General features: G+C 36.2%; 1 protein-coding gene, 2 long non-coding RNA genes and 2 other non-coding genes across 5 annotated transcripts; 3 read left to right on the forward strand and 2 right to left on the reverse strand.

Moving 5' to 3' along the window:
* Nucleotides 1-1,253: 1,253 nt before the first annotated feature.
* LOC146403739 (uncharacterized) lies at nucleotides 1,254-8,226 on the reverse strand. Its single transcript, XR_014843483.1, has 2 exons — nucleotides 3,675-8,226; nucleotides 1,254-3,363 (listed from the first exon to the last, which is right to left on the reverse strand). It is a non-coding gene; the product is annotated as an uncharacterized LOC146403739 (long non-coding RNA).
* On the forward strand, nucleotides 1,257-55,867 carry EIF3E (eukaryotic translation initiation factor 3 subunit E). The gene is made up of 13 exons (XM_021089027.2): nucleotides 1,257-1,362; nucleotides 7,026-7,140; nucleotides 8,440-8,557; nucleotides 12,157-12,199; nucleotides 13,289-13,393; nucleotides 19,133-19,258; nucleotides 20,081-20,205; nucleotides 36,445-36,571; nucleotides 37,340-37,441; nucleotides 38,990-39,099; nucleotides 53,458-53,560; nucleotides 53,851-53,985; nucleotides 55,687-55,867. The coding sequence occupies exons 1-13, from the start codon at nucleotides 1,273-1,275 to the stop codon at nucleotides 55,723-55,725; spliced, it is 1,338 nt and encodes a 445-aa protein (XP_020944686.1). The 5' UTR covers nucleotides 1,257-1,272; the 3' UTR covers nucleotides 55,726-55,867.
* On the forward strand, nucleotides 45,954-46,057 carry LOC146403740 (U6 spliceosomal RNA). Its single transcript, XR_014845055.1, has one exon. It is a non-coding gene; the product is annotated as a U6 spliceosomal RNA (small nuclear RNA).
* A 1,375-nt stretch (nucleotides 55,868-57,242) lies between the features above and the next one.
* Nucleotides 57,243-57,348, reverse strand: LOC146403741 (U6 spliceosomal RNA). The gene has a single exon (XR_014845061.1). It is a non-coding gene; the product is annotated as a U6 spliceosomal RNA (small nuclear RNA).
* Nucleotides 57,349-71,054: 13,706 nt separating this feature from the next.
* On the forward strand, nucleotides 71,055-91,534 carry LOC146403742 (uncharacterized). The gene is made up of 4 exons (XR_014843482.1): nucleotides 71,055-71,162; nucleotides 84,099-84,206; nucleotides 85,296-85,418; nucleotides 91,443-91,534. It is a non-coding gene; the product is annotated as an uncharacterized LOC146403742 (long non-coding RNA).
* The last annotated feature ends 14,366 nt before the right edge of the window (nucleotides 91,535-105,900 follow it).

The following is a 105,900-nucleotide window of genomic DNA, read 5'->3' on the forward strand; positions in this document are numbered from 1 at the left end:
TATCTCAATGTCTTTAACCCACTCTTCAGTCCAGTAGGATACTCAGTTTTTGAAACACACCAAGTCCTTTTCTGTCTTATGGCCTTTGTCTTTGCTGTGGCTTTCACCAGGCATGTTTTCCAGGCTCTAATTTTGGTCACCTGCTTCTCTTACCACAACTCGCAGCTAAATTATATACCTCAATTTTCTCTTGTTGAAAATTAATCAGTTGACCTAAGAAAGAAGTGGAAAACTTTATCCGAGCCAAATTTGGGGATTATAACCCAGGAGGAGCATCTCAGAAAGCTCTGAGAACTGTTTCACTGGTTAGAAATCAAGGCACAGTTATGTAAATTTTTTGAGACAGTGCTGTAACATCAAATGATGTATTATTGACAGTTTATATAATCCAGATCTAAGCATCATTCTCGTGGGTCATGTGACCCCTTACAAAATTGAGAAGGAATGTTATCTTTTAAGGAATTGTCCTATTGATGCTAGGAAAATATTGTTTTTTATGCTTGGGCTGGTATCCTGCCGATGGGAGCGGTTTAGTTGATGCATAATACAGGCATACAATGCACAGTAGCAGGAGAAAGAAGGCCAAAGGTCAGATAACTTTTTAATGTTTAAATTTTTATCTTGTGAATTTTTTATCAGTGAATTTTATTTTACATTCTAAATTTCCTAATAAAAAAGTCCCAACCAGCATCCTCCACCTACGACAAGTTATGGATCTTACTATAATCTGTAATTACTTCATTTGCTTTTTGTCCAGAAACCCGTCCCGCTTTAATTTAACACACAAAACCGTAACTATATGCCAAATACAAGTTCAGCTATTCCTCCCTGTATGTAACTTTCAGAAGAGCAGAGACCTCATGATCTTATCCCGTGCCACATCTCCAATACAAAGACATTGCCTCAGCAGTCAATTCTAAGTCTTCAGTACCGGTTAGCTGAACAGATTGCAGGAGTTTGACAAACTTTCAAGAAGCAATCTTTTCGCGCTCTGATCCGTCCGGAACTGCGCAGAGGGAGGAGGGCAAGGCGGGAGGGAAGCTAAGACCTCGCGCATGCGCAATGTTCTCTGAGCGCCGGCGGTTGAACCCCGCCCCTTTCCTTTGGCTGCTTTAACCAAAGCACATGCGTGGTACCAGGCCTCTCTGAATCCCGCCCCTTTCCCGTGGATAGGTTAACCAGTGCATTTGCGCAGTTCGGGGCTTGTCTGTTCGTTTGTCGGCGCTATCAATAAAGTTTTAGCGAGGGCACACTTTCTTTTTTCTTGCCAAGATGGCCGAGTACGACTTGACTACTCGTATCGCGCACTTTTTGGATCGGCATCTAGTCTTTCCGTTGCTTGAGTTTCTCTCCGTAAAGGAGGTAAGTGGGCCTTGAGAGCGGGGAAGTCTTGGGAGCCCGTGAGATGCGGAGTAAGGCCGACAGGCGGTGGCGGTAGCCCTAGGCCTGACACACGTGTGAGGCGGCCCCGAGTTGGTCCCGAGTGGAGCAGTAAGGACCCTGCCTTACTGGTAGTTTAGCGTCGTCCCCGTTGATTAGCACTGCGGAGTTCGTCCGTGAGTAGGGGTGTGGTGACAGTTTGAAGCTCAGGGGAGAAAGGGAGGGGTTTCTACTTCACTTCTGGAGGTGCCATTGCCTCAGGACTTCCGCGTCATTCTCGGAAGTTGACGATTGGCTGGCTTCGCTGTAGTAATGCCTGAGCTTAATTTAAATTCAGGCCGTTTTCTAAAAGCAAATTGGACTGTTAGAGATTTTAATTTTCCCTTTGGGCTCTGTAGAAAGGGTGGCCTTCACTTTGTGGTTTTGCTTGGAAGACGGTTTGGAATGATTTTCTTAACCTTAGATATGTAGACGCCTAGTTTCCGCAAAGTTCTGAGTTCTTTGCATTGAGTTTCGGTAGCCAGTCACATCTAGAAGCTTATATTTCGTCAGATGGGGAGGTGAGCTCAAAAATAACAACCTGATAATTTTTAAATCAAGTTGTTCTTCGGTGTATAGATGTACAGACTTCGAATGATTTAAATTGGTCGTTAACCTTCACTTGGCTACTCAAGGTATCTTGAAAAAGTATGTGGTTCTGGTAACTCATTTTAAAATGTCTCAGTCCTAAAAGTTTTGAAATGTGAGGTTTAGTAACATCTTAGGGTTTTTTTTTTTTTTTTTTTTTGGAAATTGGTCCATTGTAATAGTTATAATAAAGTAATATTGTGATGAAGCAGTTAAAATATTGGATAAAAAGTAAGTGCATTCTGTTTCTGGAAGCAGATTAAAACCTAAGTCTACTGGATTTGGGGAATAGATTTTGTGTGTCTCAAGAGCAATAAAACAGAAAAGCCCTACAAATAAACATTAAATTGTTCAGATAACTTTGCAAATCTTCCTGATGGTTATGTATCATTGGACAGGCATGATCCTCAAATTTATAGGAACCTTTTCGGAATACAGACAACTCTATAAAGTTGTTGATATTAGGGAACCGCCAAGTTTATTTTCAATAAATGTATAAGAATGTCTTGCAATATAAAGCTTTATCTTGAAAGGATATATTTTTGTCTTGATGTTTCTTTTATAGGACATACTTACATCTATATTATGGAGTTTAGATAAAACAGCCCAATCTGCCTTGTTTCCTTTTTTGGATAATAAAGGATAATTCACCAAAGATCAAGGAATAAGAAAAAATCCTCCTCTGAAATCCTTTACCAGCTCCTTGTAAAAATGCTTCTAAATTAGCCAAACTTGGCATTTTCATAGTGTCTTTATACTTGATTTTCAGAGCAGACAGAGGAAAGGGAGGACTATGTAAGTGTAAATTGGTTTTTCTTAGGGTAAGACCAAAACTATGAACAGCTGAGAATCCGTGGGATGTAAATGCCCCTTACCTGTTTCCTTGGAGAGAATGTTGGTAAGATGGCTGTAATACACCAAGGGGAAGACAGATGCTAGAGTATTTATCAGTTACTAAGTATAGGACTGCCGTGGAATGGTGAGAAATTGAAGATAAAATCCATACAGTTCATCACTAAAAAATATCTTATCCTTTGGAGGGAATAGAGATCTGCAGTTATAATACAGTGTAATAAATGTCAGAGAAATTCTGGCAGAGTGCTATCAAAATTGAAGAGATGCTATTCAGTGGGCAAAAAGGACTTTGAGTTTTTCTGGGATAGAGTAGGTACTCCTAAATGTTTTCAGTTAGGAGGCTAGGCCATCATATATGAGAGGGGAAGACTCAGGGTTTTGAAAGTGAAGTAAATACTGGAAGGGGGACTGAAGAAACTGTCCAAGACAGGGCAAAGATTGGTAAGTGCTTGGAGGGCCCACAGACTGGTCATTCTTGAAGTGAGAAGCAGTAGAAAGTTACTGGAGTAGGGGAGTTCCCGTCGTGGCGCAGTGGTTAACGAATCCGACTAGGAACCATGAGGTCGCGGGTTCGGTCCCTGCCCTTGCTCAGTGGGTTAACGATCCGGCGTTGCCGTGAGCTGTGGTGTAGGTTGCAGACGCGGCTCGGATCCCGCGTTGCTGTGGCTCTGGCGTAGGCCGGTGGCTACAGCTCCGATTGGACCCCTAGCCTGGGAACCTCCATATGCCGCGGGAGCGGCCCAAGAAATAGCAACAACAACAAAAAGACAAAAGGAAAAAAAAAAAAAAAAAAAAAAAAAAAAGAAAGTTACTGGAGTAGTATAGAAATGAGTGGAGGTAGGCTGGTGGATGAATGCCATTTAGAGATTGATGAAAAGGATTACTGATAAGAGAAAGGCACAGATATGACTGAATAACATTATTGCCTAGTTTTGTTTGTTTTTTAGGGCACCCACGGCATATCGCAGTTCCCAGGCTAGGGGTCGAATTGGGGCTACAGCCACTAGCCTACGCCATGGCCACAGCAATGCCAAATCCAAGCCACATCTGCGACCTACACCCCAGCTCACAGCAACACCAGATCCTTAACCCACTGAATAAGGCCAGGAATCAAACCTGTGTCCTCAGATTTGTTTCCACTGAGCCACAATGGGAACTCCATTATTGCCTAGTTTGGAAATATTTTATTGTCAATCTTAGCCAGAACATAGAAAAGAGTTGACTTTTTTTTCAGAGCTAGAGATTGACATTGAATTGTATTTGGTTGGAGAAAATGAATGGAATAAATGATAATTGCTAAAGAGGAGAATCTTTGCAATAGCTAAAAACAATATCCAAAGTAATGCCTAAAGTGATAGCCAAATAGGATGATAGAAAAATTAGAGCAAAGGGTATGTTTAGGATGGTGAAGCATTTTAGAGGTAATAGTGGTAGAGGTCATGAATTTAAGTTAGAGGTCTTTGAGGTGAGGTACTGGATGAAAGTTGTTATAATTTGTGGGATAAAGGAACTTTAAGGTTTTAGTTTCTAAAGAATCATCAGTATGTAGATATTGGATTTGTGGAGGAGTACAGCAGAAAGAGATGTCAAAAGAAGATTTTTAATCTACTGAAAAGTAGGAGCTGTTTTCAAGAGGTTGATAGACTGAGTTAGCAAACTGTAGCCTGTGAACCGAGCACTGTTCTTTCTGCCTGTGTTGTGTGGTCTGAGCTTAAAATTTTTTTTTTTTTTTTTTTTGTCTGTTTGCCATTTCTTGGGCCGCTCCAGCGGCATATGGAGCTTCCCAGGCTAGGGGTCAAATCGGAGCTGTAGCCACCGGCCTACGCCAGAGCTACATCAACGCAGGATCCGAGCCACGTCTGCAACCTACACCACAGCTCACGGCAACGTCGGATCGTTAACCCACTAAGCAAGTGCAGGGACCGAACCCGCAACCTCATGGTTCCTAGTCGGATTCGTTAACCACTGCCCCACGATGGGAACTCCCTAAAAAAAAATTTTTTTTAACGGATGAACTTGTACAGCCATTTCAATTATAGAGCGCTAACTGCACCAATTAAGTGAAATATTTCCTGCCAAAAGTGAACTCCATTTTTCTCATTAGTAGAACTGTATTACAAAAAATTTTATTCCATGTTATTACATTTTTTATTTCAAAAAGAAATTGTGGGAATTTGTTTCCTTCTTGTGGTACTTAAGTATTGATCGAATCATTGACTTTTGCTTTTTGACTCACAGGATCTAAAATATTTACCATCTTCCCTTTACAGAGTAAGTGTGCCTATGAGATAAAATTTAGAGAGGCTGATATAATGCGATGTACAAGAAGAGTCCAGTGAGTTCTGATGGTAGAGCAGAAATGCTTTGGATTTACTGTTGGCAGAAATAATTACAAATTAAAAGTTATTAATGCAGTGGTAAGGAGAGGTGGAATGCCAGGAAAAGGATGTTTCCACCTAAGATTAGAGTTTCCATAGGGCAAATTGAAAGGAAACTTTATTTTTTGTCAAGTGAACTTTTTTATCAAGTATAACATGCATGAATACAGAAAAGTATGCAAATATAATAAATTTTTTTTTAAGGAAGCACATTTATGTGTGACCACCATCCAAATCAGTAGATAAATCATTGCAGACATCTTAAAAACCTTTCTTCTGACCTCTCCTAGTCATTACTCACACTTCCCAAAGACTAGTTTGATGATATATTGGCCTTTAAAAGATTTTATATAAATGGAATTAAGCATTCACCACCTTGTACTGCTTTGTATGACTTCTTTCATTGGGAGATTCATCTAAGTTGTTTGAATGGCAGGGGTTTATTCATTTTTGAAATGGAATGTTAATCCATTGTATAAGTTATGCTATAGTTTAACCGTTTTAATGTTTATAGACCCGGCCGTTAAAAATAGTGCTGCTAGGAAGGAACATTCTTGGAAAGGTCCTTTGAATATATGCACCCTTTTCTCTTGAATACCTAAGAGTAGAGTTGCTGGGTTAAAGGGTATTTTAGCTTTAGAAGGTAAAAACAACTTTCCAAATTGGTTATAGTTTTGCCAGCAGAGTAAGTGTTCATTTACTCTATACATCTTTACCAACACTGGTATTGTCAGTTTTTTAGTTTTCAGTGTGGTTTTAATTTACATTTCCTTTATAATTAGAGAGGTTGAGGACCTTTTCTGGTGCTTGTTGGCCATTTCGTTATACTCTTATGGAGTGCCATCTTTTTCTTACTATTTTGTAGGAGTTCTTTATGTAGTTTGGAAGGTTCAGGTTTGGTTTTGTGGCTCTACCCTTTGACCACTTTAATCTTTTCATGGGCTGTAAAATGTTGTAGAATCTTCTTGCACTTTTCTTTCCTTCAAATTTAAATTTAGTACGAAAATCTGGAAACCTTGTCTTGACTAAACTATTTGATTAAGACATTTTTTGAATTCACCTTCTATCTCCCTGAATGCTGTTGTATAGAATCCTTGTATATTGCTTAATATACTTCATGTTTATTTATTTGGGTTTGCATATGTATCTAATTCGGTTGTTGTACAGTGGGTTAAATTGTTTTTTTTTTAACTCTTTGCAAAAGCCAAAACCAGCAAGACAAAGTTGACTTATAGAATGGATGCTAGTTTTGTTCCAGGGTGTGGATGGGGAAGCATATAAATAATTTTTACTATTTAGTGAAAAAAATAATGTGGGGCTTAAAGAGAGGCCACCTCAAGGAGAAATGGGTAAGCATCATGTGGATGTGAGAGATAACTGAGACAGTAAGAACATTTAAGAATTGATTCCAAATTACCTGAATGTGGAGAGGAGTCAACTATCAATGCAGTTGGTGTGGTTGTTTGTTTATACAGAGCCTTGTTCTATAAAAGATGACATCAATCAGGACACATAAAAAAAATCAGTGTAAGTCAGAAGTTGGTGGGAATGGCTTTGCAGTGTAGCCTTTATTTTAAAGTTACTAGGTAAACAAGATATTTTATGTCTCTGAAGTTTGGTCCCTCACCTTTATTCTTACAGGAGAGTGAATTAATAGTATATAATATTTTATTTAAAAAATGTAGTTTAGGACATGTTGCCAGATACACTGATACTAGTTTAGTATTAACCAGTTTATTTGGGGGAATTTCAACTTACTCATTAGAAAGTAATTTTTTCTTGCAGATATATAATGAAAAAGAATTATTACAAGGGAAATTGGATCTTCTTAGTGATACCAACATGGTGGATTTTGCTATGGATGTATACAAAAACCTTTATTCTGATGATATTCCTCATGGTAAGTTTTGTCATTACAATTGAAGCTTGGCTTGTGAACTGAGGGCATGTGTATTAAAAGTTTTGTGATTTATGGAAGTTCCCTGTTAGCCCAGTGGGGTAAGAATCTGATGTTGTTGCTGCTGTGGCACAGGTTTGATCCCTGACCCAAGAACTTGAGCATGACACAGGGGACGGAGGCCAAAAAAAAGTTTTGTGATTTCTAAGTGTTTTAGCCAAAAGTCTTAGTAATTATTTGAATGATTTAAAGGTTCTTTGGATGAAAGGTAATATGAAGATTACAGGTCTTTGAAAGTATTATTTTCTCACCATAAAAGGTGTGAAACTACTTTGAAACATGGTCATCAAATGCCTTCAGTTCATAGTATGCATCATCGAAGTTGTGCTTATGGATCAAATTGTTTCCTTAGAATTATCTGAGAATGTTGCAGGTGTTTGGCTTGCTAACTCTTAGTTAGTATCTTGTATGCCTTAGAGATCCCTCTTTTATTTTGTCTTAAAGCATCTGGGTATAAAAGTTAAGGATTTGATATTGCTGTGGCCTAGGTTGCAGCTGTGATTCGGATTTGATCCCTGGCTCAGGAACTTCCATATGCCTTGGGTGTGGCCAAAAAAGGAGAAGAAAAAAAAGGGCATTGGTATTAGTCCTGATTCTAAAACGTGTGGCCCCAGAACCAGCATTACCTGCTCACCTGGGAGAGCTTGTTAGGAATGCAGATTCTAAGGCCATATCCCAGGTCTCCTTAATCAAAAACTGTTGGCTGAAAACTAGCACTCAAATTAGAGAATTACGGGAGTTCCCTTAAAGCTCATCTGGCCTTGTCACCGCTGTGGCTCAGGTGTTCCAGTTGTAGGGTTCAGTCCCTGGCCCAGAAACTTCTATGCTGTGGGTGTGACCAAAAAAAAAAAAAATATTCTAGGATAATATTCAGTGACAACAAATTCAGTGAGAGAATTCAGTGACAGTGAATTTAAAAACACTTAAGAATGAAGTCTCTGAAATGTAGAGTTAAATAATTGTTCCTATGACAGTTTCTTCCCCCAGTGCATATTCCTCACTTAAAGAATTAAAAAAAAAAAGAAAAAAGGATTCTCTTTTCCTTTATGTGCCTTTGTAGTGTTAGGTAGAGGAAATTGGATTTGGGATAGTTACTGAGTGGGTGATTCCTGGCCTGTAAATATGTTGGGGAGAAATGAATAAATATATGCACAATTTAGATAGGTTGAAAAATTTCCAGCGGTACCCTCACAGTGAGCAGTATGGTTTAACACTGTAGTACTCATTTGTGTTTCTAATTAGCTTTGAGAGAAAAAAGGACCACTGTTGTTGCACAACTGAAACAGCTACAGGCAGAAACAGAACCAATTGTGAAGATGTTCGAAGATCCAGAAACTACCAGGCAAATGCAATCAACCAGGTAATGTCTCCTTTATTTGAATTCTAAAAATTCTTTTTTCTGGATTAATACAAATGTTAATTCATTAGTGCTATGTTATTGTGGCCTAAAAGTTCAAGCTTTAAAGAATGGCTTTATCTTTTATTTTCATTTATCCTTATTGTGTAGGGACCAGGAAGTTCCTAATTATAAATGTTTGGTACTATTCTTTATAACTTCTTTACCAGTTAATACAAACTGGATTATGTTGAACAGCTCCACCCTCCTTCCTCCTTCCCAGGGGCCATTTGCCAGTGTCTGGAGACATTTTTAGTTGTCACAACTGGAGAGGTGCTACTGGTATCCAACCAGGAGAGTCCAGGGATACTGCTGTACATCCTAGAGTTCATCTGCCTGTACCCCACCTCCCCCAAAAGAATGACCCAACCCAGAATAGCGGTAGTGCTGAGGTTGAAAAATGCTATATTTGAGTGTATTGCCCTAAGCACATGGGTTGTTCACTGTAAGAGAAACCTGAACTCACTTTATCACTATGCTATGTTCTCTATACTAGCCCAAGGAGGGTAGTATAGAGCTACCATACATATAGATACGGTTGTATTTTATTCTTGACTTCTTCTTAACTGGAAATACACTTACTGTTTGGTTTCTAAAGAAAGCGTGTTACCTTACTGTGGAAATATATATCACTAATTGAAGCCCTTTGGGTTGTTTAAAAATGTTTAAAAATAAAATTGAAATAAAATCAGGAGTTCCCATTGTGGCTTAATGGAAATGAATCTGACTGGTAACCATGAGGACACAGGTTCTATCCCTGGCCTCGCTTAATAGGTTAAGGATCTGGTGTTGCCGTGAACTGTGGTGTAGATTGCAGATGTGGCTCGGATCTGGCATTGCTATGGCTGTGGTATAGGCCAGCGGCTACAGCTCCAATTCGACCCTTAGCCTGGGAACCTCCATTTGCTGCAGGTGTGGCCCTAAAAAGACAAATAAATAAAGGAAAATAAAATCGTCTACTAAAATTTAATGTTGCCATTGTAGTAAATCTTATCTGTCAGTATTGTCACTTGAGGAATTGTTCAGATTTACCATATTGCACCTTGATAAGTCATTGAACCAAATTTTTAAAATTTCTTTCTTTCTCTAGCTACCTCCCTATCTACCTACCTACCTACCTATCTGTCTATCTACCCATCTATCTATCTACCTATTTATTTGTTTATGGCTGTGACCACAGCACGTGGAATTCCTCTGGCCAGGGATCAAACCCACACCACAGCAGCAACCCAAGCAGCTGCAGTGATGACACCGGATCCTTAACCTGCTATACCACAAGAGAACTCCTGAATCATATTTTTAGAGTGATTGACTCTTAAGTTTTCATTCGTGATTTGGGAAAGTGTTAATAGATATTTTTTAGAAAAGTAGCAAATAAGTGTACTTTTTCTATACTATATATAATATACTACATATATATACAGAGATAGCTATATCTTACAAAGCTATTATATATATTTTCATATATATGTATATAGCTTGTATATAGTTATCTCTTGTGTGTCTACGTATGCTTGTATACACTTAGAATATAATGAGTAATTATAGGCCTTTAAGTCACATGTAAGTGCCCACAAAGGGACAGCTGAAATAATCTAGATGTTAGGGTACAGCAGAAAATTTAGGGTTTAAATTTTAAGTTTAGTTACTAACACACTAGGAAGTAATAGGATTAGGGTATGAATAAGATGAATGTAGGTTTGTTCACCAAATATTAGAACTCCTTGTAGCTTAATAGGTACTGAGTTGGAGATAAATGAAAGGGTAGATTGCGGGTTAAAAAGTTGTAATCTAATTTAATTTATAAACTGATCATTTTTTGAAATAGTAACCTCTCCCTGCCGATTCCCCATTTTAAAATTTCATTGAATAGGAGTTCCCTTTGTGGCTCAGTGGTTAACGAACCCGACTAGGATCCATGAGGATGCAGGTTCAATCCCTGGCCTCGCTCAATGGGTTAAGGATCCAGCATTGCCGTGAGCTGTGGTGTAGGTCGCAGATGTGGCTCAGATCCCACATTGCTGTGGCTGTGGTGTAGGTCAGCAGCTGTAGCTCCTCTTTGACCCCTAGCCTGGGAGCTTCCATATGCTGTGGGCGTGGCCCTAAGAAGCAAAATAAAATAAAATAAAATTTCATTGAATATATAGTGTTGTCCTCATGCTTTCCCAGAAATACTCAGTCAGCCAGAGGACAATGATTATATACCTGAGCTATATAAGAGATGCCAAACAAAGTTATTCATCATGATCTACAGCAAGATCTTTTTTGTTTGTTTGTTTGATTGTTTGCTTTTTAGGGCTGCACTTGCTGAATATTGAAGTTCCCTGGCTAGGGATTGAATTGGAGCTGCACCTGCTGGCCTGTGCCACAGCCACAGCAACTTGGGATCCAAGCTGCATCTGTGACCGACACCATAACTCACGGCAACACTAGATCCTTTACCCGCTGAGCAAGGCCAGGAATCAAACCCACATACATCCTCATGGATACTAGTCCGGTTCGTTACTACTGAGCCACAATGGGAACTCCTGAAACCTTTTTATGTTAAAATTTCATGGGTTTCTATTCAGTATTGTAATGTGCTCTTGTTAATTTTAGTAATAACACATCACCTCCCCGGTGAAATTATGTTCCCAGAAGACACACCATAATGTTCCTTCTTGCAGTAAGCATGAGAGAGAATGATTTTGTTTTTGAAAATGTCCAGAAGGTGGACAGCTCTGTGACCTTTCACTTTTTCCTTGGTGTCTTTGTCATCAGTTTGTCTTTTACCAGCCTGCCCACATCTCAAGCTAGTTTTAGAAAAGTTAAATTGACACTTTGGTAGATAATAATTATATAGGTTGCGTAACATAGATAGCATGTAAGTTAGGCGTGCTTTATTAATCTTGTAAATTGCCAAGTCATTGTCCTTATGCAAAATATTAACATTGTGGAGGAGGACAAAATTTATATATAGGATTAATTCCTGCTTGTATAGTACATTTATATCAATCTCTGTTATATTTTAAGAATGTATTTATCCATTAGGAATGTATTTTCAGTAGAGCAAATACCATTCTCAGTAGGTTTTCACCTAAGTAGACTATGACCTCACGGTAAGAGTACTCAGAATAGGGATTCACTGGTGATTCAGTGGGTTAAGGGCATTATCACTCAGCATTGTCACAGCTGTGGTTACAATCATTGCTGTGGCATGGGTTTGATCCTCTGGCCCAGGAAATTAAACATGCCACAGGCCTGGCCCTCAACAAAAAAGTAGTGGTCAGAAGTTCTGGTTTTATTATCTAAAAAATTTAGATCATGTGGATCAGGACACACGATTTTCAGTTAGGGCTAAAGAAATCTGAAAGCGAAATTTTAAAGTTTACGGTTCTCCTTTAGTTCCTGTTCCTTATGTCCAAAACATGTTCTGTTTATTTCATTCTGGAATCTTCTTTTTAGTGTTTTAAGTATTCAGGTAATTAATGGCTTTATGTGAGTAATAAGATAGAAGTTGGTTATGCTTATTTTGCTTTCTGTGACCTATAAAATAACAGTAATTTTTGTTTTTTATTACTAAGGGATGGTCGGATGCTGTTTGATTATCTGGCAGACAAGCATGGTGTAAGTATTAGTCTTTTAAAAAATTGTTTAGTTGTCATGTAATAAGGCTAATTACGAAATAGTGCTGTATAGATAGATTCATGGCTCTATTATATCAAAAATATAATTTCTAGATTTGTTAGACATAATATCTGGTACATTTTTGAAACTTTAGTTTTTAAAAATGGGTCTTGATGGAAAATAATATCCTCCCTTTAAAATAAAAAAATAAACTTAAAAAAAAATAATATCCTCCCTTTAGATAACAGAAGTCTCAAAACATTTTTTCCAGAATGATCATAAAATATACTTCTGATAGATTAACAAGTAGGTAAAGACAGAACTGAATTTGAATTAGAATGCCTTGAGCAGTAGAGTTAAGTAATGTGTTAGCTGCCCTGTGTAGTACACTAGTCCTTGATATTATCAAGACCTTCATAAATCCCCAAAAATGTTGTTATAGGCTTTCGTAGTCCTCTCCCAGTCTCCCTCTGCTTATGCTAACTCATTTTGAGGCTTTGTATATAATTCTTTAACTTGCATTCAAGTTTTAGCTCTCATATAGCAGTTATTTTAGCAAGAGGCATGCTGACCACTGTGGGGAATTACTCTTTCTGGTTTCCATTTAGAAAGTTTGATGTATTTGTTAATGTTCTAGTTCAGACCCCTTCTCTTAGATTTCTTCTCTTTCACTTTGCTTGCATCATTAACTTGAAAAGTTGGTATAATTTGGGAGCCAGTTTTTGCAGAGAACTGAAGTTTACTATATACATTATTTGTATAGAATAACACAATCTTACAGCATATGCTTGACAGTGGTCTAAGCTCATTCACCAGCTAAGGGACTCATACGTCAGACCTTCAGATACAGTTTAATTTGTATCACAAAAAGGTAGGTGTTGTTACAAGTTGTAACTCTTTGAGGCCAGAATTATGAATGTTAAATCCAGTAATTCCTAATATATATTTTAACAGTCGTGTGGGTTTCTGATTTTTGTCAGGGGAGTATAACTTTTGAAAGAACAACCTGAAAGAGTAAATGGTTTGAATTTTAAAACTCAAGATTAAGAAATAGAACTTAAGCCTTTTTCCCTTTTTTTTTTCTTTTAGTTTAGGCAGGAATATTTAGATACACTCTATAGGTATGCAAAATTCCAGTATGAATGTGGAAATTACTCTGGAGCAGCAGAATATCTTTACTTCTTTAGAGTATTGGTAAGTAATTTTTTTTTTCCCCTGTCTTGTAGGATTACCTTGATTCCTCAAAACATGACTATAGATTTGGTTCTGTCCATTAAGTTTTCAACAAGCATTGGCAAAAGGAGGAAAAAAATAAGGGAATTTTCAACAAAACCCAAATAGGAAGAGGAAGCTTAATATCAGGGCCTTAAAATCTGGAGGGAGATTTAACTTATCCTTGGAATCCAAAAGTAGGAACCACTAATTAGTCATTTTATGTATAATTGTATGATTTTAGTAGAATTCTGTCCTGTAATTTATTATATTACTGTACAGCACAGTGAGTGGCACATTACAGATACTTAATAAATATTTATTGAAGAAACCCATTTTTTTTGTTTGTTTTGCTTAAACAGCTGCACTCACAGCAAACGGAAATTCCCAGGCTGGGGATTGAACCCCCAAGCCTCTTCAGAGACCCAACGCACTGCAGTTGGATTCTTAACCCACTGAGCCACAGCAGGAACTCCCAGTATTCCTAATTTTAGTTCAGTGTTTTTATGCTGTATATATTCCTTGAACTTGTTCTAAAAGCTGTGAAATTCTAATGATATTTGAAAAGATTTTATGTCTTAATAGTAGCTTTTTTCTATTTACTTCTGTTGTCAGGTATTAGAATATAAAGCTTAGTGGGTTTTTTTTTGTTTTTTTGTTTTTTTTTTAATTTAGGGAGTAGATGAGTTTCAGTGGTACTGCTGGGGAAGCAAATCCCTAACAACAAGTACACTTTTGTTTTAATTTGTTTGACAAGTTCCTAGATTCATTGCTTTTGTCAGGGAAAGAGAGTTGTATGAAGCTAAAGGAAAACTCAGGCTTTCGCATTGACGGATTTCTTTCTCATTCTGCCTTCTGTTTAGGTAATCATATTGATAAATCCCCTCTAAAGTTACTGAAATGCTCTTGTTTTATCTAGCCTCTTATATGTGAAATTATAATTTGTTACTTTGGGTTATCAAGTAAGTACCTAAGTCTCTGATATCTCTAGTTAAATCTAGAAGTTGGAAATGACCTCTTAAGACAGAGACTGTTTGTCTTCAAACCTTGGAAGAGTCTGTTTTTTCTGTCTTTATTTTCTGCCTTTCTTCTTTTAGCCTCATATGTCACAAAGAAAAAACTCGTGGCTGCTATCTTTCATTGTTTTCTAGGAAATTAAATTTTCCCTTTTTTTCAAGAAAAGGAAGAGTTTGGTATTATTAAATCTACTAATCCTACACTAAAGAAAGTATTCAGACAACTTTATTTTTAAGTAAAACAATTTTTTTATTGAAGTATAGTTAATTTAGTGTCAGACAGCTTTGTTTTTTAAAAGTATTGTTCTTCCTTCAAAGAAATAAAAATTTGTTTATTTCCAAGTTTGATTTTAAAAATTATTTTCCTTTACTCCTATTTGTAAATGAATTCTTATAGTTTAGCTGTGGTTAGTTTGCAAGTATATTGAAGGTAATGGGTGATGCTAAATTTGTAGTGGCTTATCAGAAAATTCCATCAGTTTTATTTTGAATATTATGAAGGATTTAGGAGAGCAAAAGTTGATTACTTTGGAAATGTAAACAGTTTAAACCAGGATTGTAAAATCAGAAGCCTGATATGATTACAGGTACATGAAAAGAGTTGGTTATTCATATCATTTGTTAGTGCTGCTAGTGAATTTTGAGAATGAAGATTTAGTGTCATGTTAGAGTTCTGGCACAGTAAATTTATTGTTGCTGGTCAGCGAGTGAATGTGCCATTTTGCTAAGACATGGAAACTTAAGGTAACTGCTGGAAATCCAGATATTGAAACTCTTCTAGCATATCCACCCTTGAAAGCAAGTTGGTATGAAGAGCCAACTGTAATGACATGGACTTGAGCCAGAGTAGTAGGCATGAACCTTCTGGGAATTAAAAAAACTTGTTATCCTGCTGTAAAAGCTTTTATCCTAAGGCATTTAACATATTCTAGTTTTAAAAGTATTACTCTGTTTCTGTAGTATGGTTTTATAATTAGTCTGGAAATTTCTGCATGTGTAAGTATATGCTAAAGTTTTTATATTTACTTTTCTAAAATATGAAGATCTAATTAGTTTTCTAGCTTAAAAGAAATTCTGAGTTGATTTTAAGCTTTTGCATTGCCTAGCAAATCTTGAGATCTCAAAATGACATTTAAGTGATTGAATACAATGGTCTGGGTACAAAATTAATGTTTTACATTAAGAGCAGTTAAAATATAGTGATTGGATAGGGCTTCAGAAATTAGGTTTAATTCATTTTAAAGTTTTTGTCCCATCTCGTGGCACAGAACATTTGAGTTTATATATGGGAATTGGTTACTTCATGTTGGCATATTGATAAAGGCTAACCAAGCCAAGTTTGAAAATGGATTGTTTTACTTTTTCTTTTGATTTAGATAGGCACTGCTACAAAAATCTATGTGTTTGAAATCTTGTTAAGAGCAAAGATAAAAATCCTGTTTTGGATTTGGGATAAACAATGTCAGTGCTTTTGCTTATTAGTGATTTTAATTTTATTTTTTTGCCATGGCCATTTTTCATGTCTAAATTCTTTTCTTGTGGTTGATTATTCTTTTAAATCTATGCTTAGGGAAACATAAGCTATGAAAGAACCATTGTACCTATGATCTGAGATTAGAATTTGACTCTCTGAGTGACCTATTGTAGGTCAGTGTTGTATAAATTAAAGCTATGTGACCCTAGAATCTACCTTTATTTTAAAAAGACTTGGTGGCTTTTAGAATACAATGAGGAGTGCTTAAATGCACCCTATTTGTTTGTGAAACTTCTTTGGATTATGCTCTAAGAATGCATTAAGGAGTTCCCTCATGGCTCAGTGGGTTGGGGATCTGATATTGTCACTGCTATGGCTCTGTTTACAGCTGTGGCATGGGTTTGGTCTCTGGCCCAGGAACTTCTATATGTGGTGGGTGTGGCCAAAAAATAAAAAAGAACTGCATTAATTTGAATTGAAATGGTGGGGCAGATTTGGTAGGAGGTTTTGTACATTTTTATTTTAAAAGTTATTAGTGCTATGTTATGGGGGTGGCGAAAAAAAAAAAAATGCCAGGATTGTTGGTGGTCATATTTGTGTGTGTGTGTGTGTGTGTGTGTGTGTGTGTGCACGTGCATGTGTTTCACTCAGTTTAGTTTATCTGCTGTAAATACTTGTCATTCAATTTAAAGTTACTTTTTCTGGACTCAAGAAAGCTTGAGTAAGGATGATTTGAGGAAGTTTTAGATCTTAACTGAAGATTTGGATCTGATGTATGGTTTGATAATGTCACTGTAAAAAATGTTTTGTATTGATTCTTAGGATAGTTTGTTCCATTTTAACATCCAGAATTGGGGTATGTCCTGAATTGGTTGTGGTTTTAGCTTTGGGAACTCAAAATAATATATCTTAAGATTGATGGTGTCTAAGATTCAATGAGATATTCATGCTCAAATTTCTTTGTAACAATCAAATATTTTATCCTTTGTAATTTGAACAATAGTGTGTGGATTTTTATATCAAGTTTTTAATTTCGGTGAGTTTTGATATATACATATGCTGGTGCAGCTACCACCAAATCAAGATAAAGAATATTTCTGGGATTTCTCATTGTGGCTTAGTGGGTTAGGAACCTGACTAGCTAGTCTCCATTAGTAGGCAGGTTTGATTCCTGACCTTGCTCAGTGGTTTAAGGATTCAGCGTCGCCGCAAGCTGTGGGTCACAGATGCAGCTTGGCTCCCACATTGCTGTGACTGTGGCATAGGCTGGCAGGTGCAGCTCCAATTTGACCCCTAACCTAGGAACTTCCATGTGCCATAGGTGCGGCCATTAAATTTTTTTAAAAAGGGGAATATTTCTGTTACCCCAGAAAGACCCCTTGTTCCTCTTTGCAGTTGTACTTTATTCCTGGTTCATCCATTGATCTACTTTCCATCCTTGTAGAGTAGTTTTGTCTGTTCTAGAATTTTACATAAGTGGAATGATAAGTGTAAGCTTGGGCCTGGCTTATGTTGACTAGCAGGTTTTGAGATTGATTTGTGTTATTATATGTACCAGAATTTTGATTCTTTCCATTACTGACTAGTATTCCATTCTATGAATATACTACAGTTTGTTTATATATTCATCTATTGATGAACATTTAGATTACTTCTGGGTTTGTCTATTTCAAATAAAGTTGTGAGTATTCATGTACAAGTTTTTGTCAACATATAATAAGAACCAGTAGTTTCATGATTATGTTTCAGATTTTAATTTGCAAATTTAGTCTCTGCCATTTGCTTGTTCTGAGTTTCCTAAATGTTTTTTTAGTACATTTGAGTTAATTACTGCCATCAAAGGAAGAATCTCCATATAGGCAGAGTCTGAATTAGGTATGGTTTTGGTCCTCATAGTTTAGGCAGCCTGCAGTATTCTGATATTATCATTTCTATTCTCATTATCATTTTGTCACATTTCCTAAGTTTTCATTATGTATCAGTTGATTTTGTAATCTTTTTACATGTTTTATGTCATTTAAATTGTATAACTGAGGTAGATTCTCTTACTTTCCCCATTTTATAGATGAGGGAGCTAAAGCACAGATAGTTTAGCTATTTTTAAGTGGTAGAACCAGAATTTTTGGTGGTTGTATTTTCAGTCTTGCCTGTACAATTTTATTTAACTTATAATTACAATATGTACTAATAGGGCTTTACAGCTGTATCACCATGTAAGCGCTTCAGTGAAAAATCAAATTCAAAATTTTAACTTGAGTGCAGAAATGTATTCTCTCTGCAGTACCCTCACTTGCTTCTGCGGCTTTAGCACAGTTCAATTATTATGTCCACATTTTTTTTTTTTTTTGCCTTGTTTCGTAAGTTCTGCTTCTCTCAGTTTTGTTATTAACCCAGTTCTTGTAGGTATTTGGGTTTATAACATTCTCCCACCAGTGGCCAGAAGAGATAGGGTGGCCCTTATTCTTCCTTTTTCATAGTTTAAGACTTTAGTATGAAATAGCTTTCATGATTAGAAGTATAATTTTGGGCAAATTACACTCTCTATGCATCAATTCCCCCTCTTTAAAATGGGGATAAAAATTATTATTTCTCTCTATGCATCAATTCCCCCTCTTTAAAATGGGGATAAAAATTATTATTTATCTTTCAGGTTTTTAGGATTATATGAGAAAATGAATTTCTCTTGCTCAGTACATATACCTTTGATAATTAATTGTTAGACCTGCCCTTTTTTTCTTTCTTTCCATGAACTCCTCCATTTTTGTCATAATTTAGAAATTTTTTTGTTCTGGAAATAACTAATTTTTCTGAATTGTAATTGAGACCCACAAGACTTGATTTCTTCATCTTCACTCCAGGAATTTTTAGTAAAAAATCTCCTCTGAATCTAACTTTGTTTGTTTTGGGTTCCTAAAATTTGATTAGTTGTATATATAGATTATCTGAAATGGGTTACACTGAAACACTGGTGCTGTATCCTTTTAAGTTACTCCTTATTTTCTTATCTAGACTGAATATCAAAGACCTGAGAATTTTTAGTACATTAAGTTAAATGAAAGCTGTTTGAATCCATTTCATCAGGATGATCCAGATAAGGACTTATATATTGAGTTTGAGGAAGAGAACTACAGGTCTTACAGTGGGCTAGATGAATAGGTAGGGTATAAAATATGCATTGTCTTTTTTTCTCCAGAGTATTCAGAATATAACTAATTATGATTGCTTACACAGGTTCCAGCAACGGATAGAAATGCTTTGAGTTCACTCTGGGGAAAACTGGCCTCTGAAATCTTAATGCAAAATTGGGATGCAGCCATGGAAGACCTTACCCGACTAAAGGAGACCATAGATAATAATGTGAGTTACACATTTTCGGGGTAGTTTTCTGAAATTTCTTTGTATCCTTCATTTTTTTTTTTTTTTTTTTTTAAGGAAAACACTGTGTACTTTAAAAAGGAAGGGAGAGAGACTAAACTAAAAATGTTGACCTGACGTAAAAATCGTCATAGGTTAGTGAGTTGATAAGTTTCACTGAATCTCCTTGAAGGAAGCTGTCAAACTTCTTTTGGCTCTTAGAAAAAGTAACTTCAGTTTCCTTTTTTGTTAGAGCTATAGTGCCTTTTTTTTAACTTGTGCCAGTGAAGATGAGACAGTACTGGTTAGTGTCACTCGTTAGTGAAAATACCATGCGGGAGAGAGTTCCAGTTGTGGTGCAGCAGAAGCAAATCTGACTAGGAACCATGAGGTTTTGGGTTCAATCCCTGGCATCACTCAGTGGGTTAAGGATCCTGCATTGCCATGAGCTGTGGTGTAGGTTGCAGATGTGGCTCAGATCTGGCATTGCTGTGGTTGTGGCGTAGGCCAGCAGCTGTAGCTCCAATTAGACCCTTAGCCTGGGAACCTCCATATGCTGCAGATGTGGCCCTAAAAAGGGGGGGGGGGGCAAAAAATAAATAAAAAATGGCTTAGTGGACATTATTGAATCTCGTGTTTGAGGGGCAGAGAAATTTTGAATGTCAAGGGTCATGCAGAAAGTAGAATGGTCTAAGGGATTGGAATTCAATCATAACCTTAGAAGGTTCTCATTTTAACTGAAATTCTGAGGTCAGCAATGTTTATTCCCTTTCCTCTTTCTCATATAATAATATTTCCTGTGTATATATATTTTTAACCCTTTAGTCTGTGAGTTCTCCACTTCAGTCTCTTCAGCAGCGAACATGGCTCATTCACTGGTCTCTGTTTGTTTTCTTCAATCACCCCAAAGGACGTGATAACATTATCGATCTCTTCCTTTACCAGCCACAGTAAGTTATTTCATTGTATAATTTTGGCTTTAATTATATGAAATCAAATGCATTTTTTAAAAACTTTTAAGATAAACTTTTGTCCAGCATTTGAATTTATTGTCACATTTTTTTCCCCTCTTCATGTGGTAGATTTGCTTGTTAATTGAAAAAGCTTACATGTAACTCTTAAGTAAATTACTTGACAAAAGTATACTCTAAGCCCTTGAAAGTGCTATTTAAGTATTGTCCATGGGCCAGCAGCATCGGTATCATGCAGAATCTCAGGCCTTATATTAGAGAAACTAAATCAGAATCTGTAATGTAACAAGAACCCAGGTAACTCATATACATTAAAGCTTTAGAATTAAGACTCTATGGCATATTATTTGAAAGGAAGATTTACATTCCAAAAGAATCCCCTTTATATCATCTTTACTCCATCATTCAGCTTTTGTTGATAAGAAATTCACTGCTTTATGAACTAGACTGTTCTGTTAACTAGAAATCATTTTTAAAAATGTATTCTTTCAGCTGAGGAAGGTCAGTGCCTCTGAATCTTCTGCCCATTATTTCTTATTTCTTTGGTTGCAACAATGGAAAACAAGACTGCTCTATGAAAATAATTGAGATATGTGAGGATAATTTTACTTATCTTTCTTTCCTTCAGGCTAAATATCTCTGGTTTTATCAAATTGTATAGTAATGTAGTTTTTCAAATTCTTTAATATTTTGGCTGCTGTTCTAGATAATTGCCACACCACTTTACCCACAGCCTTCTTAAAATCTGGATCTTTAAAATTGAAAGCTTCTTCTAGGATTTTTGCTCCTATGTCCAGTACATACACTTACATTATATAGCCCAGGCTTGCAGTAACATAGTTTAAAAATTGGTTCTTAATAGGACTTATTGAATATATCGTTGACTAAATTTCACATGAACACTTAGAGCCATATTTTTGCTCTTTTTAACCCAAATGAAGACAGAGATCCTATTACATTTCACTTGATTTTGTTTATTGCTATTTGTCAAATTAAGATTTGATTTTAACATTTTTTTCCTAAAATGCATATATATTTACAAAAGTAAAGTTTAGGAATAGACAGAATAGCTTATTTTTAAATTTTTTAGTAATTTTTTATGTCTTGAAAATAAGGTAATAATACTTTAGCAATATTTTTACATAAGTTGATGAAATATAATCATTTAAACCAAGTCACTTTAATAAGCATGTTCTTTAAGTGCTCATTTTAGTAAGATTTTTAAGACTGAAATATTTGACCTGTTCAGGTAAGTTGTTAGCATAACCATGAAGACTTTGAATTTAAGAGAAATTAAGTTATTGGTGATGATACAAAGGAAAACTACTTGCCAACCAAGAAGTGCCAGTAATTCTTTAATGTAGAAACAGGGAGCCATTCTTATTCTTAAATGGTGTAAATTGTGTTCTCTGCACTAAATGCTAAATGTTCTCCTCAGTCTGGCAAATAGAAGCACTTTCATTAGAAGTTTATTTTTGAAATAACATTATAACTGAAGTTTAGTACTAATGTATTTAGTCAGTATTTGCATGGCATACTGGTCCAGTTTGTTAAAACTGAGCATGAGCAGGAAGTTCCCTTGTGGCACAGCAGGATAAGGTATCCAGCATTGCCCCACCTGTGGCGCAAGTCACAGCTGCAGCATAGGTCTGGCTCCTAGCCAGGGAATTTCCACGTGCTGTGGATGTGCCCCCTGTCCCCCAAAACAAAAAACTGAACATGGGCAAAGAAGTTTTTGTAACAGAAAATTATTTTTGTTTTTCCTTGAAAAAAGAGAAGCAAAATGTCCACTGTATTACTGGGAAAGAAGACAGTGTGTGATATTTGCCTGCATTCCAGCAGTAAATTTTAATTGTAAATTACAAGAGAAAATTTTATAATTTATGTAGCATTATAGTAATTTCTTTTTTTAATTAGAGATACTTTTTAGCATTCAAATATCCCTTATAGATTCAAATTATTCACAAATGTGGACATAATTATGCTTTATTCTGTCTAAGCTCTTGTTTGTTCTTAAAGAAATTCTACTTGTGGGGAATTTACACTTTTTAAAGTTATATACATATTTTACTTTTGCTGTGATAAGTTATTTGTAATCTGGAAAGTTAGATAAGTTATAGTCCATATTGTTATATTAAGTAAAAAGCTTTTGGAAAGGGTTAAAAAAAGAAAAGCCAAAAAGTTGCTGCTGTTGCACAGTGGGTTAAGAATCTGACTGCAGAGGCTCTGGTTCAATCCCCTGCCTGGGCTGTGGGTTAAAGGATCCAGAGTTGCCAGCTGTAGCATAGGTCACAGTTGAGGCTCAGATTCAATCCCTGGCTCAGGAACTCCATATGCCTCTGATGTGGCCATAAAAAAAAGAAAGAAAAACCACTGTGTACTAAAGTAAGATCCTACAAAGATGGTATTATTTTGTTCTGGACTTTGGTTTAGCAAACTCACAACTTTGGCAGTATCCTAAGGGTAGGTTTGCAAAGAACAAAGCTGAATTAACCTCTAAAAGACTGATACATAAAACAAAAATGCTGTCATTATTTGCCTTGAGAAGTGCTCCGAGGACTAAGTACTTGAAACATTGACCAGATTCTGACCTTACAGGTTTAATACATAGGAAGCTGTAGAATACAGAAGATCCCTTTGTGATTTCCTGGAGTCAGAATAGAAAATTAACTTACGTGACTAGAATGTTCAGTGGCACCATCCAGTTAAGCATCATGTTAACATGTACATTTTTCACAATAGGAATATTCTTACCACTAGGACCAGCTCATGAACGTTTTTGGCATGCAGGTCACCCTAAACATTGGATGGGCATTTCCAAGATTTGCTTTTTACTTCTCTTTTTATGGCTCCCTTTCAGATCAGTACCTCTCACTCTACTCTTTCTCCCATCTCGTCTTCCTCCCTTGTCCTTCTGTATTGATTTAAATGTTACTGTCTTTTATCATGTTCTTAAGTCTTCCTGATCTGGTAGCTTTGTATTACCAAACTGATGAATCTCTGCTCTGGTGCATTGTTTACTTAATCCTCTGAGTACAGTCTTATTTTTGTTATACTCTATTATTATTTTTTTTAAGGTTTCTTTTTAGGGCCACACCCATGATATATGGAAGTTCCCACTCTAGGGGTCAAATCCGAGCTATAGCTGCCAGCCTACACCACAGCCACAGCAATGCCGGATCCAAGCTACATCTGGGGCCCACATGACAGCTCACAGCAGCACTGGATCCCTGACCCACTGAGCTAGGCCAGGGATCAAAACCCACATCCTCGTGGATACTAGTCGAATTCATTTGTGTTGCACCACAGTGGGAACTCCATGTTATACTCTGATTCTTGAGAGATACTTTTTCCTGCACCCTTTGGGCAGCTGTTACATTTTAGAAGAGGCTTTTTTATTTGTGATATTGGCAGTTGCAATTTCATGCAGTAGTTGAGACATGCCATTATTGGATGAATCTGGAGTATCTAGAAAATGATTGGTAAATTGTTGTGAGAACTTTGGGATTGTTGGTGAGTATAAAATAGTTGCATATTTATTTTTAATGCTAAACTATCTATGCATCTTACTAAAATATTTTATAAGAATTTTAAACTTAGAGTTCTCGTTGTGGCTCAGTGGTTAATTAACCCAACTAGTACCCATGAGGATGCAGGTTCAATCCCTGGCCTTGCTCAGTGGGTTAAGGATTCAGTGTTGCCATTAGCTGTGGTGTAGGTCTCAGACATGGCTCAAATCCCACATGGCTATGGCTGTGGCATAGGCCAGCAGCTACGGTTGGATTAGACCCCTAGCCTAGGAACCTTCATATGCCATTGGTATGGCCCTAAAAAGACAAGACAAAAAACCCAAAAAACAAAAGAATTTCAAACTCAAGAATTAAGGATATATTTCTCATTATTTATGGAGATTAACCATGCATTCAAATGTGAAGAGGTTAAAAGTAACATTATCATGTACTATTTTGCCTCCCTCCTAAATAGTAAAACCTCTAAGATTGTCTTATGAGTTGATTGCTATCCCTGAAATCACAGGTGGGATATGACCCTTCCGTAAATAGGCAGATTTGACCCAAACTTTGGATCCTATAGTAACTAGCTCTAATCTTAACATCTAGTAGATGGGTTAAGGATAAGGACAACTCTTCTTGAATTCAGCCAAAGTAATCACTAGGAATTGGCTTTCCTTGCAACTACTTACAGGTAGATCCACCCTCCTGTAGTTTTTGCAGTTACGTATGTACATAGAAAGGAACATTAAATTCAGCTTTTTAAAAAATATTTGTAAGTAATGAAAGGAAGTGTAAAACAAGAAAAGTAAAATGTTCAAACCTACTGTGAAAATTATCTACAAATGAGGGGGAAATGGTGTGGATTTATTCCTGACAACCTTGCTTTTATAAAATTAAAACAATATATTTAAGAACCATTTATTATATAGATAATAGAAATAAAAGAGTAGTTGAATTGAGATTGAAGCAAGTTTTGTTAAAGAAAAAAATCAAACTTTTATAAAGGGAAACAATGCAAAAAGGTAGATTTTTTTAAAAAAAATTTAAGATAAAGATTCATGATCATAGAAATTAAAATAACTACTTAGAGTTAAGACAGTTAATTATCAAGCTGTATTCTACAAATCTGCTTAATACCTTCATTCGTATTTCAGTAGTTCATATACCAAAAAAGACAGTACCGTATGCTGTTAAAAATCTCTTGGTAAAATTTTAAAAAGTAGAAATTTTACGTATTTTGATTTCTGGACAGAACAGTAAAACTAGAAATTATTAAAAGTTTTATAAATAACTGCATCAGAGAAGAAATTAGATGTTAACAATTGTGAAATATCTGCCAAGGTAGCACTCAGAAATTAATTCCTAGCTTTGAGTATTCGTTTGACTTTTAAAACCTTGATTAAAAGTACTGAAAAACAGAACAAAGGCACTGAAAATAAAACTTGCAGTATATTAGTAAATGTTGCAATTACTAATTTTGGAAGATTAAATGAACTAGGTATACATGGGGAGTTACTCTCTTTGTAAGCAAATAGGACCAACCCTAATATCCAGTAAGAGCCTCTTACCCCTTCCAGGACCCAAATTAGGTATACACACTGCAGAGAAAAAAAAATTCGGATGTTTAGAAGAAAAAGATACATCAGAATTACCTTTGGGAAACCTTGTTGTTACTGGTGAACAGTTCTTAAACTTCTTGGTCTTGAAACCCTTTTACACTATTAAGAATTGTTGAGTATAATTTTATTTGTGTTGGCTAAATCTGTTTATACTGTATTAGAAATTAAGACCGAGAAATTTTAAAATATATTAATTGACAAATAGTAAATTTGTTATAGTTGACATGTATTTTTATGAAAAGTAACTTTTAAAAAATCAGTTTAGTGGTAAGAGTGGCATTGTTTTACATTTTTGCAGACCCTTACATTTCTGGCTTAATTGACAGCTAGATTTTCATGTCCACTTTCATACCTGATTTTCCATTAGTCTCTTGAGATATGTTATTTTGTTTGAAGGATATAAAGAAAATCTAGCCTCACAGATGCATGTAGTTGGGAAAGAGAGGTGTTTTAATAGCCTTTTCAGATAGTTGTGAATTACCTTTTTTTTTTTGATAATACACCAGAATTCGACAAGTAGTAATTTCTTAAAAGTTATCGTAATGTAGGATTTGAAGCTGTAGCATTTGATTTTTTTGGATTCCAAATCACACTAGAATTCTTAAACTATATTGGTTGATCTTGCACTTTAAATGGATCTTTTACCTATGCATGATTTTTTTTTTTTTTTTTTTTGCCCGCACCTGCAGCTTGCAGAAGTTCCTGGGCCAGGGATCAGACCCCACCCACATCAGTGACTGTACCAAATCCTTAACTGCTAGCTCACCAGGAAACTGCCCCATGCATGATTTTTTTAATACTATGTATTTGTTGTTTGGAAAGTATAGGTTCAGGGACTTAAATATAATACCAAACAAATCACGTTTTTAATTTCACTACTAAACCCATTAGAACAGTCTTAAAGTATTGGGAAGTCATCAAACTCTTGATGACAGTTAACATATTTTCCAAAATATTACCTTTTTTTTTGAAAGTGCTAATTTTATCATTTGTTTTTATTGAAGAATAGGCTATACTTCATTTTCTGGAAAATAATCTGCCCAGTACCCAAGAATAGCTTTGGTTTGACTGTCTTCTTTGTGGTTGTTGTTTTTATTTGTTTGCTTGTTTGTTGTGGCCATGTCTGTGACATGTGGAAGTTCCTAGGCCAGGGATCAAACCCACATCACAGCAGTGGCCCAAACCACAGTGGTGACAATGCTGATCCTTAACCTGCTGAACCACCAGGGAACTCCTTTGACTGTCGTTCTTTCACGTATAAATAGTTCTGTGAATAAAGCAGCTTTTTTGTAAGACTGAGCTGCTGGTTCACCTTGCAGCTCAGTCATACAAGTACTTTTTCTTAAGACAACCATAACACTGAAGTGTTCAGCAGAAGATCTTCTACACACTTCCCATTTTAGTCATATAGAATATTAAAAAGATTAGTACTCAAGGGTTGAAATTTTTGAAAATTAAGAATTTTACTACCTTATCAAGGACATAATCGAAGTTAGCTTCTTTTTTCTCTCTTTTGACTACACCTGTAGCATTTGGAAGTTCTTAGGACAAATCAAACCTTCTCCACAGCCGCAACCTAAGCCGCTGCAGTGACAGTGCAAGATCCTTAACCCAATGAGCCAAAAGAGAACTTTTTTTTTTTTTTTTATTACATTTTTTTTTTTTTTTCCCACTGTACAGCAAGGGGGTCAGGTTATCCTTACATGTATACATTATAATTACAGTTTTCCCCCCACCCTTTCTTCTGTTGCAACATGAGTATCTAGACAAAGTTCTCAATGCTATTCAGCAGGATCTCCTTGTAAATCTATTCTAAGTTGTATCTGAAAAGCCCAAGCTCCCGATCCCTCCCACTCCCTCCCCCTCCCATCAGGCAGCTACAAGTCTCTTCTCCAAGTCCATGATTTTCTTTTCTGAGATGTTCATTTGTGCTGGATATTAGATTCCAGTTATAAGTGATATCATATGGCATTTGTCTTTGTCTTTCTGGCTCATTTCACTCAGTATGAGATTCTCTAGTTCCATCCATGTTGCTGCAAATGGCGTTATGTCATCATTCTTTTTTATGGCTGAGTAGTATTCCATTGTGTATATATACCACATCTTCCGAATCCAATTATCTGTCGATGGACATTTGGGTTGTTTCCATGTCCTGGCTATTGTGAATAGTGCTGCAATGAACATGCGGGTGCACGTGTCTCTTTTAAGTAGAGTTTTGTCCGGATAGATGCCCAAGAGTGGGATTGCGGGGTCATATGGAAGTTCTATGTATAGATTTCTAAGGAGAACTTTTTTTTTAACTGCAAGAATGTGGTTGTTAAAACATAACAGTGACTAGTATAGTGTGATGCTACTACTGTGATTTGTTCTTAGGTAGCAGACGATTTCATTTTTCGTTTACAATTCATTGATTTTTAGCATCTTTACCAGGTGGTGCAGCCATTACCATAAATTGGTTTTTTAACATTTTCATCCTCCCAGTAAGAACCTGCAATGCCATTTGGACTTCTTTTTTTTTTTTTTTTTTTTTTTTTAACAGAAATAGCCTGTTAGCAAAATGTTAAAAAGAAAAAACTGTTCAGGAGTTCCTGTCGTGGTGCAGCAGAAACAAATCCGACTAGGATCCATGAGGTTGTGGGTTCAATCCCTGGCCTTGCTCAGTGGGTTATGGATCCAGCGTTGCCGTGAGCTGTGGTGTAGTTCGCAGATATGGCTCAAATCTGGTGTTGGTGTGGCTGTGACATAGGCCCACAGCTGTAGCTCCGATAAGACACATAGCCTGGGAACCTTCATATGCTGTGGGTGCAGCCCTAAAAAGACAAAAGACAAAAAAAAAAAAAAAAAGAAGAAGAAGAAGAAAACCGTTTAGTATTATTACAATTTACAATTTTCGGTTCTCAGTAAAGTACTATGCTCATCTTTTTCACTTGCTATAGGATCAGATTACCATCATGTTTTCTTCCTTATTAGTAATGTCTTGTGACTTATTTTGATGTTTGTTTGAGTCTAACTTTAGAATACACTCAGTTGACTTGACAGATCATTGTTTTAGCCATTTTCCTAGATTGCATATTAAGTAGAATATCTTCCAGGAAGTAGTATGTCGTTTGTATGTCTACAGTTAGTATGGTTTTCAGTTTTCTCTGGTGGGTAGTAGGTAATAATAGAGAATGTATCACATTTTTCTGTTTTTTTATTTCTAATAGCATAGGAGTACAGTTTAATGTGGTTTATTGCGTATGTTAAATTGATAGTTTGTATGGATTGTGATTTCAGACTTTTTTAAAATAAGAAAGTACTTTGGAGATAATTTATACTTTTGTCCTTGAAGTGAGAGTCTAGATGACGGTGCAGGTTAAAGTCTCTTACATCGTATATATTGCCATTTCTGCTATAATTTATTCTGAATCTAAAATGGAGATGATTTACACATTTGAAAAATGTTGAACTTTTAAATGTAACAAAATATATAAGATATGGTATCAGGTATAAGCTAGAACAGTGTTTGTAGGCTATTAGAGATGAGGCTTTGCCACCAAATGTAGATGCTATTAGGGAAAAGAATGCATTTGTAATACAATGCCCTAGTTACTCTCCAGTTGTAAAAAAAAAAAAAAAAAAAAAAATTCAAAGTTCAGTTAGCTAACGAATATTTGTTTTCTAAATAAAAGTAACATAAATGTCCTAAGAAATTTAATTTTTTACTATTCATAGTCAACTAGATGGTGTCCAGAGTTTGTCCTGATTTACCCTTCTGCCTTTATTCTTCCCGATAAGAAAACTTTTTCATGTAGATATTTTACCTGCATTAGCTCAGGATGATCTCTAAATTCCCCATTTAAAAATCCATCCTTTAAAGTTCTACTAAGTCATGCTTTTAAAAATTTTTTCACTCTGTCTTTCTGGAAGTACCTTTCTTTCTTGTATGAATTCAAAGCCTGCCTGTTTTTCAAACTACAGCTCAGGTTTACTTCCTTCGTGAGATGCTGACCATTGTGCCCACCTTATATTTGGAATTTAATTATAAAATGTCTTTTTAAATTATTTAATGTCTCTTTTTAAGAAACTTAATAATGCTTTATTCCCCAACTAGATTATATGTATATGTAAGAGCAAAATTTTTATTCTTCATGTCTTTGTAGCATCCCCCATGTAATAGATATTTAAATATTTTTTTAATTTAGTGGCATATTCTACCTTATCCTTTGATTGCTAAATGTTCTGGCTTATAATTAGAAAATACTGTAAAAAAACTTTCATGAAAGTGCAATTGGAACAGTGTTGTACTAGGGAGAAAATAAACATTTTTACTTAACCATCATAAAATTACTTCAGGAGTTCCCGTCATGGCTCAGTGGTTAGCGAATCTAACTAGGAACCATGAGGTTACGGGTTCGATCCCTGGCCTTACTCAGTTAAGGATCTGGCGTTGCTGTGAGCTGTGGTGTAGGTTGCAGATGTGGCTTGGATCCCGCGTTGCTGTGGCTCTGGCGTAGGCCCATGGCTACAGCTCCCATTCAACCCCTGGCCTGGGAACCTCCATGTGCCACGGGAGTGGCCCAAGAAATGGCAAAAAGACAAAAAAATAAAATAAAATTACTTCAGATAAGCAGCGAGATCCTGCTCTGTAGCAGTGGTAACTATATCTAGTCACTTGTGATGGAAAATGATGGAGAATAATGTGAGAAAAAAGAAAAATTTATATATATGTATGACAGGGTCACTTTGCTGTATATTAGAAGTTGACAGAACACTGTAAATCAACTATAATGGAAAAAATAAAAATCACAAAATAAAATTATACTTCAGAGCTCAGTAAATACTGAAGCTCTTATTTAAAGGAAAAATAATTTTAATAATAACTTAAAAATAATTTAAGGAGGTATAGCCTTTCTTACATAGTGTATAATTCAAAAGAAGTGTCTTAAGAACATAATTATATGCAGATATATTGTGCATGCTAAACACAGTGTAAATATATAACAGCTATCATTGAGACCTTAAAAAGTTAGAATAGTCCAGTGAAGATGAAAATTGATTTGACCTTTAAATTTTGATTTAAAAAAGAAAGATGATATAAAAAAGTAGTAGAACAAAAGAGCACAATAGTTGTGGATATAGGCTGTTAACCAAATCTATGGTTTTGTTTATATTTGAACTAAATATATAATTACTGATCATACAAGCGTGTGAACTAAGATAACTTCTCCAGAATCACCCTTAATCCCCACTTTCTTCCTTTATGTATGGATCAGTATAACATCCATGCATATATACATACATACCTACATACATACTACATAGAAAAGATCACTTCCACCCTAGCAGGTAGTGATTCCCTGCTATGTTTAGAAGTCAGCTACAATAATGCTGTATACCAGGATCTGCAAACTAGGGACTAAAATTATGAGCTAATAGGAGTTCATGGTGGCCTCGTGGTTAAGGATCTGGAGTTTTACTTTTGTGGCTCAGGCTCAGTCCCTGGCTTCAGACATGCTGCAGTGGTGGCCAAAAAAGAAAAAAAAAAATTATTAAAAAAAAATGGGCTAATCTTGTGGCCCACTGCCTTTTTTTTTATATGGCCTGTAATCTAAGAATGGCTTTTACATTTTAAGTGGTTGAAAAAAAAATGAAAAGAATAATATTTTGTGTTATAAAAATTACATGAAGTTGCAATTTTAGTGTCCATAAATTTTCACTGAAACACACAGTCATTGATCTATTGATTGTCTTTGGCTGCTTTTGAACTATAATGGCAAGAGTTGAATTGTTGTGGCAGAGATTGTATGTTATGAACTCTTCTTGCCTCACTGTGCTACTTAGTGGATGAATCCCAGTGATGCTGCAGGTGGTAAGTAGATGAAGTTTTAAGTGCCATGGGTGTCACTGTACTGCAACCTTTATTACCAATGTATACTTATTATTTCAAAACAAGAAGAGAAAAGTGGACTTCAGCTGTCTTAAATTTTAAGGCACAGTGGAGTGTGGAGTAGAAATTAATTTTGTTTCAAATTAGAAAGCAAAGTACTGAACTGTAGATATGTTGAAAGAATATAGTGCACATCCACATTATCAGAATGTAATCACTCATTACAGTAGCTCCAACAGATTGTAAAGCAACTATCAGAAAAATGAGGAAATTTAAAACAGAACATCACACCACAGCAGAATTTTCCTTGCAAAAATAATGAAATGGGGCTTCAAACAAAGTAAGTTCCTGAGCAGCTCTTTTGTTAGCCAAGTAAGGAAAGCCATTTATCAGTGGTGATTCTGTTAAATTATGTTCAGTTGCAGCAGCCAAAGAAATACGTCCAGAAAAATGAATTTGTTTAAAACTATTTGCCTTTTGGTGAGAATAATTACTCAGAATTGAAGATATTGAGTGCAACATTAGTAATCAATTTAAAAAAAAAGCTTTTTTTTTTTTTTTTTTTTGCTTTTTAGGGCCGCACTCATGGCATATGGAGTAAAGCATATGATTTTTAGTGGTTTTCCTTGACTTTTGATGAGTCGACAGATGTTTACCAGTATGGCTAGTTGTTGGTTGGTGCTAGATTTGAAATGACTGAAGAACATGCCTTATGAAAAGTCTATGTGGAACAACTACAGGTGAAAAAGTCTCTAAAGTTGAGAAGACACTAATTTAGTATAACCTGAAGTAGAATCTGTTGAGATGTTTTAAAACTTCTGGTGGCAAATATATTGTGGAGGAGAAAAATGCTCATTTGGACAAATTTACAAGGCTTGTGAAAATGTGAGATATTCAAGGCCTTATAATTATTGATGGCATTACTCATTTCCAGATACTTTGTGGAAAATACTTGAATGTGTGGTGTATTATTGAACCGTTATTGTCAGCAGTGAACCTCATTTGCTATCGTGGACTTAACTGTTGTCAATCCATGCATTTTTGTCAGACAAATAGAGTATCTTGACTTTACCTACTGGTACGCTGGTGAGATGGCTTAGCAGTGACAAAAGTTTTACTGTGACTTTTTTGAGCTTAGGCAAGATTGAAATTTTCAACAAAAAAATTTGCCCTTAACCACTGTCACAAAGCCCTGAATGGCTCTAGACTCGATAATGTTTCTTAATTAATTCGACTTAAAATTACAAATCAAAACAGGACTTATATGCAAAACTTATATTCCAATAATCATTTTGATGACAGTTAACATATAATGAAATATGCAGCTGCTTTATACATTTTACATTCTTTTGAAAGTTAAAGGAAGAAATGAGGAGTTCCCTTTCTGGCTCAGTGGGTTACAAACTCGACTAGTTATCTGAGGATATGAGTTGAATCCCTGGCCTCGCTCAGTGGGTTAAGGATCTGGCATTGCCATGAGCTGTGATGTAGGTTTCAGACAGGGCTCAGATCCTGTGTTGCCGTGGCTGTGGTGTAGGCTAGCAGCTACAGCTGCGATTCAGCCTCTAGCCTCAGAACTTCCATATGCCGCAGGTGCGGTCCTGAAAAGCAAAAAAAAAAGGGGGTGGTGGTGAATTACACCTTCATTTCAATACAGATTTTTAGCAGATACTTTTTTTTTTTTTTTTTTTTTTTTGTCTTTTTGCTATTTCTTGGGCCGCTCTTGCGGCATATGGAGGTTCCCAGGCTAGGGGTTGAATTGGAGCTGTAGCCACTGGCCTACGCCAGAGCCACAGTAACGTGGGATCCGAGCTGCATCTGCAACCTACACCACAGCTCAGGGCAACGCAGGATCCTTAACCCACTGAGCAGGGGCAGGGACCGAACCCGCAACCTCATGGTTCCTAGTCGGATTCGTTAACCACTGCGCCACAACGGGAACTCCAGCAGATACATTTTTTAATTCAAATTGTAACTTCAGAAAGTTTTAGACCTCAATACAAGTACAGAGGAAATTTTTATATTTAAAAATAAATTTCACCGCAATTGAAATGAAAGTGATTTATCTGCAGTGTGATGATATGCTAAAATGTGATGTCAAAAGAAGAATTTTGGAGTTCCTGTTGTGGCTCAGTGGGTTAGGAACACAGCATAGTGTCTGTGAGGGTGCGGTTCGTCCTTGGCATCACTCGGCGGGTTAAAGGATCTGGCATTGCCACAAGCTGTGGTATAGGTTACAGATGCTAGGTTGTAGATGTGGCTCGAATCTGGTGTTGCTGTGGCTGTGATGTAAGTTGGCAGTGGCAGCTCTAATTTGATCCCTAGCCTGGGAGCTTCCATATGCCACAGATGAGGCCCTAAATGAAAAAAAAGAATTTAATAGAATTTTATTAAAGACTTCTAAGTGAAAATATGCTAAATTAAAATCTTATGCCTGTTGATTGATATCAGTATTCGGTAGTACCTATACATGTAGAAAATCATTTTCATAGGTTAAGTCTGTAAAATCTCATCATTGGTCAGCATTAACAGATAAATATTTGCAGTAAATTTTAGTGACAGTGATCTCAAGCTTTGAACCCACTTAAGCAAAGTTACCCTATTAAAGGAATTCTAGACTTCTCATTAGTGGATTCAAATGATAAAAAATTGTACTCAACTATTACATTTTGGTCCTGTCAATAAAATGTTTTCAGAATTTCTTTTTATTTAAGTCCCTGATTAATAGTCTCAGTCTCACCTCACAACCTACAAAACCTAAAATATTCATTATCTGGCCCTCTACAAAAATTTTGCTGATACTTGCAATGTACTCACACAAGAGATAATTGCCTGAGGAAGTTATTCTTCAGTAAAAGCAATGAAATTGTTCATGGTGCAATGATATAAAGAAAGGATAAGTAAAAATAAATATGTTTAACATCATACAAAATAAGCTTATAGTTATTTATCTTTTATGATAAATTCATGAATGAGGTTCATAAAATGCCTGCTAAAATTACCTACTTCAAAAGTGATTAAGAAACAATCATGCTCTCCAGTGCTTGTATATATTTCTGATAAGAGAGTACCAAGGCAATCACTTTTGCCTAGCAAATATTTCATTTAAAATTTTTTGCCTGGGGAGTTCCTGTCGTGGCACAGCAGAAACAAATCTGACTGGTATCCATGAGGATGCTGGTTCAATCCCTGGCGTTGCTCAGTGGATCGGGGATCTTGCATTGCCTTGAGCTGTGTTGTTGGTTGAGGATGTGACTCTGATCTTGTGTTGCTATGGCTGTGGTGTAGGCTGGCAGCCTTAGATCCAATTCAACCCCTAGACTGGAAACTTCCACATGTCATGGGTGTGGCCTTAAAAAAAAAAAAAAAAAAAACTGCCCGAAACTCAGGTTTAGTTTTTCAGATGATGAAACTTTAAGATGATTTGTTTAGTTATCTTTTCCTAGAAATTGTTTTTTTCTTGAGTGAATATTGATTCTTTTTATACTCTGCCTTGTTTAGAGAGAATTTAAGGAGGGCTAAGTGGGACTAGATTTTATTAAGTGTTAGATTATTATCAGATTCTAGGGTCCTCTAAAGAGTTCAGAGAAGACTTATGGGGAATCTACAGTGTGACACAGTATAAAGATTTATTTTATTAACATAGTCTGAGAGAACTTGGAAGATAAAGTATCTGGCCCACCAGGTTAAAGATCTGCGTTCACATTGCTATGGCTGGGGTTTGATCCCTGGTCTGGGAACTTCTGCTTGCTGTGGGTGTTACCAAAAAAAAAAAAAAGAGGAAAGCAGGAGGCAGTCAGTGGTGGTGTGGTGGGAGATGGAGGTAGATGAGTACTTTGAGGCTTGGAAATTTGATTAAGAGAAATGGACTTTATTGACAGGTATTTCCAGACTTGGCATATAGTGTTTGGTGCTCAGAGATAAAAATTGGGGCCCTATATAAGAACTTTGAGCAGGAGAAATACAAGATAAACACAGAATGACAGAGGATGGCCAGATGCGGATCATCAGAATAATTTGCAATCTTTCATACCCTGAATTGAATGCTTTAAGTGCCTTATTTTCTAAATACGAAGAGTGTTTTGCACATAGTCTTTTATACATTGTTCTGATAGGTAAATGCAATCTTCCCCCCCCCCCCCCCCGCTGTACAGCATGGGGGCCAAGTTACATTTACATGTATACATTTTTTTTCCACTCTTTGTTCTGTTGCAGTGTAAGTATCTAGACATAGTTCTCAATGCTACTCAGCAGGATCTCATTGTAAATCCATTCTAAGTTGTATCCGATAACCCCAAGCTCCTGATCTCTCCCACTCCCTCCCTTTCCCCCCAGGCAGCCACAAGTCTATTCTCCAAGTCCAGGATTTTCTTTTTTGTGGAAATGTTCATTTGTGCAGTGTATTAGATTCCAGTTATAAGTGATATATGGTATTTGTCTTTGTCTTTCTGACTTATTTTACTCAGTATGAGAGTCTCTAGTTTCATCCATGTTGCTGTAAATGTCGTTATTTTTTATGGCTGAATAGTATTCCATTGTTGTATGTATACCACATCTTCCTGATCCAATCATCTGTTGATGGACATATCGGTTGTTTCCATGTCTTGGCTATTGTGAATAGTGCTGCAATGAACATGTGGGTGCATGTGTCTCTTTTAAGTAGAGTTTTGTCTGGATATATGCCCAAGAGTGGGATTGCAGGGTCTTGTGAAAATTCTATGGATAGACTTCTAAGGTATCTCCAAATTGTTCTCCATAGAGGTTGTACCAGTTTACATTCCCACCAGCAGTGCAGGAGGGTTCCCTTTTCTCCACAGCCCCTCCAGCACTTGTTATTTGTGGACTTAGTAATGGTGGCCATTCTGACTGGTGTGAGGTGGTATCTCATGGTAGTTTTGATTTGTAGGTAAATGCAATCTTTTGAAACAGACTAACAGCATGTATAAGGGTCTTCTAAAATCCTTTTACTCACCAATGGTAATAGGATTATTTACCTCTTAAGTGAGTCTCTCATCTCACTCCAAATTGGAAAATACCAGCTAGTGTTCTCATCATGTAGACTTTTTCTTGGAGATGTCCCTTATAACATTTATTCTTAAGTTTTTACATCCTAGGACAGTGCAGTTTAGTGGGCTGCTCAAGTGCTTTCTTTAAATCACAGAGATTATAGATCTAGAAAAACTGGGTAACTTAAGTAACTTTTTTATTTTTACCACAGGTATCTGAATGCAATTCAGACGATGTGTCCACACATACTCCGCTATTTGACCACAGCAGTCATAACAAACAAAGATGTTCGAAAACGCCGGCAGGTACTAAAAGATCTGGTCAAAGTTATTCAACAGGTAAAAACTAAAGTCTTCACTGATAATTAAAATATACCTATACTTTTCAGTCTAACCTCTTTTTCTAAAGTATTTGTTCTTAAGGAAAGGCTACCTAAAGTATACATGAAGAGATCTTTAAGTTCAAGATATACTTATGGTAGATGTGGTATGAATGAATACTGCCCTCTGCTAGTTGGATACCTAATACACATTGTTACTAGTGTTGGTCTTACTGCAAAGAGTCAGAGAGATCTGGAGCCTGGAAGTCTTTTGGAAGGCCACCACCTACATAATTCCAGAGTAGTGACTTTTACATGGAGTGTAATTTTAATAGTCCCCAAGTTGTACAAAAGCTATAGCCCTACTGGCTGATTTTTAGTAAATTTCTCAGCAATAACTTAAAAAAACACACACACACACACTTAAATATTTATTTGATCTAAGAATAATTTAAGTACAAAAAGACAATTTTATTCTGCAAGATATGGGTACCCTTTTACTTGGACAAGTTCATCACTGTTTATTGACTAAGGGAAACTTGGCAGTAGAGGAATTTGAAAGCTTTTGGAATGGTTCTAGGATGAGAATTTCGAGAACTTAGTCTGGAAGGCCAAGGTGTGGTGTGGAATTAGTATGTGAGCAATTGCTTTTAGAAGATAGTACTTTGTTATAAATTTGTTAGAAATTAATGGTAAGGCAGGAGAAAATAAAATGGAGCTATTCTTGGGGCAATGTACTAAACAATGTTGAATCAGATCCAACATGACCTTTGATTTAATTTTACAGGAGTCTTACACATATAAAGACCCAATTACAGAGTTTGTTGAATGCTTGTATGTTAATTTTGACTTTGATGGGGCTCAGAAAAAGCTGAGGGAATGTGAATCAGTAAGTATAAATTTTTACTTATAACATTCTTAAATGCGGAGATGTAAGAATTAACTTTGTAGTTCTATTAAAGTAATTATATTGGATATGTTCATAATCTTAAAATGGCAGATTGTTTTGGAGTTCCTCTTGTGGCTCAGCAGGTAAGGAGTCTGACTAGCATCCATGAGGACACAGGTTTGATCCTTGGCCTTGCTCAGTGGGTTAAGGATCCGGCATTGCCGCGAGCTGTGGTGTAGGTTGCAGATGCAATTCGGATCCTGTGTTGCTGTGGCTGTGGTGTAGCCTGGCAGCTACAGCTCCAATTAGACCCCTAGCCTGGGAGTCTCCATGTGCTGCGCATGTGGCCCTAGAAATGCAAAAAAAAAAAAAGGCAGGCAGATTGTTTTAAAATGTGCTGGGGTGAAGAAATTTTTAATGTTATTGCTATATGTGTATCCCTTTTGTTAGCACAGTTGTTAAAATATCAGGGGCATTATGAAATTCACATACAATTTCATATCTTATCCTGAATGAGTAAGTATGTGATATATTTTATATATATAGGAAAAGTCATATGGACTTTTAGATCACAACTGTGTTTCCACTTTGTTACAGAACCAGGCCTTTCTTTACAATTTTTCACATGATCATATTTAACATTCGATATAAATCAGTCAAGCTGAGACTGAATTTAACTACAGTGTCTTATGTTGGTTGGTAGAAACTAAAATACTTTGAGAACAACTGAAAGCGTTAGATTTATGGTTTCTTTTTGAATAAGTTGGTTTGCAACTTTTGAGAAACTAAGAATTTTTACCTGTTGAATGCATTTACCTAACAAATTACTAGCTGTCAGTTTCATTTCTGAACCCAAATGTTAGCACACAGAAATGGGAAGAATTTTTTGAAGGACTAAGATCTTAATTTGTCTAAGAAAAGGAAATTATGTAAGTATACCTTTAGAGGTGATTTTCAAACACTGGACAAAATTAGAATCCATTTGTGTATATGAAGTCAAATGTCATGTTATTAAATATTGATATATATTTGTAATGCTGAGTATCTAGGTCTTGCCAAGGCAGTGGGGCACTTGGTTGCTATTTTCAAAGTTGAAATATTCTTTTAATTATGATATTATCTGTGGAATAGGTGCCACCCCTTGAATTTTTCTCTTTTAGATTTTTAAGTCTGCTTACTATCACAGAAATATGCTTATATTGAGTCCACTCATAACTATTTTAAATAGATGGAAAAGATATGTTATCTAAGAGCATTTATGTAGGATAATGACAGGACAAAGCTTTGTTACAAGATTGCTTAAGTTGTCAGTGAAACAAGGAGAACATTGCAGTTCTTAGTTCTTATTCTTGTAGCTTTCATTTACTTGTTTAAATTACTGAAGACTTGAACATAATGTTCTAGATAGTGCTATAGTGTAGAACTTGTGTTGTTAGATGAGAGAATTGTGAATGGAGTAATGAGTAAAGCATAAAATATTTGAGACTAATTTTTAAAAATTGCTTGTCAACACCATTAATTTTTTTCTTTTATATTTTATACACATAGGTGCTAGTGAATGATTTCTTTTTGGTGGCTTGTCTTGAGGATTTCATTGAAAATGCTCGTCTTTTCATATTTGAGACTTTTTGTCGCATCCATCAGTGTATCAGCATTAAGTAAGAACACCCTGATTTGATTTGTATTTTCTACTTTCAGATTTCTGGAAACTTTCATTTATTATAAAGTTAGACTTAATAGGATTCCAGTTAATTGGATTTTTATTTTATCTCTCTTTGCTTTAGAAGAAAAAAGAAATAATCTTATAGTGATTTATTAAAATCTTAACTTCTGTTTGAATTCTGGAATGGTGCAGATCCTACTTCTTTAGTTTCCATGTGTTAAAGGGGACAGCATGATTTTTGAATATGATAACTTCAAGGTAGTATTATAATAGTCAGTGACCATTTTAAAGGGGTACCCTTTAGGAGTTCCTATTGTGGTACCAAAGAATCAACAGTGTCTCTGGAGCCCTGGAACACTGGTTGAATCCCTGGCCTGACACAGAAGGTTAAGGATCTAGCATTGCTGCAGCTGCTGCACTGTAGGTCACAACTGAGGCTAAGATCTGATCCTTGGCTCAGGAAGGCCATATGCCACAGGTGGCACAAAAAAAAAAAAAAAGTTACCTTTTAAAAGAGTACTATTATACCATTACTTAGGGAGAAAAGGACAGCAACCAGTTTTAGAATGGTCTTCGACATGAGTTCAAGTAAGGAGTTAGTCCTCTAGTAAATCAGAAATACTGTTGAAAAGACCACATTTGGTAATCATTTTAGTTAATTTGTTATTTAATTGTATATTTGAATTCTCTTATAGTAAACTGTAACATCCTAAAGTGTTGAAACATGAAAAAATTATGGCGAATTTCAGCTGAAAGTTTCTTTGTTGTTTGAGAAAATTACTGTGAAAAAATTGTGAAACTTATGAGAAACTAGTTTTACATATTAGAATTTGAAAAATAACAGTGGCTTTTGGCCACGGATGAAGTCAAACAGTAAATGATCCATAAATGTTTAAGGACTTACTACTTAAATGCTTACCTCTTAGGAATTATATGTAGACCAAAGTTTTACTTGAGTGCCATTTGTTTTTGCTAAGGCGTCCATACTTTCTTCCCTCATTGTAGTGGGTTGTCATTGAAGTGGTTATTCAGAGTTAGAAATATTGTAATTGTGGGGCTTTTCCTATGGGAGTTGAAGCCATGACTTCTATTTTATTAGTACTTTACTATAGCTAACAGACATATAATTTTAAAAAATTCGATTCTCTTAAAGAATACATGGAAATAGTCCTAATACGCCATTGGTTGGGACAATAGGTAACTGAATTTTTACATTGCTTTTTTATTTTTTTTAAGATTTATTTTTCAGGCTTAAGGAGGAAGGATGTTAATATTTTGGTTTCCCTTTTAGACTTTTCCCCATTTCTCATGAGAAACTGATCACTTGAGTGGCCTTTTTGTTCATAACTCATTTAACTGTCCTTGCTGTGAGCCTTTTGAGGGCAGATTTTAAAAACATCTTTAGCACCTGGCTTACTAACTTTGTATAGATGCTCAATAAATACTTGTTAAATAAGTGTTTTTCCTTTGTATTAAGGCATCTGTCCATTATTTTTGTCTGTGATAATGCTTTTTTTGTTTGTATGGTTTTTGTTGGTTTTTATGACAATGTTTTTTTTACTTTGATGTTTGCTTCAGAGCTACCATGAATAGGAAGGTTTGTTCCAGTTATCCTTTATTAACTCTGGGACCTTGTATTCATTATTTTGCCTTTGGAGATCCAGCTTAATATTTTTAACAGTAAAATATATAAAATGTTTCTCTAATAAGATGTACACTCAAGAGTGATGTACAGCTCAAGGAAGGTAATAGAGTGGGACTGCGTCTGTAAATTTTCATGTGACATTATCATTCTCTAAGGAATTTCTTAGACATCTCAGTGTAGTGTATGACTTTTTTTCTTTGATTGCTGTAGTTCTTTGATTCCTGTATTTGTGAGTTTGTGTGTGCGGTTTTAGATAAAGTCTAAAGCATTTAGTGGCTTTTTAAAGTCCAGATATCTTTTCTCTCTTCTATTAATAGTGTTGCCTTATCACTTAGGTTGTTTAAATGTTTTCGGCTACCTGTGGAATGTTTTACTTAATTAGGTGATTTTTGAATACATTAATTAATGAATTTCCTTCAGATGCTGGGGAAGAATTTTAGAGCTGGAAGAAATTTTAGTGTGTTTTTAATCCAACAAGACACAGCTATGGAATCATTGACAGTAGGACTTCTCAATAGAACTTTCTGTAGTGATGGAAGTGTGTACATTTCTCAGTATAGTATCCAATAACCATAGGTTTTTTGAGCACTTTAAATGTGGCTCAGGTTTCAGGTTCTAGAACCATGGTTTTTAAATTTTGTGTGTAGGACTTACAGTATTATGAAGATGAATGTGTGTGCATATAAACACATCAAGTCAGAGCCCCTTCATCTTGTTTAGCCTGTACCTCTCTTTAGTTTCTCTCTTAACTCTTTGAACCACATGACTCTGACTTCTGGAAACCCAGTTTTACAAGACATTGACGCAGTACAACTCCTTTGTTTTGTAGCTACCCATCTATAACTGAGAAACTGAAGGCTTAGAGACATTAGGCTGCTTAGGTCCTATTTAATGAAAGAACCTGAGCTAATAGGTCTCTGACATTCATGTACTGTCCCTCATTAAAAGTCATTCTTTTTCATTGTGAATAATTGATATTTTTAGAAATAGCAGATTTAAACTGATGTGTTGTTGGTGTTATCACTTGAGCCAGAGGATCAAGATGGAAACTATAAGTCAGTGTTTAATTCTGTGTCCAGAATTTGTACAGTTTTGTTTTTTATTTTACAAATACAGATTCCCTGAAACCACCCTAAACTTCCTGAATCAGGTTTTCTCTCTATGCTATGCTATGCTGTTCTGTGCTGTGCTTTGTAATAAATAGGGCTACTATGCTATTCCATTTAGGATGATAATTCCAAAACATATCCAGGATTGAGAACCAATGTATCAGGTTGCCAGTTTTTTTAGGCACATAATTATAGCTTGCTAGAGTAATGGAGTGAAAAATCAGTGCTTTAATAGTTTTAGTATAAAATGAATTAAGGTAGGGCATGAAGTAAAGAAATGATTCTGAGAACAGCAGTGAGCTCTCAGGTTGTAAAGTTTAGGGGGGTGATAGTGGGGAGTGTCTGTAGGACCCAGTCCATGGGGGTAGGCTTCTTCATGTATTTAAAGCTGCTTTAATGGTTTAGGAATATGGCTGAAAACAATATTAAGCATCCAAGTTGGGCTTTTATAGATACAGCAGATGTCTTAATTCAGATCCCAAGGACTTGGAATCCACAGTAATGATCAACAATAGCTAATATTTACCTTCAGACAGTACATAGAAAAAATTATTGTACTCTAATCTAGAGGTTTTAAAACATAGTTTTACATCACAATCATCTGGAGAACTTAAAAAAACCAACTTAAACTTAAGAAGAATAGAATTTTCTGGCTTTACCCCAGACTTGCTGAATAAAATCTTTGGGATCAAGGCTTGAGAATCTGGCTTAAAACTTGCCAGGTGTTTCTTTTGCATTCAGCCTTAGGGAATTATTGCTCTAAATTAGTGATTTGTAGTCCTAACTCTACATTAGAATCAAGTGGGAAGCGTTCAAAAGAAAGAAAAATAATGGATGACTGAGCCCAGCTCCTAAAAAACTAAAACATTCTCAGGGTTGGGGGGATCTTAGGGAAGCTCCTCTAAGTAATTAATGATGCACAGCCTCTTTTTTAAACTTACACTTACTGAGATGATAATAGATTAACCGTCACTTGTAAGAAGTAATAAAATATTTGTTTCCCTCAATGGTAACATCTTACAAACCACAGTAGAATATCACAACCATCATATTGATGTTGATATATTCAGATATAGAACATTTTTCTCACCACAAAGATTCCTCAAATTGCTTTTATAGCCATATTCATTTCCCTCCCACCTTGCATTAACCCCTGGAAGCCACTCATCTATTCTCCATTTCTATAATTTTGTCATTTCAAGAATGTGCAAAACTTATAAAAGGTAGTGTTTAATTTTCTAAAGAGAATAAATACATATGATATACATTATGATATAGTTATGAACAGTATAACTAATACAGTTGTCTAAAGAAAATACTACAAATGGGAATGAGTGTCTCTTCTGGCCAGGCATTCGGTACAAAGTAGGGAGCACGGCCTCAGAACTTAAAATCCAAAGGAAGAAACAAACATTAAGTAAAGAGAAAATTACAAATTATCGTAAGCATTTTGAAGAAAAATACAGAGAAGGTAGAATGTCATGGAGATAATTTGTGTATTAAGAAACCAGAAAATAATTTGGATTGAAGGTTCAATGAACCTGATAACTCTAAATGAAATATCTTTAATAGACTCTTTTCCACTGTATACTAATTATGACAAATTATCCCATTCACTAGTTTATGCTGGCCCATCTCTGCTTCCAGTTTATTTAGTTATTTGATAGTTGATCTTTTTTGGAGGGTGGAGGGAAAGGATATGTCTCTTTGCCTAGTGGGCACATTTTAAATGCTATTCGATATTACAAAACCATGGTTCTTTATTAAATAACTCTTTGCATTTGTGATTTGGAACATCATCCATTGATAGGATTCTTCATTAAATGGCTGTAAGCACATGTGATAGTCTTATCTTTCTAAAAATGCATATTAAGAATGTTTTATCAGTTTATATACAACCCTATAGATTTGTAGGAAAAGTTACAAATTTGCTTACCATAAAGTTTGTAACATCTGTCAAAAAAGATTACTGTGGTGGGATTTAATTTAGTATAGCTGAATAGTTTATCAGATATGGTGTGTGTGTCTGAAACTTAAAAGCTGTTCTAGGATAACTTTTGGACCAGCTTTCAATTGTAGAAAGAAACAAAGTATGGAAGTAATATTTTGACTGTGTGTGATAAACATATTGGAGCATACATTAATATAATTTCCCTATGGGGGTTAGTTTTGGCTTTTAACAAAAGTATGTATTTGCCAGCTGCTCTTGCATTTAAGTTACGAAGTCATTCTGTTTTGCTTATTCTATTAAGTAACATTTTAGATCTTAATATTTTTCTTTAAGTTTTTATTACCACATAGCAATTTATTTTCTTAATTATACTTCCTGATATTAGAGAGAAATAAAAAGTGCATTTCCAGATGGAGACAAAATAGTTTCAGCAGCCATTATCTTTGTATTTCTCTGTTAACCATCAAGTAATATACTAATGAGATGGAAAATTCAATGAGAATTTTCACTTGTCGCACACAGCATTTAGCATTTCTCGATTTTCTTCTGTTTTCTTTTTTCTGTTTCTCCTATTTCCTCCTGACAGTTAATACAGTTTATACTTAACGCTTATTTAATTAGTTGCCATAGCATATCCTTGTGAAAGACTGGAGTTCTTTGGGTATGCTGAAAAGTTAGCCACGGTCTTCAGTGAAAAGCAAGCTAAAGGTTTCCATAGTTTAGTGCTTAAGTCAATACCATTTGAAGTATATTGTGCTTATCAAATTAAATTTGGAAAGCCAGGTTATTTAAACAGGTAATTAATAAGCCTGTGAAATGCTGGACCCCAAATCCTTATTTGTTAAGATATAAGATGCATTAGGGCAAGGGCCATAGCAGGATTTGGAAAGGAGAGACTATCTACAGATTAGTCATTGAAAACCTGATAGACAGTCAGCCTGTAGTTGATGAAAGCAGAATTGGTTCTCCAGATTTAGATTTATATATCTTATGTTCTTAAGTGGGACCACTGATCTTAATTACAGAAACAAGAAAAGTATCTGATTTTGTGCTGTCATGAGCATGTTTAATTAATGAAATTGAATAGAGGATGAAATACTTTTACTCTTCCTTGAAATAACAGGACTCTGTATTTTTCCCCTCCGAAGGAGTGATTTACATTTTTATTTAGTCAAAGTTAATAAGCTTTTCCTTTATGGTACTGGATTTTATATTTTATTTAAAAGTTCTTTCTCATAATAGGTTTATATATGATTTATCTGTTTTCTTCTAGGATTTTTATGGCTTTATTTCTTCTTGAATTCATCTAGGATTTACTGGGGAATAGAAAGTAGCTAGCAAAACAATATGCCCCTACTGATTTAAAGGCCCCCACACCACTTTTTTTTTTTTGTCTTTTTAGGGCTCTACCCACGGCAGGTGGAAGTTCTCAGGCTAAGGATGGAAGCTATAGCTGCCATCCTACGCCAGAGCCACAGCAACACGGGATCCAAGCCGCATCTGTGACCTTAACCACAGTTCACAGCAACCCTGGATCTTTAACCCACTGAGTGAGGCCAGGGATTAAACTCCCATCCTCATGGATACTAGTTGTGTTCTTTACCTTTGAGCCATGACGGGAACTCCTACACCACATTTTAAATTCTCATTTGTATGTGGGACTCTGTCTGAACTCTTTTATATATATAAATATATATAATTGAGTGTTGATTTTCAAACTAGCACTGATTTCTTTCAAAAAAGTTAAATTTGTATTATGTTTTAGTATTCAGTATTTATTTTCCCAGGAACTAATTGCCATTTTCCTCCCATTTACTTGCTTCTTCTACTTAATGTCTTTTTCATTAGTTCTACTTCAGACTCAATGCCAATTTAGAAATCTCTTGTCAAAATTGATTATTTTATCAGTTTTATCTTTCTCAAAAAATCTAGACTGGTTGCTCCTTGTGCCAGGTGCATATATGTCTCTTTCTGTCACTTGTCCTAGTGGTTCCCTTAGCCTATGATAGAGCTCCAGTTCCTTGGACAGGATGCTTTTCTTTTTCTTGGCTTACTGTCGTATTTGGTAAAGCATATTCTTCAATAGTTTTATAAGAAAGGGGACTTTGGAGGTAAATTTTTTCACATCTAAAATTGTCTATTTGATGCTGTCTTAGGCAGCAAATATACTAAAATTAGAACAATACAGAGATTAGCATGGCCCCTACACAAGGATGACATGTGAATTTGTGAAGTGTTCCATATTTTTGCCTCAATAAAAAATAAAAAAGGAGTTCAACAATTTCTTATGTTCACTGTTTGTCCCTTCTGAAACTTCCATTGTTTAGATATTAGACTTCATGGACCAGGCTTCCAATTTTCTTATCATTTCCTCAAATTTTCCGTCTCTTTGTTTTCAATACTCTGATTTTCTCAGTATCTTTCAGATCTTTTGTAGCGGAAAAACAAATCTCTATTATTTAATTTCCGTGAGCCCTCTATCACTCTTTTTTCTTTGAATGTTTTTTCTTTATAGCATTCTGTTCTTATTTTGTGAAAGAATACCACAATGGTTTTTAATTTTACTAAGGATATTAATGATAGTTTTTGTTTTAGGTTTCTTTTTTTTTAATGACATAATTAACATAGCAAAACATTAGTTTCAAGTGCATAACATAATTTGATATTTGTTTATAAGGTGGAATGATTGTCATAATAAGTAGTTATTTAACATTCATCACCGCACATAGTTGTATTTTTTTTTTCTTGTGATAAGATTTAATCTTTTGGCAACTCTCAAATATACAATATAGTATTACAACTGTAGTCATCATGCTATACATTATATCCCTAGACTTACTTATTTTCTTTCTTTCCTTTTCTGGGGGGCATTACCTGTAGCATGCAGAAGTTCCCAGGCCAGGGATAACTTGAGCCTCAGCATCTGCCTGAGCTGCTGTAGTGACACTGTGGGATCCTTAACCCATTAAGCCACAGGGGAACTCCTGAGACTTAATTTATTTTGTAACTGGAACTTTGGATATTTTGACCCTTCTCCCAACACACACTCGCCCCTCAAACACCGTCTGTTCTCTGTATCTGCTGAGCTTAGTGCTCTTTTTATTTGTTTTAGATTCCACATTATAAGGGACATATGGTATTTTGTCTTTTTCTGTCTGACTTAATTCACTTGGCTTAATGCCTTCAGGGTCTTTCCATGTTGCTGCAAATGGCATGATTTCATTCTTTTAATGGTTGAATAATATTCATGTGTGTTCATCTCTCTGTCTCATTTCTTCATTCATTCATTGGTGAACACTTAGGTTGCTTCTGTGTCTTGGCTATTGTAAATAATGCTGCAGTAAACATGGGTTTTCATATATCTTTTCAAGTTAGTATTTTCATTTCTTTTGGATAAGTGGAATTGCTGAGTCATGTGATAGTTTTTTTTTGTTTGTTTTTTTGTTTTTTGCTTTTTAGGGCCGCACTTGCTGCATATGGAAGTTCCCAGGCTAGGAGTCCGATTGGAACTACAGCTGCCGGCCTATGCCACAGCAACATGGGATCTGAGCCATGTTTGTGACCTATATACCACAGCTCACAGCAACGCCGGATTCTTAATGAGCAAGGCCAGGGATCGAGCCTGTATCCTAGTGGATCTTAGTCAGGTTCGTTAACCACTGAGCCATGAAGGGAACTCCCAGTAGTTCTATTTTTAATTGTTTGAGGAACCTCCATACTGTTTTCCATAGTGACTATACCAGTTTACCTCATCATCGATAAGGCAGGGGTTCACTTTTCTCCACATTCTTGCTAATGCTGATTTTTTTTTTTTTTTTTTTTTTTTTTTTGTCTTTTTGATAACAGCCATTCTAACAGGTGCTATTTCATTGTTTTTTTTTTTTTTTTTTTTTTTTTTTTAATGGCCACACCTGTGACATACGGAAATTCCTGGGCTAGGGGTCAAATCAGAGCTATGGCTGCCGGCCAGTGCCACAGCCACAGCAACATGGAAACTGAGCTGCATTTGTGACCCACTCTGCAGCTTGTGGTGACGTTTGGATTCGCTCCCACTGAGCAAGGCCAGGGATCAAACCCACATCCTCATGGATGCTTTGTTGGGTTCTTAACCCATTGAGCCATAAGCTTAACTTCACTCATTGTATTTTTGATTTGCATTTCTTTGATGAGTAGTGATGTTGAGCACCTATTCATGTACCTCTTGGCCATCTGTATGGCATCTTTGGAAAAATGCTTACTCAGATCTTCTGCCCAATTTTAATCAAATTATGTGGTTTTTTGATATTGAGATATACGTTACTTCTGTATTTTAGTCACTAACCCCTTAAGATATGGTTTGCAATCTCTCCCATTTGATAGGTTGCCTTTCATCTTGTTGATGGTTTCCTTTGCTGTGCAGGAGCTTTTTTAGTTTGATGTAGTCCCACTTGTTTATTTCTGCTTTTGTTGCTTTTATTTTTGATCCAAAAAAAATCACAAAGACTAATATTAAGGAATTTACCAACTGTTTTTGTTTTTTTTTGTTTTTTGTTTTTTGTTTTTTTAAGGAGTTTTATGGCTTCAGGTCTTAATGATCAAGTCTTTAATTCATTTTGAGTTAATTTGTATATATGGTGTAAGATAATAGTCCAGTTTCATTTTTTTTGCATTTAGCTGTCCAGTTTTCCCACCACTGTTTGTTGAGACTTTTCTTTCCCTGTTGTGTATGCTTGGCTCCTTTGTCATAAATTAATTGACCATATATGATTGGGTTTATTTGTGGATTCTGTTCTCTATGTCTCTATATGTCTATTTTTATGCCGACAGCATACTGTTTTTGTTACTGTAGCCTTGTGATATAGTTTGAAATAAGGAATGTGATGCCTCTAGCCTTGTTTTGATTATTTGGGGGTTTATGTATTTCTTATTGAAGATAATTCAGTATCACTTATCAGGAGCACTCATTAACTAAAAGATGTGTATAAGGGATTTACACAGAATATTTAAAATGTCTTCTTTAAGTGGCCTACTGATAGGATTGAGATTGTTATTGTAATCTAAATTATCTAGAAATTATTTTTGAGTTTAAAGTCTAGATTGATTAAGGTTTTTTTCTCAGAAATTCTGCATTTTGATACATTTTTATGTTTTTGTTAGTTTATTGATAGACTGAATTATTTTAAATAAAATAAGCATGATGTAGGATAGCTTAAGCCCGCATCTTATTTATTTAAGCTTTAATATTAAGGATATTAAATTTTATTTTGAAATCTAATTTTTTATAAAATCAGCAAAATGTAAGATAATTGTGGAGTTTGAGGGTTTCTGTTAATCATTTAATTTCTTTTGCTGTGTATATTTTCCTGTTACTTAAAAGAAACTGGATTATTGCCATATTCTCTAAATTATTCTTGGAGTGATTCGTAGCCTAGGTAACCTGAGATGCCATCAGTAATTTACTAATATTTCTTGGACCCTATTTCAAGTTTTTCTTTGACTTGATTTAGTAAGTAAAGGATCAACAATCATAGTGCAAAACAATAAATCCCCAAAGTGGGGTTATGGGTCAGCATGCAGACATTTATTTATGGTTCTTGATGCATTGTTACCACATTATTCCAGCCATGTTGGAATATGAGGCTTAGAATATGGATGTAAAGAAAGAAGAGGGATGGAGAATTCTAGTTGGAATTATATACAATTTCCTTTTCTTTTTTTTTTTTTAATCTTAAAATTTGACTTTAAATATTTCCTAAGATAAACTGTCTCCAAACCTCCAGATTAGAGCAGGTTAAACCCTTTTGCATTCACATAGCTCCTTCCATTTTTTCCATCATTACACTTAACATAGCTTATGTATTTGGGGGATTAGGTAATTGTCCCCTACTCCTCAACCCCCAGCTCTAAAGTTTGTAAAGTGGGAAATAGATTATATGTTTTCACTGGCATCTACACAGTTCGTATTTTGTTGAATGAATGACAAGGAAGAAAGAGAATTGATTTGGTTTGGTTAGTGTTTGGTATTCATGAGGAGGACTAGGAGGAGGCTAGAAAGTTAGATTGTAGCTCAATTGTAGAGAACTATGAAAGATAAACTTCACAATTTGAATTTATTATTTTGGTAGAACGGCTCTATTAAAATTTTTTAAAAATTTCTGTGGGTTTTTTTGTCTTTTTAGGGCCACACCCATGGCATATGGAGGTTCTCAGGCTAGGAGTTGAATCTGAGCTGTAGCTGCTGACCTACACCACAGCTCATGGCAATGCTGGATCCTTAACCCACTGAGAAGGCCAGGGATTGAAACTGCATCCTCATGGATGCTAGTCAGATTTCATTTCCACTGAGCCATGATGGGAACTCCTCTATTATAGTTTTGAATGAAATTTAGGAATAAACTGATAGTTGGGTTTTAGGATTAAGCTGGCAGCTATGTAAAATTGATTTAAGAAGAGACTCAAGAGGCAGGTTAATTAGAAAACTAGGAGACAGTAATGGAACCTGAACTAGGGTAGTGACTAGGGTAGGAATCAGACAGTATTTATTAATTACTTCCTGTGTCCTGGGCATTGTGCTAATTCTGGATATATAGCCATGAACAAGGAAGCTATGGTGCGTGCTGTTGGGTTACATATACAGTCCATCATGAAAGCAGATATTTAACAAAACAACTACAGCTTTATGAATGCTCTGAAAAAATAGCAGGCTGTGAAAGCATCAGATGTGTCATGGTTGAGAGAGGTATCTTGGAAGACTGATGAGGGTGCTGTTTTATATGAGACCCATGTAACACATAGCTAAGTGAAGAGAAAGGTGGATGAACCTTTTAAGCAGAAGGCACAGCATGTGCCAAGGCCCTGAGGTGCTTCAAAACCTGGCATGTTTAGTGATTGTAGAGGTTCAGTCTGGCCAGAGGAGAGTCTTTCAAGAGGAGAGTAGCTTGGATCTCAGATCTAGTTAAAGAGATAATTATAGGACTTAATAGTTGGATATAGTTATCAAGAAGAGGAGTCTGATAACTTAGGCTTAAGACTAAGTATTTCATTATAATTTTAATTATGTAAACAACCTCCATAAGTAAGTTTTATGTTGTAATTTTTAAAAATCTTCATAAAACCAGCTATACACAGTAGCCACTAGGAATAATGTTTCTGTTTTTTAAAAGTATATAGAGATATTGAAGGTTGAAGTTTTAATATATTTAGTACAAATTTTTTCATTTATCTTTTCAGAGTAAAATGGTCTTGGCCCCACTTTATTTTGTTAAAAAAATTTTTTAGTGGTAATAATTGTCACTTATCTGCTACTTGAAGGGCACATCCTACAACTTGGAATGCTGTCCTCAAATCCTGAGAACTTACAGTGGCTGTATGCTTTAGACCTGCTCCTTGTCCAGTGGTGCCAACTTTGTTTTTTTCTTTTCCTTCTCCTTTCCCTTCTTATTTTAATTTCACCTCAGTCCTTTAGGCTTTTCCTAAAACCAAGGTTGCTGCAGTGGCTTAAATGTTGTTTCTTCCAATGTCTAGGACCGCTTTTGTCTTCCACACTGTTTTTCTTATGGTCTCTCAAGCCCACAGGGAAGCTCGGGATGGAGAATCATTCTAAGGGCTTTGCAGGTCCTAATGTAGGCTGTTGCTAGGGTTCAGGAAATCTGAGGAACATGCTTTTCTGGTTGAACAGCTCTGGCCAGGAGAATTCCACCTTCTGTCCACACTTTTTATCCCTCCACCACTTCTGCCTTATTGAAATTGTTCGGCAGTGTCATTCTGCAGCATCATATTTTCCCAGATCTTCTGGTGTTGAGGGAATTGGGGAGGATATGGGGGCTGCATCAAGCCCATGTTGGAAGGGTATGTGAGCAGAGATAATTATGGAGCAGGTTTCAGGCTCTTGAAAACCTGATGCCAGCTCCTTTGAGATCCTTTTCTCCCTTAAGAAGGTCATGCACTTCAGCATTAACATTTGTTTTAATGTTCTGAGATCAAAATTATCTTCCTGTTCTGCTGCTCTTGGAGGGTTAGCATCACAGAAGAGAAGGAAACATACACATCTCTAAAATAAGTCATGCACCAGCAGGAAACATAAGGAGTTTATTGAGGAGCCATAGGAAACACCAGCTGCAAGAATTTTTTACTAATCAAAAAAATTCCTGATTGTTTAAGTAAAATGACTTAATATTTCCCTACTTTTAGTTGTTAAAGTGAAGTGAGATTTGGTTAGAGAACAGTGATAAAGAGAATAAAGTGAAATCAGTTCAGAAATTGCATAGTCAGGGACTCATTTTTCTTTATGTTTGCTAAGACTGTGTACTTACAGCAAAATTGATCGTAAGAATCCAAAGAACAAAATTTGACATGTAAATCCAGGGAGTCTTATGGTTGAGTTGGCTCATACTCATCATCATGTTTTTAACTTCAGGCATATTTTAGAGATAAAATTGAAATGATTATGTCTTCATAGATTTAGTTTGTAATAATTTTATTGTTAGCATTAACTAATTTTTTACATTTTGAATGAAATTCTCCTACCTCTTTGTCAATAAATACATAAAATAAGGATGGCAAAGGTCTATATATATTATTCCCATAAAGGTATTTTTATTAACTTAATTGGTTATTTTTGTGTTGGTTGTTCTGGAATTACATAATTATATGATTGCAGTGTCTTGAATATTTATATTTTAAAATTGGGAATGCTATCAGATTAGGAAATTTTAGCTCGTAATATTCTAAGGAATTATTTTGTTATTGGTATTCTGGCTCTTTTCATTAAACTAGTATTAGCATTAGAAAGCCTGGCAAGTTTGTAAACCTAACGAAGACAAGCAAAAGGGGACAGTTAATGTTTCTGTTTAAACATTTGTATATGCATATACATATATATATTAGCTTCGTAAATACTATACATGCTTACATAGATACTCTTTAATTAGCTGACTGACTGACCTACTAGGCTTGTGCCTGTGTTAGTCCTGATAAGTTAAGCCCTGCAGCAGCCTCTTTTTCTGCCTGATCATAAATTAGAAAATGCAGATGACATCAAAGACATTAGTTCATAGATTTGGGTCTTGGTGTGTCTCATCTTTTTTCCTCCCCTTTCCTTTTCTCATGTTTTCTTTGTATGTTTGTCTGTCTCTTTTCCCTTAAATTCAGTGGCCGTTAGGTTATATACTATACAATTCTAGGGAGTGTCTTCAAAATTTATAACACAAACATACATAGCGGCCCTGAGTTTTAGTTATGCTTTTCATTGTATTATAATTGTTACTGATGCTCCCTGTAATTGGTTTAATTTGTATACTCAAATATTTAATATTAAATATTAAACTGATACTCTACATCAGAAGATATTTTTCTTCTTTAGATCATTACTGGTTAAGCACCTGGTAAGTGTAAGATACTTTTCTGGAAGCTAAAAGAATTTCTGTAAATGCAGAATATGGGACACTTCCCTTAAAGATCTTACAATCTGATTGGTGAAATGAGATGGACTGTGAACAGTACAAGATAGTAATAGCACAAACATATGAACAGTAGTTTTAAAAGTCATAATATTTAAGATAAAGTGGCTCTTAAATACCTAAAAGTTTCTATACATAGTATAGGTCAAAGACTATGTATATAAAATAAAGCTTTTAGACTCAGTTAATGTCTTTTTTGTTTTTTAATTAGCATGTTGGCAGATAAACTGAATATGACTCCAGAAGAAGCTGAAAGGTGGATTGTAAATTTGATTAGAAACGCAAGACTGGATGCCAAGATTGATTCTAAATTAGTGAGTATTATGATAGCTTTGCTACATACTAGAGAGATTATTTTATATTTTGGAGGGGGGCTTTCATTAGGAAATCTATTCTTCTCTATTAAGAATTTATTCATGTATAGTAGTTCCTTGAAGGCAACAGCTACCTCCTGTTTTGTGTTATTGGATGAATATTGTCATCTCTCTACAGTTCAGAAAAATATGTGCAGCAGGCAGGTAGTGTTATGGTGTCATACTCATGACTTATGTGGGAAACTCAGTTGTTAACATTACAGGATCAATTTCCCTCTGTCTCATTTTAGGGTCATGTGGTTATGGGTAACAATGCAGTCTCACCCTATCAGCAAGTGATTGAAAAGACCAAAAGCCTTTCATTTAGAAGCCAGATGTTGGCCATGAATATTGAGAAGAAACTGAATCAAAATAGTAGGTCAGAGGTAAGAACCACACCTATTCTGTCTGGGATTTAGCAGTAATGTAACATAATTGTCAAAGGGGCTTCACTTGGAAACAAATTAATATTGGTTGTATCTGATTTTGTATTTGTTTATTGGGGGTATAAACATTTTGTTTAAGAAATTACTAAACTGAAAAGACAAAAAAAAAAAAAAAGTTCCCGTCGTGGCGCAGTGGTTAACGAATCCGACTAGGAACCATGAGGTTGCAGGTTCGGTCCCTGCCCTTGCTCAGTGGGTTAAGGATCCTGCGTTGCCCTGAGCTGTGGTGTAGGTTGCAGACGTGGCTTGGATCCCGCGTTGCTGTGGCTCTGGCTTAGGCCAGTGGCTACAGCTCTGATTCAACCCCTAGCCTGGGAACCTCCATATGCTGCGGGAGCAGCCCAAAGAAATAGCAAAAAGACAAAAAAAAAAAAAAAAAGAAATTATAAACTGAAAAGAATTTCTCTTAGATATATTATGCATTAATCGAGGAAGGTAAAAAAAGTGTTCGTAGTTTATTATATTTTTTTCCTTTACTTGTGTGCCTTCATTAACTCATTTCCTCGGTGTTTTCAGCACATTGTTTTGATACTGGCAAATGGTAATTTACATGTGTTGATCTCTTTCAAGTACTTGAAATTTGTGGTCCTTTTAAATCTAAAGAACTTCTTTGGAAGTGTTGACCTTATTTTATCTGTTAACATTGATCTTATAGAATTTGATTTTTATCTGATATTCATATTTAACTGTCAGAAAAATATATCCCCCTTTTTGATAGAGATTTTGCATATTAGATATTAAAGGAATTTGAATGGCCTTGTTAAAAAGACAGAAGAATTAAGAAATTGTCCTTGCCTATTACAACCAAGTCTAGAATGATTGAACCTGAAAAATAACTTTTATACGATGGGTTTTTTTCCTACATGCTTATGGATCAGTCTATATTGATTTTCGTTATGGTATTGATGATACTGTCATTGTTATACTTTATAATTGGTCAAAAACTGTTCCAGGGTTTTTTTTAATTTATTTTATTGAAATATAGTTGATTTACAATCTTGTGTTAGTTTCTGATGTACAACAGAGTAATTCAGTTCTTTATGGATATACATGTGTATGTATGTGTATATGTACATACATATTCTTTTCCATATTCTTTTCCATTATGGTTTGTTACAGTATATTGAATATAGTCCCCTTTGCTATACAATAGGCCCTTATGTTTATTCTATATGTAATAATTTGCATCTGCTAATTCCAAACTCCTAATCTATTCCTCCCCACTCCTCTGCCCTTGGCAACCACAAGTCTGTTCTCTATGTCTGTGAGTCTCTTTTTGTTTCGTAGATAAGTTCGTTTGTGTCATATTTTAGATTCCACACATAAGAGATATCATGTGGTATTTGTCTTTCTCTTTCTGACTTACTTGGTATGATAATCTCTAGGTCCACCCATGTTGCTTCACATAGCATTATTTCATTCTTTTTTATGGGTGAATAATATTCTGTTATATACCTAATCAGATGGTATTTTGATGTGTTTGTTTTGCTCTAAGTGAGACACCTCACATTTAGTAATTCCAGGGTTTGTTAAAATCTTAAAGAATGTTGTAGAAGTAATGCTGAAAAAATGCTAGTGTCACTTTTTTCTAAGGTAGCTTTTCAGAAAATATTTTTCACTCTGTTTCTCTTTGTATTTTAGGCTCCTAACTGGGCAACTCAGGACTCTGGCTTTTATTGAAGATCTGTAAAGAAAAATGAAAAAAAACTGTAAAAGAAAGATGAAATAATAAAGCCATTATATAAAGGTGAAACATTTTAGAAACAACATACTGATTATAAATTTTGGAGATTTTGAATAAAATTGGCTGTGTTTCATTTTATTTCCTTGTGTATGTAAGTGTTTGCTTTTTATTTTTAATTTTTTTAATTTTTTTGGTCCTGCATGCAGCAGCTTGATATGGATTAAACCCCAGCCACAGTGGTGAAAGTACAGAATCCTAACCACTAGCCCACTAGGGAACTCCTCAGTGTGTGCTTTTTTTACCTTTTCATTTTGGAATAATTATAGATTCACAGGAAGTTACAAAAATAGTACAGAGAGGTCCTATGCAACCTAAACCTAGTTCGTTTTTAATGTCAAAACTAGGATACTGACATTGGTACAGTGGTGTGAATAGCTCTGTGCCATTTGAGCATTTTTTTGTGTAACCATCACTGCAGTCAAGATATAGAGGTATCGTCCTCATAAAGGTCTCCCTTATGCTACTACCCCTTTGGAGTCACATCCACTCCCTCCAGCTCTAACCTCTGGCAACCATCAGTCTGTTTTCTGTCTCAATAATTTTGTCATTATGTAGATGTTAATAGCAATGGAACCATACAACATGTAACTTCTTTGAGATTAGTTTTTTCTGCTCATGATACCCTTGAGATCTGTTCAAGTTAGATATATATGTATTCAAGTTATATATATATCAAGTTATATAACTATTCAAGTTGTATATGTATCAATAGTTTGTTCCTTTTTATTGCTAAGTTGTATTCCATGGTATTGATGTAACACATTGTTTAAATCCATGTACCTATTTTGGGAAATTTTGGTTGTTTGCAGATTGGAGCTAATAACAAATAAGCCTGCTGATAAAGTGCTGTTAGTTGAAGTGGCTTCTGCAGTCACTCTCTAGACAGCTACAGAGACTTAAATAGGATTATAAGTTGAATTTTAGAAATACCTCTCCTTGAATATCATACACACACACACACACACACACACAGTTAACTGGCCACCTGTGATATTTAAGAAGTACATAAAGCCCTGGTTGGCTCTGCTTTACTTAGAAGTGATTTGATTTTCACTTCAATTGTTAAACTAAAACTCAGTCACATAAGAGAATTTTCTGTTTCTGCTCTCAAGGAATGGTACAAAGATAAAAAGATACTTGCATATTGTACCTGATCAGGCCACCCTCAATATACAGTTAAGTTTGAAGAAGGCAGGCCAAATTTGGGCTTTGTGCTGAGGTTTCAGACCTCTAGTCTGTAGTATTGGTTCTTCCAAACTATAACACAAAGATGCTGAAGCTAGGGGGGAGACTGCTGATCAAGGTATGCCAAATGCTAATTTTTGATTCATCTATAACTAGTGTTATGAAAATGCCAAATCTAGAGGATGACTTGTATTACAAAATGATCAAGATTCATAGAGAAAATGTACCAAAATGTGGCATAGATAGAAACATACACTTCTTTTTTTTTTTAAATAAGGAAAATTTCATGAATTTCGTGTCATTCTTGCTCAGGGTCCATGCTAATCTTGTCTGTATCATTCCAATTTTAGTATATGTGCTGCCGAAGCAAGCATAAAACAGACGCTTCACCTCATTGTAGGAGCTAATTCCCTGGGTCAAAAGTACAGATCTATAAGAAATGGAGCAATAGTTACATAAAACTGTATAAAATTGTATGTATTACTCAGGCTGTGTTAAAGTGGGAAGAATGTTAAAATGCCAATGTTTCTGTCTACCAATGACCCAAGGGCAAAATGTTCTTAAAGTCATCATTAATAGTCACTTTTTATCTTAAGACTTTTGCTCAACCAAGCCATGTTAATAGCAAAGATTTCTAGGTGATTATATCACCAGTAGTTAAAAGCAAGTCTGGCAGTTACTAGAAGTGTCTTAGAGGATGAGTAAAATCTGCAGGGAAAAAAAGATAGGATGCTAATTCTAAGCATTTACTATGTGTCAGGCATTTTTACATCACTTTTTAATTTTTTTATTATTTTTATTTTTTCTTTTATAGTTGATTTACAATGTTTTGTCAATTTCTGCTGTACAGCAAGGTGACCCAGTCATGCATAGATATAGACATTCTTTTTCTCATATTATCCTCCATCATGTTCCATCACAGGTGACTAGATATAGTTCCCTGTGCCTTACAGCAGGATGTCATTGCTTATCCACTCCAAATACATCTATATATCTGAACAACCCTAAGGAAAAGAAAAGGAATGCAACATTTGAGTGCCACTGTAATTTTTGTGCTGATATTTGTATATTGATTAGGAAACGCACAGGTGGTTACTCAGGGTCATACCTAGTAAATGTTAAAGCAAGGAATTGAAAACAGGCCTTTTCAGTTACACCATGTCTCCTTAGATCATTATTGCCTTATAAATCAATCCAGACTAAATTTACAAAGGGTTTAAAAAATATATGTTTAGTAGATTATAAATGAGGATCTTGATCCAGAAAACTATTCAAGTCCCTTGGCACCATTATCTTCAAATGAGAGGAAAGGGTGTTTTCATATATGTGTGTGTGTGTGTGTGTGTGTGTATGTATATATATATATACATATACATATATTAGTTTTATAATATATAAAACTCCTGTGTAAAGATTTTAAACATACCTACTTAACAAAATCTCCTCAGCTTAAGAAATTGAATGTTCCAAGTAACTCTGAAGAGCTCATGGGGCCCTCTCTGATTGTATTTTCCTCTTTGCCCCTGAGAAGTAACCATTACCATTACCATGATTTTTATGGTATATGATTATATATATATATATATATATATATATATATATATATATATATGTATTTCCTTAAATTTCTTGGTAAGGAACACACACCATTAAGAAAAGTAAGGATATTAACACATTCCTATCAAAAATGTCTGGTTTTATGTATTTCAACATGTGTAGTTAATTGATAATACTTTGTATTCTGTGGCTTGCTTTGTCAATACTGAAATTTACCCATATTGATTTATTCTTGTTGGTATATTCAGCTCTAGTCTATTCGTTTTTAACTGCTTTCTAGTATCCCATTTTCTGAACGTACGTATTTCATTCAAGCATTGATAAACACAAGGTGTTTTCCAGCTTGTTATCTGGTGTTTTTGGAACCAGCCTGACGATCATGTGTTGCCTAACTGGAAGGTTAAATTCATTTCCTTTTATTGTGATTACGAATGTATATGGACTTATTTCTACATCTTATGAGCTTTCTGTATGTACCGCTTTGGCTCTTTTCCACCCTATTTTTTGCCTTCTGTTTTTTGGGTTTTTTTTTCCTTTCTTCTACTAGTTGAGCAACTGAACGTTCTCTTTTTATAGTGGTCACCCTAGAAACTTTAGCCCTGTGTATTTTAGGGCATTCCAGTTATGACTGAGCGGTAACGAACCCAACTAGTATCCATAAGGACGCGGGGTTCAATCCCTGGCCTGGCTCAGTGGGGTAAGGATCCGGTGTAGTTTGCAGACCTGGCTTGGATCCTGTATGGCTGTGGCTGGCTGCTGTAACTCCAGTTCAACCCCCTAGCCTGGGAACTTCCATATGCTGCACGTGTGGCCCTAAAAAGCAAAACAAAAAAACATGTATTTTGGAACTTAATGCCTTAAAATTAGTATCTTTGGCCCCTGCCAACAATATGAAGAAAGCTTTTACTGTAGTTATCTTTCTCAGTTGTGTTCATCATCTTTCCTAATATAATCTTTTACTTTTATAAATTAGATATTATTTTAGACAATAATACCCTTTCTCTTGTTTATTCTCTTTGTAATTAGACTTTTTTTGTAAGTTGCTTTTAGGATCTCCTTTTCATTGGTGTACTATAGTTTTGCAGTGATGTGTCTCAGTGTGAATTTTATTTACTGGTAGTTACTCATTGGACCTCCTGATTCTGAAAATGCCTTTTGTCTTGTGTGAAAATTATCTCTTTGGATATTTTTTTCTTGATTCCTTAAGTTTTTGAGTTCTCACTCCAGAAAAACCTCCTTCCCTTTCATATTTTTTATCTCTATCATCTGTGCTGCATTGGGGTTTGGATAATTTCTTCAGCTCTGTCTTGTAACTCATTAATGATCTCTCCAACTGTGTCTAATTTGCTGTTAAATACATTCAGTTTCTTTTTTCAATGATTTTCTTCATCTTTGGTAGTGTCTTATACTTTCAATGCCCACTTGTATTCTTTAAATTTATTTCATATTTTGTGTTTTGAATCTACCTACTTCTCTGCCACTATTCTTGTCCAATATCCATCACTTAAATCAAAACAGTAGCTTCTGAATCACTTTCCCTGTAACTGATGTAGACCCCCTTTCAGTCTCACCTGTTTTCTATATTTTAGAGTAACCATTTTCAATTTAAATCGGATTGTTTTCCGTCCCTGATTGTAATTCTACAGTGGCTCCCCATTGTTCTTAGCCTAGAGACAGAATCCTTTACCTGGCCTTCATTATCTGCTTGCTGCATCAGCCCCATTATATCCCAGCCTCAAGCCCCACTGGCCTCTCAGTCCTTTAAAAAGTAGCTTCAAGCTATTTTGACTGCTGCAGACTAAGAAAAACATTTTACATCATGACCTAATACTATAAAGAGTAAATATATGATGCAAATATTTTATAAAACTGTATACCCTTTCAATATGTAATCTATTTTTTTCTATTCTTTTTTTTTGTTTCATACATCTAGTTGGTATCAATTCATATTTGAAAAATACTCCTCTAAAGAGCAGCAGTCTTTTTTATCATTATGTGCCAGAAGCACACATGTACTTCAGTGTTTATTTTTCCTCCAGAACTCAACTCATATATCAAAGTACGTTTTCTTTTTCAAGGAAAGTTTCCATGAGTCTCAGACTAGGCTAGATTCTTCTCTTAGTCTCTTGTATTATTTATCCCACTTCTAGTTACACTAATTTCATAATTAGTTGGTTAATATCCACTCTAGACTGCCATTTTCATTTTTTTTTAATGGCTGTATCTATCTTGTTCATTGCTGAATGTAATGCCTGGCTTATATTAGGCCCTTGATAAATTAGTGAACAAATGAATGAATCTTTTTCAGAATGGTACAGTATAAAAAATTGTGCACTTGGAAGGAGAAAGTTTAATAAAAGAACCTGTTTCGAAATTAAGTCTTCCACAGCCCTTCTCCATAAGTTCATAGTTGATGTCTAAGACACAAACACAACAATATAATTTGTTAAGTATTAGTGTATGTGAAGACACTTAGACTTATGAAGTGTTGTTATAGGATACTTTTTTTATGGTTAGGGCTAGTTGAAAACATGTTAAAATCAACACAATGTACAATTTATGAAAGATTTCAAAACATTTTTTTCCCTTTGTCTTAGCTCTTTCTTGCTAATGGTAAAAGTAAAAATAGAGGCATATATATATTCTAATGATTTCGGATGTTTTCCATCCTCTGTACTTCCCAGTGGTAAGGAGAACAGTCGAACAGCATTAAACTATTGACTTCCAAAATTACAACATTGTGAACTCAGAATTCTATTTGTCAGACCTCTGTTGATACCCACATCTGGCCACTGTTTTGTTTTCCAGCTGTTGGATGTGTGGACAGGGAAGAGGTATGGGTATCCTCATTTATGCTCAAGCATCCTGCAGAAGTCATTTGGGAAGTAAACACTTTTGGGTCTAGTGCCACTGCTAACACATGAGCAGTTGAGACCCTAAATCAGATTTGCCTTGGCAGTAAAAGTCACTAGTAAAATACTGAGCAATAAAGATCATCAGTAAGAAGTAACCAAGGTCAGGGCCAAACTATCTGCTAGAGTGAAATGTTTAAAACATCCAATGAGTCTTTAATTAGATCCTTAGAAAATAGTCTGCTGTTAAGTTGTTTTATGTGTTTTCCATGCATAATTTACTCCCATGTGTTCACTCAGAGATCAAGCCACTCCTCTGGAAAAGTGTTAACTTACTGGAGAGGTAGCACAAACACTGTTAAGTTTTGTTAATTTTTCGTCCCATGTCTTTAATAAACTGTTTGACTGTTAGAATCTGCAAGAAATAACATTAATCTAAGGCATCTCCTATTTTGGTTCTAAAACTGTGACTCTTGTGCTGACTTCCATTTAGTCTAATGAGATGGGAAGAATAATGCCAGATTGATTAATTTTGTTTTTAAGTATTGTGAAGACAGTTGAGAGGTTCACATTTTGAACTGGAAAACAGCTTGGATACTTAGGCAAAATTCCAGGTAAATAAACAAAGTATACTTAACATGTATATAAGTCTGATGGCTTAAATAGTAGGCATCTTAAGATTCCATATGGAACAGTCCTAGACAGTGGTGGTTTGAGGACAGGAGGCACAGCTTGTATGCTAATGGCATGGAAAAAAACAATTGGATCACAGACACTCTTATTTAATCGGGACTTGAAATCTGGCACTTTCCTAAAGGAATAAAATAGTATTGGATTGCATTTATTTGTGGACATTTTTTTTTTTTTTTTTACTTCTACATGCTCTTTAATAAGTACGGTAACCATGATTTTTTTCATCTTTTACACTCCCCATCCTAATAATAGGTAACTGGTAGATAGTTACTCCACTGCCTATTTATTTATGTAGGTACGCAGTTGATTGGTAGATATTAAAATAGCAGTCTAGCAAAGAGTTCATTTCTGTGATTCCCTCTGGTTTCCTCAGTTTAGGGAGTATACAGCTTTTCATTTTATTTTAAAGACAAATGGTCTGCATAGAGAAGAAGCACTGATTAGTTGTGTCTTTGTTCACTTGGCTAATTAGGATGGTGCTGTTGGTCCATCTGTGCATAAGCCAGTTAATGTTTCTTCACTCTAGCCACAGATTTGCACCCTGAACCTTTGCCAGCTGTTTCCTAAGTGCATACCATTGGATGCGAGGGAGACCTGGAAAGAGTGCATGTAGATCCACTTAAAATCATTATAACTTTTAAAAACAAAACCTAAAATATGCATCCCACAATGGCAGGTTGGAAGCTTTATCTTTGTATATTCAAAGGTCAGTACTTTGGTGCCATATGTGCAGCTGTCAGTGTAAACACTACTCTGACAGGGACAAAACTTAACTGTGACAAACAAGCATTGGGACTTTTATTATCATTTTTACTTAAAAATTTAAATTTATGCTAGTGAGTTAGTATAACCAATCCTAAGAAATACTAGGCAGAATGTGAATAGTCTCATTGATTCAGAAATCATCCAGAGTTCTATGTTTTAATAGATGTTTAATAGATGACATAATTAGAGAATATTCTTAGTTGTCTAGCCTTGTAACTCCCTTGTCTAGGGACTCGAGGCCTTGTTTTTTTGAAGATCTTTAGGACTCAAATGAGGTTCACTGACATTTAATAGTAGTGCCTCTTATTTGATTCATTTTCACTTTTAGTTAACATTCCATCATTTTAAAAGATTTAACAGCCTTGTAAGTTGGACATTATTCTTCAGGTTTACCATTTGATCATCTGGCCACATTTCCTTATCTGAGCATTAATGACCTAAGGAACTCTGGGAAGCATAATTGACTACATACTTTAAAAGAAAAAAAAAGCCCCATACTGACAAAATCATTTCTTTTATAAGATACCACATTCTCTTACTAGTAAACAGAATAAATATTTAGATTCATCTCTATCAAAGTTTTGAAAAATACTGAAACCTTGTGCTCCCTTCTAGAGCATCTAAGAAAAAAGTGAGAGAATTCCCTTTGGCATCTCTGGATATTTATAATAGACAAGGAAGAATTGTAGCTCTTTTTTTTTTTTTTTTTTTTCAGCTAAATTATCCTAAGAACACTCTGCTCCAACATAGGAATGCCAGTGGAATAAGAGATGGTAACACAAGATGCACCAGGAGACTCGAGGTTTTGTGTGTTTGAAACTTATATTCTACTATAATGACTAAATTGTAGAGAAGCAAAACTAATGTGTGTGTGTGTTTTTAAATTTACCCAATGTTTTTTTGGTTCTGTCTTCTAGGAGCAGACAAACTTCTTTTGTTTTTTGTTTGTTTGCTTGTTTTTAAAAGTTCACTCAAATTTTATAAAACAATATAAAAGAAAGGAAAGTCAAAAAGTTGTACTATGTTAGAATAATATATTTGCCGAACATAGAAGTGCCAGACATTAAATGTATAAAGTGGTGCAGTGTTTTTTTCCACAAAATTTATTTATATTGGTAAGACATCTTTTTGTCTTTCAACTTTTAATTTCACTGTAAACAAAAGTGAAGTAAATATAGTTCACTGAATTTATCAGTTGAATACTACTAGATGGAGTCTTAGTATTTAAAAGAACATAACTCATAAACTTGATTTTAATTCAAGAATAATTATATTGGGTTCTTATGTACAACTGAACAAAAAAACATGCGGATGTGTGTTTTGGCAAATGTTCTTCCAGATTTTTCAGTGATAGTCATGATAACCAACAGAGGAAATTTAGATTGGAAGGCCTCTTTGTGTACAAGATTCTAATCATCACCCTAAGAATAATTCTAACACCTACTGGTTACTTTTACTTGAAGGCCTTCAGTATATATACATGACATAAAGTCAATGACTTTAAGTGGTGAAGATAGGGATGTGGATAACTTTTTGGAACAGACACATACACAATACCATGCTCCTTTCCAGCTGCACTGCTGTTACAGGAAAAGATTTGGGTAAGTAATAAAGTAGTAAAAATATAATGTTTTCATAACAGGCTTTTTTTCTCTCAGACTTTTTCTCCTTATCATTCATGTTTAAAGCTTTCCCCAGAGAGCAGAATTAAAATTGTAAATCTTAGTTGGACATATGTTACTACCATAAAGAAAAGGAATCTGTACACACGCAACACACACACACATGCAACACACACACACACACACACACACTTGTAAAACAGAGATGTGGGTGTTGTGCAATCAACAAAACACTGTTGTGCAATAATTAAAGAATTTTTAAACTGAAGATTAAATTGGAATGTTGTTATAAACATAAGGGAAATGGCCAACATTTTTCTTTGTATCAAAGGAAAACTCATTTCTAAAAATAAGCACCCTCTTTGTGATGACCCTTTAAAGTAACTTTAAGTGATTCCATTCACAGATGAGCTTTTGGGTCGGCAGCACTTTGCTGTAAGTGGTTTGCTCTTTGATCTGTATGTAGCCTTTAATCAGGTGTGTATCGAGAAGAAAGCATTGGCATGGCAATATCAACCCATCAGACTCTGCATCTCTCTGGAAGTGAACATAGAATGACTGAAACAGGCTGCTGGGTCCTGAAAGATTTCCTTTGGTGAATGAACTTAAGAAAATATTGGTTAAAGCTATTTCCCATTGTTGAGCTTTTGTTTATCAAATTGAGGGAAACATTGGATCTTTCTAAAGTTACCAAATTTAAAAATCACCTTGATTGGGGAAAAAAAAAAAAAGGAAAGTGTTTTGTTGTCTTCCATATTTCATTTACTTTTCCAGAAATTAGATTTAGATAAAAGAAAGGATTGAGAATTGTTACTCGTCTTTTAAATATTGTTGACTTTCAGTATTCAATTTCTTTGTAGTGCAAAATTGATTTAGTGTAATCTAAATATCCCAATTATTTTTTACTTTTAGTGTCTTGGACTATGCCTTCAGAAATGCAAGAACCAAAGAATTATTCTTTTTATTCCACCTCCCACTCTACTCAGATCCACACTTCTTTTTTTTTTGTCTTTTTGCTATTTCTTTGGGCCGCTCCCACGGCATATGGCGGTTCCCAGGCTAGGGGTCCAATCGGAGATGTAGCCACCGGCCTAAGCCAGAGCCACAGCAACGCAGGATCCGAGCCGCGTCTGCAACCTACACCACAGCTCATGGCAACGCCGGATCGTCAACCCACTGAGCAAGGGCAGGGACCGAACCCGCAACCTCATGGTTCCTAGTCGGATTCGTCAACCACTGCGCCACGACGGGAACTCCAGATCCACACTTCTTATCACTACTGATCCTGTCGTTTAGACATCAAATCTTCATCCTTTCTTCCAGGTCCTTTTGCTTTCCCTATCTAACAGCTTTTCCCCTTGTAATAACTTAGTGGTTGAGAACTAGGTTTGAATTCTTCTTTGCCAATTATAAATTGTTATAACTTGGCCCTGGGCAAGTTACTTTACCTCTCTAAAGACTTTTTCCAATACCTATTTTGTCAGTTTATGGGATTAAATGAAGCAATTCTTGTGCAGCAATTAACACAGTGTCTACTCTCAATAATACGTGTTAGTGAGCACTATTTCCCTCTCTGTTGTTCCCTCCTTGCCTCCCTCGCCTGCTCTGCCCATTTGCCTTTCTCTTCCTCTCCCTGATCTTTCTCCTCCTCCAGTCTGAGTGAGTGTTTGGTACAAGGTAACCACTCAATAAAATGGTAGTTTTCACTGTTATGAAACTGCCCCCTCTCTAGGAATCAAGCTCTCATCATTTCCCTCCTGGAACACTGAATTTAGTTAATTGGCTCATATGCCCTATTTATCTGTGTCCTTCACAATAAAATTTTGTATCCATTGACTTGAGTTTCTCACACTCAGTTTTTAAATAAAATTACACATTTAGGATTACAAAATGAAATGTTGCAGAAACCACTGTTAACAACTGTCATGTTCTTGCTTTCTGATCATATCTTCATGTAGATGCTCCATATAACTGGTGTCTTCATGTAGACTTATTCTGAAGATTTTTAAATGACTTTGAGAATGTATATAAACTTTTGCTTAAAAGGACTTTACCATGTGCCAACCACTGTGACTTAAGTACGTGCTTTACGTACAGTAGCCTATTTAATTCTCAGTAACCCATGAGATGTTTCATATTATTGCCATCCATTTTATAGAGAAGGAAATAAACAAGAGAGTCATGCTAAAGTTCATACAGCTGTAAATAGTAGAGAGGATTTGAACCCGGATGCTCTGATTTGAGCCTGTGCTCCAAAGTACTAGTCTATACTGCCCCCCTGCTTCCAGATGCAATTAAGTAATAAAGTACATCCTTAACCAAGTATTTTCTAAGTCCATGAGTTGTAATGAACAACACTTCCTGGAAATTAACTTTAAAAAGGAAAACCATTTTTTTCTAATAAATAGTGCTGAAAAATAAATCTGAAAATAAACCTTTTGTCTTACATGGCTAGTCAATAGGTTTTCTCATTTAACAGTAATTGTCTGAAAAAAAGGGAATTTGTCTGAAGGATGGCGTCTGAGTTTGAAGAGACAAAATCATGACCTATGAGAAATAGTTGAAGACTCTATAGATATTTAGCCTCAAGAAGACCCAGGGGGGAATGAAAACTTCAAATATTTGAAGAGTTTGCATGTGAAGGAAGGATTAGATATACTCTGTGTGGCCCAAGAGAATAGAATTATCACTGTTTGTTGGGTGCAATTAGATGAGAGCTTTCTAACAATTAGCTTTTGCACCATTGAAAATCCCATTCGGAAATATAGTGGTAAGACCTTTACCAATCACAGTTTAACTACTTCTATTCATTTTTTAGCTCACACTTTAAGAAAAAGGAAGGACAGCAGAATCTGGCATTGCTATGGTGTAGGCCAGCTACAGCTCTGATTCAACCCCTAGCCTGGAACCTCCATATGCTGTGGGTGCAGCCCTAAAAGAAAAATATAATAATAAAATACCTATTTATATTTCCCCCCATTTTTTAGCTGTATTATTAGTATTTTAAGAATTTATTTGGGAGTTTCCTTGTGACTCAGTGGGTTAAAGATCCAACGTTGTCACTGCAGTGGCTTGGGTTGCTGCTATGGTGCAGGTTTGATCCTTGGCCCAGGAACATCCATATGTTACAAGTATGGCCAAAAAAAAAAAAAAATAGAGTTTATTCATAGGAATGCTTTATATATATCACAAACCTAAACCTTTATCTATCATGGTTTTTGTTTTACCTTAAATGTATTTATATATTTTTAACACTCAGAAGTTTTAAGTTGTATGTAATCATACTTCTCAGTTTTTGTGATTTCTTCCATTACTATTATTCTTTAAAAAGTCCTTTACCTCAGTCTTTCCTTAATTAGACACTTTGTATCATTCACAGTTAAATCAGAGAAACGGAACCTCCAGGAGACAGACAGACACACACACGCACATATGTATACACACAGGTTTGAGCTTATGCAATTATAGGAGCTGGTTAACCTGTGTCTGCAAGACTGTGTGTCTTTGCATCTGATGCTGTAGCTTGAAGTTCAAAAGGCAAGAGGTTAGGAAGGAAAGATGGAGGTAGAGTGGGAAGAGCATGGGCAAGGTAGAACCACAAACATGAGCTGGGCCCTGTAGTAACAGAGTGACACCAGTGCCTGTTGTTGCATCTGCCCATGGTGTTATGGTGTAGATGTCTGTCTTTGGTCATGAGTCCAAACACACACCTGGCCCAGGAGTCACAGCACTGAAAGAGGATCTAGGAGAAGGCAGAGGATTGCAGGCCTTGCCTGCTACATCACACTAAGAAATGAAACCACGATCTTTGTGTACAAGCTACAAAACGGCTGCTTTGTCACTCCCACTATCCAACTCTCCCATAAAAATATCTCTTGTTCACTCTTATGAGAAAGAGAGTAATAGAAAGGAGATTTGACACATTACAAAGCCACACCACACCTACATCTTTCCTAGTTTTATTAAGTTAACTTGGGAAGAAACATCTTTGCAAAATTAGCCTGTCAATTCAGGACTAGGCACGTTTCTACATTTAAATCTAATTTTATTTAAGGTAAATGTCATATGAACACTACATAATTTCTATTAGAATCATTTTATATTTCTTTTTCTGAAACAAATAGAATCATTCTTTCTAATTTTTTTAAAGTTAATTGAAAAGAAGGATATTGCTTTTAGCATACTTCTATTTTGCTACTTTGCTGAAAACCCATTTTAGAGCTTTGTAAAGTTGATTTTCACTAGTTTTCTAAGCATGTAATTGTATTATCTACAAGCAATAACATTTAATCCTAACTTTTTATTGTGTCTCATTGTCCTGAAGTTTCTAATTGGTACAGTGTTAGCCAATAATGATGATTGTTGGTATCCATTCAGTTTCCTGATTTTACCAGATATTTTACAAACTTTGAAGAGCTACTTCTATTTTTACTTGTTTGTTCATTACTAAAATCAGGAATCTGTGTGGAATGCTATTTGACATCTACTGATATATGTGGTAGGATACATTAATAAACTTCTTAAGTGAACTATCTGCATTCCTAGAATAAATCCTGCATTGTCCCGGTGAAAGATTTATTTTTTAATGTACTATTGAAATGTGTTGCTAATAATTTATTTTTTTAATCTGCATTTCTAAGTGAAAGTGGCTCAGTTCAGCATTCTAAACCACTCAGTTTCAGAGTTATCTTAATTTCCTAAAATTCTAAAGCTTTACTTATAAACTCTGTGGCAGTTTGTATAGCCTGAGAATATGTAGTCTTTGAAGATATGAAAGACCTTGCCAGTAAAACTGGTGCCAAACGTTTTTGTGGTAGTTTTTAAAAATAAGCTTTTTATTGAGGTAAAACATACATATGGTAAAGTGCATACAGCCTAATGGAATTTTAGACACACACACACACAGATACACATTTCCATAACCACCACCTAAATTCAGATATATAATTTCCAACACCCTAGTCAAAATTCCTACAAAGCTAATCACTATTCTGACTTGAAAATACTATTCCCATTTTTTTTCTCATGTGAGTAGTTTCATTTTGAAATTACTATCTCAAAGAAGCAGGTGTTCCAGTAATCAGTTCCAATGCTGATAAGAGCAGGGCCATGAAACTTCCAGATTTAAGAGTCCTATCGTTGTCATGTATTTTAATTCTAACTTATTCTTGTTTTTGTTTCAATCCAGAAAGACATTGGTATTGTTGCTATATACCATTAGTATTTGACTGAATTTATCCACATAATCCTTTCCTTCTAGAACTTTAAACTTTTCATTACAGATCCTATGTGTCTGAAACACATACTTTGGAATTTTCTTTAGTAACATTTTATTGATAGTAAACTCACTATCTTTTTCTGAAGACATTTTCATTTCACCTTTAGTTTAATGACTTTCTGGTTATAGTCTTTCTGGGTATACAATTCTTTCTTTTAGCAAAATTCAAGCACATCATTTCAATAGACCTCTGGGTTCCATTGCTGCTATTGAAAATCTGCTGTCAGTCTAAATTTTGATTCTTTGAAAATCATTTACCTTTTCCTTTTGGGTTTCCTTGAAGTTCTCTCTGACTTTAAAGTTATATAGTTTCAGTATGATATCTAGGTATTTTTGTTTTGCTTTGTTTTGGTTTTTTTTTTTTTTTTTTTTTGGTTGTGCCTGTGGCATGCAGAAGTTCCCAGGCCAGGGATCAAACCGGCACCACAGCTGCAGCCTGAGCCACAGAAATGACAATCCTAGATCTGGGACCTGAGAATCCCAGATTCCAGAAGTGACAATCCAGGGAAGTCCAAGGGCTTTTTTGGTTTTGTTTTTTAAATTTTACTTAGAATTCATGGAACTATTTGTGTCAGTAGAAGGTGATCAAAGATGGCTTTCATCAGTTCTGGAAAAATTCTCTGTCAATATCATTGTTGATAATGATAATGTGATTTTTTTCTAAGTGTTCCTACATCTCTTTCACATGCCTATCAAAATAGTGCATTAGTAACCTATGCTTTATAATAAGTTAGCCTAAAACAACAATAATAATTTATTATCTCATAGTTTCAGGTGGTTACATTCAGGGTATGCTCAGTCAATTAGTTCTTATTGGGGTCACTCATACAATTACACCCCTATGTTGGCTGAGGCTGAAGTTGTCTGAAGGCTTAAGTGTTCCTGGTGGAGAATTTCCAAGGTGGCAAATAGGGGTCTTATTTTTTCTCTGCCTGGATTACTCCACAAGGCTGCTGGTGAGTCCTCATGTTATGACAGTCATATTTGTTCAGGTTTTTTCTCATTATGAAGATAGAAGAGATGACTTGCAAACTCTTTTTATGTCAGCAGGAACTGGAAGTGCTGATTTTGTCTTTTGAACTTCCATTTGAAATTTTTATTCTATGCTGTTTTCTATTTTAAAATATTTATCATACTTTCTAGCATACTGTAGTTTCATAACTACAGTAATTTTCTTATCTTTCCATCTGAACAAGTTCTTTATAACTTTTTTTTTCTTTTAAAAATTTCTACTTCTCTTTGTTTTGTCTCTTTTGGGGGGAGGTAATTTCCAGTCTTCTGTGTTTTTTTTTTTTAATTTTATTTCACTTGCCATATAAATGACAGCTGAAACTGTGGGACTGTGGAATGGATGAAATTGAAGTTGCCTCACAACAGAAGGAGAAGAAAATCTAGCCCTGGGAAACTCCAACATTTAAAAGGTAGAGGAAAAAAGCATACCATTTTTATAAATTATTAAATGTTAATTTATTTACTTTAATTTGTTATTTTTTAAAAAACAGTGATTATAATTTTTTACCTTTGGACAACTTTGACTATATTCCATAACATGTGATCAAGTAGGAGGAACATGTCTAATTTTGAGGGAGTTTGTTTTTTTTGTTGAAACTTCCATTATTTATAATTTTATTACTTTGCAATTTATGAGCTGCTATAATTTAATTTTGCAGAGCTTATTTATATTTTCTTTTTGGTCTAGTGGAGATTACTATGTTAATTTTACTTAGATGCTTTAAATATTATGTAAAGTGGGAGTTCCTGTCGTGGCTCTGTGGTTGATGGGTCCGACTGGGAACCATGACGTTGAGGGTTCAATCCCTGGCCTTGCTCAGTGGTTTGGGGATCCGCCGTTGCTGTGAGCTGTGGTGTAGGTTGCAGACGCGGCTCAGATCCTGTGTTGCTGAGGCTCTGGCGTATGTCAGTGGCTGCAGCTTGATTTGACCCCTAGCCTGGGAACCTCCATGTGCCACAGGAGAGGCCCTAGAAATGGCAGAAGAAAGACGAAAATAAATAAATAAATAAATAAATATTATGTAAAGTGTTTTTAGAGTGAATCATTAATTTGATTTTTAATTAATTTTTCAAATCTCTGTGTTCTTTTTTTCTGATATGACAATTTATAGTGGCATGTTGAAATTTTGTATTCAAAGTATATTTCTAAATATTTCACATATTTTAGTGATTCTTTTTACATTTTAGTGTTGTATAACTTGATATACAGACTTTTATATAATTGTAACTGATTTTTATAATGTATTATTATACATATATGTTTGCTTTTTTCCCACTTAATATTTTCTTCGTTGAATTCTCCTTTTTATGAAAATAATCTTTTGACACCTATTTTATTTGTGTTTTCCTAATATATTTTAAGGTATCTGTTAATTTTAAATTGGTCTGTTATTTTTTAGTGGAATCTTTTGACTAAAGAATTTGCCTTTTATTTTTATCTACTCTGATAGTCTTTAAGTTGAGGCAGTTCCAGTGCTAGTAGTTCTATGTATGTTTTTATGTAGTTGAATGCATATTGTATATGTAATTTTTATTTTATATTTCTGATTTTACAGTGTGATAAAATAGTTTTCCTCGTCAAGAATCTTCTCCTAATTACAGTGAATGATGTTAGGGTACTGTAATTTTTCCATAATTTTTCTATTATTGTGTGTTTGGTTGTTCCTTTTGTTTTTCTAATTGTTTCAAGTACTGTTTTAATGAACTCTATATTTTGATTTAGGATAGATTCTCAGAAGTTGAATGAGTCAAAATGCACAAACCCTTATAATAAGGGTTTTAATATCTAGTTCCTTATTAAAATAAATTTATTCTTTTCCTATCAATAACTGAGACTGAACTAAAGCAAATATACTAGAGCTTATATATCTCAAAGTATCATTCCTCTTAAAATGGACATTCTGCCTAGATAAGTTCTTATATAATGTGCTACAAATACTGAAAGTCCTCTTTATGGCTTGCCCTCAAAGCTTATCACACAAGTTTTTTTCATGATTTTCCTGTGATAATCTTAATTTTTGAGGATAAATTTTATTTTTTTGAAATGGAAATCTTTCAAATTCTTATGAATTAGAAGGAAGAATAAATCCTTCATAGAAAGTCTTAATATATAGATACCTGTATAAGGCAGGATTTTAAACCCAGTCTATTTGACTTCTAAGCCCATGTACTTAACAAGAATTCCAGTCAGCAGACAAATATTTATTGAGTACTCATATTATTCTAGGTACTGTGCTAGGTGCCAAGAGTAGGGTAGGGACTGTAACAGACACACTTTTGCTCTTATGCTGCTACCAGTTTACTTTATATTCAGCTTTCTTCTTTCAGTCATACTCTTTTAAGCATATAAATAAGTTATACTCTTTTAAGCATTTTAAAAACTGTTTTGTTAATTGATAAGTAGGGTTTGTATACACCAGCTTTGATAATGTTATTTCTTTAAAAGCAGAGGCATTAATTCTTTTTCTCTCAATTGCTATACATTTAGTATTGGTCAGTTAGTATTTACTCTAATGAATGTCTGATTGTATATTGATAGGTTTGACTAAAACTCATTTTAGGTAGAGTGACATTATAATTTATCATCTAAGTGTAGTATATAATTCGCCTAACTTGGGAGTTCCCATCGTGGCACAGCGGAAATGAATCCGACTAGGAACCATGAGGTTGCGGGTTTGATCCCTGGCCTCGTTTGGTGGGTTAAGGATCTGGCGTCCCCATGAGTTGTGGTGTAGGTCGCAGACATGGTTCGGATCTGGCCTTGCTGTGGCTGTGGCATAGGCTGGCAGCTGCAGTTCCAATTCAATCCTTAGTCTGGGAACCTCCATCTGCCATGGGTATAGCCCCAAAAAGCAAAATAATAATAATAATAATAATAATAATAATTCCCCTAACTTTATGTAGTATATTAGAGAAAAGGTTTTACAGGGTGGCAGACAGATGCTTTGAGGAGTTTCCAAATGTGCTAAGAGGATAGAAAAATGAATCTGATTTCAGAGGATTTAAAGGTAAATTTCTTCTGTGAAAAAAAAACTTCATTAAAATAAGAAGCAGAAATTTGATAAATATTTCTTAGGCCCTCTTTTATTCCAACATTTAAATTTTATTAAGACATATTTTGAAAATTACAACCATAGCTTAAAATATGATTAATCCTTTTGAATCCAGTACCAAATTGCTTTAAGCATTATGGAAACAGCAGTGATTGGTTCTAGAAAAAAACTTAGTCATAAATTTTGGAACCTTCAGAAATAAGATGGGCATTGGGCATTTTCCAACTCATTTCTCTTGGCATTTAGCATGTAGGGTCAAAAAGCATCCGAATTTTAATAGCTTAGATGCTTGAATCATTTCTTGAGCTGTTTTGTTTTTCTCAAGTCAGCAAGAATATATGAAGCAATCATCTATTTTAAAGGACATCTGAAAAGCATTTGATATCACCTCCTACAATTCCCATAATTTTATTTTTAATTCAGGGTTACACAAACCATTGTAACTTCTTTTGACTAAGAAAAAAATAGTCATTAAGATATTTAATATATTACTCTGAAAAATGGCAGTAACTCTCTGAAATATAAGTAGAGATTTAGGAATATGTGTTTTAGGAAGATGAAAACCCATCATTTACTCATTTGAAGTGGCTGGTGAGTTTCCTAGATAAAGTTGGTTCTAATAATTAAGCGACTTTTAAATTAACATAGTAAAATGATGCCATAGGTGATGAGACAGGTTAGAGTTAGCTAAATCATAAGAGATCTATTTGAACATAAATCTTATTTTGGATTCGCTTCTTCTTACTAATAGTGAGTACCTTGTATGTCATAGATTGGGGTCTCCTAAAGACCCATCTAGAACCATTAGTATCAGAAGCTTTGAGGATTCTTGTTTAAAAATGCACGCAGTTAGAAAGCATCATTCTGATTGAGCAATCTTTAGGAAGCCTGACTAAGGAAAAATGGAGACAAAACTCAATTTAATAGTATCAGGTATGAGAAAGGGGATATTTCTACAGACCCTAAAGAAATTAAGAGGATAAAAATACTATGACCATCTCTATGCTTATAAATTCCATAACAAATTAAATTGGCAAATTCCTCAAAGGACACACAAATTACCAAAATTCAGTCAGAAACGGATAACCTGAATTGTTCTATATCTATTAAAGAAATTGAACTTATATGTTACATGCCTTCCCACAAAGAAAACTGGTCCCACTAGAAACTTACACAAAACACTTAAGAAAGAAGTAATATGAATTCTACATAAACTATTTCAGAAGATAGAAGAGGAAGAAACATTCCCCTACTCTTTATAACAGGTCAGCATTATTCCAATCCCCAAACTAAACAAAGACATTACAAGAAAAGAACACGACAGACCACTAAACCTCATAAACACAATGACAAAATCCTCAAGAGTGTGTGATATCAAATCAGCAACATATGAAAGATTAATATATCACAATAAAGTGGAGTTTATCCCATAAATATAAGGTCAGTTCAACACATATGTATAGAGTTAAAATACAACCCTGCAATTCCACTCACAGACATTTACTAAATGAAATAAAACCTGTTACATTAAAACCTACATGTGGGAGTTTACGTCGTGGTGCAGTGGAAACGAATCCAAATAGGAACCATGAGGTTGCAGGTTCGATCCCTGGACTCACTCAGTGGGTTAAGAATCAGGTGTTGTTGTGAGCTGTGATGTAGATCGCAGATGCAGTTCGGATCTGGTGTTGTGGTGGCTCTGGCATAGGCCGGTGACTACAGCTCTGATTAGACCCCCAGCTTGGGAACCTCCATGTGCCACGGGTGAGGCCCTAAAAAGACAAAAGACAAAAACAAAACAAAATATAACAAAAAAACCTGTATGTGAATGTTATAACAACTTTATTTCTAATTGCCAAAACCTATAAATAATCCAAATGTCCCTCAAACATACAATGGAATATTACTCATCAATAAAAAGGAAGAAACTATTGATACATGCGACAACATGGATTAATCTCAAGTGCATTATGCTGAGTGGAAGAAGCTAGATTCAAATGACTATATGCCAGAAGGTGTGGCTAAGATGATAAAATAGGAAACTTACCTCTTCCCATGGGCGGAGCAAAAGCACAACTATTTACAGAGAAACTATTGATGAGAATGATGTGAACTAGCAGAAAATATTTTCCACACTAAAGGTGTAAAGAAGGAACCACAGCAAATGGGTAGGAGGAAGGAGACATATAGTCAAGACCTACACTCCTAGGTAGGTGATCCACCAAGAGGATAATCACAATTGCAGAGGTTCTCCCCAAGGAGCAAGGGTTCTGCATGCCACATCAGGCTCCCCAGTTCAGGGGTCCTGTACCGTAAAGATGAGCACCTGCCCCCCTCCAAATATGACATGGGAGAGCTAGAGAGCTACAGGGAGCAAAGATTTTTCCCTAAAAGAACATGTGCAAAAAGTCATGCTTCAAGTCCCAGCATAGAGAAAATGATTTGAAAAGAGGCTTATTTTGCCTACTTACTGATCTTGTAGCACCTCATAGAAAGGAAACATCTGGGATCCTCCTGGGCCATAGTTGCCAGCAGTAGTCATTTTGGGGAGTTCTTTCTACCACAAGGACACTAGTGTTGGGAAGCACCATTTTGGAGCCCTCCCTCTAACCGATTAACCCTGGGCATCTCTAGCCCTGCAGCTAGCCACTGCAGAATCTGACCCCTTTCATGAGTGGACCAGCACCAGCCTTCATGGACTATCTAGATAGCCACCCTGAAATCCAGCCACTACCACTAGCTGATGGCACCAGCCATAGAGTGGCACAAGCCATGGGCTGCCCTGGTACATGTCCCCAACCACCAGCAAGCTGGCACTAGCCCTGAGTCACCTGAGGCCATGTAGCTAGCTGTGCTGGGACTCAACGCCCCCATCAGCAGCTACTACACAAATTAGGACCTGGCAGCCAACTAGGCCAGAAACCAGCACTGCCTTCTAACATACCCACAGTAGTTAGTCCCACCAAAACAGAAGGGCCCATGTAGCTCACAAAGAGGGCACTTTAGAGTATTAACACAGGTGACCAGAGTGAGTGTGCTTCTGGGATCCATAGGATATCTCCTATATAAGGCTACTTCTCCAGGATTGGGAGACATAACTGACCTTCCTTGTACATGGAAACAAACACAGAGAATTAAGCAAAATGAGGAGACAGAGGAATATGTTCCTAACAAAAGAACAAAACAAAACCCTACAAGAACAAAATGAAGTAGAGCTAAGCAATATCCTGATAAAGAGTTCAATGTAAAGATTATAAAGATGCTCGATGAACTTAGGAAAATAATTGATCAACACAATGAGAAGTTTAACAAAGAGAAGATAAAATGGAGAACCAAATAGAGCTGGAGCATACAATAACTGAAATTCAAAATACACTAGAAGGAATCAATGGTCAATTAGATGACACAGAGGACTGGATCAGTGAGCTGAAAGAGTAGTGGAAATTACCAAGCTGAACAAAAAAAAAAAAAAAAAAAAGAAAGAAAAAGAAAAAATTTAAGTAATGAGTTTGGTTTAAGAGACCTCTAGGACAACATCAAGCATACTAACATTGTCCTTACAGGGGTCCCAGTAGGAGAAAAGAGAGAGAGAGAAAGTGTAAGAGAAATTATTTGAATAAATAAGAGTCAAAAACTTCCCAAATGTGGAAAAAGAAATAAGAGCCAGGTCCAGGAATCACAGAGAGTCCCAAAGAAAATGAATTCAAAGAGATCCACACTAAGGCGCACCATAATTAAAATGGCAAAAGTCAAAAACAAAGAATTTTAAAGGCAGCAAGAGGAGTTCCCAACATGGCTCAGCAGTTAGCGAACCTGACTAGGATCCATGAGGATGTGGGTTTGATCCCTGGCCTTGCTCAGTGGGTTAAGGATCTGGCATTGCCATGAGCTGCGGTGTAAGTTACAGACGTAGCTTGGATCCCAAGTTGCTATGGCTCTGGCATAGGCCAGCAGCTGCAGTTCTGATTGGACCCCTAGCCTGGGAACCTACATATGCTGTGGGTATGGCCCTAAAAGACAAAATAATAATAATAAAGGCAGCAAGAGAAAAAAGGGAATCCCAATAAGGCTGTCAGCTGATTTTTCAGCAGAAATTTTCAGGCCAGAAGGGAGTGGCATGATATATTCAAAGAAAAGACCACAACTAGAAGTATGAAAATTATGAAAGAAAAAAATCTCATTGGTAAAGGCAAACATACAGCAAAATTTATAAAATCAATCACTTATAAAGCTAGTAGGATAGTTAAAAGACAAAAGTAGTAAAGTCATCTATAACCACAATAAGTAGTTAAAGAATACACCAAACAAAAAATGTAAAATATGTTAAAAATAGTAATCATGGGGGGAGGGTAATAAAAGTGCAGTGTTGCTCAAATGCATTTGACATTAAGAATTCAGCAACTTAAAATAATCAGATGATAGATAGATAGATAGATAGATAGAGACAGACAGCTACATATAAACCTCATGGTAACCACAAGCCAAAAACCTATAAGAGATACATACACAAAAGAGAAAGGAATCCAGAAATAACACTAAAGATAGTCATCAACTCAAGGGAACAGAGCAAAAGGGAAAAAAGAGACTAAAAAAGAACTACAAAAACAAGCAGAAAACAACAGAATTTCAACAAGTACATACCTATCACTAATTATTTTAAATGTAAATATACTAAATGCTCCAATCAAAAGATTAAGAGTGGCCAACTGGGTTGAAAAATAAGACCCGTGTATATGCCACCTACAAGAAACTCACTTCAGATTTCAAGACAGACTAAAAGTGAGGGGATGGAAAAAAATATGTCATGCAAATGGAAGTCAAAAAAAAAAAAAAAAACCTCAAGTAGCAGTACTTGTATCAGACAAAATAAACTTTAAAACAATGACTGTAGCAAGAAACAAGGATGTTACATAATGGTAAAGCGATTGATCCAACGAGATATAACAATTTTAAAAAAATATTCACCCAACATTGGATCACTTAAGTACATAAAGCAAATATTAACAGACATAAAGGGACAAATGAATAGTAACACAATAATAGTAGGGGATTTTAACACCCTACTTACATCAACGGACAGAGAATTGGTAGGGAAAAACTGGCCTTAAATGACATATTAAACCAGATGAACTTAATGGATGTATATAGAACATTCCATCCAAAAGCAGCAGAATACATATTATTTTCAAGTGTAGACAGAATATTCTCCAGCATAGAGCATGTCCTAGGCCCCCAAAAATCTCAGTAAATTTAAGATTGTAATCATATCAGGCATCTTTTCTGAGCACAACATTATGAGAGTTGAAATCAACTACAAGAAAAAATACTGCAAAAACCACAAACATATGGATACTAAACAATATGCTGCTAAACAATCAACGGGTCACTGAAAAAGTCAAAAAGAAAATAAAAAAAAATATCTAGAGACAAATGAAAATGGACACGATGGTCCAAAATCTATGGGACTCAGTAAAAGCATTTCTAAGAGAGAAGTTTATAGTGATAAAAGCCGACCACAGAAAACAAGAAAAATCTCAAATACCACATTAAATACTGAATAATAAAAATCACATATCATCTCAACAGATGCAGAAAAACCTTTTGACAAAATTCAACATCCATTTGTGATTAAAAACTCTCAACAAAAGAAGTATGGAGGGAACATAACTCACATAACAAAGGTTATGTATGAGAGACTTGCAATCAATATCATATTTCTGTTCAGCAGAAATTGACAACATTGTAAATCAACCATAATAAAAAATTTTTAAAAATCATATTTAGTGGTGAAAAACTGAAAGCATTTAATCTAAGATTAGGCACAAGAAAAGAATGCCCACTCTTACCATTTTTATTCAACATGGTATTAGAAATCCTATCCACAATAATCATACAAGAAAAAAAAAAATAAAAGGAATCCAAATTGGAAAGGAAGAGTAAAACCATTACTGTTGGTAGATGACATGATGCTATATATAGAAAATCCTAAAGATGCCACCAAAAAACCTATTAGACTAATAAAGAAATTTGATAAAATTGTAGGATACAGAAATCTGTTCATTTTTATATACTAACAATGAACTATCAAGAAGAGAAGTTAGAAAATCATATTTATAATTGCATCCAAAAGAATAACATATTTAGAAATATATCTAACCAAAGAGGGAAAAGACTTATACTCAAAAACGGTAAGGCACTGATGAAAGAAATTGCAGGTGACACAAACAAGTGAAAAGATACATTGTGTTAATGAATTGCAATAATTAATGTTGTTAGGGGAGTTCTCATTGTGGTGCAGCAGAAACCAATCCAACTAGGAACCATGAGGTTGCGGGTTCAATCTCTGGGTTAAGGATCTTGCCATGAATTGTTGTGTGGGTCGAAGATGAAGCCTGGATCCTGTATTGCTGTGGCTGTGGCATATGCTGGCAAATGTAGCTCCAATTAGACCCCTAGCCTGGGAACCTCCATATGCCATGGGTATGGCCCTAAAGTGCAAAAAAAAAAAAAAAGAAACTAATATTGTTAAAATGACCATAGTACCACAAAAATCTACAGATTCAATGCAATCCCTATTGAATTACCAATGGAATTTTTTACAAAACTAGAACAAATATTTCTAAACTTTATGGAAAAACAAAAGACCCTGAGTAGCCAAAACAATCTTGAGAAAGGAGAACAGAGCTGGAGGTATCGCACTCCCAGATTTCAAACTATAATACAAAGCTACAGTAATTAAAATTATATGGTACTGGCACAAAAACAGACACACACAGATCAATGGAACAGAGTGGATTGTTCAGAAATAAACCCACACTTATATGGTCAATTAATCTATGACAAATTAGGTAAGAATATACAATTGGGAACATTGCAAAGCTACATTCAAAAGAATCAAACTGGATGAATTCCCCATAGCATATGCAAAAATAAACTCGGAATGGATTAAAGACTTAATTGCTATGACTTGAAACCATAAAATTCCCAGAAAAAACATGGCAGTATAATCTTTGATATTAGTCTTAGCAATATTAGTCACTAGAGTCAACCAGGTGAGCAGTTGATGGTCACCCTGGATCACTTTTTCTTTCTGTAGTATACCCAATCCTTTATGGTACAAACATGGAATAGCATTGGTAAAAAAAGGTTTTTGGAGTGTCTAGTACTATTACTCCAACCAGTGATGACCTCTCTACCCTCAACATCATTGCACATTGGAAGGTTGATTTGATAGGTTTTATTTCCCATCACATCCTGTAATGAAAGGCGGTAAAAAAGATGGCGGAGTAATTCCTGTTGTGGCTCAGTGGAAATGAATGTGACTAGTAACCATGAGGATGCAGGTTCGATCCCTGGCCTCACTCATTGGGTTAAGGATCTGGTGATGCCATGAGCTGGGGTGTAGGTCGCAGATATGGCTGGGATCTGGAGTTGCTATGGCTGAGATGTAGGCCAGTGGCTACAGCTCTGATTTGACCCCTAGCCTGGGAACCTCCATGTGCTGTGGGTGTGGTCCTAAAACACACACACACACACACACACACACACACGCACATGCACACAAAGATGGGGGAGGGGGAGGGAAAAGAAATTAGGATTTAATAAGGAAAAACATCAATGCCAAAGAGCTGGTAAAATCTCCAGGAAGGTAGGCCAGGGCAAAAATGTTGAGTTCAGAAATATTTAGGTTCAAATCTCAGCTGCCACTTACTACCTATTTAAGCAAGTTACTTAACCTTTATGTACCTCAGTTTCCTTGCTTTAAGTTGGAAATGTAGTACCCATCATAATGAATTATTGTGAGAATTACTGAGATTATGTGAGGGGTCTGAATTTAGTATTTAGTACAGTGATGATATTCAACAAGTAATAATTGTTACTATTAATGTTATGATTATACCTTTGTAAATCAGCATGAAATAACTAAATTGATTATATTTAAGTTTCTATTCCTTCTAACACTCACTAGCTGTATGACTTTGGGCACATGATGTAATTTCTCTGGTCTTAGTTTTCTAATATATAAAATTATAATAGTCATGTAGTACCTATTTCATACTATTGTTGTAAGGACTAAATACGTTATTACTTGTAATGCTCTGAGAATAGCGATCTTGCACATGATAAGAATACAATAAATGTTAGCTATTACTGTTACTACCACTATTATTATTACTGTTGTTATTGTTATTATTCTCAACCAAGGATTAACATGTACTAATTGAGCACTATTACGAGTCCAACAGTGTTGGTAAAAGATTTGTGAGCTCTACTGAATATTAAACTGTGTAGTATTGAATCTAAGTTCCTAGCACTAAGTACTCACAGTATTTAATTAATTAATGAAGATATGCATTTATAATCCAGAGAACAGACAGTGAACTGATGAGGAAGAGTCAGGAAACACATTATTTATATTTTGTGAGAACTGAGTACATGAGGAGAAAAAAAGGAGTCTCTTAGTCTGGGACAACAGCATGAAAGTATAAGTGGAGTAAAATGCATATGGAGAAACAAATGTCCACCAGTAGTGGAATGGATATAAGAAACTGGAATATAGGAAAGTAATTTAGCGAATTAATATAGAGCAGAAAAACTTAACTAATTATATCTATACATCAGTATGAATGAACCTCAGAAACAGATCATGGAGTGAAATAAGCAAGCCACAAAATAAAAGCTAGTACTTTTCTGTTTATATAAAATTCTAAGATGGGCAAAAATCAATTACATTGTTATAGGATAACATATGTAAGTGATAAAACTATTAACAATGATTATCGCAAAAGTTAGAATAGTGGTTACAGCTACGGAAAGGAAGAGAAACTCTCTGAAGTATTAATACTCTATCATTTCTTAATGGATGTAAATGAGAGAAACTGTTTGCTTTGCAATTGCTTTTTAATCTACACTTATGCTTTATATATTCCTTTTCATACATGACATATTTCCTTCTTTCTTTTTTTCTTTTCTTTTTTTTTTTTTTTCTTTGGCTTTTTGTCTTTTCAGGGCCACACCCACGGCATGTGGAGGTTCCAGGCTAGGGGTTGAAACAGAGCTGTAGCCGCTGGCCTACACCACAGCCACAGCAACGCAGGATCCAAGCACATCTGTGACCTATATCACAGCTCATGGCAATGCCAGATCCTTAACCCACTGAGTGAGGCCAGGAATCGAACCACAACCTCATGGTTCCTAGTAAGATTCATTTCCTCTGTGCCACGACAGGAACTCCATATATGATGTATTTCATAATAAAAAGTAAAATCACTTAAAAGTAAGAGTGACTGGGATCTAGGAAGTTAGCAGTTTTAACCAGAGGTTATGGTATGTTGTAGAGGGCCAGGAATTAAAACAAATAAGGTGATATTCAATCCATTTCTTTTTAAGTGGTAAGTGGCATCTGATTGGTTGCTTTTATCCGCCTGTAACTTAAAAATCTCATCTTCCTCAATATATAAAAACAAATAATGGAAGTCATCAAGCAGAGTCATGATGGGAATATTGAAACCTCAGAGAGGAATGTTACCTCTGACACCTAGCTAGTTGGGCTGGGGTATCAGGCATAAGGCAGGAGGGAGGCACAATAGCCGGCAGTTGGCTATGGATATTCAGGGCTTCCTCATCACAGTTGAGGCCCTTATTCTCATTGACAAATGACACCCCACCAAAAGAGATGGTGGAATTCATTCTGCTACTGAGGGTATGGTTAAAGCAGATTCTGGTCAGTCCTCAGTGGGAAAATGGAAGAGATCAAGTGAGGATAAACCAAAGGAATGTACTTCTACAAGGAAGATCAGAAAGAGATATAAGCTGATATATGTGCAAGTTTAGACACTTGGAGTTTATCTCATGTGTCCGAAATCTGCCCCAGACATTCCATTACTCATTGCTTTTTCTCTTTTAATCCTACTGTTGAGGAAATGAGATGCAAGTCGAGCAGATGGGAGCTAAAATCAATAAGTTTACATTCTTTTGAATGTTTCTAGAATTTAGCCAGTAAGGAAAAGTTTTATTCTGAGCTCATTATTTTTTTTAATGGCCATCCAGCTAAGAGCTAGATAGCTGGCTCTTTGGAAATATTTCTGTGTTATTTGGATTCAATTAAAATCTCTCTGTCTCTGTCTTTCAGAAATTATTCTGAGAACAAGGTAATGTCCAAGACTAATTGAGAATACTAGAATACCATAGCAGATAAATCTGCTGTATTATCTTATTGTTGTTGTACATAAGGTTGTAGACACATTACATAATCCCTCAACAACCTTGCAAAATTGTGATTTTTTTTTCTAGATAAGAAAACTGAGGCTCTGCGGGATTAAATAACCTGACCAAGAATGTATAGTGAAGCTAGGCTGCCAACTCAGTTCTCTCTGATCACAAAGCAGAAGTGGGAATTAGGTAATCACTTGTTTCTTAAAAAGCGGGAGGAGATTTTAAAAGGCGTCTTATCAGAGCTGGTCATATTGTGGGAAGATCATTCCCAGAAAGACTATCTAGGGGAAGTCTTTAAACTAATGAAAGACTGGAAGGTGAGGCTGTTCACTAGCGAGCACAAGGCAGCAGCAGCTTCCTAAGGAAAAAGATGAGATAGAGTGATTGAAAAGACTGGGGAAAAGTTCTAGGCAGACCCCCAGATTAGGAAAGTACATTTGAACATAGTCAGTTAAATCATCAATTATGCTTCTATTTTGCCTTTACTTCGCCTTTGAAGTAATGTGTAGGTCGCAGACACGGCTTGGATCTGGCATTGCTATGGCTGTGGCTACAATGTAGGCCGGTGGCTACAGCTCCGATTCAACCCCTAGCCTGGGAACCTCCATATGCCGTGGGTGCTGCCCTAAAAAGAAGAAAGCCAAAAAAAAAAAAGAAAAAAAATTACTGATTTAAAAAATAGGATTACAGGAGTTCCTGTCATGGCTCAGTGGTTAATGAATTCAGCTAGGAACCATGAGGTTGCGGTTCGATCCCTGGCCTAGCTCAGTGGGTTAAGATCTGGCTTTGCCCTGAGCTGTGGTGTAGGTTGCAGACGCGGCTCAGATCTCGCGTTGATGTGGCTCTGGCATAGGCCAGCAGCTACAGCTGGGATTAGACCCCTAGCCTGGGAACCTCCAATATGCCACAGAAGCGGCCCTAGAAATGGCAAAAAGACAAAAAAAAAAAAAAAGGATTACATTGGACCTGAGTTTTTATAGAACATTATAATGGCCAAAGTCTGCTGTCATCCTGAATCTGCTGTCTAGGCAACTAGCTTGCAGCCCTGGATTTATTCCAATGCTGCAAACCTGGGCTTGCAGATGGTGTCGTTTCTAGCCTCCAGAAAATTAACTAGCTATCTCTTCCTTGGGGCAGCCTTCCCTGGCCAGGTTAGCTCTTCCAGTTTGACCTTCTCTCATCCCTCATCCCCTGTAGATTCCCTAGCCTTCCTTGCCACATACTTTTTTTTGAGGAGGGGAGGGTTACATGTTTGATGTTTTTCTTTCCTGCTAGATTATAAGTTCATGAAGGAAGGAGCCATTTCTGTGCTGGTCATTGTTACTGGGTTCCCCAGAATCAGACTCGCTGACTGAGAGTTATGTGAAGATTACTGAAGAGTGCTTTGGGGAGCATCAGGTGGGTGAGGGAGCAGGATTGGTCTGGGAGAGAATTAGAGTGAAAACCTTATTAATGCTCCCACCTGGGAGATACCTATCTATAGTATATAAAAAATACTTTCTGTGTTATTAATAGTTTAACATAAAGATGAAAAATGGATGTCTCTATAGTAAGTTCTATATTATTCACTTTTCTGTTATATAAATGCTATTGTTTAAACCAAAGCAATAATACTAGTTAATGGTGGTAATTAATAGTAATTAATAGTAGGACAAATTAATTACATGTGTGAGGAAGATTTAATAGTATTTTGATAATATTTCTTTCCTCTAATGCAATGATTTAATTCATGTCTTGATTGTTATTTTAAATAAGATAATATCTCTTGATTGGATTTTAAATAATTTCAGGCTATAGTATTTTTAAGATCCATACTAATTAAACAGATAGTACTTGTATCTAAGAACAAAAAAATAACAATGAGATTGGTTCTTTCATTGATTCAAATATCTTCTCAACAATCTGGGCATTGAATACTTGGGATTTTAATGGGTAATAACAGCAGCTTTTTAGACTTGCAGGTATTAGTTTTTAGGTCTCCCAAAATGTCCATTCATTTTGTATCTACACGCTTGTTTTGGTAGACCAGCTGCTTAACATTCGGATCCTTTGCACGTAGAAGTCAGTCATGTAGGTTATCCATACCTAATCTGTTCATCGTTTTTAAACATCTTAAGTACATTGGATGTCATCATAAATTAAACGCTCTTTCTCAGAGAAAATGGTTTTAAAGCATAAAGGTAATCTGAACTTGTGAAATTGAAGTTGAATTCCAAGTAAGCTACAGTTTTAGTAAAGAAAAGAGAAAGTCCTATTTAACTTGGCCGCTATTTTATGTTTTAAAACAGACTTACTTCTCCAAAAAAGAGTCATTTTTTCCCACTGTATGAGTTTTGTTGAAACCTACAAATAACATTGAACAATTCACATGCAGCCAGTCCATCATGCTTTTCTAGGTTCCTTATGGCCTCTTCAATGATCATTGAACAGTTTCAGAAAAACAATGTGTACGTTTCTGTTTTACTGTAATCTTTTTTCCACCCTCACTCTAAATATATTTTCATATTAGAGAAGGACATTCTTATTGTCCCACACTTTGAAAATATGATTTAACATCTTTTCTGTGGCCAGCAACAATGCACTCTTGTGAGTGCATGTCTAAGGAGGCAACATCTTTCCACTTCTATACAGTTAATAATGTTATTAAGTGTTTCTGCACATTTTAAAGAAATTAAAAAGTGACCTATGTTTTTATTATGAAAACCTTAGTATTATAGGCAAACAAATCACACTCTTTTTTTTTTTTTTGTCAGTAACGTTGCATACAGGTGTGTTGAATATGGCATGTAAGATCTTTTTATTTACTTTGACAAGAAGTTTCTAGATCGGAAGTTTCCAAAATTTACATTTGTATTGTATGTCTTCTGAATATACAGATAGATGAGCAAAGTCTACTTCCATTTTAACAAGATATCAACAACCTTTTGTTTTTCTGTAGTTTGATTAAAATTTTCATAGAAATGAAAAGGATGATTGAAACTCCATTTTTCAAATCAAAATACCTAAGAGCCAGGGGGAGTCTTTTTCTTTTTCCTGCCATGATTCAATTTATCACTTATACTACAGAAAGTTTGGTCATTTGTAAGATCTGACATAATCAGCTCTGAGAGGCCAGCACATCTGTTATCAAAATTCTCCCTTTTGTTTGGGCCACAGGACATTTTAGTTGGGATTTCTGAATCAGAAGATATAGCTTTACCCAACATCATAAAGCAACTAAGCAAGTGATAGATAACATGTTTTTATGTGGTGTATCTAAGATAATTCAATGGCCAATATTTTCAAATGAGCATTGGTGTCTTTGGAAGAAGATGAAAAAATGCTTGATTGACTTGGAAGTACTTTCCTGTTTCATTCCTAACTTGTGAGATTTAATCTTCATATGTGCTTTTCTCTCCCCTTCTCCACCATGCCCAACCCAAATTCTCTTTTGCATGTCACACCAATATTGTATCAATTGTATTTGATTTGGCCTTGTGTCCAGTATTTAATAAAATAATACTTCTAACAATGTGAAAGACCAAGCCTTGAGCTTTATCTTATTCTTGGGGACTCTGACTCAACATTTCATCTTTAACTCTTTAATGAAGTTCATCTTAATTTTTATAAAACTGTTCAATTTTCCTACATACTGCGTGAATAAGAAACTGTAGTAAAAGGGAGAGGCCCTGATAGGAAATTGCCGTGAGTCCTGGAGTCATTTAGTACAGCATAATGGAAATAAAAGCCACCTCCCTTCTGTTGTTCCATTTCTCCTTTGGATGAGCAAATGGGAATCATCGTTAGGGCATTATGTATTCATCGAGGAGCTGTGACCTTAATCCATAAAGCCCTATAGAGTTTATGCTTTGATTACCTTAAAGCACGCCTCCCCTTATACAGTGTCCCAGACAATCAAAATCACCCCACAATGTGCCTGCTAACATTCACAATTTCAGTGGATCCAAGACTGAACCATCTGGTAAATAGGGCTTGGCACAGAGACTCCCCTTAAAATGATCTGACCATGCCACAGAGTTTGCCTAGAAATCTCCTCTTGAATTGCCATAAAGCTAGGCCAGTTTTGAGAACTCTCCTTGAATTATTGAAGAATATAGTAATTAACAAAAGTAAACTGTAGTTGTTGATTCACTACAATAGTTTTCATAGAGAAACCTTGTTTCTAAATAATAGTATTTAGAGGTTTCTCATTATTAAAAGGGGATGAATAAAGTTTAAATTCAGTGGGGGATGTAACATAAAAAACATCTTTTAGAGGACCTACTATGTGTCAGAAAATTTATGTATTTTCTCATTTGACTTTCACAATCCTGTGATAGACATATTATTATTATTTTACAAATGAGAAAACTGGCTAGTGATGTTAAGTAACGTTTCTTTTTTTAAAATGATTTTTATTTTTTTCCATTACAGCTGGTTTACAGTGTTCTGTCCATTTTCTACTACATAGCAAGGTGACCCAGTCACACATACATATATGTATTCTCATTTCTAAAAACTCGTGGATAGTAAGTGGTAGATGGGGGATTCAAATTCAAGTGTGTGGGCTCCAGGTTCTAGATCTTTATACTTTATTCTCCAAATAATAATCTCTTTCTGAATTCCCTATTTCTCACCCTGACTCTAATTCATTTCTTCTTTATCATCTTTTCCTATTTTGTCTACCAGCTTGTTACATTTTTTTCATCATTTCTCCTTTTGATAATCTCTTTAAAGTCCTCTTTTAAGACTGTATTTTTAGTTTATTTCCCATCTCCTACAGCTTAAGCTCCTTTGTCCTTTCTTTCTTTCTTTCTTTCTTTCTTTCTTTCTTTCTTTCTTTCTTTCTTTCTTTCTTTCTTTCTTTCTTTCTTTCTTTCTTTCTGTCTTTCTTTCTGTCTTTCTGTCTTTTTTGTCCTTTTAGGGCCGCACCTCCACCACATGGAAGTTCTCTGCCTAGAGGGTCTAATCAGAGTTGCAGCTGCTGACCTAGGCCACAGCCACAGCAGTGCCAGATCTGAGCCACATCTGTGACCTACACTGCAGCTCATGGCAACGACAGGTCTTTAACCCACTGTACAAGGCCAGGGATCGAACCCAAATCCTCATGGATACTAGTCCTGTTTGTTACCACTGAGCCACAATGGGAACTCCCTATTTCATTTTTTAGTTAAACCCTTACTCTAGCACTTTTTCATCTACTGCCTTATGACGCATTTTATACTATTACTTAAATAATGTCTACACGATACTGTTAGAGAAAAGCTGTTTCAGTTTTCCTCTTGATAAGCACCACAGTAGCTTAAGGATAATTGTACTACTATTAGTATTTCTCAGAGCAACACAGCTATTGCTACAACATAGTAGGAAATCATAGATGCTTTGTTATTTGATGATTGAATTGATGGCATGTTATTAAATCCCTCCAAGACAATATTGTAGTGATTTTCCAATATTATTTCTTTTATCCTTATGATAACAATCTGAAAGTGGGAATTCTTATTATCTTGCAGATAAAACTATGGTTCAGAAAGGAGATGTGAAATGCTTCATTAAGATTTTCTATCTAAGAAAAGTTAGGTGGGTCTTAAACATAGATATTGACTTGAAAACAAATGCTCTTTTCACTAGAGACCATGGCTTTTCAGTAAATCTCTGTTGATATATAGATTCATTCATAAGGCACAATGACTCCCAAATCATACTGACCTGACTTGTCTCCTGTGGGTGAGGAAGAAGAGTCGAGTGTGTTGCTCTTGATTATTACCTTTATGCCATGTGCTTACAGAGTTGTATAAAGAAGTACTGGAAAGGCAACTGGACCTACTCAAAAGAAAAGCATTTAAAAATGCAAAACAAATGGGCGTGAAGGATAAAGGACAGTTTTGATCCAGTCTATTATTTGGGTTCCTTATTACTTGAGCTTCAAGACAAACTATGTTGCTTTCCCTTTTCCTTCCTGTGACCATTATTCCTGATCAGGCCTGAGATACACAGGAAAATAGTTCTAATTAGAACTGGGGAACTTACTGCACAGCCTAAGAGAAAGAGAATTAATCACTAGCTGACCATGTTTCGGTTCTCCACATTTGTCCAAAGTTTGCTATATCCTTGGCATTTCTGCAAACATGACATGGAGCGAGGTGCTTAGCAAAACCAAAAGCCTGTGCCCAAAGAGCACAAAAGAGGAGAGTGACACACATTAGTTATTTGGTGATTTGGTGAACTTGATGTTTCATGAGGTCTTTACATTTGCTTTACCTTCTTATTCAAGCTGAATTTCCTGAATGTTATCATAAATCAGTGGCTCTCAAGTTTTCATGTACAAGAATCACCAAAGCATCCTTGTGAAAAAGCAGATTCCGGGGTCCTTATTGCCTGAGATTCTAATTTAGTTGGCCTTGGGTGAGCTTGAGAACCTGAGTCTTAAACAAGTACCTCCAGATGATTCTGATAACACATTATCCACAGAGATATATCACTCTAGAAAAACTTTTCCTTCTCTTAGATATTTAAAGTCTGGAATTGTGCTTTGTGTCTCTGAATAATATATTATTTTTCACATGAGCATGGAGGACAAATGAATATGCTATTGTGTTAATATTAGAGACTCAAATCCAAAATGATAATCAGCCAAAAGAATGCTCTTGTAATGATTTATTCAAGTCATTTTTTTTTTTTTGGTCTTGTAAGGCTTTTAATGCACAGTCAATCTTTTAAATTAGACATCAGCCAAGCGTTAGCTCACAATCTATATTACTAAGTACTAAAAGCTGGCCCCGTGTTCTGGCAAGAAAGATGAACTGTGAACAGTGAGACCTGACAACAAAAATGGTGTGAAGTGCTTGGATCACCTTGGGGGGAATCTTGGCACTAATGCTAATCTCTATTTCCCAGAAGGTTCCTCTAGTGTCACACAGTGGGGAAACCATTAGCAGACACACTGCGAGAGGATTTTGATTGCCATGATTCATACATGCTGCATCTTCTGGGGATTTGTACTGCTTTCATTATATTAATTTCTCTAAATAATTATGGAAAACTTAAATTAGATTTTATAAAATTATCTACGTCACTGTTTTTTGTTCTATATACCCATAAGATAAGGAGAAAAGAAGACCTATACATTATTAATAATGATAGAATATGAAGAGCACTGTACCAAGGGTATTAACAAAGTGCTCAGAGCTCAGAGGTTATAAAGAACATGGAGAGGATGACCTTTGAGCTAGATCATGGAGTGCAAGCAGCCTTTCATCAGGCAGAGAATGGAGCAAGGGCCTTTCCTCAGAAGAGAATGGCCTTGGAATAAAACAAAATAATAGCAACTAACATTTATGGAGAAATTATTTGCTGGACCCTGTTCTGAGTACTTATGTTTTATCTCATTTAATTCTCAAAAAACTCTGTATAATGGACACTATTATTATCTTCCATATGTAGATGAGGAGACCCAGCCTTGGCTAGGAGGAACAGGTCAGGTACTGGCAAATGGCATGGTGTGACCTGAGCCAATAGAAGAGGATTCAAAGGTAGGCTGGGGCCTGGTAATGAAGTGCTTTGTTAGATGCTGATGAAGTGCTTTCATTATATGGAGGGTTTTGTTTTTGCTTTTTAAATTAGTGTTTCTAATTACAAATGTGATATCTACATGTTATTTTAAAATCTACAAAGAGCAAATACAATGAAAAGAATCTTTGGCACCCTAGAGCCTCAGTTCCACAGCCTCCCTCTTGGGAAGCAACAGTGATCACTAACTTCTTGTGTATTTTTTGTAGGAATAGTTTATGTATAAACATCTCTTTTCTCTTTTTTTTTTTTTTTTTTTTTTTTTTTTTTTGTCTTTTTGCCATTTCTTGGGCCGCTCCCGCGGTACATGGAGGTTCCCAGGCTAGGGGTCCAATCGGAGCTGCAGCTGCCAGCCTACGCCAGAGCCACAGCAATGTGGGATCCGAGCCGCGTCTGCAACCCACACCACAGCTTATGGCAATGCCGGATTGTCAACCCACTGAGCAACCTCATGGCCCCTAGTCGGATTCATCAACCACTGCGCCACGACGGGAATGCCAACCTTGCTGTGAATCTTGAGATTGTTTTATATCAACACATCTGGCACATTTAGATCTATTTCATTCTTTTCCACAGCTCCGTGATTTCCCATTATGTGGTTGAACCATGGTTTATTTAAGCAATCCACTAATGATAGACATTAAATAGGTTGCCAGTTGATACACAATGCTGATTTGAATATTCTTATCTTTAAAGACATGCAAGTATTACTTATAGGAGACACTCCTCAAGGTGGAATTTCTATGTTCTAGGACAAAATTTAAATGGGGATGTGGTATGAACAAGCTAGCCTCTTAGAGCCATCAGTCTGTCTGTGGTGTGGAGGATGGAGTGGTGGGAGGGGCAATTAGAACCAAGGAGACTTGGTCAACAGTCTCCTGAATTTATTTGGGAGAGACAGTGGGAGCTATGGACAGCCACTGGCAAGGAGTCCTGGGAGTGGAGGACAGACTGAGAAACAGTTTATTGACAGAGAGAGAGTTTCCACCCCCTTTCTGATGGCTCCTCTTTCTTCCTTTAGGCCTTTCTATTTCTCACCAAGTTCTTTTCAGTTTTTATCTGGTACCTGGATCAGAAAGTATTTGTGCCAACATCACCTCCTTTATTTTTTAAGGTAAAGGACTATGATTTTAGTATTTTGAAGTCAGTAACCCCAGATAATCTAAGGAACCAACAAGCAATGGGAGAAGGGGGAAACCTTTCTTTAAAAGGAGTTCCAAAAGGGACAGTCCAGTTACTTTAGTGGTCAGACGTGCTCCCATTTCTACCAGAAGATTGAGGATGGAGCTGTGTACCTATGTATCTTTTATCGTAGTCTTTCCTTTTTTTTTTTAATCTTTTATCCTACCAATAAAAACAAACTTGTTATCCTTTCTATGCAAGGGTAACTACCATACCCTCATTAAGCACTGTGATTTCTTTCATTTGTTGTCTAGTCATAATCTTAATTACCCTGCTTAAAAAAGCTTAACCTACTTAAAGGCAAAATAACAAATTAATCCTAGTTTGACAACACATGTACTTTGCATCTGGCATTGATAGCAACAGGGTTTACCCAGCATCTATCGCTGTGTGGCTTCCAAGGGAAAATGCAGAAAAGAAATGAAGGCTCACAGTTACCGTCTTCTTTTCTCTCTGACTCATGCATGGAGTCACCTTTGGGAATGGACTCAGTCATTCCAAGCCCAAGCTCCAGAGAACTCCACAGCTCTAGTGCTATAGGGCCGTCCAGCCTGATGTAGCAGAGACATGCAGCAGAACCCTTCCTGATGCGGTTGCAAATCAATTAGAATTTGAGATACATAAAACTAAAAGCCACAGGGGCCTGGCTTCCAGTCACAATTGTGCCCTTCTGCTAGGGCAAGCCTGCCCCTAATGCTATGGGTGCCAGTGTTTATTCTGTCCTGGCAAAAAAAAAAAAAAAAAAAAAAAAAGGCCCAAGTGGTGTAGCTCCCACAGCTTTGGCTCAGAGGGGACCCAGCACCCTCACAGTCCTGTGCTGCTCATCCAGCAGGTAGGTTTTGATTATGGCCTTGGCATTGCAAGACAGGAGTTGCTGTTCATTTGGGAGAAAAAGTGGAATCTGCAGCTGGGCAATCTCCTAGGCAAGTGGTGTTCACAGTATGCTGTGGGTTTCCTAATGCTTCCATTTTAATTACTATTGTTCTCTTATCCTGGAGGAAGAAGAAAGAGAAAGGAAAGCTGTAACTGGGATCTTTCAGATGATAGGGCCTATTTATTTGTTTGCAGTGGTAAACCTAAGTTTTTAGCATATATATTTTTATTGCTGGAGACACTGAAATTCAGAGCAAGTACAGGAATAGAGAAACAGAAGAGATAAGGAGGAGAGAAGATGGGGTAGGTTCTCAGTTTACTTCTTACTTACACGCCTGGAACATTTCTCTCAGGCAGAACTTCTTAAATAAGGTGGGTTTCAGGTTCCAAAATATTGATCCTTTCAACTCACAGGTGGAAGGACAAGGCCTAGAAGGGCCTCAAGTTTCCTTTTCCATGTATCTCAGGTCACTTTCAAATATAGTCCTTTTCATTGTATATAGTAAGACATGACATTTTCAGAGGCACTAAGAAATGCTATCTTAGAACCTAAAAGTCCCAATTGCTTGGAGAAAAACGCAGGATGGCCATTTGACTCCATCAAACCTCTGGTTTTCTAGGTTGTACGGATGTGTATGTTTGTTTGCATACCTATGTGTGTATGTATATGTATGTGTCTGTACATATATCTATATCTATAGAGAGAATTAGAGAGTTAAGCATGGTGGCTAATAGCATATGCTTTGGAGCCTAGATTTGGTTTGAAACTCAGTTTCACCACTTTCTCACTGTGTGTGACCTTGAACAGGTTACTAACTCCCTCTGAACCTTAGTTTCCTGGGGGATAAATTACCTACCTTTCAGAGTCATGACCTTGAGCAAGTCAGTTAAACCCTTTGTTCTTCAGTTTCTTCATCTGTAAAGTGGGATAATAATAGTACCTATCTCATACTTTTGCTGTAAACATTAATATTAATACATCCATTAACTAATGTACTATTATTTGAATATATATGTTATATATATGTAACATATATATTCATTCACCCAGCCTATGAGATGAGCTTATAAATATATGTATATCAGCTAGAACATTTGCCTAGTAATAATAAACTATGAAATTGTGAGTCTTCATTATCATTAATCATCACTATCCTCTAAAATGGTTAGCATGGTGTCTTATATGCATGATATGCATCACCATCATGATCATCCTCACTATTGTCATAGTTAGCTTTGGGGAAAAGAATGTTTTTTGTTCCCACCCCAGAAAACCAAAATGTGTGAAGCTCTGACAGTGCAGAAGCAACAGATAAGAACATAGGCGATAAGACTCTTGTCTGAGTGAGTGTAAAGTAGACAAGTCATCCTCCCAGCCGAGGAGATGAGTTCCAGTGCCGGCTTCTTATGGAGTCAAAAGTCTCTTCGCCTTACCTCTTTCTTCTCAGCCTCTTTTCATCGTATTACTGTCTTTGTTAAAGCACTTATCCATTAATTCTTCCCAAAAGAAATATGGGAATATTTGTGTTCTTTGGTACTCTTGCCTGTCTTTGCCAAATCAAAGAGCCAGCTGCCAAGGCAGCGTTGCCCTGGGGCTCCCTGGCTTTCCTGTAGCATTCCTATTCCGCTGCTGGCAGCTGAAGGAGCAATGTTCACGGGAAGGACCGTGAGGAGTCAGCAAGAGCCAAGCAAGAGCCGAACCGGGCTAAAGTGTTATCAGAAACAAGAATAACCAACCAATTGAGCTTTCAGATGGGAAAATAAAGAAGCAACCAAGACCAAGTCCAGATGGGTACCCCACAGGCTGATATATTGTGTGGGGACAGCAAAATGACCCCCTGCAGACTTCTCATTATTCCCTGTCATTCCATCTCAGGGGTCAATCTACCCCATCTCTAGGAATTTGAGCAGAGAGCCACCCCTAGGAGAGGAATAAAGTGGGATTCACCTCCCTGATTCCCCCTTTCCTCCCCTTGCATACTGGATTGTCAGGAAGCTGGAAGAAGGAGGGCATGAGTCAGAACTTGAATATTCCAACAGAGTTTATTTCAAAGCTCCCAGGACAACAGCCCTGCCCAGGGGCTAGGAGAGCTACAGGGAAGTCAGATGGACCTGAGCTGAAATCCTAGCTCTTCTCTGCAACTGAATGACCATGCTCAAGTTTATTAATTTCTCTAAGCCATAGGACCCGCATCTGGGAGGCAGAGTTAAAGGCGGTTGCACACATTAATCATTGTGCCCGAATTAGTTAATGTATGGAAAGAATTTGCCACAGCGCGGCATCACAGGTGCTTAATAAATAGTAGCTGTTGTTATTCTATCATTATTTTCATTAACACTAAAGTCACATATGAACTACTCTTCAATGGCTTTGCCCCCTACCACCCCTGAGACAAAATCTTTTTCCTTTTTCACTCACATTTATTGGCAGCTTCCTGATGATATTTCATTGCTCCATTTCCTATTTGAATACTGCAACTGATGTTACTTTAATCTGGATTTTACTTGGATATTTGTGTTCACTCTTTGAGATAGTCCTGGGACTCTGAGCTCTCCTTGAGCCATCAGGATCAAGAGTGAGGTTGGGAGGAAACTCAAGTCTCGGATCTCATCTCCTGTTCTGATCCCTCTAAAGTCTTTTCCTGCCACATCCAATCTGACTGAGGAGTCTTATAAACTACAGATGCATTCATGGAGCATTTGCTATGGGGCAGGAAAAGGGAAATGATCCCTCCCCATGGAATGATCTCTGGGAGGGAAGGTGGAAGGGAGGCTGGGTTACACAACAGGGAAAAATCTTGCTGTCAGTACGTTCTTATTGGGAGTTATTTTGGTTTCTGGTTTTCAAACTGCTGTGCAAAGTTAGCTACTGACAGTCTGGATTGCTGTTTGTTGATGCAAGGGGATCATAAGCCCAACCAAGGTTTCTCCAAACCAGCTCCTTGGGATTGTTTAACAGAAAAATAAAGAAAAAATGCCATTGATATCTTCTCTCTCCAAAGCTTTGGGTGTCTCTCCAGTTATCATTTTGGAAATGATTCTGATCCAGTATTTCATAAGAAAAATCTAAATGAAGCATGTGAAAATAATTTTTTTGTGGGCCACAGGAGAGATGGCATTAGATGCTACAGATGGAAATGCTGGCTCAAAGGAACTGAGTTTTAGAATGAACAGGACCCTTTTTGACCGTTGTAGACACAGGATCTCCCCACAGGTCAGAATGGGGAAAAGACAGTTCATCCTCTTAATTGGCATGTAAAGAGGGCATCAGGATGCTTAAAGAATGACTCTACAAATCCCAGGATTCTAAGCCTTAAAAATCTAGGAGATGTCTTTGGTTGAGAATTTGGTTAGCTTTGGAAAGATGTAGTGGGAGAGTTTTAACTCAGCATGAAGACTCAGTACATGAAGGCTGATTAAATGAATATATTTGGGTAATACTCTGAGTCAGTGTGTTTCAGATACTTCCCTTTCTTTGCTCCTAAACCAAGTTTCAAGTGATGTTATCTGAGAGTTTATTGAAATGGCTCAGGATATAATTATATATCTTATTTATTTTTTGGCCACACCTGGGGCATGCAGAAGTTCTGGGCCAGGAAGCAAACTCAGACCACTGCAGTAACCAGAGCCACAGCAGTGAAAATGCCAGGTCCTTAACCCACTGAGCCACCAGGGAACTCCCTTGTCTTCTTGACCCTACCTGAGAGATTTGCTCTTTCCCATTCTCTATGCGTAGGGAATTCCTATCTACAAGTTCAATTTCTGACATTATTTAGCTGACAAAAGTCTGTGAAGTTTAATGTGTCTCAGACATAGCTAGTTAAAGATTCATAACTGAATTCATGTTTACTATGTTGTAGAGTGGAACCGAGGTCTGCGTCCCCAGACTAGAAGGGATAAGACAATGCATTGCAATGAAATATAGTGATTCTATCCTTCCAAAGACAACTTCATATTCAACTTAAACACCTTATCTTTAGTGGCTAAGGACAATCCACTTTTTTCTTGTCCCTCCCCTAACTAGGGACTTATTCATTCATTCACTCACTCAACAAATGGTTGTTGAACATTTGCTGTGCGATAGGAACTCTTCCATATTCTGGGGGGATACAGTATTGAACAAAACTAAGTTTATGTTCTCATTAAATTATATTCTACTAGCAGACAACTGACCAATAACCCAGTGATGATATTATATAAGGCTGGTGGAGATAAGTGCAATGAGGAAAAACAAAGCAGGCTATCTAGCAGAAGACTTGTTTAGAAAGCAAACTAAACTTGAATGAAGAGAAAGTAAAACATTAACACTTCAGGCATCATTCCTTCTGTACAGCTGTCCCATGTGAATGCCTCAGGATTCTCAAATGATATTAGTGGTGCTCAGCAAAAATAAACAGCTTTGTGCAGATGTAGCGACATGTACGCATCATAAAGAAGGAACCATGTCTGAGTTACAGGTTTGACTGTTCCGTGAACACCAGCCACTTACCTCAGAGATGAGTTGAGCAGAAATAGGCTGGTATACTGAACTTGACACATCCAATTTATTTCTTCTTCTTCTTTTGGCTTTAAGTCTGCATTTTAAAAATTGTGGTAAGAAACACATAACATAAATTATCCTCTTAATTTTTAAGTGTACAGTACAGTATTGTTAACAATATGCATGTTATTGTACAGCAGAACTCTGTAATTTTTTACATGTTCTACCACTAAAACTCTATATTTTTCGAACAGCAACTCTTCCTCCCCACGTTCCCTGGCAACCACCATTCTACTTTCTGTTTCTGTGAGTTTGATTATGTTAGATACCTCATTTAAGTGGAATCATCTAGTATTTGTCCTTTTATGACTGGCTTATTTCACTTTGCATTGTGTTGTAGCATATCACAGGATTTCCTCCTTTGTAAAGACTGAACAATATTTCATTGGGTATATACACACCATATTTTCTTTTTTAATTTTTTTTAATTTAAATGTTTTAATTTTTATTTTTTCCTTGTTTACCACGTTTTCTTCCTTCATTCATACATCAGTGGACATTTAGCTTACCTCTACATTTTGGATGGTGGATCTAAATTTGGATTTGTGGATAGTACTACAGTGGACATGAGTAAGCAAATATCTCTTCGAGATCTTGTTTCCAATTCTCTTCTTGGGTACCAATTTAGCCATTCTTGAACCACTGTATGATGTGTTGCTCCTGAGTGAAATGCATGGATCACTTTCGTATAAATTTCAGTGGTTTCTCCAGCCCCTCTGCACCCAGACTCTGGACATGCAGGGGAGAATATAACAAAAGCTAAAACTTCTATAATGCTGGGCACTATTTTAAGAACCTTGGGAGGTAGGTACTGTTATTGCCACTCAGGGAGAAGGCTGAGGCACACAGTTAACTGGCAAAGAGAGAAAGGGGCTTGGTGTCAGGCAGAGGCTATGCTTGTAACCTTCCTATTGAACAATCTCATTTTTGCCTTCCACGTGTTCAGAACATGGCAGTACAGGCTGAGAGACAAGGAAATGGTTATGTTCAAGGGTGCAGGAATTGCTGCAGTGTAGATGCTCAAACAGTTTGCTTTGGAAATATGGAGCCAAAAGCGCTGGACTCTCCAGAGTTTTGGCAGGACTTTTCTAGAGGCAGGAAAGTTTGAGTTGAATTCTGACAGATGAGTGGGAGGAACTGATCAACAAAGGGACACTTAAGGAACTTTCCAAGTAAAATAAAATCCATGTTTTTTCACACCTGTTTTGTGCATACCTGCCTTCAATTCCTGCTGTTCAATTTGTCTGTGCTAGACTGGATTGCAAGTATTTTGTGTATTGTCATTAATTTCTAACCCTTGTCATTGAGGGCAAGTATAATTCTCATTTTACAGATCAGGAGACTGATGTTCAGAGAGGTGAAGTATGGTGCCCAAGAATATCCAGCCAAAGTCCAAGTCAGGTCTGTTAGACTTTCAAGCTGGTGCTCCTGACACCAGTATAAAGGGAGGACGGATGCACTAAAAGTCAAGCTCTTCACTCTTGGAAACCCCTGAGGGTACAGGTGCCCAGGAAAAGGTGTGGTGTGAGCTGGTCCAACTCAGCCCACTGACTGATAAACCTGCCTGGAGCACACAGCAGAGAAGGAAAGGTTATGAACAAGGTCAAGGTAGCAAGCTCTTTCTTTAAAGAGAAGAAAGCAGGGCCTCCTCCTCCCCCAGCCTGGCACTTCGGCACTGTGGTGGAGCAGGGTGTTTGGTTGCCTTGCAGCCACTGTTCTCCCCGTTCTAAGGTTGCAGCGCAAGGCTCTGTTCACCTGACACTATTGAAAAGTGGAGCGAGTGAAACAGTGGCTTATCACAAGGCACCAGAGGTCTCTTTCTGGCTGCGTTCTACTATGCACTTGGCATTCTGAAAGCACTTGTAGAGGGACTGCCAGAATGCCAGCTTTTTTTTTTTTTTTTTAATTCAAGGTAGGGTCAGGTTTTCTCCCCATCCTCCCTCCCTCCACCTCCCCCAAGCTAGTAATCACATCACGGGGAAACCTGAGCTCACTTGTTTTTTGCTACTTGTACCTATTTGCCTGGAAAATACATTTGCTGAAGAAGAATCCGGGAGGAGCTGTGTCCTGATTTATTGCTCTTTCCCTGTGAAGTTTTTGCTTCTGAGAATTCTATTGTGTCAGAACTGGGAGGGGATTTAGATCTTGCTCTAAAGGGATTGAGTCTTGGTAATGGGATTAACAAAGAACATATTCTGGTCTTTCAGGCACTGCGATGTGGCAACTCATTAAGGAGAACAGAGAAAGGATGATTTGTTAAATTGCTTTGCTGTTTTGTGGAACTCTAAATACTACCACATGATGGGCAAACTCAGAGTCTTGAGGTGTGTCGCAGGTCCTCCCCAGAACTCTGTAGCATGTATTCACCTCCTCATTCCCTCACACACACAATGGCGAGATGCCCTTGACAAGGGGCTCAGTAAAGGAATAAGTGTGTTTTGCCTTCGATCTAAGTATCCTTAGTGATATAGGTGCTCTGTGAATGTGTGTCACATTGGTGAGCTAGGTCGTAGGAAGGGGTGAGTGATGGTGGAAATGGGGCAACAGGCTGGCAGAGAGTGAGGAAGAATGTGGTGCATACTGGGAAGACAAAGCTATCTCCTAACCTCCTTTGCTTTCTCCATCACCAAGAATCCCTTACAATCCTGGCTTGAGAAATCCAAATGTGCTCAGTACGTTCACACAGAGGCAGACTTTTCTCTGTGCAAAAATGGTTGGGAGCATTTTTAGTAGAACTTAAATGTGTTTTTACTTTGACTTCACAGAGCAACCCACACCCAAGGACATTTTCTCTTTTGTGAGACAATCATGTAGTTAAGCACTTGTCAGCAATGGCCCCAGGATGGGCTTCTTCTTGTAACGGCCCCAAAGGGTTTGAAGAGAAAGGCATTTTTTGCTTGTTTGTTTTTAGTCTTTTTAAAATCGTTTCTTAAGTCCAGAAACTGTTTTGGTAGACATAGAGGATTTTGATAAATACCCGGGAAAATGAAACAAAGATTACCTTGATTTTAATTATGAAAACTATCACTTTTAAGTGACAAAATACAGTTATAAGATATTGGGATACAGTTATAAGATGTTTGTGCATGTGTGAGATAATTATATACATTCTTGGTGGGGTTGGACTTAACCCCTGAATTCTAATTCACTTGTGGTAGAGGCATCTTTCAACATTTTACTAAGTTGGGGTTCAGAAAAATTTGATACACAGTTGTACCTAAATACCCTCATAGAGAGGAAAAAAGAGATTAAAATACTGCCAGTTTACTGTATGATATCACTTATACTTGGAATCTAAAGAATACAACAAACTAATTAATATCACAAAAAAGAAACAGACTCAGATGTAGAGAATCAACTAGTGGTTACAGTGGGGAGAGGGAAGAGGGAGGGGTGATAAAGGGATAAAAGATTAAGAGGAACAAACTATTATGTATAAAATAAGCTACAAATATTGTACAACACAAGGAATATAGCTGATATTTTATAATAACTGTAAATGGAGTATAACCTTTAAAAATGGCTAATCACTATATTATACACTTGTAACATATAATATTGTACATCAACTATATGTCAAAAAAGAGAAGGATCTGGAAAAGACAAAATCAGTTGTGAGAGCTTGCTCTACATTGCTTGTCGTGATACTTGAGAGAAGACGGCTTATGCTTTAATACTTTGAGACCTAGAGGAACATAAAGTGGACTCAGAATTCTGGTGAACTCTCTGGATGGCAAAGCATGCCTGAAGTATTTCCTGGTGAGATCCCGAGACCCTGTAAGAGCTCTGAGATCAAGGGCAATGTTTTTCATGTTCATAGTTCTATCTAGGACACCTAATGAAGACTTGTTAGCCAGTAAGTACTCAATAAATAATTCCTAAGTAGGTAAATGAAATAAAATGGAGTGGAAACCCGAAAACTTATTGGGTTAAGTGCTGATGATTCAGCAGTGAATAAAACAAAGTCTCTACTCCTATGATGCTTCCATTCTCTCAAAATGGTACTGGTATTGAGAATTTCTTCAGAATCATTCTACAGGCAATATTTATTTTTATTGAGAAACTATTTTTCCAGAGTGAATTGCACTAAATCAGTTTGATTACTTGGCCAATTTTCTATAGGATGCAAATGTTAAACATTTCTAGTATTTCTATTTTCATTGTTATAATAATAATAATAATAATAAAGAGTAAATTAATTTATTTTACTGAGACTCTTTTTCCTGTGAGAACTTTGCAATGAAATTTGATTCCTGGGTTAGTTTTTTGTCCAAATAGAGTATACCGATTATAGCTTATTCTACTTATAATTTTTGAATTTTCTTTTGATCCCTGTTTTCACTAATTCTAACTGTCCCAGGTCAGATTGAAGACTTCACAACTGAGCTGTTGCCAGTCTTATTTTATGTGGATTGGTTCTCCCATTTGTTATAAATGAGATGAAAGATCACTAGTTTGTGTTTATGCCCCATCTAATTCTTGATGTAGTGCAAGGTGGCTCTACTGTGTTGTTAACACCATTCTTCTGATCACTTTGCATATTCTCTTCTCTCTGTCAGCAGAACAGAGTGTCACCATGTCTTGTTTCATCTTTATCTCCTCCTGTGACACTTTAGGCATTATAAATTTCAGCCAAATGGACTTCCCAGTGAATGTTGCTTTAACTTCTTTGTTCTTTTCCAACTTGAAAGGTTTAACTTATATAAATTTTACCAACCTCTTTAGTTTTATGAAGGATGTTTCTGAATCTTCCAGTCAGAGGTAATTGTTGTTACATCTGTAATGGCACAAATATTGTGTTATGTGTTTATGTTATATTATATATATATTATGATATATATAATACTGTGTATTATACCATGATATATACATACATATATAATGATCTTGTCTTATTTTCCATATTTATCTTGAAATTCCTTGAAGGCAGTGTTTGTGTCTTATAGTTACGTTATCTAGGATTTCTTAATGAACCAAGTTGAATCCCTTTTTGAACCCCTATCACAACTGGCTGGAGGGGTGATCAGTCTCATTCTTTTTGCCTCCCTTCCCATCACTGCTTACAACTGAGACACCTTAATCCAAGTTGGAATGGTCCTTTTATTTTCTGCAGCTGTGCCCCATCCATACCACACTTGGAGGGGAGAACACTTAGGCACTGGGGGTTCCTAGGCCTAGGTTCTCAGTACTTCATGCAAAGCTCTGAGTCCTTGTCAACTCCCAGGGGTACTCCTCTGAGATGGGCCTGGATCCTTCCTCCTCTTATTTCCATAGAATATACATTTCTCTGTTTTGCCCACTCAGGATATTTAAAATAAGTTCTTCAGTAAATTTTTCCAAAAGACAAAAAAAAAAAAAAAAAAAAGCCATCTTTTTCAAGTGTCTTCTTTCTTCTCGGCAAAATTCTTTGCATCAAGGAAATACTGAGGGTCTGGCTACTTGTTTATAATGATAGGGGAAGGGGAAACTATAAAGAATAAAAATGTATTAATACTGTAGGGAAAAATCTACAAACAACAGGCTGAAAGAATGGGTCTGAGATGTGAATCTTTGTAAAAATAAAGGACAGGAATTCCCATTGTGGCACTGCGGAAATGAATCTGACTAGTAGCTGTTAGATTGTAGATTCGATCCCTGGCCTCTCTCAGTGGGCTAAGGTTCTGGAGTTGCTGTGAGCTGTAGTTTAGGTCACAGATGAGGCTCAGATCCTGCGTTGCTATGTCTGTGACATAAGCCAGTGGCTACACCTCAGATTAGACCTCTAACCTGGGAACCTCCATATGCCACAGGTGCGGCCCTAAAAAAATAAATAAATAAAATAAAGGACAAATCTGGATCAGGGTTGTAGTCAGCTGTTCAATAAGCTTGACCCTAAAATATAGGAAATAGGAGGAAATATGTACTGGCAGGTTAACTACCAGCAATTTGGTAACAAGCAATAGCTAGAAATGTCAACAAGAAGAGAAGAAGCATCAGGGCGATTTGGCAGAGGGTGGAGGGTGCTGGGACTCAGGGTTGGGGCATGGGCCTTCAGGAGGATGAAGGGGACCAGATAGGACCTCAGCTCTGGAGGAATGTGCATCAAGTCAGGCAATCACAACAGGGTGTTTAACAAGGAAAAACACAATGGGGACCTAATTGCCAGAAAGGGATTCAAAGGTTAACCATGTCCAGAAGCAAGGCTGACTTCATGCTAGGTTGCTGAGTCAATGAACTACGTGATTATGGTTCCAGAATTTGCCCTCTAAAAAGAGGGAGGAAATTTGGTCCTCAACCTGGGAGTGGGGCTACGTTCCAGTCTCCTGTAGAAATGTGAGTTGCCCAAAGGATGGAGAGTAAATGGATGGGGGAGCGATGGAGAGTGGGGAGGTCAATGCACAGTGTTTGAAAAGAACACACATAAAAAAAAATTAGTCTTTACACACTTCTCTGCATATGGATACTGTCGACACTTAACTTTAAACATGTTGACCACAATAAAAATGGCCTTCTTTTAAAAAATCACCATATATATCTAGATATCTATCTATCTATATATATATATTTTTGTCTTTTTGCTATTTCTTGGGCCGCTCCCGCGGCATATGGAGGTTCCCAGGCTAGGGGTCGAATCGGAGCTGTAGCCACCGGCCTCCGCCAAAGCCACAGCAACGCGGGATCCGAGCCGCGTCTGCAACCTACACCACAGCTCACGGCAACGCCGGATCGTTAACCCACTGAGCAAGGGCAGGGACCGAACCCGCAACCTCATGGTTCCTAGTCAGATTCGTTAACCACTGTGCCACGACGGGAACTCCAATATATATATTTTTTCTCAAAGCTCCTTTGCCGCATTTCAAAGGTAGAGAATGTCTCATGTTGAAAAATATACTGACGATATTGTTCTGATAATGACTGTTAGTGAAGTCTCAAGAATGAATAGCACATCTTCTTGAGGATTAGAGAACATGTCATGGATGATTGCCAGTTGTGAACCATTAGGCAGGAAATACTTGTGTTAAGGTAACTCTAAGAACTTCAGTTGGGCAACAACCGTAATCGTTTCAGTGAAAGCACTTGAGTGTTATTCAGTAACTTCATAAGCAAATAGATTCAGTCTCTTTCCATTTTAATCTGTACCACAGAAAGCTTTCTTAAACTATTAGTTAAATACATTCTTCCTCTTGCTTTGAACTTTCAGTAGATCCTTAACATGTCCATGTCAAGCACAAAGCCTTGCTATCAAAGATCTCCACAACTTGAACTCACTCTGCCCATTTGGTGTTCTCTCCTTGTTTCCAGGCATAGGCTTCACCTTAATCTCTTCTCTGTATATGTCAGGCTAATCATTCAGATCTCCCTTCCACTTCTGGTCATGCTGTTCATGGCACTGGAGTAAACTCCTCCTGTCTTCTTTTGGATATCCATCTAGTGCCATCATTTAAGATCAAGTTCCTACTTCACTTCTCCATGTAACTGTTTCCAAGAATTTTCTCCCTTCTTTCAACTCTCAATATTGTAGAAACAAATGGTCATCTACTTGCATGGACCCTCCTTTTCTTTTTCTTTGTAGAATCCTAATATTGTTCTCAGCAGCTGTTTTGGAGCAAGGAATGGTAATATTCTGACCAATTAAACAGAAATGAATTTCTAGAAATTGCTTTCCCAATATAGACATGACATCATCTTTTCCTCCTAGTGCTTCTTTCCTTTTTTTTTCCCCCTCTCACCTTTACTGAGCTATAATTAACATGTAAC

The sequence above is a fragment of the Sus scrofa genome, chromosome 4 (genome assembly GCF_054392235.1).
Source record: "Sus scrofa isolate SSC_HxYL_T2T_F1_AM1 chromosome 4, Sscrofa_HxYL_maternal_Yorkshire_Landrace_v2.0, whole genome shotgun sequence".
NCBI classification, from domain to species: domain Eukaryota; kingdom Metazoa; phylum Chordata; class Mammalia; order Artiodactyla; family Suidae; genus Sus; species Sus scrofa.

What these genes read in the sequence shown, in the direction of transcription:
- EIF3E (XM_021089027.2), top strand. Translation starts at nt 1,273, where the DNA reads ATGGCCGAGTACGACTTGACTACTCGTATCGCGCACTTTTTGGATCGG. An exon ending in TTTACTTCTTTAGAGTATTG is followed by an intron (nt 13,394 to 19,132) that starts GTAAGTAATTTT and finishes TTGCTTACACAG; the next exon opens with GTTCCAGCAACGGATAGAAA. An exon ending in TGGTCAAAGTTATTCAACAG is followed by an intron (nt 36,572 to 37,339) that starts GTAAAAACTAAA and finishes TTAATTTTACAG; the next exon opens with GAGTCTTACACATATAAAGA.